This window comes from Staurois parvus, unplaced genomic scaffold, assembly GCF_062004578.1.
Source record: "Staurois parvus isolate SC_StPar_1 unplaced genomic scaffold, SC_StPar_1.0 ptg000226l, whole genome shotgun sequence".
In the NCBI taxonomy this organism is placed as follows: Eukaryota; Metazoa; Chordata; class Amphibia; order Anura; family Ranidae; genus Staurois; species Staurois parvus.
This window is the reverse complement of record NW_028318022.1, coordinates 7855680-7999858: the sequence shown is the minus strand read 5'-3', so window position 1 is coordinate 7999858 and position 144179 is coordinate 7855680. Positions and strand designations below refer to the sequence as shown.

The following is a 144179-nucleotide window of genomic DNA, read 5'->3' as shown; positions in this document are numbered from 1 at the left end:
AGCCACAGGTGGGGCCTGTCACACCACTTCTCTTAGCTGTAGACTGAATCCACTTCTAGTCACTGGCTTAGACTCAGCCTTATGAGAAAAACCTCTCCATAGTGTAATTTATTAAAAATACGAAATACTATATCTCTAAAATATACTCACAAACCAAGCTTATAACAGTTCCTCTTAAAATACAAGAACTTTTTATATAGTGTTAAAATTGAAGGCACCACAAACATCAAGACTCATAAATTTAGTCATAGAAGCATTCCCAACAAGTACGTCTAAACAGCAAGGGACCTCTTGCCAGAAGATCAACTCTGGCAATATCCAAACATCCATGCTTTCCACTACTTCTGGTCCGGTCATCAATTGCCTTTCATCCACATGACACAACTCAAAACCAGTATTAGAACACAAAAATTCCCATAGTGTAGTATGCTGATAATTAAGCTTCCAAAATTAGAAGCTCACAGAATATTTATTAAATCAACCCCTTTAACAAATAAAATCATCCAGTATCCACCTGCTTTCCAAATATGGGTCCTAAATGCTATTCCATAAATACAGTAGGTTACTGTTCCTTTAAGGCTTTGCATCTGCACACAATGCAAACAATGAATAAAAAGAGGGGGGCTCACCAGACAAATCAGGTTTGAGTTGAGCCAGTGGTTGAGGGACCACATCAAGGAAGTGATGTGAGATTAGGGGTCCTGTACTTTATTCTGACGGAAGAGAACCATGTGTGGTATTGGGACACTTTATTGACTACCTATATGTAGAGAGAGCAACTCTGATTCACTTTGGAAAACAAAGGGGGTCAAATTTGTCTGGTGAGCCCCCCTCCTTTTATTCATTGTGTGTGGATGCAGAGCCTTAAAAGGGCAGTAATCTATGAAATAGTGTAGAAGACCCACTTTATGGTGAATGGGTCACACAGTACATAATCACTTTGGAACAGCTTTTTTCAACCAGGGTACCTTCTGGGTTCTTCAGGGGTGTCTTGGCAAAATGCCTAAAAACTGCACCCAAAACTAGCTGCAGCCATTCGAAACCACCCAGATATTTCCGGTGTCCCCTATGCAGGAACTCAGTATAAGGCCAAATTTTATGCGGATGATGCACTCTTGGTTTTAACCAATCCTCTCATCACTCTCCCCAATCTTCAGGTCATACTGGACCGATTTTCAGCTATATCTGGCTTTAGCATCAATTTGTCTAAAACCACGACGTTGAATATTACGCTCCCTGCCGACCTGGTTAAACGGTTGCAGACACAATTTCCTTACCATTGGGCATCCCACTCCCTGGCTTATCTTGACAATACACTTACTACCTCCTACTCTGCCTTATTTTTGGCTAATTATTACCCCTTATTGCGATCCGTGACTTCCCTGCTTCATTCCTGGCAGTTTCCTTCTTTGTCATGGATTGGTCAGATACATGCTGTCAAGATGACTATCTTGCCGAAGATCCTGTACTTTTCTCACACTCTACCTATTCGAGATCCTGCATTCTTTCTTCATCTATTGCAAAGCCAGATTGTTTGTTTTATTTGGGCTCATAAGCATCCCAGAGTGTCTAGATCCACTCTGTATACCCATAGACTGCAGGGAGGTCTGGAAGTCCCACATGTTTCTAGATATTATTTGCGGCTCAAATTTCCCAGTTGTCCATACTTCATGCCAAGACGGATATCCCGTTATAGGTACTCTTGGAATTACCCAACTGTGCTCTGCTTTCCTTACGTACATTGCTTTAGATCCCGCATAAGTTGTTCCCCCTGGACCTGAGCCCCATCATGCTTTACAGTCTATGAACCTGGGATTCTGTTAAATATTCTGGCAATTTAATATCTTTTCTACCTCTTTTGCTGATTACGCATAATCCTCTATTTCCACCCAGCTTGGAACATCCCCCTTCTTTCTTTTGGTGGACCTCCTATGACTTTGTTACTGTACATGACTTTCTGAACACTCGTTCGTTTCCATCTTGGGAGCCTCTTCGAAGATCACGAGGAGTTCCACTGCAGGAATATTATCGTTATTTGCAATTACGCCACTGGCTTATGTCTCTGCGTCATATTTCCACATATCCTTACTGCAAAACGCCCTTTCAACACATTTGTCAACATTCCCCAGGGTGCCCTGGTCTCATTTCTGCAATTTACGTCTCTCTTAACAGTAGGTCTTCCTCGCTGCCCCTGTCCTATATCTCTCAATGGGAGCGAGATCTAGGTTCCTCGATTGCCGTGGAGGATTGGCACAAGGCCTGGAAGATGGTGGCGAAATGTTCTTTCAATACCGTCACTCTTGCGGTAGCCTACAAAGTTTTCCTGCGGTGGTACTGGGCCTCGGCTCGGACTGCTCACTTTAATCCAATTGGTGGAGATAGATGTTTCAGGAACTGTGGTCTATGTCGGGACGCCCTGCATATCTGGTGCTCGTGCCCACGATTGATAGGCTTCTGGCCTAGGGTTTTTGGTTTGCTGCAAACGTTATTTCATATTATGGTCCGTAAGGATGCAAGAGTGGCCCTCCTGCATTAGCCAATTTTGGGTCTGTCCATAGCTCAGCAGAAATTGGCATCCTACCTATTTATTTCAGTCAAACATGCTATAGCTCAAGCCTGGAGAACCCCTTTGGTTGCCTTCGAGGATGTAAAGACCTGGCTGAATGCTATGATGATCAATGAACAGATGTCTAGCATTCTTCAGGATTCTCATCCGAGATTCCTTAAGGTTTGAGAACCTTGGATAAATTATTCCCTGCCGTTCTTGCCGCCTACTAGCTATGGCCTCTTGTAGTCGTTGCCTGTGCTGGCCCTGGATCTGTCATTCTTCCTTTCTTTCTCCCTGACTCTTTTCTCCCTTCCTTATTTCTTTCTACTTTCCTATACTTCCTTCTTTTCATTAGTTTGTGCTTCTCTCCCATTTGTTCAGAGCTGATACTTCTCGGTAGGGGTCTTTCCTCCTTGTTTTGTTTCGGTAAGATGATGGGAATGCTGCTGCTATTGTTTGGGTTGGCTTTTTGCAGTTGCCCCTTGGTGATATTGGACATTCGGTTATTTGGCTAATACACCCTGCTGATTTGTATCTGCTTATGTATGCTTTTGTTCTGCTCGCCCCTGTGCGGGCGTATCGTAAACCTGTTGTATTCCAAAAATTTCTTTATTAATAATATTGAAATAGAAAATTCCACCCAAAAAGTATCCATAAGCCAGCAAGTGGATTAAGCCTGTCTTTTTGTTACAAAAGGCACATGTTTTTATTATGCAGCATTACAACCAGCTACCAGTGTCCTAAGAACTAATGATATTAGTGGTTGATAAGGAACACTTTTGCTGCTTCTTGTTTTCCCCTATCAGCACTGGGGTCATGCGAGCTGAGTGAGGGAGAGAGATTGAAGAAATGCTGGAATACCAGTCAGCACAAGTGTGCAAAGGTGCATGTAAAACTATTAATCTTTTAGAATTGGGTGCCTCGAGATTGTGCAGAATGTTAAAGGTTGCTGTGACTGAAAAAAGGTTGAAAAACACTGCTTTGGAGAACTGTTTCATACAGTATAAATTCTATGTTATTATCTTTAGAGTTGGTACATATTTATTGGATAAGATCATGGGCAAGTTGAGGGAAAGATCTTGCATTTTTCATGCTGACAACACGTTTTGTTGGAGAGTTTTTGGATGAAATTGGCTGAGAGGAACTGCCTTGAAGGAGACAACCATTATGCCTAGAACTCTCAAGGCAAATTTCACTGGTGTTTTTCTTTTAGTTGTTGACCATGAATTCTTAGAACTTCTTTTTCTGGAAGAAAGACTCATTTGCTTGGGATGTCCTGGATCAGAGCCAAATATCCCAGGTGAAGGGAAGGCTGGAGAGTAGATTTGTTGAAATTTGATCACATTGCTTGAAGGCCTGGAGCAGCTGAACTGCCTTGAGGAAATTTTCTGAGAGCCAAACTGGGTATGAATCCTTCAAGAGAAGGTAATCTAGATAGCCTGACTTGAATGCCGAGTCCTGAGAAGGGCAAGGAAGGGTGCTAAGATCTTTGTGAACACCCTTGGCAGTGTGACAAACTGAAAGTGGTTGTCTGTCACTGCAAAGCATAGAAATCACTGATAAAGTGAATAAATGGGAACATGCAGATAGGCATTATGGATGCCTTGTTTCAGGGGGGCAATAACTGAACTTTCGGATTTCCTGCAAAATTTTGGAATTTGAAGGCATTTGCTGAGGGATTTTAAGTCCAGAACAGGGTGCATAACCACGTTTTCTTTGATACCATGAACAGGTTTGAGTAGAATCCTTTGATCCTGTCTCATGGCACAGTACTGGCACAATGACTCCTTGAGTCCCTGAGATAAGAGATAGTTCAGGAAATCTTCAAATCTAATTGTCCCTGGGCAGTTTTTATTGATTTTGGGAAAGAAAAAAAAAAGCGGAGTAAAGTTTTGAACTATATTTTGTATCCCTTTGAAATCACTGATTGAACTCACAGTTCTGGGACGACTATGATTCAGAGACATGCAAACTATAACAGATGATCCCCGACTATCAGGAGTGCTGGTGCCCTTCAATGCAAAGTGGGCATTTGTGGGCTAGGCCTTGCGCCAAAAGGAAGGGCTGAATTTAGGTTTTGAGGTTGAAGCCTGGTCAGGTGCTAGTAGTTCCCTGAGGAGGATGGTTTGCTGTGGAAGAAAACACCTGTGACTTCTTTGACATGAACTGGACAAGTGCCTCAACAAATGGATGTCTTCCTTGGTAGGGCATATATGTGAGGTGTCTTTTGCAGGAAGCTTCAGCTGTCTAAGCTTTTAGACATAAAATTCAGTAAATTTCCAATTTGCGGAATCCATGAAAGAAGAAGGAACATCTTCAACACGTACAGTTAGAGGTTTGTTTAGAACAGAGATGGCAGGATCAACCATTCTTTTCAAACTTTTTCTACGGATAGAATTAAAAAAAAGAATTTAGAGGGCGTGAAAATCATTTTAGGAGTAATCCAATTGCCAGGAACTGCACATTCTATTTGTTCATAAACAGAGAATGTGTTGCACGTTTTTTCAGATCTCTTTGTGCTCAAAAGGGCATGGAGGGATAGAGGAGAGTCATGCTGCACAATTCCAGAGCTAATGAGCTTTTCAACATTAGTCAGCAAGTATGTTACGTGAAGCTCTCTCTTCAATATAGCAGCAGTCTAGGGAAGAAAAGTCTTCCTCAATATCCTCTTAATTTCCTTCTAAGCCTGTGTCCTCTAGGACTGACATATCAGAATCCTTCCACTTAATGAGGTACTGCGTATGACCCCTCCTCTTCCTGCAGTCCACAATTGCCTCAACCTCAAATTCCTCTTCCCCGTCAATGTTTGTGGCCTCCGGGAGCCTTGACCTACGATCAGGAAAAGGATCGGGTACTGCAGGCTTCAATAGTGACACGTGGAAGACTGGGTGTACCCTAAAGGACTCTGGAAGTGCTAATTCGTAAGCAACATTGTTAATCTTGCGTTTTACCGGGAATGGCCCCACAAACTTGGGTGCCAACTTCTTTGAAGGGCATGCCATCTTAAGATTAGTTGTAGCCAGTCAGACTTGATCTCCCGGATGCAGAATCAGTTCACCCCTTCTCCTTCTGTCAAAGGCCCTCTTGTTGTCTTCCTGGGCCTTTGCGATCGCCTCCTCTAACACTTTATTGTTAGAGGCAAAAAAATTCAGTGAATTCTGGGCAGCAGGAACAGAAGTTTCTGGGATCAGATCAGGTAGGAAGGTAGAATGGAACCCGTAGTTAGCAAACAATGGAGATTGCTTGGTGGCAAAATGGCTCGCATTGTTATACGCAAACTCTGCCAAAGGCAAGAGTGCCATCCAGTCATCTTGGAGAAAAGACGTGTAACATCTGATGTACTGTTCTAAAGTCTGGTTGGTCCGTTCGGTTTGTCTGTTTGTTTGTGGGTGGTAAGCAGAAGAGAACGATAACTTGATTTCCAGAGTTTTGCATAGTGCTCTCCAAAACCTCAAAGTAAATTGTACCCCCCGGTCCGAGACAATGTTCATAGGAACTCCATGGAGCCTTACGATTTGTAGATCTGCTCAGTCTCAAGAGCAGAGGGTGTATTCCTTAGTGACAGAAAGTGGGCCATCTTGGATAGGCGATCCACCACCACAAAAATAGCAGTATGTCCTTGGGAAGGCAGAAGTTCTACTATAAAGTCTATAGTTATCATTTTCCAAGGTCTATCAGGCACTGGTAGGGGTTTCAGTAAACCCCAGGCCTTGTTTCGGGTGGTCTTATTCCGATTGCAGATGGTGCAAGTCCTTACGTAGGTCTTGCAATCCTTAGCCATATTCGGCCACCAGAACGTGCGTTGTGCCAGCTCCAGTGTCTTGGAAACTCTGAAATGACCTGCCAACGGGTGATCATGGCAGTAAACCAGGACAAGAGTTCGTATCCTTTCGGGTACCAAGATTTGCTCCCCTTTCCATAAGAGCCCCTCTCTGCTCTGTACAATGACTCCAGGTGGACTGGGTGTTCCTACTGATGCCTGTTGTAATTGAGACAAGAGTTCAGATTGTAGTAACAAGAAATTCCGTGCTGGTAGAATGGTATCTGGCTTCGGAGATTCCTTCGGATCCTCGAACATGCGTGAGAGCGCATCTGGTTTAGTGTTTTTGGACCCCAGCCTATTGGTGATGTGGAAGACAAACCTAAAGAAAAACAGTGCGCTTCTAGCCTGGCGTGGTTTAAGGCGTTTGGCAGTCCTCAAATATTTGAGATTCTTATGATCCGTGTATATCAAAATTGGATGTAAGGCCCCCTCTAGCAAATACCTCCATTCCTCTAGTGCCGGTTTTTTTGCCAGGAGTTCTCGGTCTCCAATGTCGTAGTTCCTTTCTGCCAGAGTAAGTTTTCTAGAGAAGAAGGCTACGGGATGCATAAGCTCCTTGAAGCCTTTCCTTTGTGAAAGAATCGCCCCTACTGCGTTTTCGGGCGTATCCACTTCCAAGATGTAAGGAAGAGAGGAGTCTGGATGGCTTAAGATGGGAGCTGCTGTGCACAGTTCCATTAGTGTCTCGAAAGCAGCCTGCGCCTCAGGGGTCCAGTGGAAATGAACCCCTAGCTTAGTGAGCTGGATAATGGGTGCAATGAGGCCTGAAAAGTTCTTGATAAATTTCCGATAGAAATTACAAAGCCGATGAATAGCTGAATACCTTTCTTGTCAGAGGGTACTGGCCATTACAAAATTGCGGTAATCTTCTGGGGATCCATAGCAATTCCCACAGTAGAGATGATCAATCCCAGGAATGGAATGCTCTGCTGCTCAAAGCTACATTTCTCGGCCTTAGCGTAAAGTCTGTGCTGGCGAAGTCGCTCCAACACACTCCTGACATGACCCTGATGTACTTCCAGAGATGTGGAAAAAATCAGAATGTCATCCAGGTAGATGACAACAAAAATATTCAGGTAATCTCTAAAAACATTGTTAATAAAGTGTTGGAACATGGCAGGAGCGTTGCACAACCCAAATGGCATGACCAGGTATTTGAAGTGACCGAAACGGGTGCGGAAAGCTGTCTTCCATTCGTCCCCTTCCCGTATGCGGACCAGGTTATATGCCCCTCTCAAATCCAACTTAGTGAAGATAGTGGCAGTTCTGAGCCTCTGGAACAGTCCAGGAACCAGAGCAAGGGGATAACGATTCTTTACGGTGATTTTATTCAGTTCTCGATAGTCCACGCAGGGTCTCAAGGATTTATCTTTCTTTTCCACAAAGAATATTCCGGCTCCAGCTGGCGAAGTGGAGAGACGAATGAATCCCTTTTGGAGGTTCTCATTGATGTATTCCTTTAGAACTCCTAATTCCCTTTCGGATAAGGGGAAGATTCGCCCAAAGGAAATTTCAGACCCGGGAAGTAGATCGATCGGGCAGTCATAGGATCGATGAGGAGGAAGTGTGTCTGCCCCCCCGCTTACTAAAAACATCGAGATAGCCATGGTAGACTGGAGGAATTACTTGAGCAAGTTTCGCATCAGAGTCCATGCACAGTAGGGTAGGTGTGACTGAGGATATCATAGGTAAGCAGTGTTTCTGGCAATAAGAAGAGGAAAATTGGATTGACCCCGACTTCCAGTTGATTTGAGGGTCATACGCCGTAACCAGGGAAGGCCCAGAATAACAGGAAATAATGGGGAGGCAATGGCGTCAAGAAGTAGAAATTCCTGATGGTGGTTGGTTACCGTAGTACGGATTGGTGGGGTCTCTCTGTCTACCAGTTTGGATTTAATAAGGGACCCATCGGCAAGGAAAATGTTCAATCCGTGTTCCTTGGGTTGTAATGGAATATGCTGTTGGGCTGCAAAATTTAGATCTATGAAGCAGCTGCAAGCCCCTGAATCAATAATTGCCGTCACCGACACGGTTCTTCCGGGAAGCTGGAGTGAAATGGGAACAGCCAGATGAGTTGAGCTGTTGCAACATGGTGTAGGAGCAACACAAGAGACAGAGAGGCACTTATGCAACTTCACTGGACAGGAGCGCACATAATGGCCTGCTTCTCCACAGTAGAAGTAGAGGTTAGTAATCCGACGTCTTTGGCGTTCCTCTGAAGTTAATGAAGGACGTAGTAATCCGAGTTGCATCGGTTCTGAGGTATCTGTAGCTTCAGAATCCCGGTTTCTGACAGGAGGATTGAGCTGGACTGGGAACTTGGGTAGCACCCATGTAGGCCTCTGAACTTGATTGGATCTTTCTAACCTGCGTTCGCGTAGCCGGCGGTCAATCTGAATTGCCAACGTGATTAGGTCCTCCAAGGAGTCAGGTATGCCCACTCTGGCTAGCTCATCCTTGAGGGGCTCAGACAGGCCCAGGCAGAACTGATGACGTAGGGCTGCATCGTTCCAATTTGTGTCACCACTCCAGCGTCTGAAGTCAGAAACTTAATCCTCTGCCACTCAGCGACCCTGTTGGAGTGCGTGTAAATCTGTTTTAGTGGTGATGGTCCGCTGTGGGTCGTCGTACAGCTTGGCCATCCCGTTGAAGAACGTTGTCACAGTGTTCAGGTATGGATGGTGATTTTCCAGCATATGATGGGCCCAACCCTGGGGTTTACCTTGCAGCAAGGAGATGATGAACCCCACCTTAACAGTCTCTGTGGAGAAAGGTCATGGCTGTAGATCGAAATACAGCTGGCATGCATTCCGAAGCGCCCTGTATTTACTTCGATCCCCATTAAACCGTTCAGGTGTGGGTACACGGGGTTCAAGTAAAGGTAACGTGACCACTGTACTGGTGCGGGGTTCTGTGGAATCTCTGGCTGGGGAAGAAGCAGCCAGATCCGAGGGTACAGGAGCAGGTGTAGCTAAGGTTTGGATGCGTTCTTCCAGATGTGTATATCCATCCTGTAAGGTCTTAACAGCCTGGGTGAGTGCCGCCAGGTGATGACATATCTCATCCAATGGAGAGGGTCCTCTTCCAGGCTCGGCCTTGGCCGTATGGTACTGTCACGAACTCCCTAGTGGTAGCTCTATAGGTCCACAGTCTGGGACTTCCCAGGGCGCGGAGTCTAAGCCACAGTCTGCTTGTTCACCAGAGCCCCTGATGGTGGGGATGGACTTGGAGCAGGCTGAGACCAGGTCGCGGCCCCTGGGTACGTCCAACTGTGGTAGAGAAGACCGCTAGTGTAACGTAGCTTAGTAAAGAGCCTGACATGAAGAGGCAGGGCAGACCAGAGCGGAATGCGGATGGATCCGTGTGGGATGGACGGATGCGGACGCACCGTGAAACAAGTAGCGAAGTCAGACTGGCCGGGTCAGTAACCGAGGAGGCAGAGCAGATCAGAGCGGCAAGCAAAGGATAGTCGGATCACAGGCCAAGTTCAGCAACAGGAGGTCAAATGATCAGGAGCAGACAGAATAGTCCAGAGGCAAGCCAAGGGTCTGGGCAGGAGATGGTCAGCAGTAATCACGAGCAGGCTGGGTCGGCAACAAGAATCACACAGGATCAGAAACACAAGCGAGGGATAAAGACCATACGGCAACTTGGATATGCGATGGCCAGTTTAAACATTGGTGACATGCACGTGTGCGCGAGTGCACATGCGCGGCCGCGAGTGTCGCTGCGGCCCTTAGTCCTAGCGCCTGTAAGCCTGTTCGCTTCGGGATCCTGCGCATGCGCAGATTCATGCGCCGCGGTGATCCTCTCGATCCCTGACAGGCAGTTGTTTGCATGTCTACAATAGACAAAGAATCAGAATCAGGTGTTAAACCCGTTCTTGCTCAGGAGCAAGGGACGCATCGGTTACTCTGGGGTTGAGTGCTGTGCAGGCCTTTGGCAGAGCAAATTTAAATTTTTTCCCTTTCACCTGGTCTTCACCACAGCTACAAGTAAGGGTGTTCCCTTATGGGGTACTCACAGAGTAGAAAGTGGGAGATAGGTTTAGCTTGTACGGTAGGGGTATCTGGAAATCCAAGTGTAGACCACCCTGTAATGGATCCTTGAAAGGGTGGGAGGAAGCACCAGAGTACTTTATAAGGGATCTAGGCAAAATTAACATTAAAATGTGCAAACAATGATGTGATGTAATACCTGGTCAGCCACCTGTTGAGTGGTTTAAATTTTAGGGCCCAGTTTATAGTGCAAAAATTTCAAAGTGAGTACATTACAAACATTTTCTTTTCCATTTTTAACAGTTAAAGGTCAGAAATACAGGATGACGCTGGACTCTATGTAAAGTCCAGGCTTCACCCATAACAGTGGCCTTGCTTTGTTCAGGGACGGCTAAACTTTTAATGCCAATGTTTTTTTAGCAAAGCTGGTTAGGGCTAAGCAGTGGAGGGTCTTCCACAAAGTGAAGAACCTGTAGTAGATGATGACTCCTTAAGGGGACAAACAAAACTTATGCATACAGTATAGGAGGCCTGTTCAAAAGTGAAGCATGATTTGATCATCAATGGAATCTCCAAAGAGAAGCTCACCTTTGAAGGGCATTCTGTCATCCAAGCTTTAAGCCGTAAGATTCTATGCATATGCGCAAAATTTAAGAACATTCTGGAGATTTGACAGATTATGTTCTCCATAGGGTCAGCACAGAAGGGCAAGAGCTGTAAATTTGAGGCAAGATTAGGATCAGAAATTAATGAAATTCATTATTAATTTTTCCAGTCCAGTTAGCTGTAGTCTGGTCAATTGACAAGGTGGCAATAGCTGGGGAAGGGCAGGGCATGACAGGACATGCCAAACCGAAGGAAGATTTCAAGAGTCTTCAAACACCAATCAACTGACTCCTCACAGGAGGGAATGCCATCAATGGAAACAGTAGTCTGATTTATAGCAAGAATGGCTGGGTCCACAGTGGGAAACGTCCATTTCTTCTTAAACTCCCCTTCCATAGGGTACAAGGGATCAAAATTACCAGGAGTTTGACCAATCGTTAAATAAGGCCCAATCAGTTTGATCCAGAATTGCTTTCTAGGAATAGCTCTTCAGGGAAGCCTACCCCACCCCCTGCTAATTGCCGACCTCCTCCACACTTCCTACCACTCCATTCCCCACAGCTATCTCCTCCTGTACCACTATCCCCTCCCTCCTAGATTTTAAGCTCGAAAGAGCGGGGCCCTCAAACCCCTCGTGTATCATATTGTATTGTTTTCGTACTGTCGCATGTTCTGTCTCCCTTTGTAATGTACAGCGCTGAGCAAACTGTTGGCGCTTTATAAATACTGTATAATAATAATAATAGCTGCCTATTTTATGCTGAGAATGTGTGGATGAGCAGCACTAGGTGTATCTATCTAAAGATTTGGACACACTGCTTCAACCAGTAAGTCCACAGTAGCCAGCATGTGAGGGGTGTCGTAAACGTGCGCACCAGAGACTGACACAGTCTGCCATTTTGTTAAGAATCTCCATGTTCTCCCTCATTCTTCACCTCCCTTCCTGAGAGGCCCAGCGACATGTGGCCAGTATGTGTGTGAGTTAGGAATGTCACAGGAGGGTCATAGGAGCTATAAAAGCCCCCAAGGGAGTTGGAGCCTCTCTGGCCACAGAACCTGTGCCATTTCACACCTCGGAAGAGATAAGGCAAGCTTTCTCAGTAGTTGAGAGATATTCCAACCTAATATTATTATTATTATTATTATTATTACTACGAGTTTATATAGCGCCAAAGGGTTTGCTCAGCGCTGTACAATAGGGGGGACAATACATGGCACAGTACAACAACAACAAACAACGTACGAGGGGTAAGAGGGCCCTACTCTTACGAGCTTACAATCTAGGAGGGAGGGGGTAAAGGTACAGTAGGAAGTGGCTGAGGGGGATGAAGTGGTGGGAGGAATGAGGGAGGATGGCCGTTAGGTGAGGGTGGGGTAGGCTTCCCTGAAGAGATGGGTTTTGAGGGAGCGCCTGAATGTGAATAGGGAAGGCGACAGTCTGATGGATTGGGGCAGTGAGTTCCAGAGGATGGGGGAGGACCTGGAGAAGTCCTGCAGTCGTGCATGGGAGGAGGAGACCAGGGAGCAGGATAGAAGGAGGTCCTGTGAGGAGCGAAGGGTACGGGTAGGGTGGTACTTGGTGATCAGGTTGGTGAGGTAGTCAGGGGCAGTGTTGTGAACGGCTTTGTAGGTCAGGGTTAGGAGTTTAAATTTGATGCGTTGGGCAATCGGGAGCCAGTGGAGGGAGAGGCAGAGGGGGGTGGCAGAGGTGGAGCGGGTGGTGAGGTGGATGAGTCTGGCAGCTGAGTTCAGGATGGTCTGGAGCGGGGAGAGCCTGCACTTGGGTAGGCCAGTGAGGAGGGAGTTGCAGTAGTCAAGGCGTGAGATGATGAGGGAGTGTACTAGAAGTTTGGTGGTGTCTGGGGTGAGGAAGGAGCGTATCTTGGCAATGTTGCGAAGATGGAGCCTGCATGTGTTTGTGAGTGATTTGACATGCGGTTGGAGGGAGAGGTTCGCGTCAAGAATGACGCCAAGGACTTTGGCTTGCGGGGCGGGAGTGATAGTGGAGTTGTTGGTGATGATGGATAGGATGGGGGGGGGGGGTGTTGGCAGGGGGAAAGATGAGGAGCTCGGTTTTGGAGAGGTTGAGCTTGAGGAAATGTAGCGACATCCAGCCTGAGATGTCATTTAGGAGGTGAGTGATGCGGGCGGAGATAGTGGGGGTGAGGTGAGGGGTGGAGAGGTAGATTTGGGTGTCGTCAGCATAGAGGTGATAGTTGAAGCCGTGAGATTGTATGAGTTTGCCCAGGGAGGAGGTGTAGATGGAGAAGAGAAGGGTCCAAGGACAGAGCCTTGGGGGACCCCAACAGAGAGGGGGAGGGAGGGGGAGGTGGCACCATTGTAGGTGACACTGAAGGAGCGTCGGGATAGGTAGGATGAGAACCAAGAGAGAGCAGTATCTCCGATGCCAAGGGAGAGTAGTTTATTAAGGAGGAGGGGGTGGTCAACTGTGTCGAAGGCCGCAGAGAGGTCCAGGAGAAGGAGGACAGAGTAGTCGCCCTTGGCTTTGGCGTTGAGTAGGTCGTTAGTGATTTTGAGGAGGGCAGTTTCAGTGGAGTGTAGGGGACGGAAGCCGGACTGTAGAGGGTCAAGGAGGTTATTGTCTGTAAGGTGGGCGCTTAGGCGATCGTAGACTATGCGTTCAAGGAGCTTGGAGGTGAGTGGCAGCAGGGAGATGGGTCTGAGGTTGTTGGGGTCCAGGGATCCAGGGAGGGCTTTTTGAGGATGGGGGTGATATGCGCGTGCTTTAGGGGGGAGGGGAATACGCCAGTAGAGAGGGAGAGATTGAAGATGTGGGTGAGGGAGCGGATGAGGGAAGAGGGGGGTGACCGGAGGAGTTGAGAGGGGATAGGGTCCAGGGGGCCCTATCCTGTAATAAAACCCTGTAATAAAACCTAACTCAGCGTAGGTGACAGAATCAGATAACCTCTGTTAAATCCGTTTTTCCCCTATGTCTCATATCTTGGAAAATGAGAGACTTGCATAAAAACCAAGCGTATCGCCAGATGGGCTAAGAGGAGCCGAACATTTTGGTAGGTCACTCGCCTTGTCTCGGACACATAGGAAAGCAGAAAAATAGATCTCGTGAACTGTGCAGTGCACACTTTCATAATTCATATCTAATTAATCCTCAGACCTGTCTGCATAATAGTCTACCCGCGGGTGGAACGTCCCTTGTGCAGATGGACAGTTATGGACCAAAATATGAGTTACGGGAGATTTGTGCTCTAGTTGAGGCATCCACCCATATCTCCACGCCCTAAGCGGGGATTGGTCCTTGATTTCAGAAACACCCCCTGCAGGGGACTACAAAATAGGCTATCAGGCCTAAGAGTGTAAGTTGAAGAATTCTCCCATTGACCATCGTAACATAGGGAGATCAAAGCACCCTTCTGCTCTGAAATTTGGATCTGCTAAACCAGGACCTTGGCAAGTACTTTAACCCTTTCATCTCTCTCTGATATCGCTTTGCTGTGCTGTGGTTCTTTGTATATGTATATATATATCTTAGGTACATCTTTTTCTGTAAATATTTTTATTGCACCCGTTTGACCTTTTAGTAATAAATCTTTGCTTCTGAAAGTGTTGAACTGTTTCTATAGCGCTTTATTGCAATTTACGAATTCTTGCCTCTAAAGAGAATGCTACTGTGTTTGTTTAAACCTCTGTATAACCAGCCTGCGGACCGTTTTATACAGACGATTATCTCAATCATTATAGTGTTATAGGTGATAACGCTGAGTTTCCTCTTTCTCTGTACAAAAAGGAGGTGGTGGAAGTGTGAAGGGTTAATTGCGCAATTAACCTGACCCAGTAACAATCGATTCAGGCTGCTGGTACATCGATTGTGGTCCATTAGATGGAAAATCGTTGTGCAGGGTGCAGCTGGCTGTGGCATTGTTACGCACGTCACATCGCGGTTTTAGATCGGCTAGTCCTTTGGTCACGAGTTTGGGTGAAAAGGTCTGGGATCTGATGCCGCGATCATGACATATTGGCTGGCAGCGTACGTGGGATAGTTGCATTAAGAGCTTCAGTGCAGTGCTAAAAACTAGCTCTGCACTGAAGGATTGTAACCTTTGTGGAATATATATATATATATATATATATATATATAGAGAGAGAGAGAGAGAGAGAGAGAGAGAGAGAGAGAGAGAGAGAGAGAGAGAGAGAGAGAGAGAGAGACATATAGCAACAGTTCCTTCCTTTTTTCTACTTTCTATTCTATCTTTGCTTGCAATCATGCCTGCTGCAGCAGAATACAAGAAAATGAGCAAAAGTGATTTGAGTGCGGAATGTGCCTCATGGGGATTTGACGTCGGTCGCAAAAACCGTGAACATTTGATTAGTGATCTAGTGGAGTATGATAGGCGAGCAGATCAGAACTCGGGGGAACTTGAACATGACGGGGTTCCTGCTACATACATTTCCAGTGGCTCAGAGACGGCCTCGCAGGATGGGCATACAGAGACTGACACTGGAGGATCACCGAATGGTATCGTCACACCATCACCTGAGCGGGCCAGCACCGGATTGCCTGTAACCAGCAGAGACTCTCCCCAGATGCAGGAAGCCCTGAAACGCATCCAGGAGACAGATCCTCTGGCCTACTTGCAGTTCCTTGAACGCCAAGCAGCGGCAGAGAGGAACGCCAAGCAGCCCCACTTTTGTGGGGTCTGGTTCCCATAATATACGAGGGAAAAGGATAGTGAGCTGTAAGATAAGGAGTCAGATCTTGATAGAAGTGTCTGTCGAAGGAACGAATACAAGTTAAAAAAAAAAAATTCTACTCCAATAAAAGGGGACCATACCTTTGGAAACTAGAAAAAAAAAATTAAAAAAAAAACAGAACTAGCCTTACAAAGTGGGTGTGGTTATATGGGTATGTTGGAAGGGGCGGTTCCTAGTAAAGCTTTTGCCAATCACCTGAAGATAGCAGCATAAAACCCATGATCTAAACCAGGGGTGGGCAACTGAGGCCCTCCAGCTGTTGTAGAACTACAAGTCCCATGAGGCATTGCAAAACTGACAGTTGCAAGCATGACTCAACAAAGGCAGAGGTATGATGGGACTTGTAGTTCAACAGCTGGAGGGCCACAGTTGCCCACCCTGATATAAACTATTGTGCTAGGCGCACAGGTGTCAAACTGACGGACCTCCAGCTGTTGCCAAACTACAAGTTCCATGAGATATTGCAAGATTGACAGTTGCAAGCATGTCTCCCAAATGTAGAGGCATGATGGGTTGTAGTTTCCCAACAGCTGGAGGGCCACCCGTTTGACACCCCTGTGCTAGGGGAACAAAGGCTGAGTTTCTTTCCATAAAGTGGGTACTTAAAAAGTATGGTAAATTATTCATCTGTGCTGCTGCTCTCACCCACTGTAGCCCTGTCCACATTATTGTGATGTTTATTTTATTCTTTAGTGTCTTACCTAAATTATGGCATGATCTTAAAAGGTTAAGTTCACCTTTTTTGCAGGTAAAAAAAAAAAGTCCATTTATTACGCAGGTCTGCAAAAAAAATTTTTTTCAAGAGCTGTTTTGGTTATTCCACATAATCTTTATGTTTTTTGGTGCGTTGAATCCGAAAATGACCTCCATTTTTTCATAGGACATCACGTTTCCTGACAATTTAGGTAACTATGTTAAAAAAGGCAATACCTCAAAATAAATGGAAATAGACTTATAAAATTAAAGTATTATTTAAATTTTTTCATGAAAATCCTTTTTTGAACTGAAATGAGCTCACCTGCACACACTTAACTCGATTCTTCTTCCCTGTGAGGCTCCTCTTGGTGCATTTACGCTTGTGAGTAGCATCTGGAATGTCTCTGAAGCATCCAACAGTAGTCTGCCATCATTGTAATGCTCCATTTTCCCTGGTATCTCCTTTCCATCTCTTTAATGTCTTGGTGGAATGGTTCACCTTGTTCCTCACTCACAGATCCCAAATTTTCAGGAAAGTAGTCAAGGTGGGACTGGAGAAAATGCACTTTCAAACTCATCAGGCAACCCAAAGCTTGAAATGCTTTCAGCATTCATCCGACGATCTTTTTGTAGTGAGGATCTTTGTTATTGCCTAAAAATTTCTGTACGACTTCTTTAAATGCAATCCACCCTTCTTTTTGAGGATCCGTCATGGTATTGACAAACTCTTGATCAGTTATAAGCCTTCTAATGTCTGGTCCGATGAACACACCTTCCTTCAATTTTGCGTCCGACAGGCCTGGAAACTTGGTGACCAAGTATTTGAAGCATTCTCCATCTCTTGGAAGTGATTTTACGAATTGCTTCATCAATCCCAATTTTGTGTGGAGAGGTGGTAGAAGAACTTTATGGGAAGGTACCAAAGTTTCTCTGATGACATTCTTTTCACCGACTGTTAGCACCCTCGGCTGCCAACTCTTCTTGGTCCATTGATTTTGTTGGTCTCGACTGTCCTATAGACACAGAAAACAAGGGTATTTGGTATCCCACCCACTGGATTCTTCAGGAAAGATTAACCCCTTCTACCATTAGAAGCACAGACTCAGGGCTGAGGCTTACACATACAGCATGCTGCTGAGTATCCCAGTAGTCAGACATGTCACTCAGAGCAGCACTTGTATTCACCCCCTTTGCAGGGGGGGAGGGGCAGAGATTGTTTACCTGCAAATAACAACAAAGGGCCAGAAGAGAACTAGGGAAATGAGGAAATAGAATTTTTTTCACTAAAACTTGCTTAGCTTATGGATATATTGCTGACCATCAGATTTACAGTGCTATTTTTTTTTACATAACTCAGACAACCCCTTTAAGGTTTTTTTTGGCATTTTATATCTTAAATGCACTTGTGAATTAATAGTAATTTGGACTTTAAAATTGGTAAAAAAAACCCATAATATATTAAAAAACATTTAATAAATTTGAAGACAATTTTGCATTTTGTGACAAATCATGACGTCTAGGAGTTTTTTCAATATTTTATTTGTTTTCAGCACACCAAAATACATGGACTTTAGATGAAAATAATCAAACAGCTTTTTAGTCGCAGACCTGTGTTATTTTTGTCCAAAGGAGCCTGTAAAGCATTGCATCAACAATCAGATCGCTGATGGCATGCAGGTCTCCTCCAGACCTGTCAGTATATCTGCTTGCTCATACATCCCGTACGCCAATATTCTGACAGGAAGCTTCAATAAACTACCACAGCGCTCCACAGCTCCATGGTAATTCATTGAAAACTACAAGCCCACAGCCGCTAAGGCTGTAGGGACTTGTAGCCACTCATTCACAGAGCGTTGCGAATAAGTGACATGGCTGTGTGGGCAGAGCTCCGCACGGCTGCACTGTTTTCAAATCTGACAGTAAGGGGGAACATCTCCCTGTACGATCTGTCAGGAGGGGGCAGTTATGTGAACATTACATGTTCCACCCTAAAACCGGGTGGAACGTGTAAACATGTTCCAAAAGTGAACTTAGACTGCAAGAGGACAGAGTTGCAAAGATTAAAGCATGATTTTTGGTATGAAAAGTTTGCTCTGCAAGCCATGTCTTATTAACTCTTAATTGACTAAATGTGAAACACTACCCCCACATACCACAGAATAAAGCTACGCCACATTTAGGGGGGAGAACAGGCTGGGTTTCTTTTGCTAAAATGAACAATTCAACTTTACACTTCAGTGATTGCATCAAGTCCACAGCAAATTTTTGCAAAACACCAGACTGCAGGTGACCGCTTCCCCATTCAGCTTTTTCATCTCTTACCAAGCCATTTTCTTAATCCTTCCTCTCTAATATGCTTCCTCCCTACCTCTCCTCAGTTATGTCTCTTGCTTTCTTTCACCCCTCTTGTCCACTGGACAGCTTGTACCCCCCTTACTTCTGTCCACTTACTGCACTGATCAACTAATTGCTGCCAATTGTAAACCCCCAGGGTGCTGGAACATGTCCTTTCATAGAAATCACACTCCCATATTAAATCCCTCACCCTTCTGCTTCTCCTAACCTCTAGAGATACAGTTGTGTTCAAAATAATAGCAGTCAGACATCACTAACCTGATCAATCACTGTTTTTGGTAGAAATGATATTTCTACATGGCAAATAATTTACTAGCAGGTGTAGTAGAGTAATAGAAATCCAACAGACCCAACAGTCATGACATGCATGCTGCTGATTCTGTGTAATTGAATCACTAATTGAAAGAGGCATGTTCAAAATAATAGCAGTGAGGAGTTCTATTAGTGAGGTCATTCATTCTTTGAAAAATGTGGCAATTATTGCCCTTATTTAAGGAAGGCAGCAAATGTTGTATATGCTGCTTACAGTGCATTTCTCTCTGAAATTCAGAGGAAAAATGGGTCGTTCCAGACATCGTTCAGAAGAACAGCGTACCTTGATTAAAAATATGATTGGAGAGGGGAAAACATAAAGAACTGCAGAAAACGATAGGCTGCTCAGCTAAAAATGATCACAAATGCTTTAAAATGCCAACCAAAACCTGAAAGACGTGGAAGGAAGCGAAAAAACTACTATTCAAATGGATAGAATAGCCAAAATGTCAAGGACTCAGCCAACAATCAGCTCCAGGAAGATCAAAGGTGGTCTAAAGTTACCTGTGAGTATGGTTACAATTAGAAGACGCCTATGTGAAGCCAAGCTATCTGCAAGAAGCCCCCACAAAGTACCACTGCTGAAAAAAAGACGTGCTGAAGAGGTTACAATTTGCCAAAGAGCACATTGACTGGCCTAAAGAGAAATGGCGCAACATTTTGTGGACTGATGAAAGTAAGATTGTTCTTTTTTGGGTCTAGTGGCTGGAGACAGTTTGTCAGACGACCCCCAAACACTGAATTCAAGCCACAGTACACTGTGAAGACAGTGAAGCATGGTTGCGCAAGCATCATGATATGGGGTTGTTTCTCATACTACGGTGTTGGGCCTATTTATCGCATACCAGGGATCATGGATCAGTTTGAATACATCAGAATACTTGAAGAGGTCATGCTGCCTTATGCTGAAGAGGAAATGCCCTTGAAATGGGTGTTCCAACAAGACAACGACCCCAAACACACCAGTAAACATGCAACATCTTGGTTTCAGACCAACAAGATTGATGTTATAGAGTGGCCAGCCCAATCCCCGGATCTTAATCCAATAGAAAACTTGTGGGGCGATATAAAAAATGCAGTTTCTGAGGCAAAACCAAGAAATAGAGAAGAACTGTGGAATGTAGTCCAATCATCCTGGGCTGGAATACCTGTTCACAGGTGCCAGAAGTTGGTTGACTCCATGCAACACAGATGTACAGCAGTTCTCAGAAACAGTGCTTATACAACTAAATATTAATTAAGTGATTCAAAGGAAAGCAAAATCTTCAAACATTTTTCAGTTTATATAGTGAATGTTTGAGTTTGTAAAGAATACAAACACTGCTATTTATTTTTTTTTTAACAGTCTAATATTCACTTTTCTTCAATTTTATTTTTAGAGGAACAACACAAATTTGATATATTTTTCTTCATATTTTAATTTGGAATAGAATGTGTAGTGTTCCCAATTAGAGATGAGCGAATCGAAGTAGGCGAAGTGGAATTCGAGTCGAATATTGGAAAATTTTCGATTCGCGCCGAATCCGAAAAATAGCCTACTTCGGACGCGCGAATCGAAATTTTTCCTAAAATGGCGGCGGACATGTGCGGCGACGGAGCGGGGATGTCTGGGAAGGCGCGCAGACAAGGCGCGCTGACCCATAATGCATTCCTTAATGACATGTGATCGCATTAGCCAATCAGCAGCCAGCCAGCCAGCACTGTGTAATGGTCGAGCTATAAATAGCGGCCATTTTAGAATTCTTCATTTGCCTCCAGTCATTCAAGAGAGGCAGACCGCTCTGTATTAGGGACAGAGTTAGGGCCACAGAAACGTTACTTGGGGACAGAGAAACGTTACTTAGGGACAGAGAAACATTACTCAGGGACACAGAATTGTTAATGAGGGCCACAGAATCGTTACTTAGGGCCAAAGAAATGCTAGTTAGGGCCACAGAATTGTTACTCAGGGACAGACAGAATTGTTACTGAGTGCCAGAGAATTGTTACTTAGGGCCACAGAAACGTTAGTTAGGGCCACAGAATTGTTACTCAGGGACAGACACAGAATTGTTACTGAGGGCCACAGAACTGTTACTTAGGGCCACAGAAACGTTATTAGGGCCACAGAATTGTTACTCAGGGATAGATAGAATTGTTACTGAGTGCCAGAGAACTGTTACTTAGGGCCACAGAAACGTTATTAGGGCCACAGAAATGTTACTCAGGGACAGACAGAATTGTTACTGAGTGCCAGAGAATTGTTACTTAGGGCCACAGAAACGTTAGTTAGGGCCACAGAATTGTTACTCAGGGTCAGACACAGAACTGTTACTTAGGGCCACAGAACTGTTACTTAGGGCCACAGAAACGTTACTTAGGGCCACAGAATTGTTACTCAGGGACAGACACAGAATTGTTACTGAGGGCCACAGAACTGTTACTTAGGGCCACAGAAACATTATTAGGGCCACAGAATTGTTACTCAGGGACAGACAGAATTGTTACTGAGTGCCAGAGAATTGTTACTTAGGGCCACAGAAACGTTAGTTAGGGCCACAGAATTGTTACTCAGGGACAGACACAGAATTGTTACTGAGGGCCACAGAACTGTTACTTAGGGCCACAGAAACGTTATTAGGGCCACAGAATTGTTACTCAGGGACAGACAGAATTGTTACTGAGTGCCAGAGAATTGTTACTTAGGGCCACAGAAACGTTAGTTAGGGCCACAGAATTGTTACTCAGGGACAGACACAGAATTGTTACTGAGGGCCACAGAACTGTTACTTAGGGCCACAGAAACGTTATTAGGGCCACAGAATTGTTACTCAGGGATAGACAGAATTGTTACTGAGTGCCAGAGAACTGTTACTTAGGGCCACAGAAACGTTATTAGGGCCACAGAATTGTTACTCAGGGACAGACAGAATTGTTACTGAGTGCCAGAGAATTGTTACTTAGGGCCACAGAAACGTTAGGGCCACAGAATTGTTACTCAGGGACAGACACAGAATTGTTACTGAGGGCCACAGAACTGTTACTTAGGGCCACAGAAACGTTATTAGGGCCACAGAATTGTTACTCATGGACAGACAGAATTGTTACTGAGTGCCAGAGAATTGTTACTTAGGGCCACAGAAACGTTAGTTAGGGCCACAGAATTGTTACTCAGGGTCAGACACAGAACTGTTACTTAGGGCCACAGAACTGTTACTTAGGGCCACAGAAACGTTACTTAGGGCCACAGAATTGTTACTCAGGGACAGACACAGAATTGTTACTGAGGGCCACAGAACTGTTACTTAGGGCCACAGAAACGTTATTAGGGCCACAGAATTGTTACTCAGGGACAGACAGAATTGTTACTGAGTGCCAGAGAATTGTTACTTAGGGCCACAGAAACGTTAGTTAGGGCCACAGAATTGTTACTCAGGGACAGACACAGAATTGTTACTGAGGGCCACAGAACTGTTACTTAGGGCCACAGAAACGTTATTAGGGCCACAGAATTGTTACTCAGGGACAGACAGAATTGTTACTGAGTGCCAGAGAATTGTTACTTAGGGCCACAGAAACGTTAGTTAGGGCCACAGAAACGTTAGTTAGGGCCACAGAATTGTTACTCAGGGTCAGACACAGAACTATTACTTAGGGCCACAGAAACGTTACTTAGAGCCACAGAATTGTTACTCAGGGACAGACACAGAATTGTTACTGAGGGCCACAGAACTGTTACTTAGGGCCACAGAAACGTTAGGGCCACAGAATTGTTACTCAGGGTCAGACACAGAACTGTTACTTAGGGCCACAGAACTGTTACTTAGGGCCACAGAAACATTACTCAGGGACACAGAATTGTTACTGAGGGCCACAGAACCGTTACTTAGGGCCACAGAATTGTTACTCAGGGACAGACACAGAATTGTTACTCAGGGACACAGAATTGTTACTGAGGGCCACAGAACCATTACTTAGGGCCACAGAAACGTTACTCAGGGACACAGAATTGTTACTGAGGGCCACATAACCGTTACTTAGGGCCACATAATTGTTACTCAGGGACAGACACAGAATTGTTACTGAGGGACACAGAATTGTTACTGAGGGCCACAACCGTTACTTAGGGCCACAGAATTGTTACTCAGGGACACAGAATTGTTACTGAGGGCCACAGAACCGTTACTTAGGGCCACAGAATTGTTACTCAGGGACAAACACAGAATTGTTACTGAGGGACACAGAATTGTTACTGAGGGCCACAGAACCGTTACTTAGGGCCACATAAACGTTAATCAGGGACACAGAATTGTTACTGAGGGCCACAGAACCGTTACTTAGGGCCACAGAATTGTTACTCACGGACAGACACAGAATTGTTTCTTCAGGGACACAGAATTGTTACTGAGGGCCACAGAACCGTTACTTAGGGCCACAGAAACGTTAATCAGGGACACAGAATTGTTACTGAGGGCCACAGAACCGTTACTTAGGGCCACAGAATTGTTACTCAGGGACACAGAATTGTTACTGAGGGCCACAGAACCGTTACTTAGTGCCACAGAAACGTTAATCAGGGACACAGAATTGTTACTGAGGGCCACAGAACCGTTACTTAGGGCCACATAAACGTTAATCAGGGACACAGAATTGTTACTGGGGGCCACAGAACCGTTACTTAGGGCCACATAAACGTTAATCAGGGACACAGAATTGTTACTGAGGGCCACAGAACCGTTACTTAGGGCCACAGAATTGTTACTCACGGACAGACACAGAATTGTTTCTTGAGGGACACAGAATTTTTAATGAGGGCCACAGAACCGTTACTTAGGGCCACAGAAACGTTAATCAGGGACACAGAATTGTTACTGAGGGCCACAGAACCGTTACTTAGGGCCACAGAATTGTTACTCAGGGACACAGAATTGTTACTGAGGGCCACATAAACGTTAATCAGGGACACAGAATTGTTACTGAGGGCCACAGAACCGTTACTTAGGGCCACATAAACGTTAATCAGGGGGACACAGAATTGTTACTGAGGGCCACAGAACCGTTACTTAGGGCCACAGAAACGTTAATCAGGGACACAGAATTGTTACTGAGGGCCACAGAACCGTTACTTAGGGCCACAGAATTGTTACTCAGGGACACAGAATTGTTACTGAGGGCCACATAAACGTTAATCAGGGACACAGAATTGTTACTGAGGGCCACAGAACCGTTACTTAGGGCAACATAAACGTTAATCAGGGACACAGAATTGTTACTGAGGGCCACAGAACCGTTACTTAGGGCCACAGAATTGTTACTCACGGACAGACACAGAATTGTTTCTTGAGGGACACAGAATTTTTAATGAGGGCCACAGAACCGTTACTTAGGGCCACAGAAACGTTAATCAGGGACACAGAATTGTTACTGAGGGCCACAGAACCGTTACTTAGGGCCACAGAATTGTTACTGAGGGCCACAGAACCGTTACTTAGGGCCACATAAACGTTAATCAGGGGGACACAGAATTGTTACTGAGGGCCACAGAAACGTTACTTAGGGCCACATAATTGTTACTCAGGGACAGACACAGAATTGTTACTGAGGGACACAGAATTGTTACTGAGGGACACAGAACCGTTACTTAGGGCCACAGAATTGTTACTCAGGGACAGACACAGAATTGTTACTCAGGGACACAGAATTGTTACTCAGGGACACAGAATCGTTGAATTAAAGAGTATGTCAGACAACATGCAGAGGAGTGGCAGAGGAGGCAATGTTTTAGGAGCGAGCAGACGTGGCAGCAGAGGAAGGGGTCGAGGCAGCACTATTCGCAGCCAGAGGCCAGTGCTCCCGGTGTCATCCAGCGGTCGTGTCTCCACCGACAACCCTGCCGTCATCGATTGGTTGGCTCGGTCGTCTTCCTCTTCCCAGGTCACCTCTGACACCTACAGCCAACGGTCGGTGGGTACGTCAGACACAACCGTTAGTTGGCATGGCCCGGGACCAAGCCCACTGAAATCACGTGTCCTCTACCTGCCCCTGTCCTTTGGTGTTCCCTCACCAAGCGAAGTATCGCATGTTGTGGGCTCAGCCCCACTGTAGAGTGAGGAAGAGCTAACAGAGGGCGGTCAGGAACGGGGGGAGACATCCGCCTTTTCAGCAGCCAGGCGAAGAAGTAGTGGCGAGGAGAGTGGCCCGGTAGCCGGTCTAGAGACAGGTCTGTCTCCTGACCCAGACGCAGCCGAGGGGGCTAGTAGTGAGGCGGAAACCCTACTTGATGATGAGGAGGTTGATCGCACTTGGCAGCCTCGTCGTCATCAGGCAATTTCTTCCGCATCATCAGGAGAAGAGGGTGGCAGCTTGGCAGTGAGCGAAACAGTCGGTGGGTTGCCCAGGAGACAGCAGCAGGGTCGCAGCAGTGTCAGTGGAGCCAAACGGCCACGGAGTAGAGCACCAGCTCCACTGCAGCCTACCACCACGGCCAGTAGTGGTGCCGGTGTGCACGGAGGAAGCAGCAGTCAGCCAGTGAGGAGTATCGGGGGCAAAGTTTCCTACTCGGCGGTGTGGCAATTTTTCGTCAAGCCGCCCGAGGAAGTAAACGTAGCCGTATGTCGACTATGTGGCCAGAAAGTCAAGCGTGGCCAGGGGGCCCATGTTGGGACTACAGCGTTGCGGCAGCATATGCAGCGTCGCCATTTGGTGGCCTGGGAAAACTGTGATAAAGATACGGCGGTTCTGCCCGCCCCAGCCCCCACTCCATCACTCGCTCCGTTACTTGCTCCGTCACCCGACGTCAATCGCCCTCCATCAGCCAGTCAAGGCTCCAACACCTCTGCTGAGGGGAGTTGTCGCTCGTTGGCATCTTCCGCTCGTTCAGATGCTCCTTCTCCTGCTACTCCTCTTCACGGATTCCGTCAGCAGTCTTTCTTGGAATCCGTTTCCAAGAGACAACAGTTTGCGAGCACGCACCCGACGGTGCAGAAGCTGAACGTCCTCCTGTCCAAGTTGCTGGTGCTGCAGTCCCTCCCTTTCCAAGTGGTGGACTCAGCACCTTTCCGAGAAATGATGGCTTGTGCCGCGCCGCGGTGGAGAGTGCCAAGCCGTCATTTTTTCGCCAAAAAGGCAGTGCCAGCCCTGCATTCACATGTAGAAGACATGGTGGGCCAGTCTTTGAGCATGTCGGTCTCTGCCAAAGTGCACGGCAGCGCCGACGTGTGGAGCTGTAACTACGGTCAGGGACAGTACATGTCATTTACGGCCCACTGGGTGAACGTGGTGCCGTCACAGCCGCACCAGCAACTTGGACAGGTCACGCCGCTTTTGCCTCCACGTTTGCACGTCCTTGGTCCACAAAAGATGTCCGCCTCTACCACCTCTTCTTCTGCCGTGTCCTCAGCCGCCACCCCCGTGCCAAGTCCCATTACGCGACCGGCATATCACATGTGCAGGGCGCAACGGTGTCACGCTGTTCTGCACCTGGTATGCCTTGGCGAACGTAGTCACACAGGGGAGGAACTTCTCAGTGTAATGAACAGAGAAATCGACAGATGGCTGTCTCCGCGCAAACTGAAAATCGGAACCATGTTGACCGACAACGGAAAGAACATGGTGTTTGCTCTGCGTCAAGGAAGGTTGTGCCATGCGCCATGCATGGCTCATGTGTTCAATCTGGTTGTCAAGCGGTTCCTAAAATCCACCATCCCACTGCAAGACATCCTTAAAATGTCACGTAAACTTTGCATGCATTTCAGCCATTCCTACACCGCAAAGCACACCCTCATTGAGCTGCAGCGGCAGAACGGAATTCCACATCATCGCCTGATCTGCGACGTTGCAACAAGGTGGAATTCAACCCTACACATGTTAGACCGCCTTTACGAGCAGCGAAAGGCCATCACCGATTTCCTGATGTTACAAGCGGATAAAGGTACTCCCCTGTGTAACTTCGATGTCAGCCATTGGCAGCTCATGCGTGACACCTGCCGCTTGCTCAGGCCCTTTGAGGAGGCCACGCTATTCGTGAGTCGGCAGGACTATGGGATGAACGACGTAATTCCTCTGTTGCACGTCCTTGAACAAATGCTGTTAACAATGGCTGGTCAGGGTGCGGTAGACGTGGCGCACAGATCTCAACGCCACATGACCCCTGTGGGGGCAGGACAGGAAGAAGAGGAGGAGGTAGAGGAGGACATTTGTGCTCAGGAATTATTGAGTGAAATGGGTGGTTTTTCCACTCAGCGGACAGGAGTGGAGGAGCAGGAGCATCTGGTAGAGGAGGAGGAGGAGACAGAGGACCCAGACGCACCGTGGCAGTATGCTGTGGAGATGGAGGCAGGGAGTCCCTCGCATTCCTTGGCACAAATGGCCCATAGCATGCTCGGTTGCTTGCGTAGCGACAGCCGAATAATAACCATCAGACAGAGGGATGACTTTTGGCTGTCCACCTTGTTGGACCCTCGCTACCGTTCCAAAATGGTGGCCTTTTTCACACCTGCTGAGAGGGAGGCCAAAATAACGTACTATAAAAACCACCTATGTAGTCAGTTGGTCTCTGCCTTTGTGCGCCAACGTCCATCCTCAGACACTGTGGGCCCTGTGCGCTCGCGTTCCGCTGCCATGGCAGCAGGGGAGGGGTGGGGTGGTAGGAGCAGTGGCAGCTCCACCAGCAGCGGCTGCCTCAGTCTGCAGTCGATGATGAGTAGCTTTCTTCACCAGCGCAGTGAGGAAACTACTAACCAGCCGCAGCAGCAGCAGCAGCATCAGGTGGACCTGGAGCAGGACCTCAAACAACAGGCTTCGGCCTACTTGGACAGCACCCTGCCAACCGAGGTAGACAATCCCCTTGACTACTGGGCAACGAAACTTGACCTTTGGCCCCAACTAGCTGAATTTGCCCTTGAAAGGCTGTCATGTCCGGCCAGTAGCGTGGCATCGGAGCGCGTGTTTAGTGCGGCAGGAGGTATTGTAACTCCGCGGAGGACATGACTGTCCACCCAAAGTGTGGAGAGACTCACGTTTGTGAAAATGAATCAGGCGTGGATTAGTCTGGATTTCAAACCACCAGTTCCTGACACAACTGACTAAATCCGCCATGAATCATGCCTCAAACATGTGCCACTTTCAGGTCTCCTCACACACTGCTGGTGTGTTGAATTTTTTGACATAGGGTGCTGGCAGATTACGGGCCTCCCATAGCTGCTGCCAGGCCCCTAATCTGCCATAGGCCCCTATATACCGCCTCCTCATGCTGCTGCCAGGTCCAGAGTCTCTCATGGGTCCCTGTACGGCCTCCCATTGCTGCTGTCTCCATCGCCACACTCTGCCATGTGCCACTTTCAGGTCTCCTCACACTGCTGGTGTGTTGAATTTTTTGACATAGGGTGCTGACAGATTACGGGCCTCCTATAGCTGCTGCCAGGCCCCTAATCTGCCATAGGCCCCTATATACCGCCTCCTCATGCTGCTGCCAGGTCCAGAGTCTCTCATGGGTCCCTGTACGGCCTCCCATTGCTGCTGTCTCCATCGCCACACTCTGCCATGTGCCACTTTCAGGTCTCCTCACACACTGCTGGTGTGTTCAATTTTTTGACATAGGGTGCTGGCAGATTACGGGCCTCCTATAGCTGCTGCCAGGCCCCTAATCTGCCATAGGCCCCTATATACCGCCTCCTCATGCTGCTGCCAGGTCCACAGTCTCTCATGGGTCCCTGTACGGCCTCCCACTGCTGCTGTCTCCATCGCCACACTCTGCCATGTGCCACTTTCAGGTCTCCTCACACACTGCTGGTGTGTTGAATTTTTTGACATAGGGTGCTGGCAGATTACGGGCCTCCTATAGCTGCTGCCAGGCCCCTAATCTGCCATAGGCCCCTATATACCGCCTCCTCATGCTGCTGCCAGGTCCACAGTCTCTCATGGGTCCCTGTACGGCCTCCCATTGCTGCTGTCTCCATCGCCACACTCTGCCATGTGCCACTTTCAGGTCTCCTCACACACTGCTGGTGTGTTGAATTTTTTGACATAGGGTGCTGACAGATTACGGGCCTCCTATAGCTGCTGCCAGGCCCCTAATCTGCCATGGGCCCCTATATACCGCCTCCTCATGCTGCTGCCAAGTCCAGAGTCTCTCATGGGTCCCTGTACGGCCTCCCATTGCTGCTGTCTCCATCGCCACACTCTGCCATGTGCCACTTTCAGGTCTCCTCACACACTGCTGGTGTGTTCAATTTTTTGACATAGGGTGCTGGCAGATTACGGGCCTCCTATAGCTGCTGCCAGGCCCCTAATCTGCCATAGGCCCCTATATACCGCCTCCTCATGCTGCTGCCAAGTCCAGAGTCTCTCATGGGTCCCTGTACGGCCTCCCATTGCTGCTGTCTCCATCGCCACACTCTGCCATGTGCCACTTTCAGGTCTCCTCACACTGCTGGTGTGTTGAATTTTTTGACATAGGGTGCTGGCAGATTACGGGCCTCCTATAGCTGCTGCCAGGCCCCTAATCTGCCATAGGCCCCTATATACCGCCTCCTCATGCTGCTGCCAGGTCCACAGTCTCTCATGGGTCCCTGTACGGCCTCCCATTGCTGCTGTCTCCATCGCCACACTCTGCCATGTGCCACTTTCAGGTCTCCTCACACACTGCTGGTGTGTTGAATTTTTTGACATAGGGTGCTGGCATATTACGGGCCTCCTATAGCTGCTGCCAGGCCCCTAATCTGCCATAGGCCCCTATATACCGCCTCCTCATGCTGCTGCCAGGTCCAGAGTCTCTCATGGGTCCCTGTACGGCCTCCCATTGCTGCTGTCTCCATCGCCACACTCTGCCATGTGCCACTTTCAGGTCTCCTCACACACTGCTGGTGTGTTCAATTTTTTGACATAGGGTGCTGGCATATTACGGGCCTCCTATAGCTGCTGCCAGGCCCCTAATCTGCCATAGGCCCCTATATACCGCCTCCTCATGCTGCTGCCAGGTCCAGAGTCTCTCATGGGTCCCTGTACGGCCTCCCATTGCTGCTGTCTCCATCGCCACACTCTGCCATGTGCCACTTTCAGGTCTCCTCACACACTGCTGGTGTGTTGAATTTTTTGACATAGGGTGCTGGCAGATTACGGGCCTCCTATAGCTGCTGCCAGGCCCCTAATCTGCCATAGGCCCCTATATACCGCCTCCTCATGCTGCTGCCAGGTCCACAGTCTCTCATGGGTCCCTGTACGGCCTCCCATTGCTGCTGTCTCCATCGCCACACTCTGCCATGTGCCACTTTCAGGTCTCCTCACACACTGCTGGTGTGTTGAATTTTTTGACATAGGGTGCTGGCAGATTACGGGCCTCCTATAGCTGCTGCCAGGCCCCTAATCTGCCATAGGCCCCTATATACCGCCTCCTCATGCTGCTGCCAGGTCCACAGTCTCTCATGGGTCCCTGTACGGCCTCCCATTGCTGCTGTCTCCATCGCCACACTCTGCCATGTGCCACTTTCAGGTCTCCTCACACACTGCTGGTGTGTTGAATTTTTTGACATAGGGTGCTGGCAGATTACGGGCCTCCTATAGCTGCTGCCAGGCCCCTAATCTGCCATAGGCCCCTATATACCGCCTCCTCATGCTGCTGCCAGGTCCACAGTCTCTCATGGGTCCCTGTACGGCCTCCCATTGCTGCTGTCTCCATCGCCACACTCTGCCATGTGCCACTTTCAGGTCTCCTCACACACTGCTGGTGTGTTGAATTTTTTGACATAGGGTGCTGACAGATTACGGGCCTCCTATAGCTGCTGCCAGGCCCCTAATCTGCCATGGGCCCCTATATACCGCCTCCTCATGCTGCTGCCAAGTCCAGAGTCTCTCATGGGTCCCTGTACGGCCTCCCATTGCTGCTGTCTCCATCGCCACACTCTGCCATGTGCCACTTTCAGGTCTCCTCACACACTGCTGGTGTGTTCAATTTTTTGACATAGGGTGCTGGCAGATTACGGGCCTCCTATAGCTGCTGCCAGGCCCCTAATCTGCCATAGGCCCCTATATACCGCCTCCTCATGCTGCTGCCAAGTCCAGAGTCTCTCATGGGTCCCTGTACGGCCTCCCATTGCTGCTGTCTCCATCGCCACACTCTGCCATGTGCCACTTTCAGGTCTCCTCACACTGCTGGTGTGTTGAATTTTTTGACATAGGGTGCTGGCAGATTACGGGCCTCCTATAGCTGCTGCCAGGCCCCTAATCTGCCATAGGCCCCTATATACCGCCTCCTCATGCTGCTGCCAGGTCCACAGTCTCTCATGGGTCCCTGTACGGCCTCCCATTGCTGCTGTCTCCATCGCCACACTCTGCCATGTGCCACTTTCAGGTCTCCTCACACACTGCTGGTGTGTTCAATTTTTTGACATAGGGTGCTGGCATATTACGGGCCTCCTATTGCTGCTGCCAGGCCCCTAATCTGCCATAGGCCCCTATATACCGCCTCCTCATGCTGCTGCCAGGTCCACAGTCTCTCATGGGTCCCTGTACGGCCTCCCATTGCTGCTGTCTCCATCGCCACACTCTGCCATGTGCCACTTTCAGGTCTCCTCACACACTGCTGGTGTGTTGAATTTTTTGACATAGGGTGCTGGCAGATTACGGGCCTCCTATAGCTGCTGCCAGGCCCCTAATCTGCCATAGGCCCCTATATACCGCCTCCTCATGCTGCTGCCAGGTCCACAGTCTCTCATGGGTCCCTGTACGGCCTCCCATTGCTGCTGTCTCCATCGCCACACTCTGCCATGTGCCACTTTCAGGTCTCCTCACACACTGCTGGTGTGTTGAATTTTTTGACATAGGGTGCTGGCATATTACGGGCCTCCTATAGCTGCTGCCAGGCCCCTAATCTGCCATAGGCCCCTATATACCGCCTCCTCATGCTGCTGCCAGGTCCAGAGTCTCTCATGGGTCCCTGTACGGCCTCCCATTGCTGCTGTCTCCATCGCCACACTCTGCCATGTGCCACTTTCAGGTCTCCTCACACACTGCTGGTGTGTTCAATTTTTTGACATAGGGTGCTGGCATATTACGGGCCTCCTATAGCTGCTGCCAGGCCCCTAATCTGCCATAGGCCCCTATATACCGCCTCCTCATGCTGCTGCCAGGTCCAGAGTCTCTCATGGGTCCCTGTACGGCCTCCCATTGCTGCTGTCTCCATCGCCACACTCTGCCATGTGCCACTTTCAGGTCTCCTCACACACTGCTGGTGTGTTGAATTTTTTGACATAGGGTGCTGGCAGATTACGGGCCTCCTATAGCTGCTGCCAGGCCCCTAATCTGCCATAGGCCCCTATATACCGCCTCCTCATGCTGCTGCCAGGTCCACAGTCTCTCATGGGTCCCTGTACGGCCTCCCATTGCTGCTGTCTCCATCGCCACACTCTGCCATGTGCCACTTTCAGGTCTCCTCACACACTGCTGGTGTGTTGAATTTTTTGACATAGGGTGCTGGCAGATTACGGGCCTCCTATAGCTGCTGCCAGGCCCCTAATCTGCCATAGGCCCCTATATACCGCCTCCTCATGCTGCTGCCAGGTCCACAGTCTCTCATGGGTCCCTGTACGGCCTCCCATTGCTGCTGTCTCCATCGCCACACTCTGCCATGTGCCACTTTCAGGTCTCCTCACACACTGCTGGTGTGTTCAATTTTTTGACATAGGGTGCTGGCAGATTACGGGCCTCCTATAGCTGCTGCCAGGCCCCTAATCTGCCATAGGCCCCTATATACCGCCTCCTCATGCTGCTGCCAAGTCCAGAGTCTCTCATGGGTCCCTGTACGGCCTCCCATTGCTGCTGTCTCCATCGCCACACTCTGCCATGTGCCACTTTCAGGTCTCCTCACACTGCTGGTGTGTTGAATTTTTTGACATAGGGTGCTGGCAGATTACGGGCCTCCTATAGCTGCTGCCAGGCCCCTAATCTGCCATAGGCCCCTATATACCGCCTCCTCATGCTGCTGCCAGGTCCACAGTCTCTCATGGGTCCCTGTACGGCCTCCCATTGCTGCTGTCTCCATCGCCACACTCTGCCATGTGCCACTTTCAGGTCTCCTCACACACTGCTGGTGTGTTCAATTTTTTGACATAGGGTGCTGGCATATTACGGGCCTCCTATTGCTGCTGCCAGGCCCCTAATCTGCCATAGGCCCCTATATACCGCCTCCTCATGCTGCTGCCAGGTCCACAGTCTCTCATGGGTCCCTGTACGGCCTCCCATTGCTGCTGTCTCCATCGCCACACTCTGCCATGTGCCACTTTCAGGTCTCCTCACACACTGCTGGTGTGTTGAATTTTTTGACATAGGGTGCTGGCAGATTACGGGCCTCCTATAGCTGCTGCCAGGCCCCTAATCTGCCATAGGCCCCTATATACCGCCTCCTCATGCTGCTGCCAGGTCCACAGTCTCTCATGGGTCCCTGTACGGCCTCCCATTGCTGCTGTCTCCATCGCCACACTCTGCCATGTGCCACTTTCAGGTCTCCTCACACACTGCTGGTGTGTTGAATTTTTTGACATAGGGTGCTGGCATATTACGGGCCTCCTATAGCTGCTGCCAGGCCCCTAATCTGCCATAGGCCCCTATATACCGCCTCCTCATGCTGCTGCCAGGTCCAGAGTCTCTCATGGGTCCCTGTACGGCCTCCCATTGCTGCTGTCTCCATCGCCACACTCTGCCATGTGCCACTTTCAGGTCTCCTCACACACTGCTGGTGTGTTCAATTTTTTGACATAGGGTGCTGGCATATTACGGGCCTCCTATAGCTGCTGCCAGGCCCCTAATCTGCCATAGGCCCCTATATACCGCCTCCTCATGCTGCTGCCAGGTCCAGAGTCTCTCATGGGTCCCTGTACGGCCTCCCATTGCTGCTGTCTCCATCGCCACACTCTGCCATGTGCCACTTTCAGGTCTCCTCACACACTGCTGGTGTGTTGAATTTTTTGACATAGGGTGCTGGCAGATTACGGGCCTCCTATAGCTGCTGCCAGGCCCCTAATCTGCCATAGGCCCCTATATACCGCCTCCTCATGCTGCTGCCAGGTCCACAGTCTCTCATGGGTCCCTGTACGGCCTCCCATTGCTGCTGTCTCCATCGCCACACTCTGCCATGTGCCACTTTCAGGTCTCCTCACACACTGCTGGTGTGTTGAATTTTTTGACATAGGGTGCTGGCAGATTACGGGCCTCCTATAGCTGCTGCCAGGCCCCTAATCTGCCATAGGCCCCTATATACCGCCTCCTCATGCTGCTGCCAGGTCCACAGTCTCTCATGGGTCCCTGTACGGCCTCCCATTGCTGCTGTCTCCATCGCCACACTCTGCCATGTGCCACTTTCAGGTCTCCTCACACACTGCTGGTGTGTTCAATTTTTTGACATAGGGTGCTGGCAGATTACGGGCCTCCTATAGCTGCTGCCAGGCCCCTAATCTGCCATAGGCCCCTATATACCGCCTCCTCATGCTGCTGCCAGGTCCACAGTCTCTCATGGGTCCCTGTACGGCCTCCCATTGCTGCTGTCTCCATCGCCACACTCTGCCATGTGCCACTTTCAGGTCTCCTCACACACTGCTGGTGTGTTGAATTTTTTGACATAGGGTGCTGACAGATTACGGGCCTCCTATAGCTGCTGCCAGGCCCCTAATCTGCCATGGGCCCCTATATACCGCCTCCTCATGCTGCTGCCAAGTCCAGAGTCTCTCATGGGTCCCTGTACGGCCTCCCATTGCTGCTGTCTCCATCGCCACACTCTGCCATGTGCCACTTTCAGGTCTCCTCACACACTGCTGGTGTGTTCAATTTTTTGACATAGGGTGCTGGCAGATTACGGGCCTCCTATAGCTGCTGCCAGGCCCCTAATCTGCCATAGGCCCCTATATACCGCCTCCTCATGCTGCTGCCAAGTCCAGAGTCTCTCATGGGTCCCTGTACGGCCTCCCATTGCTGCTGTCTCCATCGCCACACTCTGCCATGTGCCACTTTCAGGTCTCCTCACACTGCTGGTGTGTTGAATTTTTTGACATAGGGTGCTGGCAGATTACGGGCCTCCTATAGCTGCTGCCAGGCCCCTAATCTGCCATAGGCCCCTATATACCGCCTCCTCATGCTGCTGCCAGGTCCACAGTCTCTCATGGGTCCCTGTACGGCCTCCCATTGCTGCTGTCTCCATCGCCACACTCTGCCATGTGCCACTTTCAGGTCTCCTCACACACTGCTGGTGTGTTCAATTTTTTGACATAGGGTGCTGGCAGATTACGGGCCTCCTATAGCTGCTGCCAGGCCCCTAATCTGCCATAGGCCCCTATATACCGCCTCCTCATGCTGCTGCCAAGTCCAGAGTCTCTCATGGGTCCCTGTACGGCCTCCCATTGCTGCTGTCTCCATCGCCACACTCTGCCATGTGCCACTTTCAGGTCTCCTCACACTGCTGGTGTGTTGAATTTTTTGACATAGGGTGCTGGCAGATTACGGGCCTCCTATAGCTGCTGCCAGGCCCCTAATCTGCCATAGGCCCCTATATACCGCCTCCTCATGCTGCTGCCAGGTCCACAGTCTCTCATGGGTCCCTGTACGGCCTCCCATTGCTGCTGTCTCCATCGCCACACTCTGCCATGTGCCACTTTCAGGTCTCCTCACACACTGCTGGTGTGTTGAATTTTTTGACATAGGGTGCTGGCATATTACGGGCCTCCTATAGCTGCTGCCAGGCCCCTAATCTGCCATAGGCCCCTATATACCGCCTCCTCATGCTGCTGCCAGGTCCAGAGTCTCTCATGGGTCCCTGTACGGCCTCCCATTGCTGCTGTCTCCATCGCCACACTCTGCCATGTGCCACTTTCAGGTCTCCTCACACACTGCTGGTGTGTTCAATTTTTTGACATAGGGTGCTGGCATATTACGGGCCTCCTATAGCTGCTGCCAGGCCCCTAATCTGCCATAGGCCCCTATATACCGCCTCCTCATGCTGCTGCCAGGTCCAGAGTCTCTCATGGGTCCCTGTACGGCCTCCCATTGCTGCTGTCTCCATCGCCACACTCTGCCATGTGCCACTTTCAGGTCTCCTCACACACTGCTGGTGTGTTGAATTTTTTGACATAGGGTGCTGGCAGATTACGGGCCTCCTATAGCTGCTGCCAGGCCCCTAATCTGCCATAGGCCCCTATATACCGCCTCCTCATGCTGCTGCCAGGTCCACAGTCTCTCATGGGTCCCTGTACGGCCTCCCATTGCTGCTGTCTCCATCGCCACACTCTGCCATGTGCCACTTTCAGGTCTCCTCACACACTGCTGGTGTGTTGAATTTTTTGACATAGGGTGCTGGCAGATTACGGGCCTCCTATAGCTGCTGCCAGGCCCCTAATCTGCCATAGGCCCCTATATACCGCCTCCTCATGCTGCTGCCAGGTCCACAGTCTCTCATGGGTCCCTGTACGGCCTCCCATTGCTGCTGTCTCCATCGCCACACTCTGCCATGTGCCACTTTCAGGTCTCCTCACACACTGCTGGTGTGTTGAATTTTTTGACATAGGGTGCTGGCAGATTACGGGCCTCCTATAGCTGCTGCCAGGCCCCTAATCTGCCATAGGCCCCTATATACCGCCTCCTCATGCTGCTGCCAGGTCCACAGTCTCTCATGGGTCCCTGTACGGCCTCCCATTGCTGCTGTCTCCATCGCCACACTCTGCCATGTGCCACTTTCAGGTCTCCTCACACACTGCTGGTGTGTTGAATTTTTTGACATAGGGTGCTGACAGATTACGGGCCTCCTATAGCTGCTGCCAGGCCCCTAATCTGCCATGGGCCCCTATATACCGCCTCCTCATGCTGCTGCCAAGTCCAGAGTCTCTCATGGGTCCCTGTACGGCCTCCCATTGCTGCTGTCTCCATCGCCACACTCTGCCATGTGCCACTTTCAGGTCTCCTCACACACTGCTGGTGTGTTCAATTTTTTGACATAGGGTGCTGGCAGATTACGGGCCTCCTATAGCTGCTGCCAGGCCCCTAATCTGCCATAGGCCCCTATATACCGCCTCCTCATGCTGCTGCCAAGTCCAGAGTCTCTCATGGGTCCCTGTACGGCCTCCCATTGCTGCTGTCTCCATCGCCACACTCTGCCATGTGCCACTTTCAGGTCTCCTCACACTGCTGGTGTGTTGAATTTTTTGACATAGGGTGCTGGCAGATTACGGGCCTCCTATAGCTGCTGCCAGGCCCCTAATCTGCCATAGGCCCCTATATACCGCCTCCTCATGCTGCTGCCAGGTCCACAGTCTCTCATGGGTCCCTGTACGGCCTCCCATTGCTGCTGTCTCCATCGCCACACTCTGCCATGTGCCACTTTCAGGTCTCCTCACACACTGCTGGTGTGTTCAATTTTTTGACATAGGGTGCTGGCATATTACGGGCCTCCTATTGCTGCTGCCAGGCCCCTAATCTGCCATAGGCCCCTATATACCGCCTCCTCATGCTGCTGCCAGGTCCACAGTCTCTCATGGGTCCCTGTACGGCCTCCCATTGCTGCTGTCTCCATCGCCACACTCTGCCATGTGCCACTTTCAGGTCTCCTCACACACTGCTGGTGTGTTGAATTTTTTGACATAGGGTGCTGGCAGATTACGGGCCTCCTATAGCTGCTGCCAGGCCCCTAATCTGCCATAGGCCCCTATATACCGCCTCCTCATGCTGCTGCCAGGTCCACAGTCTCTCATGGGTCCCTGTACGGCCTCCCATTGCTGCTGTCTCCATCGCCACACTCTGCCATGTGCCACTTTCAGGTCTCCTCACACACTGCTGGTGTGTTGAATTTTTTGACATAGGGTGCTGGCATATTACGGGCCTCCTATAGCTGCTGCCAGGCCCCTAATCTGCCATAGGCCCCTATATACCGCCTCCTCATGCTGCTGCCAGGTCCAGAGTCTCTCATGGGTCCCTGTACGGCCTCCCATTGCTGCTGTCTCCATCGCCACACTCTGCCATGTGCCACTTTCAGGTCTCCTCACACACTGCTGGTGTGTTCAATTTTTTGACATAGGGTGCTGGCATATTACGGGCCTCCTATAGCTGCTGCCAGGCCCCTAATCTGCCATAGGCCCCTATATACCGCCTCCTCATGCTGCTGCCAGGTCCAGAGTCTCTCATGGGTCCCTGTACGGCCTCCCATTGCTGCTGTCTCCATCGCCACACTCTGCCATGTGCCACTTTCAGGTCTCCTCACACACTGCTGGTGTGTTGAATTTTTTGACATAGGGTGCTGGCAGATTACGGGCCTCCTATAGCTGCTGCCAGGCCCCTAATCTGCCATAGGCCCCTATATACCGCCTCCTCATGCTGCTGCCAGGTCCACAGTCTCTCATGGGTCCCTGTACGGCCTCCCATTGCTGCTGTCTCCATCGCCACACTCTGCCATGTGCCACTTTCAGGTCTCCTCACACACTGCTGGTGTGTTGAATTTTTTGACATAGGGTGCTGGCAGATTACGGGCCTCCTATAGCTGCTGCCAGGCCCCTAATCTGCCATAGGCCCCTATATACCGCCTCCTCATGCTGCTGCCAGGTCCACAGTCTCTCATGGGTCCCTGTACGGCCTCCCATTGCTGCTGTCTCCATCGCCACACTCTGCCATGTGCCACTTTCAGGTCTCCTCACACACTGCTGGTGTGTTCAATTTTTTGACATAGGGTGCTGGCAGATTACGGGCCTCCTATAGCTGCTGCCAGGCCCCTAATCTGCCATAGGCCCCTATATACCGCCTCCTCATGCTGCTGCCAAGTCCAGAGTCTCTCATGGGTCCCTGTACGGCCTCCCATTGCTGCTGTCTCCATCGCCACACTCTGCCATGTGCCACTTTCAGGTCTCCTCACACTGCTGGTGTGTTGAATTTTTTGACATAGGGTGCTGGCAGATTACGGGCCTCCTATAGCTGCTGCCAGGCCCCTAATCTGCCATAGGCCCCTATATACCGCCTCCTCATGCTGCTGCCAGGTCCACAGTCTCTCATGGGTCCCTGTACGGCCTCCCATTGCTGCTGTCTCCATCGCCACACTCTGCCATGTGCCACTTTCAGGTCTCCTCACACACTGCTGGTGTGTTCAATTTTTTGACATAGGGTGCTGGCATATTACGGGCCTCCTATTGCTGCTGCCAGGCCCCTAATCTGCCATAGGCCCCTATATACCGCCTCCTCATGCTGCTGCCAGGTCCACAGTCTCTCATGGGTCCCTGTACGGCCTCCCATTGCTGCTGTCTCCATCGCCACACTCTGCCATGTGCCACTTTCAGGTCTCCTCACACACTGCTGGTGTGTTGAATTTTTTGACATAGGGTGCTGGCAGATTACGGGCCTCCTATAGCTGCTGCCAGGCCCCTAATCTGCCATAGGCCCCTATATACCGCCTCCTCATGCTGCTGCCAGGTCCACAGTCTCTCATGGGTCCCTGTACGGCCTCCCATTGCTGCTGTCTCCATCGCCACACTCTGCCATGTGCCACTTTCAGGTCTCCTCACACACTGCTGGTGTGTTGAATTTTTTGACATAGGGTGCTGGCATATTACGGGCCTCCTATAGCTGCTGCCAGGCCCCTAATCTGCCATAGGCCCCTATATACCGCCTCCTCATGCTGCTGCCAGGTCCAGAGTCTCTCATGGGTCCCTGTACGGCCTCCCATTGCTGCTGTCTCCATCGCCACACTCTGCCATGTGCCACTTTCAGGTCTCCTCACACACTGCTGGTGTGTTCAATTTTTTGACATAGGGTGCTGGCATATTACGGGCCTCCTATAGCTGCTGCCAGGCCCCTAATCTGCCATAGGCCCCTATATACCGCCTCCTCATGCTGCTGCCAGGTCCAGAGTCTCTCATGGGTCCCTGTACGGCCTCCCATTGCTGCTGTCTCCATCGCCACACTCTGCCATGTGCCACTTTCAGGTCTCCTCACACACTGCTGGTGTGTTGAATTTTTTGACATAGGGTGCTGGCAGATTACGGGCCTCCTATAGCTGCTGCCAGGCCCCTAATCTGCCATAGGCCCCTATATACCGCCTCCTCATGCTGCTGCCAGGTCCACAGTCTCTCATGGGTCCCTGTACGGCCTCCCATTGCTGCTGTCTCCATCGCCACACTCTGCCATGTGCCACTTTCAGGTCTCCTCACACACTGCTGGTGTGTTGAATTTTTTGACATAGGGTGCTGGCAGATTACGGGCCTCCTATAGCTGCTGCCAGGCCCCTAATCTGCCATAGGCCCCTATATACCGCCTCCTCATGCTGCTGCCAGGTCCACAGTCTCTCATGGGTCCCTGTACGGCCTCCCATTGCTGCTGTCTCCATCGCCACACTCTGCCATGTGCCACTTTCAGGTCTCCTCACACACTGCTGGTGTGTTGAATTTTTTGACATAGGGTGCTGGCAGATTACGGGCCTCCTATAGCTGCTGCCAGGCCCCTAATCTGCCATAGGCCCCTATATACCGCCTCCTCATGCTGCTGCCAGGTCCACAGTCTCTCATGGGTCCCTGTACGGCCTCCCATTGCTGCTGTCTCCATCGCCACACTCTGCCATGTGCCACTTTCAGGTCTCCTCACACACTGCTGGTGTGTCGAATTTTTTGACATAGGGTGCTGACAGATTACGGGCCTCCTATAGCTGCTGCCAGGCCCCTAATCTGCCATGGGCCCCTATATACCGCCTCCTCATGCTGCTGCCAAGTCCAGAGTCTCTCATGGGTCCCTGTACGGCCTCCCATTGCTGCTGTCTCCATCGCCACACTCTGCCATGTGCCACTTTCAGGTCTCCTCACACACTGCTGGTGTGTTCAATTTTTTGACATAGGGTGCTGGCAGATTACGGGCCTCCTATAGCTGCTGCCAGGCCCCTAATCTGCCATAGGCCCCTATATACCGCCTCCTCATGCTGCTGCCAAGTCCAGAGTCTCTCATGGGTCCCTGTACGGCCTCCCATTGCTGCTGTCTCCATCGCCACACTCTGCCATGTGCCACTTTCAGGTCTCCTCACACTGCTGGTGTGTTGAATTTTTTGACATAGGGTGCTGGCAGATTACGGGCCTCCTATAGCTGCTGCCAGGCCCCTAATCTGCCATAGGCCCCTATATACCGCCTCCTCATGCTGCTGCCAGGTCCACAGTCTCTCATGGGTCCCTGTACGGCCTCCCATTGCTGCTGTCTCCATCGCCACACTCTGCCATGTGCCACTTTCAGGTCTCCTCACACACTGCTGGTGTGTTCAATTTTTTGACATAGGGTGCTGGCAGATTACGGGCCTCCTATTGCTGCTGCCAGGCCCCTAATCTGCCATAGGCCCCTATATACCGCCTCCTCATGCTGCTGCCAGGTCCAGAGTCTCTCATGGGTCCCTGTACGGCCTCCCATTGCTGCTGTCTCCATCGCCACACTCTGCCATGTGCCACTTTCAGATCTCCTCACACTGCTGGTGTGTTCAATTTTTTGACATAGGTTGCTGGCAGATTACAGGCCTCCTATAGGTGCTGCCAGGCCCCAAATCTGCCATGGGCCCCCGTACCGCCTCATCACGCTGCTGCTGGGTCCACAGTGTGACATGGGTCCCTGTACCGCCTCCCATTACTCCCACTCTGCCATGTGCCACTTTCAGGTCTCCTCACACTCCTGCTAGTTTCCATTTTGCCATAGGTTGCTGTATGGCCTCCCATTGCTGCTGCCTCCACCGCCACACTGTGGCTCCAAACACTGGTTTTGGCCCCGTGACTGGCCAAATGAGTGAAGTGTGCGGTGATTCTAAGATCGACGGCACTCATCTGCATGTCATACTGACTGACAGTATTATTTCTCTTCCCCAGCAGACTCCAAGGGCATTTAAATTAAAGGTACAGTGTTCTGCACTAATATTAAGTCTCTCTGAAGCCTAGAAACACCCTTTTTTAAGTTAAATTCACAGCGAATATATTCGCCTCGAATCAAATATTTTCCAACAATTCGCCGAATCAGTCGAATCGAATTTTTGAATACTTCGCTCATCTCTATTCCCAATGCATTTGTGTGTATGGAAATAAAAGCTATTAGAAGGATTTTGAGCTTTATTCACTTTTTTCAACACATTTTGAACACAACTGTATATTCACAAACCCTGGACCTCCATCATTTAACTGTGTCCAATGCACCCATTATCCCCCCCCCTCTGGGAGCAGCCACACTCCACATATAGTAGTTTCTATTCTTCTTCTCGATCCCTCAGCTCACTCAGTCTTCTCAGGCATCCCTAATTTAACTAACAGACTTATCAGTCAGGATTTCACATTACTTATTCAAACCTATCCAAAACCAGGCTCAATTGTTCCTCCACCTTCTGCCCCTTCCCAGTCAAAATTGATGGCACAGTTATCAACTGGTCCCAGCATGCCAGGGTGCTAGGTGTAAACCTGGACTCTGAACGCTCAAATTTTGATTAGTCAGACCACAGAAGTTTTCCACTTTGCAACAGACCATTTTAAAATGAGCTTTGAACCAGAGCAGTATTTTGGGATCATGTTCGGAGACAGTGATTTTTGGAAATATTCCTGAGCCCAAGCAGTGATGACCATCACAGAAATATGTCTGTTTTAATGCAGTGCCGTCTTAGGGCCCAAAGATCACAGGCATCCATATTGCATTTCAGCCTCGTCCTTTGCACATAGATTTCTCCAGATTCTGGGAATATTTTTGATATTATGTACTGCAGCTAATTTTTAAAGTCTTTGCAATTTTACATTGAGGAACAGTTAGAAATTAGTCATTGATTGTTTTTTTTTTTAAATGCAGCTTTTAACAGATTGGTGAACTTCTGCCCATATTTACTTCTGAGACACTGACTCTAAGATGCTCTTTATACCCATTTATGTTACTGACCTGTAGCAAAAGGTTTTTCCAGGTCTTCCTTGTTAGTACCACTACACAGCATTTTGTTGCCCTTTTCCAACTTTTTTGAGAGGTCTTTTTGTCATCAATTTTAAAATGACCTTTTTCTTTTTCCTTAAAATGGTACATTTTCTCCGTTTAACCACTTGCCAACCATACTATAGCCAAAAGATGGTTATAATAGAAGCTAAAAAAATTTTTTCGGTCTTGGTTTATCAAAAATAAAAAAAAAACAGTGGTACCACAAAAAAAAAGCTGTTAAAAAAAAACCAAAAATGTAAATGGGTATTGCTCAATGTCAAAGTGAAACCGCACTGAAAGCTGAAAATTTACCGGGGCAGAAAGTGCCCATTACTGACATGGTTAAACATTTGATATATTTTCATTTTCTATTGTGACTAAAATATGGGGTTGAGATTTGCAAACCATTGCATTTTTTTTGTTTTAATCATCCTTTTTTGGAATTAGTGTTGTACTCATAGTCATTTATTATGATCTTCGTCAAGGGAAAGGTGTGAGGAGTAAAACTGGTAATACAATTGGGAAATCTCTGCATTGAAAATATCTGGACATATGCTGGCATGGTTCATATCACTATGGCTTACTCAAAACTCAAACAACCTTTTGGTACAGTGGACCTTGGACCAGTATGTTTGCCTGTATTGGCATGAAAACAAGAAAAAAAAATGCAGTAACATGGTAAGAGGTAACAATTGTGTAGATGGCTAACTGGGGTTTACATCTGTCCATCATGTAAAAATGATGGTCTCTGTAAATGATTTCACCAACTGAAATAACACCATAATGCACTGATCAACTAGAAGACACTTACTGTGTGATGAAAGTGTGTGTAGAATAGGTACCATTAATAAACAAAGAGGTGTTGTGTTGCTTTAGTTTGCATTTTACTTGGGTACAATAGCATAATTTATGACCCTAATCGAGCTTGGCAAAAAAAAAAAGAAAAGACCCTTAAATGCTAAAGGTCAAGTTTCAAGCCTGTACATCATATTCACAATTCTAAAAGTGTATATAATCTCTGGAAGCATACTTGTTTTATACTTGTCAGCATAAACAATTACAGCGTATATCAGTTAGAAGAGAATGGGCTTTTGATGTAAGCAATATGGAGACTGGTCCCCAGCCTTGTTATTGATACAGATGGGGTACATTACAATTTTGTGGACACAGTAAACAAGACACATCATATAAGGATCTTATTTATTCCAGTTTCTGTGAAAAGAGGTTTTGGTGGGATTTGTAAGTCAGAATCAATTAAATACTTAATAAAGAAAGCAAAAAGTATTTACAAATTTCATTCTTTCTTGGTTTAATAATTACAAGAACCTCCAAAACATTTTGGAAGGACAAATAACCAAAAGGCTTTGCTTTCTCTATAAATACAGAATTAGCTAGGGTTGAGAGATGCCTCTTTCCAACATATGGTGATTGCAAGTGAAATAAAATAAACTTCTAACTCCCAGGAAGAGGGGAGTTAAAAAAAGAAAAAAAAATTCAGCTGTTGGTAATAGAGCATCCATCTGCTTAGATCATTACAGATCAATTAGAAGTTCATCGGATTATTTTAAAAACCAAAAAAAATAAAATAAAAACAAAAAAAAAAAAACACAACATTCGCCGGTGTCCTGAACTCCATCATGAGATGGAGAACTGAACAAGATCTGAAAATAGCTTGTTGCCATCTTCAAATCAAAAGAATTTGTAATAATTATATATATTTATATATATATATTTATATATCTATATTTCAGCCATAAAGAGCAGTAGAGAAGCTCAGGTGCTCCGTTCCCACTGAAGCATGTAGGCTTCACACGCCCTTTTAAAAATCATACTTCCACAAGTGGAAATTGTGCATGTGTCCCAACCTGTGTGATGGAGGGCAGGGGGAGGGGCAAAGGAAGGGCACAGCTTTCCACTCATCTTTCAGCAGTCCCAAAATACCTTTCTTTTTTTTTTCTTTTTATTATAGTGAAAACCCAAAAATTGTTGCATGAAACGGGGAAAAAAAAAAAAAAACCCTCAAAAAAAAAAAGGAAAAAAAAAACCCTCAAAAAAAGCTTGTGTACACTCGTGCCAACCTTCTCTTGCAACAGCCCACACATGGCAGGCTTTTCGCCATTCAATGCCATGTGTTAGGCTACCTCCTATCCTCTGCCAGTCTTTATTATTCAACGAGTCAAGGCTCTCTCGCAAATGCAAAATCAATGGGTTTTAAGTATTTGTTAAAAAGTCAGCAGGGGAATGAGGGGAAAAATGGAAGCCCCAGTGAAAACTAAGAGCAAACATATGGGCAAATTTGTTTCAGTCCTTGTGATCAGTATCCGATTCATCTTCTGCTTCCCTCAGCCATGTAAAGAAGGCTGTGACAGATTTTAGAGCTACTCCTTTTCCCTGCTGCTCTGCTGGGTCCTTGCTAGATTCCCACTTGTAAAAGGGTTCCTCTTTAATGACATCCTCATCATACAGGGCATCAAAAAACATTCTAAGCAGATCTGCACGGGGAAAAAGAAAAACAAAAAAGTTACAAATCTCAGGTGTCAAATATCAGTTTGCTATAACACATTAAGGGAAATGAGCATTAACCCCTTTTGTGACTACAGGTAAAACAAATCTTAATACCTAAACTCAATTTTGCAACTTTAGTTCTGTGACGTGGTTTTACTAACACGTCAATTTGTGTATCCAGGTGGATTATACCTTGTTTTTTTATTTCAGGACAATTTAGGACTGTCTTTTGGTGGTAAATGTAAGATATATCCCAATTTTCTTTTTCTTATCAAGGGAAAACTGGCCCAAAATCGTAAAAAGGTTTACTTTTCTTAAATGTAGCTGTATATTTTTTGCTACCATAACCTACCACCAAAGAACAACCCAAAATAAGTTCTCCTGCTCCTGATGATTGCAGCGATGCCACATAGGTGTATGTTGTTGCACCCATAGTAGGGCGCAGAAACAATCATGCGAGTTTTGCTTTTTTTTCATCTTACCTAAGACACATAAAACTTTAAAAATGCTTTAAGGAAAAAAAAAAATCCTGCCCAAAATTCACTAATCATAACCTTTGACCCACAATCCTCCCACTTCTTCACCTCAGCTAATCATAGGAAGCCTTGTATTCATTAAGAAATTAAAACGCTTCTTGTGAAAGGCTATTCTGCTCTCAACGCAATTCCATTTTGTTCCGGGGTGGGACAGAAGTTCCAGTCCCGCTGCCAGAACACAGCTCGATACTGTATGTAGAGTGCTGACATCTGCAGCATGTTAGTGAAGAAAATAGAAAATTTGGACCAAGCTGATTTGGATCAGCTTGGTCCAAACTATTTAAAAGGCCAAGTTCACCTTTGGAACAGGTTACCTGGTTCCACCCATATTTAGGGTGGAAGAGGTAACACGTTCCAGATCCTGCCTTCTCTACCCTGCAGCCAATGACAGAGGCCAGGGAATCTACTTCCATCAGGGACTCCGCTCACAAGACCGCATCATTCATTCACAAAGTTCTGTGAATGAACTACAACTACCGTTGGAACGCCATGGCAGACAGCTTGTAGTTCATAATGAACTGCAAGGGCAATAGTGAGCACTCTGGAAGTTTGATTCTTCCTGCAATTCAGTAACTGCCTGCCAGTATGGGAAGTTTCGGCAGACCGTGTGCTAAGAGTCTGCAGAAGCTGATCGCAGGTAAAATAAAATAAATGCATATTCCTTTTACCTGCAAAAAGATGTGCATTTATTTCAATGGTCAACTTATCATATAAAGTTCACTAAAATCTGGAGGTAAGCTTCTTCACTGAATATGACAACAGAATACCAAAAACTTGAAGTTGATCATTTTAATATATACATATCATACGGTCAGTGTGAATGGCACTTGAAAATCATGGCCACTGAAAGACCATTACATACATGTATCTATGAGTGTTTAGAAATGTCTAAACACATTTGACAGTGCAGATGTAAATGAGGTCTAACACATACTGTACATATGCATGCAGACAGTCACTATTGCTAGGGACTGTATAGTTAGAATAAAAGCAGATTGACACTTACTTGGAGGCTGATCGAGTTTTACGACAAGTGCCTGTAAAGCATATAATGCCTGCAACTCCTTTGCTTCACTATTTAGGTACTTTTGAAGCAACTTTGCTCTGCTATGAATCACATTAACATCAACTCTGAAGGGATTTTCAACTGTGGGGAAAACAAAAAATTCATGCATTAGGAAAAATGTTTAAATGTAAAAAGGAATGTGTGGTTGTGTTAGCATTTTTATGTACATACAAAAAAATCAGCTTTTGAAGAAAAACAATATTTTTTACTTTCAGCTATAAAAAAAATATATAGTAAACTCAAAGTTGGTTATAAATTTAGGCCAAAATGTATTCTGCTCCATGTTTTTGGTAAAAAAAAATCCCAATAAGTGTATATTGATTGCTTTTGAGGAAGTTATAGCGTCTACAAACTATGGTATAAATACTGCAACTTATGCCATTTTTCTGCTATACAGCGCTGCGCTAGTTTAACGGACAATTGCGCGGTCATGCAATATGGTACATAAATGAAATGTACATCCTTTTTTTCCCCACAAATTGAGCTCTCTGTGGTATTTGATCGCTTGTGCGGTTTTTATTTTTTGCGCTATAAAAAAATAAGGCTGACAATTTTGAGGAAAAAAAACCCCAATATTTTGGACTTTTTGCTATAAAACATGTCCAGTAAAAAGAAATGCAAAAATCAAATTTAGTTATAAATTTAGGCCAAAATGCATTCTGCGACATGCTAAAAAAAAAACCAATACGTGTAAATTAATTGGTTTACGTGAAAGTTATAGCGTTTACAAATGGCGGGAAAGATACTGGGATTTTTAGGTTTTTTTTCATACTAATAATGGCGGCGATCAGTAAATTATGGCGGCGATCAGGGACTTATGGCGGGACTGCGGCGGACATTCTGACATTGGGGGGTACTGACATCCCCAAAAACACTAATACAGTGATCAGTGCAAAAACAAAAAAAAAACTGACACTGTACTAATGGCAATGGGGAGGAAGGGGTTAACTTTATTTTGCAGGGAAGGGTTATAGGAGTGAGGGGAGTGTTTTACTAGGGGGCGGGGGTGTACTGGGTGGGACAAGGCTGATCGAGAAAGAGAAACTCTTCTCTCGATCAGCCCATCCTAGAGCTGACAGGGAAGGGACAGACAGGACAGCTACTTCAGCTGTCCTGTCTGTCACCGTTTGCTGCCGATCGCCGGAACATAGCCGCTAACGAGCGGCTGTGACCTGGCGACTGACATCTGCGGCGGTGATCCGCGGGACAAAGGGCGGCGCGCCTCGCGCGCGCCCCCTATTTGTTTACAAAACACGCGTCTTAAAACGTGGTTTTGCCTGTGAGTGCCGCCCTGCCGCCGTATATGTACAGTGGCTGGGCGGCATGCGGTTAAGCTTTGGCAATAAAACCTGGAAGCTAATTGGTTTCTATGCAGAGCTTCACCAGATTTTGCACTGTCCAGTTTTAGCAAATAAACCCGTGTGTGACTGATATTGCAACAGTGTTTAAAGTGTGTGTCTCAGTGGCATGCTTTTTTTTTTCTGCCTGTTTTATCCCTTTAAAAGCACTACAAGTATTCCTTTGGACAAAAATAAAGCTTATATTAGTGTTATCCCTAAACCTAACAAGGACACTACTGATATTCTTAACTATAGGCCTATATAGCTTATAAACTGGGACCTGAAAATCCTGACAAAAACGTCTGGCCCAGCGTCTTTCCTATTTAGCACAATAATTCCACAAAGATCAATTGGGTTTTATATCTGTTCGTCAAATGTTAGATCAAATTCGTAGGTCCATAGCTTTGATTTCAGTTGTCCGCTCTAATTAGGATGCCCCTCTCTCTCGGGAGCTGTTGCTCCTCTCTTTAGACCTTCAGAAAGCTTTCGATAGCTTAACCTGGGACTATTTGTTTACGATTCCGAGAACTTTTGGATTTGGTCCTACATTCCTTACTCTATTACAGTCATTATACCACACTCCCTTGGCTCGTGTCCATTAGAGGTTACAGATCCCCCGTAATGTAACGCGGCACTAGATAAGGTTGTCCACTCTCCCTATTTCTTTTTGCACTAGCTATGGAACCCTTAGCTATGGCAATCCGCTCTCACTCTGGTATTCACGGGGTCCACTGCGGTCACCAGGAACATAAATGTGCTTTATTTGCGGACGACGTTCTAATGTACATTTCCTCCCCTCTGACTACCACACCTAATCTATTATCTCTTTTGTGTCATATATCTGAACTCTCTGGGCTCTCTTTAAATTCTCAAAAGACGACGGCACTTAAATGTTTTGTTACCCTTTTCCATGGAACGACAGCTTAGGAATATGTATGATATTCAATGGGCCAACAGTTCTTTACCCTACTTAGGGATTCATTTGACAGCTTCCATTGAGACCCTTTACCAAGCAAATTACTCCCCTCTTTTCAAATATCTTAAGGGAGGACCTTTCGTCGTTGGGCTGCTTATTCTATATCTTGGATTGGCAAGATCAACTACTGAAATTAAGTTTTTGCCCCAAGTACTATATTTTTTAAGGACCTTCTCAATACCGATTCCGAGACGTGAGCTACAACATCTACAGGCTGAGGTGCTTCATTTTCTTTGGAACAATAGTAGGCCCCGAATGAACCAGAAAACACTATACGCTTTAAAATCTCATGGTGCGATTGGCCCCTCTAATAATCACACATTTCTAAGCCGCCCAAATTGCACAATTGGCCTATACTACTGTTAAGGGATCTATTCCCCTTTGGGTTTCTATTGAAGCTCTTTCCTGTAATCTTTTTGGCGGTTGGTGCCCTCCTTTGGCTCCCTAGTCGATCTTGCCATCCTACATTATGTCCCACTCTACCTTTCTCGTTGTCGGTCTGGGATAGGGTACGCCATCGCAAATCCCTAGCTTCCTTGCACATGCCTTTAGCCTCTGTATTTTGTAATTCTGAATTTGTACCTGGCCTGGTTCTGGCTACGTTCCACTGATGGATCAATAAGGGTTTACTGCTTATAGGAGACTACCTCCTCCTGAGTGCCCGAGTTTACCCTCTTCAATATTTTAAAAGACAAACTACAGATGGCTCCCACTGAAATTTAGATTTTATCAAATTGCCTCTTATCCGCTCAAACTATTTTACTAGATGGACCACCCATTCTTACCACTTTCCAAATCTCCTGTCAAAATAATCTTTCTAGAGACCATATTTCTACTTCCCTATATGGATCAATGGGAACGGGACCTGAATATTAGTTACGATATAATAGATTGGAGAGATATAGCCTTAGCATTATCCAAGGTTTCTATCAATACCACATTAATTGAAGCAAACTATAAAACATTACTGAGGTGGTACCTGGTCCCAACCCGGATTGTGAGGATGCATTCGCCTGCTTCCCCAATGTGCTTTCGGCATTGCAGCCAAATGGGGTCTATGTTCAACGTCTGGTGGCAATGCCCAATAGCAACTAGATTTTAGATCCGCATATTTAATCTAATCTATACGGTGACGGGGTGAATGTCCGTAGGACCCTGGACACAGCCGATCACGTAATTTGGTAAAAGGCCAATCACAGCGGCCTTTTACCACGTGATCAGCTGTGTCCAGTGACACAGCAGATCAACGTGTAAATGCAGTTGCTGGTTATCGGCTGCACTTTCCTCACGCTATGATAGCGTGAGGAAAGTACTGCCAATAACCAGCAATTGTCAGAGGATGGATCGGCACCGCTCATCAGGGCACTGATGATCAGTGCCCAGCAGTGCCACCCACCCGTGCCCGTCAGTGCAGCCTCATCAGTGAAGGAGAAAAATTACCTGTTTGCAAAATTGTATAATAGAAACAAAGAAAAACTTTTTCCCAATGTTTTTTGCTCTTTCTTTTATAGTACAAAAATAAAACACCCAGCGGTGAGTAAATACCAACTAAAGAAAGCTGTATTTGTGTGAACAAAATGACAGAAATGTCATATGGGTACAGTGTTGCATGACCGTGCAATTGTCAAAGTGCGACAGCGCTGAAAGCTGAAAATTGGCCTGGGCAAGAAGGGAGTATAAGTGCCCAGCAGGCAAGTGGTTAAAGCAAGAAAAAAAAAAATCTAATCCAAGTAAAGCAAAGCAAAACAACATTTAGTTTTAGATAAACCATTCAAAAATAAAAAGGAGTACTAGGATATTTTGATGAGCACTTAAGACATTTAGAATGTCAAATGAAAACCTTATCAAACTTACAGATAATGGCAGACTGGCATATAGTACTCATTAGGGTCCGGACAAACGCGTTGGATGCCAACTGTTGATCAGCAAGGTTGGCCTGTTCGTAAATAGAAAGAAAAATTAAGTAGATATTAAAACTGATCCAACAAAGTCAGATGTTAGCTGCAAAACAAAGTCACAGTGTAGTCTTACTTCAATCCAATCAAATATCTTCTGGTTGCTACTGTTCTCTTTCAATAGTCTCGAAAGTATTTTCTCTAGCTCTGCTGGTGAAAGCTCTTTCTTGCTTGGAGATTCAGTCTCATCTCCCAGGGTGTACTCAAGTTTCTACACAGAAAAAGCAAAATGTAAGTTGTGGCTTTAAGAGGAAGATTTAGTTGAGACCACTGAACAAAAAAAAAAAAAAAAATCTGTAAGCGAAAAGACTTGTACATACTGTAAATGTTTCTTATAGTCCAGGGCTTGAAATTTTCACTCGCCTGCTTGCTAATGGCAAGTGGAAATTATGGTGGGGGTGAGTTTGTCCCCCAGGGCCGTGTTGCTGAGCAGGCTCGGATCTGTCATTGGCACTGGGAGCTGTCAGACTGCTCAATAGCTGAGCGCAGTGAAAGCAAAGTGATTGTGTGGGGGCGGGGTGTGTGTGGCTCTACCTAATTTCAGCTCACTCTGGTCACATGATCCTCCATGTCAGCCAGTGCTGGCTTCAGGGGAGAGGAGAGCACTTAACAGCGTGCGTGAGTACACGTGTGTTTGCATGTACATGTGTCTGCCTGTATGTACATGTGTCTGTGCATGTGTATTTCTGTGTATGTACATGGATCTGTGTGTATGCATGTCTGTACGTGTGTCTCTGTGCATGTGTGTACATGTTTGTGTGTATATGTACATGTCTGAGTGTGTGTACAGGTGTGTCTGTTTGTGTGTGTTTGTTGGTGGCGAGTAACTCTTAAGGCCTGGCTGGTAGCTCATGACTTGAAATTTTAAGCCCTGTTATAGTCCATTGAGGGACACAAGAATTCTATTACATTTGACTTGTAATGCTGACTACAAGAGGATGACCTGTGTCATTCAATAGACTACAAGACATTAAAGTGGTTCTAAAGGCAGAAGATTTTTTTACCTTCATGCATTCTTTGCAGGAAGGTAAAAAACCTTTTGCATGCAGCCCCCCCCCCCCCCCCCAGCCCTCTTATGCCTACCAGAGCCCGATCTTGATCCAGCGAAGTGCATGAGAGGAGTGCGTTTCTCCCTCTCCTCACTGGCTCAAAGACAGCAGCATGAGCCAATGGCCCCCACTGCTGTAAATCATAGCCAGTGAGGGGGTGGGGCAAGTCATGCTGTGTGTGTCAATGGACAGAGTGCCCCTCTTGCAAGCAGCTTGCTATGGGGACACTCGTGAGGGAGGATAGCCAGGAGTGCTAGCGAGGGCAAGTATAACATTGCTGTTTAAAAAAAAAAAAATCCTTTACAATCACTTTAAGGTGAATACAAATGAGGAATTTTGACTTAGTAAATTCCACATCTTGGAGTACAGTACAGGGCATTTGAGGGGTACAGGAATTCTATTACAATAGGGATGCCAAAAATTATCTGACTGAGGGGAGGGCAGCAGCCATTGATTAGAGCATGAGATTTAAAAAACTGCCACTAGGTCACTGGTCAAAATCAGAAGAAAAAAAAAAAATCTATAACCCTAGAAACAGGAAAAGAAGTTTCATGAGAAAGGAAAGTGCTGCCTAGTCAAATAACCTATCTTGTAGAAAGTGAGCAAAGGTGGGGGTGCCTTGAACAGAATATTCCAAGAGATTAACAAGAGAAAACCTCCCAAGACTGTAAAGAACCCCAGGTAATCTAGCCCCAAAAACATCCTAAAAAGGAGAAAAAGAGCAAATGGAAGGATAGTGCTCACAACCCAACCATCAAAGCTTTCCACAATTAGCGTGCACCTTACAGTTGTCAGATAGCATTAGCAGTACAAAGACAGAATGTCACTTGAATGGAAAATTTATTTAAATGCTCCCTGAACTTATATGCATCCCAAGCACACAGCTCTCCTCATCTGTACAGACATCAGTCTGTGCGAGGCACAAGTTTAGATTTAGTTGCTTTATGAAAAGAACCTGTGCGTACGATGGATAGGTCCCATTTAAGAGCGTTTATTCATGATGACAGTTTGGCAGGATAAGGTCACCACCAAACAGAATGGAGAGCCTCTCCAGTAAAACTCAAATCAAACTAAAATCAGTAAAATCCCAAAAGGTGAGAACATCTCATTCCTTGTCAGCGTGGGTAACTGGTGCATCTGTTGTGGGAAGAAACCACCAATCTAAGACCTTCCTGTTAAAAAAAAAACAAAAAAGGAAGAGCTCTGACACACACACACACACTTTTCTTGGCGTTTCCAGTTCTCAAAGGCACAATTCAAACACTAGAAGTAACGAGTAGGTCTTAGCATCTGAAGGAGTTCTGAAGACCCTAAGCCTGAACAGCAGACTGATCTATCAAATGCACGCTACATGAATCAGGTTTGCGACAACCCCTTGTAAACCAATAGTGCAAGGGCACAATATCAACCTCCCCAGGAGAGGACTAGATGTCCTCAAAAGGATCAGTAGCAGCCTCTGCCACAGATAGTGTCAATGAACTCTTAGGACCTCTATGAGCAGATTGTTTCAGTAACTGGACCGACAGACAAAAATCCACAGGTCGGGGCTTTACCTGACGGAGCTGCAGGAGACTTGAAGAGGACCCCAAAAACTATAGGCGCTTCAGGTTATAGACTGTGGGCTTTGGATCTTTCTGCTGATACTAGATAATGGAACCCAAAACCACTAGGGGATTATGGGCCAAAGTAATTTGTGGTAGTGGGACTGTCCTCTGCGTGTGTCAAAGTGTTGCTCTGACCACACCACAAACCTGAGCAGAAGCATCTGATGAGGGTCTCATGTGGCTGGAGGTGACCAAGTCACTGGCAATGGAGATTAACAGATCACTTAGCACTTTATAGCAGACAAAGTAGGATGATTTTTCTTCCATGCTGAATTGAAGAAAAGAGCACAGAGCATGCATAACAGTATTCCACTCAACGGGGGAATATCAACTTTCAAAGGTCCCAGGAGACTGCGGGAGAGGAAGGGGCTGAACTTCCAGCTCACTTTGGTGCGGCAAATTGAGCCGGAAGTGGGAGCGGGTACCTGTCAAAACCAGGTACCTGTTGCCCCCCAAAAAGGTGCCAAATATGGCAGTGTAGGGAGGGAGGAAGTAAATAAGCAGAGCTTCCACTTTTGAGTAGAACTTCGCTTTAAATTCAAGATCTTACATTTACATTGATATATATATATATATATATATATATATATATATATATACATAAAACAGGGTTATCATGTTTATTAAAGATCCTAATAGTAAATGAGGATAGGGTCTATAATGGTAGCCTAGAGATTACTGTATTTTGTCTTGGCCCCCTATCAGATTGGACTAAGCGGTCACAACAGCTCTGGCTTATAAACCAAGAAAGTAACAGGAAAACAGGATTGTCTAATGTCATAGTAGATCACTGCACCCAAATATCTGATAAAACAAGGTTGACAGTGGGGACACAGGAAAACAGTGGGTGTAATTTTCATTACGTTTATGAAATGACAGCCCATGTACTCACATGATCACTTATAAACTTGTTCACATCCTGATCTTTTGACAAGAACTCCTTCCAGCTGAGTCCAGATTCTTGCCAGACTGCGCCCGCTTTCTTATGTGACTGCAATAAAAGAGCAAACAGTTCATATATTTACAATCCAACAAAGCTAATCTCTCAAAAGTATCCTAAAAAACAAGACTGATACTCACCATTCCTTTGCACTGTAGGCCTAGGATTTCTGCTAGGAGGATGCCAGCCTTTCCAAGTGGAATTAAAGGCTTTGTTAGCTCTCTGAAAAGACAACATATATAAGAAATGCTGCAAATTGAGCAAAAGATTAACAATTGTACAACATGCCATCCAAGATCCATTTGATTTTTACCTGAACAACTCTCCCATGGGGATTCCTTCTTCTAATAAGACTGGATTGATTAGCTCTGCCAGGTACAGCCAGATGTGCGGAATGTCAATTTCCATATCTTCCGCGACCTCCAGCACTTCTGACATTCTATAAATAAGGAAAGGGTGTTAACTGTGAAGTAGCTTTACAGCTTTGTCAGTGAAAATCTTAATGAATATAAAAGCCAAGTGATTAATTCTGTTACATTCACAATTCTTTAACCTACATATGCGCTTTTTGCATACTGGTTCCACAGCTGAAGAGAGCCCTAGCTTACATTGACCGACATGAAACGAGAAGGGAGACTTCTAGCAATCTAATCATACAGTATTTTAACGTGTAAAAAATGTGAATTGTAAGAGCAAAAAAAGTATGAGCAGCTGGCACAATGTGGCAAACCCTCTATTTCCACTACATAAAACACATAAGGTGCAGAGCTAAGGAACAAAACACAAATAAATACGTGACTACTATTCACTTTCATGAAGTTCAATATTGCAGTGTTCAAATATAATCTGTGTCAATAACCAGAAATGAAAATGTCCAATATATTGTGTGAACCAATAGTGATCAATGATAAAAAAAAAAGGGGAGTTCTGTGACAATCCACTACTCCCCTTCGCCAGTCAGTTATCCATCCAGGGTGAGGTACCTCCTGGGGAAAGAGCGCACACACAGAGCCTCCTTGCTGTAGTGCTGTTCCCGATACCTTTCACATGTGTGGTTTGTTAGGTGATCACAGACAAACCACACGTGAAAAATCAGGAACAGCACTGCAGCAATGAGGCTCTGTGTGTGAGCTCTTTCCCCAGGAGGTACCTCACCCTGGATGGATCACTGACTGGATGGATGCATCCTTTAGAGTGATTTCCATTCAATGCCGTTTTGCTTCCTGCGAGTGCATATTGGTGGAGGATTGTCACAGAACTCACCTTTTATCATTGATGACTATCGGTTCACACAATATTTTGGACATTTTCACTGCTGGTCATTGACACAGATTATTTTTGGACACTGCAATATTAGACTTCATGAAAGTGAATAGTATTCACATATTTCTTATTTGGTTTTTGTTTATTCATTAGCGCTGCACCTTTATGTATATACAGTATTTTAAGGCTGCAGGTATGAGCTCTACCACTCTAATCAAAGGAGCCACTCTGTATGGGGTCCTGCCAACAAAAGGCCCACAGATTACCAATTCTGCTTACAGATCTGATAATGATTCTGAAGGGAAAGGTGAAGCACTCTTGACATGTGCAGTCAGATTCAACAGTCAAGACTGTGGTGACCCAAAAAACCATGCATGACTGTGTTGAAGTTCTCCCTAGATATAGTGCAGAGGAGGGGCTATGCCATACCAAATGAAGAAGACAATGAATGAGAAAGATACAATTTCCAGTATTAAAAGGTGACGTAAAACGAACCTTTCATATTCCTGATGTGCCTCCTGTACCATGTACTGGTATGAATAAATATCCGGTTCTCTTTGCATTGTTGCCTTTGTGTGAAATCAGTCCCTGCCATTCTTCTTTCCTATTAAAAACTGACCACACTAAGCAGAACACTGTGGTCACTTCTCTAGCTGTGCTGGAACTCAAGTGTGCTCCCCTCAAATGATCAAACGTATCCTGACACACCCTTACTGTACAGCATTCCACTGGGAAGCTCAGTGTGCTGTTGCTTCTCCTTTCCTAGCTCTTTTACAACAGAGAGAACAGAAGGAATGTGATCACTTATTTTTTATATCTATACAAATGTTTTGCCTTTCATTTCTATTTTACACTTAATGGGTTGTTTTACAAGGTGATCATTTACCATCACTTTAATCTTGAATGTTGTACGAAATATAACTTATGACACGTAACCTTAAATGGTACTTACCCTTTGTAGTACTGGCATCTGGACAAGGTACCGGCTTTAGCTAATGTATAAAGAAGGTGACCCATGTGTTCGCGGGATATGGTGCTTCTCTCCAAGGTTGACTCAATACCATTCCGTACAAAAATAAATAGCAGTGTGGGGCTATTTAGTTCTTGTACGCACTGGACAGCCTCCTGTAGACAGACAATGTGTTAGAAGATTCCAAAACAAGCGGACAAGCATATTTATCTTTGTCATGTAAATGTCCACTTCACCTTGATATCATTGATATGTAGAAACTCTTCTATGATTGATCGTGATTTTCTTTCAAGCTCTTCCTCAGACAAGACAGGTTTGGAGGAGGCAGCAGTGACAGCCACTGGTGTTGGAGTTTCTCGTTTGACTAAACAGACATAACAAAAGCGCTTATTGTAGTAAGCAGGGCTAACAAAGAGGAGCACATGCCACACACGACTATCACAAAAAGAAAATAAACTCTTCATTAATACTATACTTACGACTTTCTCGGCTGCGATCCCTTGGTTCAGTCATACTAGCTACTTTCCTCACGGCTTCCTGAGGAATCTGTGCCTCTCTCTCTCTACTGCGATCATCTGTCTCCTTGCTATAACTTCTCTTTGTGATTACAGGCTGGGAACGCTCTGAGCGATCAGATCTCTCAAAGAGATCACTCTTTTCATATCTGTCACTTCTATCAAATCGTTCTCTATCTTTCTCAGAGCGATCACGACTTGAACTACCTCTGCAAAAGACAAGTTATTAGATCAGTACATCCGTGCTAATTAAATATTTCCAAACATGCATTGAAGTATATATTTACATTTATTCATTTCAGTGAAGCTTAGAAACCTGCTTCTCTATTGTGCCAGTGAAGGGCCAACTGTACACATTAACCCCATCAGAAGTTATGGGCAACTGTACAAAATGTGTGATCTGGGCAAAAACACTATAAATTACCTAATTCATGAGTCCTAAAGTATTAAAAAGTAATCAAAAGGATTGTGGCTTGAAAAACCAAGTGCTAGAATACAGTTGGTTTCTGCCCCATCATGCATCCTCACCCGGCAGCAGACAGCCCTCTTCCTCCCATTAATGCAGCTCACCATGCTTCCCCACAGCTCATCATCCCTTCATGGTACAGCACATCTCTACAACTTCTCTCCCTTGCAGGTCAAACTGAAGCAAGCCATGCTCTAGCACAGTAGATCTTCACAAATCATCTGCAGCTCACCATCCCTTCCTGCCATATTACATACTCTATGCACTCAACAACCCAAGGAATCGCATTCCCACCAGCTAGGACAACGAGCTGCCAGGAATGTGATCAAGTAGAGCAGGTGACCCACGGTGATGCATACCTTCTGATGCCACTGGCACAAAACAAAACTCCACTCTATCCCTCCAATGTAGCTGCCTGCTAAATGCGTGACTGGCATAAATGTCACATGATAGAACTGACCTAAACTCCATACAGCCTTAGACAGCCAGCAGGTTGAATCACCCACCAGTATCTTGAATTTCAGGCCTCAGGAGGTTCAGCATACCAATACTAACCCATAAGTCAAGCAATCTAGTTTCATTGTTGAAAGGGTGACCCCCTATAAAAATACGTCCTTACAAAATGGTGACACTTATACGTACTCTGATCTATTATTCTTACTGTTCAATCTGAAGTTGAAACCAAGTAAAATTAGCCATGTACTGCTGTGGATATGACAATCTACATACCTAGGAACAGGCCGCCTGGAATCCTGACTGTCTGCAGATGAAGACTGCTGAAGAGCAGAAAACCTATTAAGTGTGCTGGGTCGTCCAGATTCTGGAGCTGAAAAATAGGATAGTTCATGAGGACCAAAAAAAAAAAAAAAAAAAAAAAAACCTTCACAAAAGCGTTAACTTTATTTAGAACTCCTTAAAAAAGGAGATCTGGCTTACTTGACTCAGCAGGCTTCGCTCCAGTGCCGCCGCTGCTTCCTTTACCCCAACTTAAACGTCCGCCAGGCGCCAACAGTTGATTAGAGTCTATAGCACCAAGCTTTTTTTTTAAAAAAAAAAAAAAAAAAAAAAAGGCAGAGCCAACATTACTAAAAGACTTACAAAACAATATATCTGACAAAGAAAAGCCTTTTATTGGCATAAAACCTGCCCACCTTTGTTATTTTAGTGATCCTACTGGTGTCAATGGGACGGCTTCCTTTGCTAATGGGAACAGTGTTCCAGCCATCATCAGATTGCTGATTACTTCGTCCACCAGTTGGACGTCCTGGTGGCTCTCGCCTCTTGTCTTGTTTGGACATTAGCTGCTGAACCTTGACCTGTTCCCTTTGCTTTTCCAATTCTGCCTCTTTATGAATCTGATCTATAGTCTTAGGTCCCTGGTCTGCACGACGAGGCACCCAATTGCACTTAAGAGGGAAGAAAGAAAGAAATTGAAACATTGCAAGGACTGTCCCAATACTTAAAACATGAATCACAAACCAAACAGGTTGTCATGCAGTCACAAAAAATGTTATAGCCAGAAAGCACACTTTAACAGTTGTGATTTACAATGAAATCTTAAAATGTCCATAGTGTTCTTACCATTCTTAGATCAATTACATCCTGCAGCATGAAACGAATACGTGAAGAGGTTTTTCTTTCTTTGATGATTTTATCCATTTGGTTAAAATACTGATCCATCCGAGGCTGTTAGTGAAAAAAAGAAACAAAAAACAATTAAAGACTGCTGACAGGAGATGCTAAAGAGTAAACCAGGCTCATGTTAACCCCTTTATATGCAACCTCACTGAAATGGGTCATCTTTCGTGTGGTCGCATATGAGCATACTTTATTTGTGCCAAGAATGTGCTGCATATCTTGCTTCCAGCACAGAGAATGAGCCGCCATTGGCAGCTTCGGGTCACATACTAAAGATAAGGAGCTGGGGGGGATCAGCTCTCAAATCACATGACCACTGTGACAGCCCGTGACTTGCTATCACACCATCCCTTTGTTATTTCTACTCATGGAGGAAAAAATATATTGCATCTTTTTCGCCTTGCTATACAAGTCTAAAAAGACAAAATGAGAAGATAAGTTCACCTTTTGGACAAAAATAATAAAATGCACATTTTTTTTGCATGTAAAAAAATGTGAATTTATTATTTTTTTCCAAAAAAGGAGCCTGTAAAGCACTGCACCAATGATCAGTATGCCATGCAGGTCTCCTGCAGACCTGTCAGAATGTCTACTAGCCGTACAGGATGTACGGCCAAGCAGATATTCAGGCAGGAAGCTTGAATGAACTACCATGTCGCTCCACAGCACCGTGGTAGTGCATTGAAAACTACAAGCAGACAGCCGCTAAGATTGCCGGACTTATAGGCACTCATTCAAAGAACTCTGAATGAGTGACACAGCTGTATGGGCGGAGCCCCACATGGCCATGCGGTTTTCAAATCGGACCGATAATATGGGGAGAAGTTTCCCCGTACTATCTGTCAGAGGGAAGGGAGGCGGCAGGGGCGACTATGGGAGCATGTTACAAGTGCCACCCTAAAAAACGGGTGGAACATATAACATGTTGCAAAGGTGAACTTATGCTTTAAAGATAAAATAGCTAGATCAGGGATTGATCGAGGTCAATGTTAAAAGGTTGCGGTCATGGACAGGGTCAAAAGGTAGGATTCAGGAAAAAAAAAAAAAAAAGCTTTAGATAGGAGTTACTGTCAATGTATTTTATCTAGCAGTAGAACTTAGAGAAGGTGTGGACAAAGGATCAGATGACAGCCTTGCTAATCTGGGAAACAGTTGCCTGATGCAGAAAAGCCCAAGAGGAACTCACAGATGTGTTCGTGTGAACCTTGACAAGAAAGGGTTAAAACCCCATACTTAAGACTATAATCTTGAATGATCTGTCTGAGCTGCTGAAAGTAAACTGGCACAGCAAACTACATCAAGAGAATGCAAGGAAATAATATTCTGATGCACTGGAGCTAGACAGAGGAATGGAAGAACAATGTTCTGGTTTAGGTGAAAGTTTGAAACTACCTTAGGGGGGGAAAGAAGAAGGACCTAGGCCTCAATACCATCTTTTCCCCTTTAAGATCAGAGGTGGTTATTTACAGGACAAAGCCGCCAGCTTGGACACAAGGATCACAAAAGTGATTGCAACAAGGAACATAAGATTGTAAGGGCGGAAAGAGGAATATCCCCGATACTTTAAAAAAGCAGTTTCTGGGGTGCCATGAGAACCAAATTCAGAGCTCATGGGGCTCACACACAGGTGCTCACATGGGGATCTTCATGAGATGCCCTGTAAAAAAGTCTTCATCTTTGGAATGGGAGGCTAGCAATCCTTAAAAAGGTCAAATCCCAGTGCTTGTGATCTTGTTTCATGGTATTCCAGGCCAAATGCTTATCCAGGCCTGATTGCAAAAACGTCAAGGTTCGCCCTATGGAGTATTTGCTGGAATGAAAGCTTCTTTCCGCATGAAGCAAAGAATGCCTGCCATGTGTGATAGTAGACCTCATGAGAAGTAGACGTCATATATTTTAACAGTTTAGGAGTCACTGATTCAAATGGGCTCCGTCTCTCAAGGAGGATGGAAAGCTATTCCTTGGGACAGGTGATCTTGATGTCTGACAGAGCTGCTGTAGCATCTGCATGAAGCCTGATCAGTTCGGAGTACCATATACCCCTGGGCCAATCCAAAGCTATTGTGCAAGCATCACAAGCTGTACTGATCCCATGGAGCAACCAGAGTATCCACTGCTCCCACCTCTGTATTTGGGGACAAACCACATCTGGCATGCCCCACTTGTGACAAAAATCACGGAACAGCTCCGGAAGTAGAGCTCAGTTCCCCCAGATCCAGGTTGAGAAGTCTGCCTGAGAGTTCCGCCCAGCTCTAGGATGTAAACTGCAAACAAGACTGGAATATGAAGAATCTTTTCTGCCTCTATTGTTTTAGCAAGACTTATCCTCACCCCAATGGCTGATGTAAGCCACTGCTGTGGAATTGTCTGACTTAATCCAGATCAGAACACCCTTCAGTCACAAGGTCCAGTGCTGCAGGGATAACAGTCGCTCAAAGCTCCAGAATGTTAAATCAGGAGATGTGATTCTTCTGGCAACCAATTAATCTGCACCAACAAGGTGTCCGATTCTCTTCCCATTCCTTTAGAAGATTCACAAGATATCTAGAGAAAGGATTCTCCTCAACTCAAGAGCTGGATACAAGAGACCCCATGTCAGACAACCTGGACTTCGGTTGTCAGACAAATCAGTTTGTCTAGAGACAGAAAAGGATTTTTCCCATAATGAGTGTTGAGTTTTAGAGTCTGGAATGGACCTGGGCAAATGGGATTGCCTTGAAGGAGGCTACCATGAGCTCCAGCGTTCATGACAAAGCAGAGGGTTGCACAACTCTTGGACTGAAGTTTGACTTGGGGGAAGAAAAATTCTAGCTTAAGCTGTGTCTAGGATAAGACTAAAGATACTCCAAGTGATGAGATGGCTCCAATGTTGACTACTGAAAGTTTGAAATCTAACAAACCTTCCTAAAGTCTGAACTATCCTCATGTTGTAGGCTTTGACCAACTGCTTCCTCTACAGGTCATCAAGATGTGGCATGCGCTGGGAACGTAGCAAGGCAAGCGTAAGAGTCGGCACTTTAGTGACCACTCATTGCACGGATGACAACCCAAATGGTAAGGTCACAATTTGAAAGTGCTGGGGTTCCAGAGCAAGGCGACATGTATGTTGATGTGCTGAAAAAACATGGGACATACAAGTCTGCATCCTTAATTCCCTGAAAAGTCAGAAAGTCTCCCTGATGGTGGGCAGCTATGAAAGACCTGGAGGTTTCCATGTGGTCTACATGGAATTTATGCATTTAAATGAAGGCATTTAGGACCTTGAGAGTCAAGATGGGTTTGACATCCCCTTTTGGTCTGGGAACAATGAAAAGGTTGGCGGAGAACCCCTGAAACCTTTTTGCTGTAGGAATTTGGGCAATAACCTCAAGATCTGCAGAGATCAGTCCCTGCAGACATAGATGGGCTAAAAGACATGAAGCAGAGAGGGAGCAGAGAGCAGGACTCTAGCTTGTAACCCCTTGGCAAAGATGTCCTGTACCAAGGGCAACCAGGATGCAGTCTGCAAAAGCTAACAAGACATCCTTCACTTTGAAAAGTGGGGGCATTCCTTCAAGCTAAAGAAGATTTGTCAGCCGGTTAGAACGATTTGCAGTTGAACTGGTCAGCTGGCTTGGGTCTGGCTTTGGGGGTTGAGGCCTGAGAGTAGCAAGAGGAACTCTATTTGGTTTCCTTGATCTCAGAAAGGAGATAAAAAAAACTTCCCTGCCTGGAGCCTAGGTTTCTTCTGCAGTGGCAGAGCAGTACTCTCACCCCAGTGACATCCTTGATAAGGGTTGTTCAGGACAGCACCAAAGAGACTTTTTCCCTCAAAGGGCAGGCTCAGTAAATGCTACATATATGGGTTTAATGATGGGTAACTGATCTCCATGAGACATCTATTAGTACAAACACATTAAAAGGAATAAATGCTTATCAGATGCTGATATTTTCAAATAATTTGACTCACAAGGCCACTCCTACCATTCTCTAAAAACTACGCGCACTCCTTAAATCTGTAGCATTACTTCTAAAAGCTGGCGTTGTCAAAATGACTGATCATACTCAAAAAAGAAAATATGAAACTTGTATGTGTATTCAGAAAAGCCTGGATGGAAATAGAGAGCTTAAATAAAAGATACAGACCTTGGCTCTTTCAAAGTCCAAGTCTTTCCCAATTGTGGACAGCAATCGGCAAAGACACTCTAAAGACTCCTCATCGTGGTTCTTTAATAGCTTAACAACACAATCATGCATTATGGCTTCAGTCAGCATTTTTAATTTGAAAAGTTCTCCAATGAATTTAATATTGCCTAGAGATCTACGCCTAGCAATATCTTTAGCTTCTGTCAGTTCATCATTTAGTCGAGTCTTCTCTTCTGGCTGCAGGTATAAAACAAAACAAATTGTAGATTTGGATGTAACAGTAAGCGTATTATAAATATGGATCCTGTAAAACTGTACAGTTGTAATGCAAATCAACACAATTACCGTGGTAGCAGCATCTAATTCCTTTTGCTTTTTTTCAAACACTTCGTCATCATCCTTGTCCTTTTCAAACTCTTTCTGGCAGCGGTTAAGTAGCAGCTTGCGGAAGTTCACAGTCACTCCCGGCTTATCTGCAGTTGGGACTTTCAGCTAGAAAAAAAACAAAAAACTAGGCAATCAGAAAACATGCAGTAAAATACTTCAAAATTCTATATTCTAAAGTATGCAAACATTGTCATAGCTCTAACTTCCTACCAAATATCAAATCACTGAAGGGATCATTCCAGCTTTAACTAGGTTTACAACCAAAATGACCACTGTGAAGCAAATGTTGCACAGTAACTGAAGTTTTAGCAAGATATCCTGAACAAACAACCCATTAAGTACCAACATCCCTTGGCACAAGCCTTTCTAAAGCTGAGGCTAGGTTCACACCTATGCAGTTTGTGTTTGACCCATTTCTGCAGTGCGTTTTTGCACACTTTTTTTTTACGTTTTGTGGGGGGTTTTTTTCTTCTTGTTGCAAGGCAGATTTAGAAACCCAAAAATGCATAAAAATTGCACTACATGCGTTTCTGCAGCATTTCCATTGAAGTCTATAGAACCAAAAACACAACTTTTATTAAAAAAGTCCCTGACCCTTTCCAAAAAAAAAAAAGAAAAAAAAGAAAAAAAAAAAAAAAAAAATCACAGAAATGTGGCCCTGTCCCATAGGAAATCATGTTAAATGGACTGAAGTGCGTTTCTGCATAACACTGCGGAAAACGCTTAGGTGTGAACCTAGGGTGAAGTTCTTCATGAACACTAAGAATAAGACAGCCCTTTTTTGAGATGTCTACGTAAGCAGAAGCCGCTTTAAGATTGCTTCTTTTTTGTTTAACAATGTAAGAGTTAATGCCATCATATAGCAATCTAGACCATAAGATGGAAAAACAAATATCAATTTTAAAAGCTGTTAATAAAATTTAACTGGTGATAATTTATCCAAGATGGGGCAAAGAATCGGATATCCTAAATATACAGTACAGGACACAGGCTGGTTATTCATAGCTCCTGAGTTTCGAGTTGCTACTGTCAGGTGACGGGACCAGCAAAGCTTTTCTGGAAATGCCTCCAAAGGGCATGTCCCAAAGGCCTGCCAAAAACAGTCAAACCGACCACAGTATGGACTTTCCTTGAACTGGCGCAGCACCCCATTTTAACCACTTCCTTCCCGGGCCCAGTACAGGCGACAGCCTCCCGTCGCTACTAAAAGTAATGTAGTGGCAACTCCGCCGCTGAGACCACTTACAGTAGAAAGAATCGTTGGCTGAAAAAAACAAAAAAAAAACCAAAACACAATACTGGGGTTATGGCACATTGCTGCAGCCATAACCCCAGTATTCCATTCCCAACCAAGGAGATTATATATATCTATATCTCTATCTATATATATATAAAAATAATTATACACGCTGGTTGGTGTATATGATGTTTTTTCATTTACAAATCATGCCTGCCTAGGTGAATGCAGCATCGGTTTGTAGCTGAATATGTCTGCTGCCGGCTCTAAGTGTGAGATCACATGATTGCTGATAGCCAGGTTCTCACTGCCGTTGTCAGCCACCACTGTCTGCTGAAAATGGGTCAATGGACTGCAGAACGAATGGCACTCCTGTGAGTACAGCCAAACAAGCTTTGGTCTATTTTGGTCACAGACCCTGCCATCTTAAACATCTTATTGTGCCTATAGAAGATGTTCCTTCATTTAAAAGAGAACTGCAGGATAAAAAAAAAACAAAAAACAAAACAAAAAAAACAAAACACACATATGTGGAGGCAGTATCGATCCAATGTTGCAGCTGTCCCCCGCCGGTTCTACACCAAGAACTGGGTGATCAAAACTACTCAGTTCTTAGTTCTGCTCAGAGTACACTTTGCTGAGAAATAATTTTGAAAAACACCTCCTGGCATTTTTGGCAGTGGCCAAGTAGTCATCTTGAGTAAGGGCAGATGATTCATGTAGCAGTTACTTCCTGGAATCCATTTGACTTTAGCTCTGGCAATGGCTGAGCTGAGAACCCTCCCTGCTGACTGAAATGTATGACATAACGGGGTTTATTTACTAAAGCTGGAGAGTCCAAAATCAGACTCCCTTCTGCATAGAAACCAATCAGCTTCCAGGTTTCATTGCCAAAGCTTCATTGAACAAGCTGAGGTTAGAAGCGGATTGGTTTCGATGCAGAAGGGAGTCTGATTTTGGACTCTCCAGCTTTAGTAAATAAACCCCAACTTGCCTAGGCCAAAAAAAAAAAACAAACAAACCAGGAAGTAAATGAAGGAATGCAAAAAAAAAAGTAAATATGATATACTTTCCTATTTACTAATGCTAGCAGCATAAGGATTAGAAATCGTACATGTTGATTGAGAGAGAGTGAAGTTCCGATTTAAACTTAAAAAGTGTATAAAGCGGTATAAAGCTCAACAGAATCTGCTTGCCTGTCATAACAGAATGCCATAACAGCTTGCCATAACTCTTTAATCTAGGTTCCAAAGTGCACACTGTATGGGATGTATAATAAAAGCTTTAAAAGAAAACATTTCCTTTTAAGGCCCAGAAAACCAGAAAATACACCTTTTGGGGATTTTAGAACCTTTACTACATAAAAGGTGAGCGTATCAAATTGTGTCTAGACAATATTCCACAAAACTCAGACTCACCCCCATAAGGCAGCGGCACATATTGGCATATGCAACAGAGAAGTTTGGCTCCGAGATAGCTTTCTCAAATATTAGGTCAATTACACCCTTCAGCCGGTCCTCTGTATCTATGGCCAAGTCGGTAACTTGTTTCATGAGTTGCTGAAACATCTGCGGTGTCAGCTTATTAAGAATACTGCGTACTCTGCGAAACAATTCCTATACAAAAAAAAAAAAAAAAAAGCCACTAGTTAGCACTGCTGTAATACTGGACAAGAGTTAAAAGAAAAAACAAAAAAACAAACACACAATATCAAATATAGACAACTGTGCTTAAGGTTGAACTTTAGTCAGAAAAGTATGTCCTGCTAGAGCACATCAGGCTGACACATTAGAAATAAGTGCCTATATTGTTTAAATCATGTAACACAAGGTCACACTCTGCTCTGCACATGCTCAGACAATATTTTTCAGCACTGTGCTGAAAACGTAGAGGCCAATCTATTATAAGCCTAGAGGCTCTGGGGTTCAGCAAAATGGTAGCCCCCAGCAAGAGGAAACAAGAACAATGCTGGGTGCAGTTTACAGCACACACCAATTTCGGTAGCTTAATTATTAATGCTGAATGGATGCTCCTTGCTAAAGAACATTATTGTTATCACAGCAAAGAAACATAAAAACCATATATTTCAGAGGAAATACCGATATAATCCATCAAACAAGTTTTATTTTACCTGAAAGTTACAATAAGCTTCCAAGAGCAATTTAGCATTTTACCTTTACAAAAGTGCTAAAAGCGAAGCCAATTAAATGTAACAATCTTAAATGGTTCTAAAGGAAGACAATAACACCAACTCACCTGTGTCTTCAGAACTTCTGGTTCATCTTCTTCACCTGGTCTTTTATTTAGTGGTTTCCAGGCTTTTTCTGCTTTATTCAGCTGAACATTTTCATTTAATGAAACAGCTGCAATAATTTTACGAGGCTCCTTTCGTGGTCCCTGTTGAGATCGTCGAGGACCCATTCCAGCAGGCTGCAGAAGAAACAGTGTAAGGGTTAAAGTACGTCTCTACTAAAAAGGTTCAGAACAACTGTGCAGCATAAAAAGGATCACTCCATTCTATCTTGATATGAAAATGTACTGAACAGAATTGCCATCTGACACGGTTATATAGCTGAATTTGTTTTGTGAAATCTAGCATCAGATAAAGCAAAAAGGCACCCCAAGTTTCTTTATTCCTCCTAAACAAAAAAAAAAACAAAAAAAAAAAAAAAGGCACTTACTGGTCCCCGACTGCCCATAGTAGGTTTTCCAAGATTGGCGAAATGTGGTGTGAAGTCTGGCCCACAGTTCATGCCAGTCAATCTTGTTGGATCTAGAGGCCTAAGAGGAGTCTTGTTGGCCTTTTGAAAACATGAAATATACGATTACAAAAAGGTGACACAAAATTTCTATCTCAAATTAGGCGAGTTAAAAGATACCTACCTTGTCTAATACTACATCTGTAATTTGTGGGAGACCTTCTGGTTTTTGCATACTAGCCACGATAAACTGAAAGCCAAGCAAAAACTCCCGATCATAGCTTTTCTTTTCTTCAGGGTTCAGAGGTTTCCATTGTTCTATTGGAAGATGCATCAAGTCAGAATCTAACCTTTCAAATCTGTGGACTAATAAAATTATAAGCGTGCATTGCTTGAATCTGGCTGGTTTTTTTGCAATAAACATTTTCTACTTGTAAACATTCTAATTAGCTCCACTGATGACAAAACTATATTTTTTTAACGTTACATTAAAACTCCATTGCTTGGAGTCTATTGGACACCAGAATTCAGAAACAGTCAAGGTATACCAACGCTGACATCAGCAAACATGAAAAATTGTAAGCCAGCCCCTGTATAAACCCTCCTTTACCCAGAATTTCTCAGTTTTGAGGAAAATCAGTACCAAGTACCAAGCAAAGCACAGCACAGCGGTGAATAACAGAGTAGATTACTCTCAATTATAAATGATCCCCTTAGACTAGTCACAAATGGCCATAAAGACAAAACCGGTAAGAGGCAGAATCTACTATATCCCCATAGAATATTTTATTACACTGCTTAGCTTCTGCTTCAAACTCTATCCACAAAGTGGCATCCCAAAATTATTTACACATAACACTACTATGATGAACTCTCACTTAGTTACTGTGCAATGTAATTCAAGCATCAATTTATACAAAATATTTACAAAGGACTAAACATTTGTTTCAGATAGCAAATTACCAGTGGCGGACTGACATGTTGGCAAAGGTGCTGATGACTTACCCTCTTTATATTTATACTTATGATCTGCTGGCTTAATATTTTCAGCATCCAACTTATCTTCTTTTTCTTCCCAGGTCTCATCCTGTTCTTCTGCAGGAACATTGGGAGTCTGTTCAGGTTCAGGTGCTGCAGGAGGTGGGATAGCAGCAGACTCTGACGTTTCACTGGAGCCATCGCCAGCCTATGGGAGGTGAAAAAAATATATGGAAACATAAGAAATGTCACGCTCCCCAAACAATTAAAGGAAAAAATTTTGTTCCTCAATTTAAAAACAATGCGATAGATTTTTGTAATATTTTTAGCGCAATACATTCAGCTACACACCCACATACAAAGAATCTAAAACAGACAAAAATATGAAAAATGCTATAGTAATTTATCAGTTTTGAGCAGCTACAATATCCACACTAATCGCTGTAAAACTGTAGTATTTATAAAAGATACAGCATCCTGCAGAATTATTTTAAGAAGCAGGGCACTGCAAAGATCTATTGAGGCTAATCAATTCAAAGCTGTCCAATTTTAACATCCTGCAAGCGATCCTAAAGTAAACCAGGTGGAACTGCAGCATCTTGTAGCTAAACAGAGGGGCACTGTAGAATCTTGCCGAAAATACTAGGGCTGCATTATGCAACATTTAGACAACACGTGGACTAATACAAGCCAATGGTGACACTATCACATAATCCAAAGGTGCTGTAATATCTCAGAGCACAGAATCTGTTGTCATTTCAGTAGTATGTGGAACTGCAGGATACTTCAAACAATCCAGAGAAAAGACAGTAAAAAGTTAAGGAAAAAAAAAAAATAGAAGGCACACAATGTTATATACATTTATGGTAGAGACTGTAATGGAGTGTGTGTGGTTTGGTTTAAAGAGATATTAAACTCAAAACGAAAAATGTAATTTATTACAGCTAACCAGTCATTAAATGTGGTGGCTTACTCCTGTATTACAATGAACAAACAGATCATTCACCTCTTTAAACGCATCCAACAAATCTCCAACTGCATCTTTCTTGTTTAAATCTTTTATTTTTCTTTTCTTTTTTGGTACTGACACAGCAACTGTGGGAGACAGATGACAAATTAACATACAGTGTGATATAAAACTGTAAACAAAGGACTTAAAATAGCCACCACTCAAAGGAATGCACTTCCGAAGAAACATAACAAAAATAAACGAACACGTCACTAAATTCAATGTATTGATGTGAGAACTTCAGTAGGTCATTAATAAATTAGGTTAACTATCCAGGGTACCAACAGAGCAGTCATTTAAGGTTTCTGACATACAGCTTATATCAGTGGCCTAATACAGAACCCAAAACCTGAACCTAGCACCACAAAATGAACTTTTTGTTTGTCTACCCAAGGATACAAAGTCAGATAGGCCTTACAGAGCCAACCTTAAAAAAAGGACACTACTAGCAGATACAGCATAAAATGTTATAAGCAAACACAGCATGCATCAAATCAGATGCATACCTAAGGAGTTAATTGGCATTTTAGTTTCTTGAGTCTTCATTGAAAGAGTGGTACTTATACACTTAGTGATAGGCTCTTTTTGATTATTATTATACAGAATTTATATAGCTCAGTGCTTTACAATATAACGGGAGACAATACAGCAACAATACAGTTCAATACAAGAGGGTTAGGAGGGCCCTGCTCCTTGGAGCTTACAATCTAGAACAGCTATACTTCATGAATCGTACTCTAGTGTAAAAAGTATAAATCTTGCATGAGTAGACACCACAAGATGCCAGCTAATTCGTCATAAAAACCTATTCTTCCATGCCCCTTTGTGATTTAGTCTACTTTTTTTTTTTTTTTTTTTTTATGAGGTCACATAACTGTGCAACAGATCAGGTACCATGCATGTTCGCTGAGCCACACATGTGCAGCTCAGTGAACATGACAGCTGACAGGCAAGTTGAAGCCTTAATGGCAGAAGAGACCAAAAGGTAAGGTAAAATTGCGCCACAGTCAAGCAGGATAGCGTGCTCAAATGCAACTGCTAATCCTTATTCTTTATCTTCTGTGTACCCATATTACCATTAAGGCAGAACAAAAACAGACTCTCCACCCATTACCTCTCAAACATGTTCCTTTATTATATGCATAATATAAAACAGCATTCCTATTCTATTATCTGCTGTTTAATGGTAGCGGGCCTCCTAAAACAGAAATTATACCCCATTTTCCTATCCCTCTTGTATTGAACTGTATTGTCTCCCGTTGTATTGTAAAGCGCTGAGCAAACTGTTGGCACTATATAAATCCTGTATAACAATTTTACTAAAAGCACAGTCCAGGGCATAAAAGTGACCAACAAAATTGTTGTGTAAGGTCAGAGTGCCATGGGCTTGTGATTTTAGTTATATTTCTGCTATAGCTATGGCCAGTAGTGTCACCAGCTTGTGCGCACCCGCCATTTTTGTGGTGGGGGAGCTGCACGTGGCGACGTCATGCGTCACCGTGAGGCTGCGCAGGCTTCCCGCACCGGGAATTCTTAAATTGAGACGGTCTGTGGCGGTCCTTAAGGCTATAATGGTGTGGCAACGCGGGCGGTTTTTGGACAGACCCTGGTGGGCGAGGTGGCTTTGGAGGCTTCAGTAACTGGTGGTTCTGGGACCATTTATGGTCGGTGTATCCTGCCTAATGGTACCAGGTACAGTGATTATACCAGCCTTTGATTATAGGACATTTATGGGAATTCTTTGCCCCTAATTGGGCTGTGTCTATGGGATAATGCCGAATTATGGCTGTCTCTTTACAGATGGAATTTTGATTGAGTCTACCTGACCATTCTAACGCAAATACTGTCTCACTATATTTTTAAGAACTTTTTTTTCTCTTGTGGCTCACCCTCCATATAAGTAGGTAGGATTGTATACTTTTTTCCTTACCGCATATTAGATTGCACCAAATGCTATTCTGTGACAATTTAACGATTAAGCATCCCTCCTTTATGCCCCCTATTTGTGTCCTCTTTTAGAGATCTTCATATAAATCATACTAGTTGATTATTCATGGTTTTTGTGCGTATTCCATTTGGATCAGAACTGGTGATGTGACTGTACTATACCCCATACTATACCAGTTCCCTTCTGGTGTCTTTTTATATGTGCCCTACTCGGACCAGAATTGGTGACGCTAGTGCAACCCTATTAGTAAGGAGGTTAGTCTAAACTCTATATCTACATACTCCTAATTGTCGTCTAGGGGGTCTCCATCATGTTTCTTAACATGACGTCCATTTTCTATATACGTCAGGAAGCCTTTGGAGGGGTTGTCGCCTGCCTTCTTGGGTTATTGGGATTCCCCCCATTGACTGGCCCTGGTTGGGAGGTTCTGAGGTCCTCTTCCTTAGCCCCCACTCTAATGCCTGTGGATTAAGGTATGACCATTTACCCAATTGACCTGTATGATGAATATTGGTTAATACAAAATGTTTACAAATCTATACCATTTTTTATGTAGAAATGTAACTCCTGAAGAAGCGATACAATCACGAAACATGTTGAGTTACTACAGCCATTGATCTCAGAATATCTGTTTTCAAACCCTAACCAGGTCACGGTATACTTTTATTGTGGGATTTATTAATGCCATATGTACCTACAGAATTTGTAGCTGCAGAGTGTACAATTCCAATTATTGTGGGAGCACATTCTCTGCAGAGGATTTTAATAATTGTTGTACGTCTATGTATGTTCAATAAAGCAATAATTGTATTCATTACTGTTATAGTGCCTATAAAGTCCACCCAATGGCCTTTCTTCTTTTCCAATAGTTTGAACAGGACCTGGCACTTGGGAGCGTTGTATATATCCTCACAGTTCTCACCCTGTGTTGGATATCATATCCTTATAATCTGCTACAGGGGGGTTTAAAATAGAAAAATATTTAAGCAATATACTTAAATATGTATAACGAGTTTAAATCAAACAGATCTTGCATTACCTGGCACATGGATATCGGAGCTTTGTTTTGGAGCTTGGGGAGGTGTTTGCTCCGGTTCTGCAGCAAGCTCTTTCCCAGCATCTTCTTCTTCTGGTGTAGGATCAGCAGCAGGTACTGGCTGCTCCTCAGGCTCAGTAATAGGGCTCACATGAGCTTCTCGCTCTATGTCCTGTGCATCAAGTTCTTGAAGTCCAGGCCCCCCTTCACCATTTGTTAGAAGTTCTTCAGGCTGCGCAATGGGGGAATCCATCGTGGGTTCAGAATGGCAAACAGATGGTGGCTCCAACTGTGCAGGTGGCACAGACACTTCTTCAGTTAGGCCATTGGTCTGAACTTCAGTTGTAGGCAGAGTATCCTCGAGGGAATTTGATCCCTCTACAGACTCTGGAGCAGGTTCCTTTGTTTCTGCAAGGCAAGGCTCAGGTGAATTTTGGGTTGGGGGAGCCTGTACCTGAAACTCTGCTTCTGGAGCCACTAAAATGGAATCCTGTTCTAAAGTGGAATCCTGTTCTAAAGCAGCATCCTGTGAAACAGACACTTCAGATGGAGAAGTAATAACAGACTCCTCAGGGGGCTGTACAACAGGAGCTTCTGGCAGAGGGTCTGCTTCTTTGACAGCTGTCTCTGTAATGGTCATTTCCATTAGGACTGGGTTCTCTAAAACAGATGGAAGAACCTCTGGCTGTATCGATACCTGAGATGAAGGATTTTCCAGCAAGGGCACTTCCTGTGTAATGAGAGCCGCTAGCAAAGGTACCTCAGGTGTAGTGTTATTAAGTGTCAAGTCTTGCTCACAAGCCATGTTCAATTCTGTTTCTGTAGGAGGAGGAGAAGGAGGGGGGCTTTCGGAACTTTTTGTGAGCACTTGGGTGTTCTTTGAGCTGTCATCTGTAAAGTAACAGAGCGGAAATTAAAGCAAAGACTTTCTTAGTAGGAACTAGATGACAATTTTATTACAAACGTGACTAGTCTCATTACAGAAATACAGTACATAGGTTCTTTACCGAAGCTAAAAGCAGTAAATACACCCCACCTAAGGGAAGGTATATCCCCCATCTATACAAGGTCTGTCCGTAAAGTATCCAACGGTGTAATATATAAAATTAGAGACATTTATTTATAAAGACAATGCTTTATAAAGAAACTTTAAAAGGGGATTGAGGCATCATTGTCCTATATACAAATAGTCACCTTGGGGCCTCACAAAAAAAAAAAAAAAAATCTTGGGACACAATTTTTGGAATCCCCACATAAGCATCTAGTTCTTGCAGTCAGTCACCAAACCTGGTTGATTTTATGGCAGCCCATACACATTCAACATTCTCAGGTGTTCTGTATTTTGCTGGCCTTCCAGGAAGGACCATTCAAGCTGAACACAGAAATTGAAGCAGATTTGTTGCTCTGCAGTTATTCTGAATGTGATGATCACACAGTACACATGCTCAAAGTGTCTAGTGCCCCCACTAACTTGTACAATGAAGTAGTCATTGTTCACACATGCCCACTATCCTTGGCTGCCAGGTCACATCGATGTCGTGCAAACCTCTCCTTATATTAACAACAGGTGGACTTACTCCATAATAGCATGTAACAGTTTACTACAGATGCATAATCAGGAGCTCTTCTAGTTCACCAACCTTATGGTGGACGAGTAGAGTATTTAGCAAAGAGAATATCAATAAAGCTGGAATTTGGCCTTTATCTGTGTCCTTTCTGCAGACTATAAAAGGTGTCAACACAAGTAAAAAAGCTGCAATGGACAGTCACAAAATGTCAGGCCACCGGTTTGACAGTCAAAAGCCTTACTTTTACCATAATTATGCCAGGATGTAAATGTATGGACCCAATTCAAATCTGAAACAATCTCTTGAAAACTAGTTGAATAGCATGGTTTAATGCGGGAGGAGAAAAGTTTACAAATTGTTTTTGAAGAAAAAAATGTTCCCTCACGTTAGAGAAGGATTGCAAAATGCATGCACAATACTGGACAGAACTTTATTTCAAAACAGAAATAATGCAATTATTCAAACGTGCCATCAAGACCAATTAGTACGTACACAGTAACCCACACACTTTTCTCCGGGGCCACCATACCTACGAATCGAAATCTCAAATCACAACTTGCATGTGTCTTACCTGGACGCACTACAATAGGCACATGGACACTCTCTCCATTCGCCTGCACTTCAGAGCCTCCAGTTACGGACTAAAAGGGAAAAGACATTGTCTAGATCAGTGTTTTTAAACTACAATTCAATTACAGACAGACAATCTCAAGGCACCCCATTCTAAAATGTAAAAAAAAAAATTCTAATAGTTTTACCTAATGCAGCAACACCCACACATGAAGGACACCCACTGTTAGAGGGGATTTATTCTTCCAATGCAAACACACTTTTGCACATGGATACTGAATAGGTTTCTCTTCTCCCTCATTTTCTCTCTATCACTCAACTAATTTGACCCCATTGCTGACAGAGGGACAGGGGAGGGTTAAACAAGGATGCCATGCAGGCGACAGAGGACATCCTCCTTATCAACTGATGGCATCATTGGTTGCTAGGACACCAGCAGGTAGAAGGCTGTAATGTTGCACAATGAAAACCTATGGCTTTGTGTAACTAAAAGGCAGGCTTGACCCACCTGCAGGTTTGTATACAAATTTTCAGGCATTTTGCTAAGGCACCCCTGAAGAAACTTCAAGGCACCCTGGTTGAAAAAGGCTGGCTTAGATTTTGTTTTTGCATGTATTGCAAATCTTCCTATTAAAAAGGACAACTGTACATCTGATTACAAGCAATATTTTAAATTGCAACTACGGAATAACCTATAAAACTTAACCAAGTCCTCAGTCTATGGTCTTTTCATAGCACCTTTTAACTCTACAAGTTATTTTGCTACGCAAACTAGACTACAAAAGTCTGTTGAGGAATCCACAGGGTATTTCTGTAAAACAAAGATACCAAGCAACTATCTGAAGAAACATTTTGCACGACTCAGAGTATAGTATAACATTCAGTGCCATCCAGTTACCTTGCCCAAACTTATTTTGCAGATTTACTAGAATACTACTAGATTTTTAGTCCAAACATATGCGGATGTCATTTATCTTTGCCCAGTGGCAAAGCTCATCTTTACAGCCCCGACCCAAAGGCATAACAGGGAGATACTTTATGAGAGCTGGATTCCATAACACCCATATTTGGTTGTCAGGTGAGGATATCTATTCAAAATAATTCATGAGATACACAAGATGCCAAAACATGATTTACCTTTGCCAGAAATAAAAAAAGAACGAACTACTAAGAAGCTGTTCTATAAGAACTGAGAACATACAATATACTAATCCAATAGCCTGCAACATAGTGGGAAATTGCTTTACCTGAGGCGGTGTTGGCGTGGATGAAGTTCTTCCTCCAGACAAGATTTCCTCTGTAACGTCTTTTCCGCCTTGATTTGGATCCCTGATCCTTATCTAATGAATGAATATTACAAAGGCTACATAAGTAGACTGTCGAGTTTTCTATTTAATGGTGGCCAAAATAAGGCAGATGATTCACAAAAAAAAATGAGATGGTGAGACTTCTGCACATATTTGAGCCCATGGTACACTAATTAAGATCATTTACAGATGTCACATCTGTACATGATCTTAGTCATGTACAGGAAAACTTTTTGCATATGCCTGTTTGCAGTTCTACACTTGTTCAGCATTATTAATCTTAAGGATGCTTGTTCCAATCCTCACAAGTTACTTGAATTAAGAGATTTGCAGCTATTGTTCTTTTATGCACCCCCCCCTCAAATATTTTTAGACTGTAATAAGTGATAAATTATTAGATTTAAAAAAACAAACAAACAAAAAAACAAATTTTGAGGCATCTTTTACACATGAAATTTTCCAAGATTGAAAAAGGTTTACGATAGGAATAAGAAAACACTTCCGGGACCCAGGGGCAACCACGTTGAGACTTAAAGCACATGGCGGTTCACAGATAAAGGCAGCCACAGACATTTCCAAATACCAGGCACAGCAGACCAGAGCCATACAGGACAGCAGGAAACCCACTGAGGAAGCTTTAGCAGAGTTTCTAGAGCAGCTGTTTTACCAGGTTAATCTAAGCACTGACACAGCAAAGTACTTCTGAGAAAGAAATACATCACATGACTAAGCTAGGTATTACTTCACACAGCACCCTCCCTATATACGTCACCTCTAACTTTGTATAATGATCTAGAAATATTCTCAGAAAAATAGTCCAATCAACAGTTATGTGAAAGCAGACATTAGATAAAAGGAGAACGATATGAAGTCATGAAAATAATATTGTTAGAGAAGAAGATGGGTCTAAACAAAATAAAAAAAGTGTGTAAGCCAAGGATAACCTTACGCAATATATGAAGGCTGCAAGCATTCTGCCAGATACATGAACACAAACTCATAAGTCCTGTCTGAAATGTCATGGGTGGTGTTCATCTGTAATTAGCATGAGTTTTCCTCATAAATTCCCCAGGCCTGAGTTGTATTCTAAGGCCACTTTTACAAGACTTGCTATGTGTTGCTCTGCTACACCCAAGAAAGTAATGTCAAAGCTGAGCACTAACAATATTAGTGTCACAATTAGATTTCCACAGAACTATTAAATCTACTCGGTCTTGCATTGTTTTCTGTGTAGGGTTATAACTCTAATCTACTCAGTACACACTTCCAGATCTAAACCCACAATAACCAGGACCTTTACTCCAGTGTATTCTTCCTCTAGCACACAGGGAGAAGTGGAGGTCCTAGGCTGCAAGAATTGCATGGCGAGCCCAGAACCAGTGCTCAACCCCTGATCCGGCACTGCTCAGAGTCTGTCCTTCATTACACTTCATGCTGCCAGTAATGATATACATCCCTGCACTGTGCAAAAAAGCATGGGATAAATGTTCTAAGACTTGGGCAATTGCTTGGGCAGTGACACGATGCTACCTTAACCTCTTCACCGAACGCAAATGTGCAGCCTCCCAATGTCTGGGCCTAGACGCTGAGCGGCCGCACATTTGCGTTCTATTAAAAAAGAACATATGTGCCGAGAGCGTGCGCCCTGCACGCTCCCAGCACACATGTCCGGTATTTATGGAAAGGTCTCGATCTCTTTCGGTCGGGAACTTTCCCGATCATGTGACCCTATAAACCCCGCCTCCCGGCTTCTGAACCCTTAAAGGGCCGGGAGGTGCCAGCGCCTAGGGGTTAAGCAAGTTCCCTGAAGTAAGGTGCCTTGACAACTCAGCTCTATTGAGGTAAGTTTCAGAGTGTAACAAAACTAACTGCTTTAGCAACATAACAGCACTGGGAACATCAAATTCATCATACACATCAGCTGCATGGTGCATAATGCCACACTAGTACACTTAAACCTGCTACCCATTTCACTGTTCTTGTTCAAATTGCCGGCCATAGTACCTTTCACCTACAAACCCCCCCCTCCCTTATTCGCAATTCATAGTGCCTTCCACTCACCTTACCCCCCCTCCTGCTCCAGCAACTCCCACCACTAGACAATCTTCCTTTCTTAAATCCCACCCCTATCAAAACACCTCCCACCCACCATGCAGTTTATTCACTGGTGTGGTTGCTTAGAGACACTGCAAGTTTTTGGTTCTTTATACACTGCTCAAAAAAATTAAAGGAACACTTTGAAAACACATTAGATCTCAGTGGGGAAAAATATCATGCTGGATATCTATACTGATATGGACTGGGTAATGTGCTGGGAACACAAGGATACCCCATCATTTGATGGAAATGAAAATCATCCTACAGAGGACTGAATTCAAAGACCCCCCGAAAATCAAAGTGAAAAAATGATGCAGCAGGCTAGTCCATTTTGCTGAAATTTCATTGCAACAGCTCAAAATGGTACTCAGTAGTTTGTATGCCCATGTGCTTGTATTCATGCCTGATAAAATCAAGGCATGCTCCTAATGACAACTGATGGTATCCTGGGGTATTTTCTCCCAGATCTGGACCAGGGCATCACTGAGTTCCTAGACAGTCTGATGTGCAATCTGGCAGCGTCGGATAGATTGAAACATATTGGATTTAGGTCAGGCGAGCGTGGGGTGGCATTCAATGGTATCAATTCCTTCATCCTCCAGGAACTGCCTGCATACTCTCACCACATGAGGCTGGGCATTGTCGTGCACCAGGAGAAACCCAGGACCCACTGCACCAGCGTAGGGTCTGACAATGGGTCCAAAACTTTCATCCCAATACCCAATGGCAGTCAGGGTGCCATTGTTTAGCCTGTAGAGGTCTGTGCGTCCCTCCATGGATATGCCTCCCCAAACCATCACTGACCCGCCACCAAAATGGTCATGCAGAGCAATGTTACAAACAGCATAACATTCTCCAGCTTCTCCAGACCCCATCACGCCTGTCAAATGTGCTCTGAGTGAACCTGCTCTCAATCTGTGAAAAGCACAGGGCACCAGTGGCGGACCTGCCAAGTCTGGTGTTCAATGGCAAATGCCAATCAAGCTCTATGGTACCAGGCACTGGGCACACTAGAGGACATCGGGCCCTCAGGCCACCTTCATGAAGTCTGTTTCTGATTGTTTGGTCAGACATTCACACCAGTGACCTGCTGGAGGTCATTTTGCAAGGCTGTGGCAGTGCACATCCTGTTCCTAATTGCACAAAGGAGCAGATACTGGTCCTGCTGATGAGTTAAAGACCTTCTATGGCCCTGTCCAGCTCTCCTAGAGTAACTGCCTGCCTCCTAGAATCTCCTCCATGCTCTTGAGACTGTGCTCGGAGACACAGCAAACCTTCTGGCAATGGCACGTATTGATGTGCCAACCTGGAGGAGTTGGAATGCCTGTGCAACCTCTATAGGGTCCAGATATCGCCTCATGCTACCAATACTGACACTGACCCTAGCCAAACTAGAGAAAATTAGTCAGAAAAGAGGAGTAAGGAAAAAAATGTCAGAGGCCTCCACCTGTAAAACCATTCCTGTTTGGGGGCTGTCTCATTGGTTCCCATCTAGTGAACCTGTTAATTTTATTAACACCAAAGCAGCTGAAACTGATTAACAACACCCTCTGCTACTTAACTGACCAGATCAATATCCCCAGGAGATTGACTTGATGCTATACTTTGATTAAAAAGTTTTCCTTTAATTTTTTTTGAGCAGTGTATTTTGACTTTATTATATGCTGTGATTCTGAACACATTGCTGTTTTATGTAACCACACTTTTATTATAAAAAGATGCCTTACGGGCGATATGTGAGCCTTGCTGTGTATTCAGAATATATTATTGAAAAAATCTGCCACTCAACCTACCCCTCACAACAGCACCTGTCAACTACCTCACCCAAATCCCACTACTGGGAGGTAAAGAATGAAGAGCACCTGGATTTTACTCTTTCTTGTGTACCTCCGATAAGCAAATTATAGCATCACTAAATGCCAAAGAAATAAACAAGGCCAGAAGAAAGTGGTGAATGCAGCAATGAAAAATAGTAAGCTGTAAAAGGAAACAACATTTACGCTATAGATCTCAAACTTACAGTTTTTCGTTCTCGCTTTGGAGGAATTGACTGATTAATCATCACCTGGGCACCGGGCACCCCTGGAGGAAACTGCTGTTGTGCAGGATAATATGCTCCAGCTGAATAAAGCAAAAAATTCAGTTAAAAAAAAAAAAATATATATATATATCTTCTAAAACAATTTTATTTGGGAGCAGAATGAATGCACTGCCTACAAATGTTCCTGCTTATGTTTGTTAGACACATACATCTCTAAACCTCCACTTATCACTACTCTCTAGACTAACGCTATCTAAATCTGGTTCCTAAGCGCTGGGATATTAGCATACTTTTTGCCGTTCTAAACTTAACAGACAGCAGTGAAGGACGTAAAGTGTAGTTTACAAGTAAAATGACCATCTATTCAAAAACCCAGGCCTGAATGCAAACCTTGAAGGCTGCAGTTAACACATAACTGATCTGGTATACAATTGCAAAAAACTACAGCTTTAATAAGATTACCTCCCCTCTTTTTTCACTTGCTGAACCCGAAAAACCCCTTAATCTAAAGTTGTCAAACTTACAAGATGACTCTGTTGTGCAGGTCACCGCTGCCCCCACTCATACCGAGCCTCTTTGCTACATCGCAGCTACACTGAACTAAATATAGTCAACTCCTGATCATATAAACATCGTGAAGGGGGAGGTGTGGAGAGCAACTAGACAGATTGCACAGCTACAGTACCTATGACAGGAAAAAAAAAAAAAAAAAAAAAAAAAAAAAAAAAAAGCGGCTAGCCCTAAAAACCAGATCCCAAAGATGAAATACACAACTTCAAATATCTAAGCAAAAAATGTTTTGCTATTAATTTCATGTCTGTACTGACGGGGAAAAAAAACAAAAAAAACACAACAAACTGTCTTACTCACCATATGTGCCGTACTCTGTAGGACTAGCGCTAGGAAAAAAGCCAGCAGCTCCAGGTTGCACAGGGTACTGCTGTGTGGGCATTACATAAGAGCGACCCTGCAAAAGAAAAAACAAGATGTAATATAAAGAAAAAAATAAAAACACAACACTTTGAGCAGTGAGGAGGAACTAAATCTAGCTAATAACTTAATTTGGTGTTGCTGACGCTTACCTGTCCACCTTGTATATAGTAGCCCTGGGAAGGATAGGGTAACTGTGAGGGAATCATCATAACTTGAGAACCAGCGGGATACACATGGGCAGGAGGCACTGCTCGAGCAGAAGCTGTGCTCTGGACTCTGGCGGCGTTGCTAGGAGGTTGCGTTCTGCTCTGGTAGTAGTGCTGAAGTGGGAGGGTGACAATTGGTAAAACTTAAAACCAAATGTCACAACTTAAAATCTGTTGTACAAGTTAAATGTGCATACCAAACCCCGAGACAGTTACTAAAATTGTATTGTATAAGGATGGAAGTCTTCTCTTGTTTCTAGACAGCCCAACTAGCATAAAAGGGGAAGTACCAACCAGGGTGGGGCAGTACTACTGTTCTGTATCTTAGCAAAATTATACATATAACCCATGGTCTATGATTACAAGATATATATATATATATATATATATATATATCTTTTCTTTTTTTTTATTGGCACCAACAGGAGAAGAGACAAAAAAGTACTAAAGTTCAAAAAGACAGAAGAATAAAAGTTGCAGGTGTTGATAGTAGCTAAAAGGCAAGGCATCACCAAAAAGGATGAAAGCTCATGTGTCCACCAAAACAGTCTGGCATATGTGATAAGGTATAAAGCAGCATACAATGTGCCATATTGAATAACAAATAAGGATTCACATTCCACTGATCTGAATGTGGAAAACAAATTTCATTGGTTTATGTATTGCCACAGTTTGGTAAACTTTCTTTGACATAAGGGCTTTAATCAACAAAGATTTCTGGCTCCTTGAGGAACCCACCGCAATGGAAAAGGGAGAGAGAGAGCATAGCTCTAAATAGCAAGCTTAAAGTGGAATTCTGGGCTAAAGCTCCCAACCCCCTTCTAACATCTATACTAGCTACCCTTTGGAAGAAAGATCTGTGTATCTACTTCCTATTTACAAGCGGATCCTGTCCGATAGTCTCCCCTGTGTCAGCTAGCAGCAGCTTCAGGTGAGAGCAGGAAACACCAACAGATGGCCCATAGTAAGCCCAAGGGTGACATCAACACTCAGTCTTTCCAGCCATTTGAGTGCTCTCTCCTCTCCCCTGCATTTGGCACTGGATGACAGAGGAGATTCTCGTAACTGGACCAGCCTGAAGTTAAAGTGTTACTAAACCCGCAACAGTAAAAACCAGTCTGCTTATTCAGTAACGCATGCTTATTATACTCACTGTGGAACCTTAGAGGGTTAATCCTCCGCACTGTGTAAAAATGCTGTTTGATCCTGACTTCTCTGATCCTCCCCTGATTCCAGTGCCCCCCTCTTATCTCCTAAGACATAACTGTGGAGACACACTGCACAGTTTGGTGTGTATTGGAAGAGTGCATGTGATTAGCACAGGGCCAATCGGCACTGGTCAGAGGTCAGGGGTTCTGCATCCTCAGAGCAGAAAGAAAGCTCCTCCTACAAGCTTTAACCAGTGCTCTGCTTAACACTGATAGAAGTCACAAGACTGCTCTAACTGCTGATGAGAAAAAGGTATTTAGCAGTTTATATTTACTAAAATAATTGCACTTCCATTTAGTGTGTACTGTGGGACACCAGAGTAAATACAGGCTTCTGTATTTATTAACACTAAGTTTCTTTCTTACACAGGTTAGTTAGTTTAGGTATTAGAAGGGACAGGAGCAGTTTTAAGATTAGTTCACTTTAGCCCAGAATTCCACTTTACGGCAGTCACACATTTCCATTGCAAATAGGAATTTCTGTATAAGATGCCAAAAAGAAATTTTCCATGTTGCCACTGATAACCTCTTCCAGGAAATACTAGAAGTCACTAAATAGAAAAAAAAAAAAAAAGGTCATGCGGATTAGACAGTTTTCACTTCCTGCATGACTCAGCACTGAGGCCACAAACATCCAATCAATTATCAAAATGTCTACACTACACATCTTTCATGACAACTTTCCTTTATCCAGTGTGGCCTGTATTGCCAAACTACATAGCAATAGAGATTCCACAGTACTGTCCAGCAATTAATGTATAGTAAAACAATGTGAAGGGTTACCTGAATTGATCTGAATCCTGCCTGTTAGAAGCAGCAGAAACAAGAAGTAGAGAGTGGAAGGAGACAAATGTGAAAAATTACACAAGAGGGGGTGGGGGGGGTCATCAACAGAGGCGAATAAATGAGCAAGAAAGTAGCCTTGTTAATAGAACATATGCCACCAAAACAGAAAATTCAAAGTTACCAGAGCTCAGAAAAAGGGCCAGAATCATATACACATTGCAAAGCCAACAGGTGTTAAGTATGTTAAGTATACATCAAGAAAAGCATTGTGCATAGTTGACTGCAAAATCTCGACTTCCCAATAGTTGCTCCTCTTTTAGGGAAATATTGTCATGTGCTCAAATTCATATGGCTATTCACTAACACTACTACCCATTTAATAAATGCTGTAAAGGTGGAAAACATCTCTAATATAGCAGGGAAATATTTGCCATTTAAGATATCCCAATTAGATGTTTGTTTTGGATGCGATTCTCCTCACTCTTTCCAAGCAGGGAAGTACAAAATTGCCAACTGAAGGTCAGGAAACAGACGTTTCCATCAATAACAACCGAGAACAAGCTAAACTGAAAATACTTATATATATATATATATATATATATATATATATATATATATATATATAGTGAGGTTATGTATCCAAATAAGAGGAAGGGTTAAGAATCAACAGCCCTTAAGAGTAGCCATCCCCCCTTTTTCAAGGGACCAAAAGTAATTGGACAATTGAATCAAAAGCTGTTTCATGGCCAGGTGTGGGCTACTCCTTTATATTGCTGTGAACCTACATCATATGTTCAAAGGAGCTGTCCATGCAAGTGAAACAGGCCACTGTAAGGCTTCAACAACTAAACAAATCCATCAGAAAGCAGCAACATCAGGAGTGGCCAAATCAAGTTTGGTAAATTCTGAGGAAAGAAGAACTAAAAATTGTACTGTGTATGTATACACACACACATACACTTTGTTAATTTGTATTTAAAGGAGGTCATTTATAGGGCTAGTTCAGCCCTGTGTCTGCAGCTCTAGCTCATAGTGTAGATATAAAGATTCTGCAACCTCAAATCACCAGCAGAGGTCTAATTCATAGGAATATAAACTACCGTAAAAGCCACATGAACACAGACTAGGGTAAAAATCTTACACAGTAAATTTAACATGATTGCTCAAGTAATTTCAAGTACCCACTTTGTGCAGAGTCCATATTATAAAAGAGCATGATAACCACCAAACAGTTGTGCTAAATGCTCTGTTAACCATAACCCAGTTAGTGTCCATGAGGACCAAATGCAGTACAAATTCAGGTGGTCATTGTGTGTATTTCTAACCACACTAATTATTGCCTTTGTGAAGCACAATCCTGTGTAAGAATTCAGTGCTTTTTACATGTGTGGGCATCATTTAAATACGGATACTTGCACAAAATGTTCTGAATACATACAAGAACAGGTATTTTAAGTATTATTTTGTGGCTAATGTTTTAGATCTCTTACCTGTCGAGGCTGTGATTGTGTATTCATTTGTGGGGTCTGTGGAGGCCCAAACACCACAGGGGCAGTAGGTGTGGGGAAAGGCTGAGAAGAAAAAAAAAAACAAAAACAACATTTAGTGATCATTAATACACCGAGGAAATAAGTGTCACAACTATAAGGGAGCCATTAATCAATGAATGACAGACACAGAGGAGAGTTTCCGAGCGCCTAGGTAGTCAGAGCAGAAGTCGGTACCCGTCAAAATCGGGAACTCCCACCTGCTCCCCAAAGGCTCACTTTTGTTTACCAGGAGCGGAGGAGCAGGCCTTAAAGCAGAACTTCCCCATTTAGAGCTCTGCTTTAAGACTGGTTGTCTTTTTCATCGAAGCAATGGTGTATCTTAAACCAGGATGTCCCTTTTGAGGTCCTGAGGGTCCTTATAAAAGCAGTAGCTGCGGAGTAGACATTTATGGCTACGACCCCCTTCACACAGTGAAGAGCAACCTCCTTTGAGTGCTTTGGAGCAGGGCACAAAGAGGGAAGGAGTAGGTCTACAACAAGGTGAAAAACAATCACCGATAATGAGCACTATTGGTGTTGAGCCAAAAATTGGGTGTAATCATGATCGGTAAAGCAAAACAGAATGGCACTAATAATGTCAATGCTATCCAAGATAAAAATAAAAGCATTTTATTAATCACTTTAAAAGTTAATAAAAACATGAACCAAAGTTCTGTACTCAATGCGGATCAAAGAAAAAGAGGTGTAGCCCGTATGTCATATTGTAAGCAATAAAACTGGCTTATTTCTGAAGATATAGGATGTGCTGGACCAAGGCACAGGAGGCAGTGATGGAGCGCTCAATATGGTGTGTGGGTCACCAGCTGTTAGATGGTGGTAATCACTGTAGCAGGATGTAACTAAACTACCGCTCTTATCTGCTTGATTATGATGGATCTATTGGATCCAGATCCCCAGTGCTTCCTGGTTGCTTAATGACTGACAAAGCACGAGTCTCTGAGAAACACGTCATCATAGCAACTAGGACTTGTTGTGTTCAGCCCCATGCATTTTGGCTCTTTAGTCTGACGATCAGCGATCTTCTGCCGGTTTCTGCGCTCCATTGAGTCACTTCTGGTGTGTGAGTTTCGGGGACACTCAAGAGGCTGCAACCTGTTGCAGTGTTACCTCCATCTTAGAGCTAGTGAACCACACACCATGTTGAGCAGTCCACAGGATTTCTCCATCACTGCCTCCTGTACCCTGGTCGGGCACATCCTATGTGCCCTGAACCTGTAAAGAACCCTGTGGCAAACGACACACATTGTGCCAAGTGTCAAGGTGCCTGCCCAAACAGGATCCAGTGCCCAAAGTACAAACCAGGTATGGCTCCCAGGGTTTTACAAACATTACACCAATCTGAATACAATATTTCTATTGCTGTAACAGAAGAGAGTGAAGTGTCGATTGAAGAATTGGAAGTAAAATAATAAGCCAGGTAAGCCAAGAGCGATTTCTCTAAAGGAGCAGAGGTGCATGACCTCAGGACACTAGCACACAAAAAAAAAAAGAAAAAAAAAGAAAAGAAAAAAAAAAAAAAAAAAAAGAGGACTCAGAGCGGGAATGGGTATCAGTGTCCTCAAAGCTTTGCCAGTGGTCCAATGACCTGAAGGTACCAGCCTATAACCCAGGGTCTATGAATATCAAGATTGCGTCCTGTACTGTACAATTAAGATAATGCGATTCTGTCAATAGCATTGACACTAGGATATTTTTTTTCTTAATGCTGTCAGGATTTTGCCAGCAAAGACTTTCCCTCTTGTCTCAACTTGCTACCAGAATGTGAAGGGAAAAGAAACCTTTCCTGTGAAAGAAAAAAAAAAAATAGTTTGGAAATGTAAAAACTGGTATATATACCTGTGGGAGTCCAGGGGAAGGGGCAGTAGGGGGTCCTCCTATAGGCTGAGTAGCTTTGCTCATCTCATGTGCTGCTGCATAGGGTCCCCCGTAAGGTCTATAAAGACAAAATATATACATATTTAAAGCCAATCATTGAAGCCCCTAGTTGTGTTAAACACCCTTCATGTGCGAGCCCCCTGGTTGCCGCCAAAAGCACAACCTAGCTACCTGCTTGTATCACAAACTGTTCTAAAATGAAAACATCGACCATAGTTCCAGGATGCCACACTTATTAGCTGCCCATCATAGTGTTGGGCAAAAAGAGCATTGCATAATGGTTGAAGGAGATGGGGCCCAGTTCTCAACTTGAAAGCACATTTTATTTTAATTCTGAAACATACCTAACAGTATATCAACCTTTTCTTGGCTCCCTCTGCTATAAAGTTGGAAATAAATCGAAACAGCAGTGGCCTGAAGTTTACTGCATGTTATCCGATACCAATTCACCAGGAATATAAGATGTAAAAACATGCACATTACACAGTTGAGAATAAAGTACAAGATATTTCTAAAGCAGGCCGTAGATTGGAAAAACAAAATTATAATTTTTGGTTGTTCGTTTTTCGCATCAGTGTGCCAGTTGTGGCACGATTTTTGTGTCGCAATCAAAAGTGCCTTATCCAACATGCTGGATTTTGTTTTTAAAAAATAAATTATGGCACAACTGTATGTGCCATTTTTGTTTTTTTAGATCAACAGAGCGTTTGGTTTTCTATTCTTCTATGACCTGCCTAAGAACTGCAGCTAAATTTTACCCTGATGAGCCCTGAGAATATCTTGTATAATGCCTACACATCGCAAAAAACAAACAAGTGTATAATAGTCTGCATCAAACAAAACTATTTAGGGATGCACCGATATATTGGCCGGAAAGTGTTATCGGCATTTCGCCAATAGGACTTTAATGCAAAAATGCCCCCCCCCCCCAGTGACTTCAATGCAAAATCGCATCTCAGGATTTCATGTAAAGTCAGGCCCCCATTGACTTCAATGCAAAATCATGCCTCATAAGACTTTCATGCACAATCGTGTCCCCATTGACTTCAATCTAAAATGCCCCTTGGTGACTTCAATGCAAAATTGCCAGCCACATTAATTAACCACTTCACAACTGCGATATAGCCGAATGACGGTTACAGCGCGGTTCTCCAGTTCTGGGAGGGCGTCATATGACGCCCTCCCGCACGCCACCAGCGCTCTCCATGATCACTGTGTCCTACAAACACAGCTGATCACATGATGAGGTAAAAGGCCAATTGGAAAAACTTTCCTCACACTGTGAAGTACTGCCGATAACCGGTAAACATCAGAGCAGATCAGCACTGATGAGCAGTGTCATCCACCAGTGGCCAGCAGTTGCTCCAGTCAGTGCCCATCATAACTGCACATCAGTACAGCAGCATCAGTGCCTCCTCAATGCCCACTAGAGCCACCTCGTCAGTGCCTCCTCATTAAACGCACATCAGTGAAGGAGAAAAGTTATCTGTTTGCAAAATTTTATAACAGAAACAAAGAAAAACTTTTGCCATCACAAGCCATTTGATGGTTAAAAAGAACCCTATCTAAATGCTGTATTACATGCTGTTCATACTCATGCAGTCAATAATGGATTCATTTTCTGTATTCTGCAAAAAAAAAAAAAAAAAAAACCTGGTTGATCCTGCTGTTCTCTATCTCCACCTTCTGTTCAAGTTCCTGATTAAGGGATTGCAACTGTAGTGGCAACTCTGCACATGCTCAGTTTTCAGTGAGTTTCTATTCTGATCATTTCCTCCCTATCATAATTGAGCAGCCCATGTGACTATAGAGTCATGCATGTAGGTGTATACGGTGGTAAATGAAAGCCCACTCCCTCCCTCCTCATCCATCCCCACTAACCAGCTAAACACAATGGGGGAGGGATAATACATGCAGTTTAATGGAGGAATCACCTCCCTTTTATTCTAAGACACAGGCTGGCAGAAATCCACCCACAGCATGTTATTTCCACAAAATAATAAAAATGTGATTTCAAAAATATTTGTATACAAATTTAAAACAGTTTATTGATTTTACTTATTTATTTTTACTCTGTATCACAAAAGCGGTTTAATTTTTTACTTTGAACATGTGACCAGCAGCAGAGGACTAGAAGCTCCTCTTGCTTATGTTTCCCCGTAGACAGGCTGGGAAAGATCTGGGTCATGTGACAGCTGTATATAGGATTAAGAAAAAGGTACTTAAGATTTTTTTTTATTAAAATAATTACAGTACCATCATCCTCATACAGAAATATAAGGGACAATGTAAGTTAGACAGTGTGTGTTTAGTATCACTTGGCTGGTGATGTCACTTCCATGCATGCACAGGACTACAGCCATCCAAGCACACAAGCAGTGTGTTGAAATGTAAATTGAGCTGTGCATGTGCAGCTCAGTGTACATTCTACAGGGGACAGGCAGGCAAGTATTTTATTCCAGACATTGCTTCTATAACCTTTTGTCTTCAGCTTGTTCAGTTAAGCTGTGCATATGAAAAATAGAAACTGACTGGTTGCTAAGTTCAGCAACTCCAGATTCTGGGTATTACAATTTTGATACATTCCCCTCAATGTTTATAAAACATCTCACATTATTTAAATAAAGCTTGTATTTTACATGGCTGTCCATAACAATGAAAGTGCTATAAATTCTAATTAAGATGTAAATGCAGACTATTTTTCAGTAGGTTTGACACATCTAAGCGTAGTTTCCTCAAGTTTCCTTAACCTTTAGTTATACTTTATTGTTTTACATTTCTTCAGTTACTTGGTTGTTTCAATGTTTAGGCAAACAAAGTCATACATCATGAGTCTTAAGTCCTGCCTGCATGCCTGGGCAGATGGATTCCAGGAAATAATTTCTACATGAATCATCTGCCCTTAGTCAAGATGGCCACGGCCAGAAATGCTAGGGTCAGCTTTTCAACATGATTCCTCAGCAAAATAAAGCACGGAGACATGGATGGATGAGCGAGTTTGCTTTGAATCGCAAAAATGAATTAAATAGCGTTTTTGGTTTGTGGTGCTCAGATTCAGTAAAGTTTATATTTTGAGGCTTAAATGTACTTAAAAAGTATATAGTAAAGCATGCCGCTAAACATACTGAAATAACTAGTTTTTGCATACTAATGGACGTACGTATTCTTGACACTATGGAAAATGTATTATAAAGATAGGAATAGCTTGCACAGGGACACTTGATGCATAATAAACAACCTGGAATAAGCACATGTGATATACAATGTACATTCCCAGAAGAACCAGGCCACACTCTTGACTCCCTCTATTCAGAAAGTGGAAAAGCAAAGTCACACTGACTGCATATCTTCTGTTACCTGCTGCTAACTCACACAAAGGAATTCAAGGACTGGGCTATTGACCTCCTGTCCGAACAAGGAAGGGGGGGTGGGGGGTGGACAACAACTTTGTCAGTAGACAAATGCTGCCGATTAGCATAAAGTATTCCCAGAGTATAACAAAGTATTCAAAGCTGTATATAACTGGATGCATAGTTAAACTGTAACTCAAACCAGACACCATGTCATTTATATACCAATGCAGAACATTCGATAAATGTACATGTTCGATCACAATTTCAAGAAAGGCTCCTCTGAAATCGATTATACAATACACACAAAATCACAATGTGAGAAATAAACAAATGCAGTTCAAGAAATGGGAGCACTAACTTTTAGGTTGGCCATGGAGGAGCCAGTTTTATTTGTTCAACCAGTGGGTTGAAGGAAAAAGAACGACCCGATTACCCCATCCACACATTAGAGGTGGATAGGGGAATCTTCCCTGCTGTGTCTTTGTATTCCAACAGCAGGAAGAAGACCCAGCTGTCAGAATACACTGATCAGTGCTGCAATCTATAGCCTGCAGCAATGACCCTTTGGAAATTTTCCAACAGGGTGGTTGAGAAGACAATGGGTAGATCAACTTCTCTTCAACTCAGTGCCCATACATGGATAAAAATTCAGCCAGTCTGTTGATAACCTGACGGTTTATAAAAGACCCCTTCTAGAAATAGCTTTAGGGCTCATTCACACTTGGCTGTTTTACCAACGCTTGCCAAACACCCCTATAGTGTTCGGCAAGCGTTGGGCCAACGTTTGCGGAGCGTTTAACGCTCCGCAAACGCCGCATTTGCGATTTAACGGCGGTTGCTAGGCATTTGCCGGGCGTTAAAAACACCCCACAAATGCCTATAATGCAGTTTGAATGGTGTTACCGCTCCGCAAACGTCGCACCCAAAAACGCACCATGTTATTTAAAGGCAACCCTGTATGTCTGCTAAAGAGCAGCACGTTTTACCTGAGGGTTGGGAAATGTGTATGAGAAGCATGCGTTTCCTGATCCACATATGTAGTGAACCAAGCCAGCTATTTCTTTTCACTTTCTGCCAGCAAGGTCCTGCATACATTTCAGTATGGTGTACATAAGACCCAGGATATAAAACATCTTTATCTGGAAAACAAAGAATACAAAAATTATGTATTCAGAGACAGCTCCATGAACACAACTCAAAACAATGTATCCAGTTAAAGCAAAAAACCACACACACAGGAAAAACAATTGGCATACATCTATCCCTTAATTCACACCTGACATTTGAAATGCTAATCTTCTGAGTATTCCCAAGATATTTTACAATGGTTAAAAAGAGGCAAAGGAACACATTCTAATGCAAAGATGGGAGTATAACCAGCAGGGCTGCTTGGAAACACCTTGGACAGGAGGGGGTATATAACCAATGATGAATCACAAAGGAGAAACCCACTGTTCAGTTGGATAAGAACACTCACCTACACATACATATGTTAATGCAGCGTTTAGCATGAACAGCTGGCATTGTGAAACAAAACAAAAGTTAACATCTACACACAAAGTTAATTAAAAAAAAAAGTAATCCTGACAAACCTATACATCTCACCTTCTTACACTGCACAGACTGTTAATTGATTTTTCCTATTAGCACATTCTTCTGGTGTACACTATAAAGCATCTGCTTACCAATCTTTTTGTTTACCTTTTTTAATGACATTATACTATTAGTGCTGCATTGCACAATTTCTGCATTACCAAGAAGGAACAAGCAACCAAATCCAATCAGGGACTAGTTTGGCCCCTCATATACTAAGAGAACTCAGCCAAGTACATTCTATGTTTAATTCACTATGCTTCACCAATGATTTTTTGCTATAACCAGCATTATTTTTAGCTATTACTCATTAGGAGCTGAAAATAAAAGAATCACCAGTGGAGCACTAAGGTAACCCATGTCCCCAAAAAAAATATTTTGCGGCCATAAAATTGTTGAGATTATATCACCAAGTGTTGCAATCAAATAAAACGGACAACCAAGTGTGTACAGATCTTTGGAAGATCCAACAAATGTTTGAAGAACTGCTCACTCTTAAGAGCTGATCAAATGAAAAACATGATATAATATCAATGCTCTATACACCCCCCCCCCCCCCCCGGGGGCCCCGTCCCGCCCAACTGGCAATTTATTACAGGTTCTGCAACCATGGTATAAAGTCAGCACAAGTTGGTCCCTCTCCCGCCTTTTTCTGCACTTTTGAAATTGATAAAATGAGAAGCATGTGAACCTTAAAAGTGGAAATCTGACCACCACAAATCAAAATGTAAATATAATATACCTTCCTATTTACGAATTCTAGGAGCATAAATGAAAATAGTCAATGGCAGAAAAAAAAAAAAAAAAGCACCAAAAAACGCACCTCTCCATTGAGGCCTGGTTTACTTTAAATGCATTTTTAGGGCCTTCTGCAAAAATGCATTAGTCGATTTAACATGGTTTCCTATGGGACACATTTACATCTATTTTTGAGCTGCTGAGTTTTTGGAAAGGGTCAGGGACTTTTTTTTTTAAATGGAAAACGCTGCGTTTTTGGTTCAACAGACTTCAATGGAGACGGTGCAGAAAATTAATGAAGTGCGTTTTTGCCGAGGTTGCTGCATTTTTAATCTGCCCAGCAACAAGTTGGCCAAAAAAAAAAATTCAAAAGTGCAAAATGCAACAAAAACCGCGTCAAAAAAGCAAACCACACTGCAAAACAGATAAAACGCTAACTGCACTGGTGTGAACTAGGCTCGCAATGCATTGAAAATGCATTTCTGCCCAGAAACAGGTTGCCCCCCCCAAAAAAAAACCATATATATATCAAAAAAACAAAAGGTCTAAACGCAAAACGCACCCTGCATTGGTGTGAACCAGGCCAGAAATGCATTAAAAACACAGGAAAAAAAACGCACATGTTGCATTTTTGGTGCATTTTGTTTTTAATCTGCCCAGCAACAAGTTGGCAAAAAAAAAAAATCCAAAAATGTAAAAACGCATTACAAAATTTGCAAGCAAAGATGTGAAACACACACCAAAAAACAGACAAAAATGCAAACTTCATTGGTATGAACCAGACTTGAAATGCATTGAAACACCATCAAAAAAGCACACGTGTTGCGGTTCGATGAGGTTTTATTTAATTACATGACCGCACCCTAAACGTGGTAAAATTGTGGGTTTTTGATACCTTTTTTTGGGTAATGCATGTAATTGGCTCTATACTGTGTCTAGAGTCTATCATTTGCAGTTTTTTTATTTTCTTTTTAATTTAACAGAACTGGAATATCACTTTACAGAACAAAAATTGCCATAAGATAAATATAGAGGCTGCCAATGCTGACTTCTCATTCCACAGATCCTAGTTACCTGACTGTCACCTGAGTCACCAACTCATAGGAATGCAAATAAGGATGTCTGACTTTTTCAGATTTGCATACCGTTTCTTGATCAAGGACTTAAAGAATTAATGTTTACAGTCCCTTCAGTTTACAGGCTCCATTCACACTTGTGTGACTCCAAAAGGTGTGCGATTTCCATTGCAACTTTGAATGGGTGAAACTTGGATGAGACGTTACACAACTGTTGCATTAATAACATTAAGATGCAACTTTCGAGAGTTTACATTGCTGTCTACAGCACTCAAACAGCATGAAAGTCACATCAAAGTAGTGTAGGAACCTTTTTAATGTTACTATGAAAAAAAATCGCATAGATCTGAACGGCTTCCACTGAAATACATGGACTGATTCCCATGTAACTTTTGTGTCCAAAGTTACATGATAAAGCACACAAGTGTGAATGGAGCCTTCAAGTACACCTATCAGAGAACTAAGGGGCCTGCCACTGCTGGCCTCATTTTGAAAATGCTACCAGTTTGTTTTTCTGCTTCTAAAATGGATTCACTGACCAGCATGCAGCTAGTGTAGTCAGAACTCAATCTACATGCCAGTTCAAAGTCAGAGGTACTGAAGCCAAAGTGTTCAGCAAGATGGCCACGTATGCTAGCATTTTAGATGTTTTTCTCCAGACAGGCTTCCATAAAGTGGTATTAAACCTAAAAACACAAACATTTACTATATATCAGGTTGCAAATTCTTAGATGTAATGGCTGCATTAGTTTCTATTTTAGGCGCTTTCCTTTTTCATCTGGAGATCCTCCCAGTAAGTGTTTTTTTTTTTCTTTTTTTCAAAAGAACAAGCAGATGTAGCAGTTAGAGAGTTGAGACCAACCATTTACCGCTCACAGGGGTGCTTACAATGAGCAGCTTTTATTTATTCATTTAAATCCTTTATCCCAAAAGAATCATACGGTTACTGTAACTGCTTGTGCAACTGGAGTTTAGCTTCTATTGGTTAGATGTACTAGCAGATTAGGTACACCAACACTGGCAAGATCATTAGGTGAAAACAGCCCAGAAAAGTAAACCATTGCATCCATCACATCTGACTATTGGTAATCTGCCATCTTTTACATTTTTTGTTTAATACTGCTTTAAGAATTTACATGATCTTTGCCCTATTCCTGAATGCACTATACATACACTTGATGAGGACAACAGTGCTTCCACTCCATAAAACCATCAGAAGTATGAAGTAAAAGCAAACTGTACATTGGTGACTAATATGTACTACCACTGGGATAAAATACATGCAACAGCATTAAAGCAGCTCTACCAGCAGATATATACAAAAACATCCTATGTATGAAAACGCAAAGAAATGGTTTCTAGCATAGGATCCTGGAATTTTTGTGCTTGATCTTTGCTGTGCAGGAGATTTTGAGAAGATTACAAAGTGTGACCCAATCAAGATGTTGCAATGCAGTGTTGCCAACCAAAAAGGTTTTATCAAGAGCTAGCAGTTCAGGAAAGTATTTCAACAGGAAAGGGAAGACCCTGAGCAATTCAAAATCTGCACTGCAACCAATGAAACAAAGAGCAGTGGTATACCCAAACCTGTAAAATACATCTACATCTTGGCAAACTTCCCAATTCAAGCCAGATATCCAGGGTATCAAATCACAGATATGAAGGCTTGTCCAAAGAAAAGAAACCTTGTGTCCCTACAATCATGTTTATGTCTAAATTCAGTTCAGCAGGGACTGGTTGAATTTCTATGCATGTATGGGCTAGCTGGTTGTACAAGTTAATTCCATTGATCGACTTGTGAACAAGCATGTTGGGTTTTTCATAAATGGACAGTACTGCCAGCTATAACCAGCAACACTGATCATTGGCTCACAAATGAGAGCATTGAACACAAAAGTGTGTAGATGGGACAATTGGCACTTTTTTTGGTACAACCCACTGGCTGGAAAAAAAAACCCACATTTATTATGTATGGCCTGCCTTATGATGGTCAGAGGCATGCATTAACCTTCATGGGATTCTGAAAAGCCTGGTTCTCATCAGTGCATTGAAATCAGTCTGTTCATGGCAACCACTAAGGTTCACGCTTTAGGAAATTTATAGAATGGAATTGTAACCTAAAATATGCAGTAATTTCCACCACATTCATGACTTGTTCACACCACAATACTTCTGTTCAGTGTGCGTTCTCATGCATGTCTACATACATTTTTAATGCATTTGTGGTGCATTTCACTTAAAAAAAAAAAAAAAAAAAAGAACCTTAATTTTAAAAGGAGTATTATAGCATTTCCTTTGAGGTCACTTCCTGCTTCTTCCTCAACAGTCACCCAGGTTTTTTCAGCCATCCCCAGATACCCAGGAAAGTGCACAGCTACTGCACACTCCCACGCACATTTTCTACTAAACCAGGATGTACGTGGACTGAGGATATGGATCACCAGGAAAGCCAAATTAAATGTTACCTTTTTTTCCCACCCCAAACACATTTATGTGCTTTGTGATGCAAAAAAAAAAAACCCATGCTGTTTTTTTTTTTTTTTAAACACTGGAACTGAATTTAATAGTATGAACTAGAGTAGTTGGAAAACATTGATTTTGCTGTGAATGTGTACAAGATGTGACTTAAAAAAAAAACAAAAACACGCATCTAAAAGCATCTGGTGTGAAAAAACTTTTATACATATGGTATGAAAATAAACAATAAAACAGTCATAAACATGTACTTGTACTATATGGTTTCAAAATCCAATCCATAGTTGTTTCGCTGAACCCTTTGACCCCGTACTTCCTCATCTGCACAGAAAACTAGTCTACTACTTGGGAGTTTATGGTATTAACACTGCAGCTTTAATCCTTTACACTTGCTTATCATTTAAACTTTAAAAAAAAAAAAAAAAAAACCCTTTTCCAAAAACGCAGCAGCTGAAAAATAAAAAAATCCCTGACCTTTTCCAAAAATGCGGTGGCTGGGAAAAAAAAAAAATAAAAAAATAGGAAACCATTTTGAACTGTAGAGCATTTCTGCAAAATACACTAAAAAAAAAACAAACCAAAAAAAAAACGCACAGGTGTGAACCAGGCCCAATAGTGCACCACAAAAAGTACACTGAGACAACACAATATCTAAAAAAAAAAAAAAAAAAAAATACCCAACACTGGGCTGTATTTAAACAAAACAAACATCTCAAAAGGTTTTTCAAAACACAAAGCTAAAATGTAAAATATTAATGAGGAATCACACAGATTCACAAATTTACAACAAAAGCCAAATAAAAAGGCTTAGGCGTAGCTCAACCACCATTTCTCTTGCCAGCATGTACCTACCCTATAGCTTAGGCAAAACAGACAATGCAAAAAAGTCAAATTAACTTTCTACAGCATGCCATAAAGAAGCAGAAATACTTAACACTTACATTAAAGGCTGAAGATTTGATGCATCTCTCCAAACTCAACTGTACTGTATAATGGAGTCTGGTGTGCCCTCACTTATGAAAGCTGAGCCAGGTCAATCCCCTCCCCCAAAACAGCCAACAAGAGCCATTCCCAGCCCTGAAGATAACATTTGGGAGGAGACTTAGTTGGGGTAGTTCATTGCATTTGAAAGGGGCAGCAGGATATGCACAGATGGCTCCAACCCCCTCCCAAAAAACAAACATTTAAAGGAGAATCTTCAATCCTCACTTAACCTGCTGATTAGGATTCTTTCCCCCAACACTTCTAATTGCCTTCTCACATATACTGCTATCACTGGGCACACCTTTATTAACATTTGGAATGCTTACAAGTTGTATGTAAAATTACAATCTTTTTATTAAAGTTGCAGATAACTCCCCACAATAGGGAACAATTGATACACCAATTTGCACTGTATGACAATCTAAAAAAGTTAAAAGGTAAAATAAGCTACTTCTTTATATGTGTAGATGATCACTTAATATCACTATGAAAACGGTTTTAGAATTCTAACAGAAAGCTTGCAGCAAACTGCTTTATGGACAGGTTGCCATGAAGGGGGATGCTACGGTATAGGTGTGGGTTACACTTTTGGTATAATGTGAGTATATAATATGCTAGCTCCCCTATTTACCAGCTGTAATGTTCATAGAAAACCAATATTTGGAAGGATAAATTAATAAAAAAAAAAAAACCCCACACAAAAAAACAAAAAACTTGCAGACAATAAAAAAAAATAAAATCAAGATGGTAGTTGCCTGCTTGTACCATGATGAGCATACCTTATGCCATTTTTTGAGCAAGACTCCCTGGATTTGTTTTGAGTGTTTCCTTGCCGACAGATGAAATACAGGAATTCTTTTTATTATACAGGATTTATATAGCTATATTATTTACAGTCAGGTCCATAAATAATGGGACATCGACACAATTCAAACATTTTTGGCTCTATACACAATGGATTTGAAATGAAAGGCACAAGATGTGCTTTAACTGCAGACTGTCAGCTTTAATTTGAGGGTATTTACATCCAAATCAGGTGAACGGTGTAGGAATTACAACAGTTTGCATATTTTCCTCCCACTTGTTAAGGGACCAAAAGTAATGGGACAATTGGCTTCTCAGCTGTTCCATGGCCAGGTGTGTGTTATTCCCTCATTATCCCAAATACAATGAGCAGATAAAAGGTCCAGAGTTCATTTCAAGTGTGATATTTGCATTTGGAATCTGTTGCTGTCAACTCTCAAGATGAGATCCAAAGAGCTGTCACTATCAGTGAAGCAAGCCATCATTAGGCTGAAAAAACAAAACAAACCCATCAGAGAGATAGCAAAAACATTAGGCGTGGCCAAAACAACGGTTTGGAACATTCTTAAAAAGAAGGAACGCAGCGGTGAGCTCAGCAACACCAAAAGACCCGGAAGACCACGGAAAACTGTGGTGGGTGACTGAAGAATTCTTTACCTGGTGAAGAAAACACCCTTCACAACAGTTGGCCAGATCAAGAACACTCTCCAGGAGGTAGGTGTATGTGTGTCAAAGTCAACAATCAAGAGAAGACTTCACCAGAGTGAATACAGAGGGTTCACCACAAGATGTAAACCATTGGTGAGCCTCAAAAAAGAGGAAGGCCAGATTAGTTTGCAAAATGACATCTAAAAACCCCACCTGCCTCCATGTCCTGCCGCAACCCCCGTAACTTAGTATCTCCCCCCCCCCGTTTTCATGTGCACTCTTGAACGCCCGATCGGTGTGCAACAAGCTTCCACGACCTCTGTTTCCCGCTCCCTCAACCTCCTAGCGATCACAGAAACCTGGATCCAGCCCACTGACTCTACCTCCCCTGCTGCACTCTCCTACGGAGGTCTAACCTGGACCCATTCACCCAGGCCTAACGGTCGTAAAGGTGGTGGGGTTGGTCTGCTCCTGTCACCGCAGAGCACCTTCCGAGTCCTCCCAAACCCCCCCCTCCCTATCCTTCTCCTCCTTCGAGGCCCACTTCGTCCGACTATTCTCCCCAACCCCCCTGAAGATTGCTGTGATATACCGGCCTACTGGATCCATATCCCACTTCCTGGATGACTTTTCCTCCTGGCTACCCTGCTTCCTCTCCTCTGAGCTACCCACCATCATCCTTGGGGATTTCAACATCCCTGACAACCCGGACACATCCCATCTCCTCCACTTAACCTCCTCCTTTGCACTTGCACAGTGCATACAATCCACCACCCACTCCGACGGTAATATCCTTGATCTCGTCTTCTCCAACCGCTGCGCTCCCCACAACCTCACTAACACCCCCTTCCCTCTCTCTGACCACAACCTGATTACCTTCCCCATCTCCTCGTCCTCCAACGCCTACCCCTCCAAATGTCACACTACTACCAGCCGTAACCTCCGCAACCTTAACCCTGACCCCCTCCACTCTGCAGCTGATCATCTCCACGACAGCATCCTACCCCTGTCCTGCCCCGACTTGGCTATGACTGCCTACAACGCCGCGCTGTCAACAGCCCTTGACTCACTAGCGCCTTTAACCACACGCAACATCAGACCCCGACCGCTCCAGCCCTGGCAGACTGATCACACCAAAACCCTCAAACGACAAAGTCGTGCCCTGGAGCGAAAACAAAATCCCAACAAGCCTTCAACCGCTACAAATCTGCCTTCCACACCTACACCACCTCCCTCCACGCAGCCAAACAAGCCTACTTCCTGACCCTCATCAAGGCCCTCTCCTCCAATCCTCGCCGACTCTTCTCCACCTTCAACTCTCTACTCTCTCCACCCCCACCTCCCTCACTGCCCTTGAGATTTCCAATCACTTCAAAAACAAGATTGACACAATTTGCAAGGACATCCCCACAACTGACACGCCCTCTCAACCTTTCCCCTCTCACACAGCTACCCCCTCATCCCCCCTCTCCCTCGACATAACCCGCAGGGACTTCGTCAGGGACTGCTCAAACTCCCTCCAACCCCGTTCCCCCTCATCACCCCTCTCCCACGGCCCCACCACTGCTCTGACCTCCACTTCCACCCCACATTCCTCATACTGAAGCCCCCAACACTCCGCACCTTTGACCTTACTACATTCGAGGAAGTCTCCAAGATCCCCTCTGATGCCCGCCTCACCACCTACCCCCTCGACCCTATCCCCTCACAACTCCTACGACCTCCCTCCCCCTCTATCCTACGCTCCCTCAGCCACATCTTTAATCTCTCCCTCTCCTCCGGCACTTTCCCCTCCCCTCTGAAACATGCACACATCACCCCCCATACTTAAAAAGCCCTTCCTGGACCCCAATGACCCGAACAACCTCAGACCCATCTTCCTGCTCCCATTTACATCTAAACGCCTCGAGCGCCTAGTCTACACCCGCCTAAGCTCTCACCTCAAAGACAACAACCTCCTCGATCCCCTACAGTCCGGCTTCCGTCCCCTACACTCCACCGAAACTGCCTTACTCAAACTCTCCAACGACCTGCTAACCGCCAAAGCTAATGGCCACTATTCAGTGCTCTTACTCCTTGACCTCTCTGCAGCCTTCGACACAGTCGACCACCCCCTCCTCCTCAAAAAAACTACACTCCCTTGGCCTCAGAGATTCTGCTCTCTCCTGGCTCTCATCCTACCGGTCACATCGCTCTTTCAGCGTTACCTATAATGCTACCACCTCCCCCTCACTCCCCCTCTGTTGGGGTCCCTCAAGGCTCTGTCCTCGGGCCCCTTATCTTCTCCATCTACACCTCCTCCCTTGGCCAACTCATACACTCTCACGGCTTCAACTACCACCTCTATGCCGACGACACACAAATCTCTCTCTCAACCCCCCACCTCACCCCCTCGGTCTCTGCCCGAATCACACACCTACTGAGCGACATATCAGACTGGATGTCGCTCCACTTCCTTAAACTGAACCTCTCCAAAACCGAGTTTCTTGTCTTCCCCCCCAGCCCGGGCACCCCCCCCCCCATTGACTTCTCCGTTACATCCAACAACGCCACCATCAAACAAGCCCCGCAGGCCAGAGTACTGGGTGTCATTCTGGATTCCAACCTATCCTTCCAGCCCCAAGTCCAATCTTTAACAAACTCGTGCAGACTCCACCTCCGCAACATCGCCAAAATCCGCACGTTCCTAACCCCAGAAACCACTAAACAGCTCATCCACTCCCTCATCATATCACGACTCGACTACTGCAACTCCCTCCTCACTGGCCTGCCTCGCCGCTGGCTATCCCCGCTTCAGTCGATCCTGAACACGGCTGCCAGACTCATTCACCTTTCCAACCACTCCATCTCCGCCACCCCCCTCTGCCAATCCCTCCACTGGCTTCCGATTGCGCAACGGATCAAATTCAAAATCCTAACACTGACGTACAAAGCGGTCCACCATACTGCCCCGAACTACATCACTGACCTAATATCCAAGTACCGCCCAGCACGCACACTCCGCTCCTCAAGACCTCCTCCTCTCTAGTTCCCTGGTCTCCTCCTCCTATGCCCACCTCCAGGACTTCTCCAGGGCGTCACCCATCCTCTGGAACTCCCTGCCCCAACCCATCAGATTATCACCTACTCTCCTCTCCTTTAGGCGCACCCTGAAAACCCATCTCTTCAGGGAAGCCTACCCCTGCTAACCTGCCGACCTCCTCCACTCTATTCCCCACAGCTATCTCCTCCTGTACCACTATCTCCTCCCTCCTAGATTGTAAGCTCCAAGGAGCAGGGCCCTCAATCCCCTCATGTTTTGCATTGTATTGGTATTGTTCTGTCACATGTTCTGTCCCCCTTTGTAATGTACAGCGCTCAGCGAACTATTGGCGCTTTATAAATACTGTATAATAATAATAAAAAAGCCTTCACAGTTCTGGAACAACATCCTATGGACAGATGAGACCAAGATCAACTTGTACCAGAGTGATGGGAAGAGAAGAGTATGGGAAGGAAAGGAACTGCTCATGATCCTAAGCATACCACCTCATCAGTGAAGCATGGTGGTGGTAGTGTCATGGCGTGGGCATGTATGGCTGCCAATGGAACTGGTTCTCTTGTATTTATTGATGATGTGACTGCTGACAAAAGCAGCAGAATGAATTCTGAAGTGTTTCGGGCAATATTCAGCCAAATGCTTCAGAACTCATTGGACGCCGCTTCACAGTGCAGATGGACAATGACCCAAAGCATACTGCAAAAGCAACCAAAGAGTTTAAGGGAAAGAAGTGGAATGTTATGCAATGGCCAAGTCAATCACCTGACCTGAATCCGATTGAGCATGCCTTTCACTTGTTGAAGACAAAACTGAAGGGAAAATGCCCCAAGAACAAGTAAGAACTGAAGACACTTGCAGTAGAGGCCTGGCAGAGCATCACCAGGGATGAAACCCAGCATCTGGTGATGTCTATGCGTTCCAGACTTCAGGCTGTAATTGACTGCAAAGCATTTGCAACCAAGTATTAAAAAGTGAAAGTTTGATTTAGGATTATTATTCTGTCCCATTACTTTTGGTCACTTAACAAGTGGGAGGCACATATGCAAACTGTTGTAATTCCTACACCGTTCACCTGATGTGTATGTAAATACCCTCAAATTAAGCTGACAGTCTGCAGTTAAAGCACATCTTTTTTGTTTCATTTCAAATCCATTGTGGTGGTGTATAGAGCCAAAAATGTTAGAATTGTGTCGATGTCCCAATATTTATGCACCTGATTGTATATAACAGTTTGCACAGCACTTTACAAAATGAAGGCAGACATTACAGTTACAATACAATTTGGTACAACAGGAATTAAGAGGGCCCTGCTCGCTAGAGCTTACAATCTGAAAGTTAAAAAAAAAGAGAAAAATCTACATTTATCTATGACAGTAATGTACACAAGTAAATTTAGTCTGTGGAACACCTGGACACAGAGTCCAACAAATAGTGGTGTACAACAAAAAATATCATGTAGCACTGAGGTTTAAAAAAGGAAATGCATAGGTGAAAAAGGATAGGCATATGCCATCGAAAAAGCCATTGCCAACACCCGACAGGCCCCGGAATGTGGCCCACTAAACAGAAAACACTACTCTAACAAATCTTTCTAGGGAGTGAAGCTGGCCACACACCAGAGTAGATTTTGAAATGAACAATCGCACAAACATTCTTAGGACATTTGATGACTTGCCCAATTTCATTCCAGAGCAGTTCAATATATCCTAGATTTTAACATTCCATTTTGGAATTAATGGACTTTTCTGAACAAAAACCATATTCAGAAAGGAAAGAAAATATTCCTGCGCCAATGCAAAACAAATAAAATAAAAATAAAACTATCTTCTAAATTGCTGCTGTGCAAAAATGTGAGAACACAAATAGTGATATTTATAAATTAAACAGCGCAAAATAGACCTACATACAAATATTAATAAATCACAAAACATAAATGTCCCATGTTCATTAGTGCATATCTTTATCCTCAAGAAAAAAACACCACCGGACTCACTCCACTCACCGGAAATGACGTCAGACGTATGGCGTATGGACCGGAAATGCGTCAACACGTTTCGCCCCTCCCATCGGGCGTTCTGGTCTTGAGAACGCCTGATTGGAGGGGCGAAACGCGTTGACGCATTTCCGGTCCATACGCCTGACGTCACTTCCGGTGAGTGGAGCGCACGCCGAGCGGTACGTTCCAGCGGCCATTTTGTGGGATTTATGCTGGTTCTCTGCTGTTCCTCTGCTCCATCTGGCTACATTGGTGTGAGAATCCTGGAATATGTGGCTGTGAGCTGGTTCTTATCATGAGACTGGTATAGGCTTAATAAATGTGCCCTTTACAAGCTCATAAAATGTGAGTGGCCTGGATTTTATCTTTTGTTTTAACATTGATCTGGCAATATTAGAGCTTTCTTCTGGTGGCATTTGATCGTCTGTGTTTTTTATTTTTTGCTCGATTAAAAAAAAAAAAAAGTGACAATTTTGAGGAAAAAAACACCAATATTTTTGACTTTTTGCTATTAAACATGTCCAGTAAAAAATTTCTATAAAAAAAAAAAAAAAACCCAAAAAAACCAAAAACACATTTCATCAAAAATTTAGGCCAAAATGTATTCTGCTACGTCTTTGCTAAAAAAAAAAAATTAATTGGCTTACGTGAAAGTTATAGCGTTTACAAATGGCAGTATATATACTGGGCTTTTTTTTTTTTTTTTTTTACACTAGTAATGGCACAGGGGAACAGACTTGGTGTCACTGATACGCCCAGTGACACCAATACAGTGATCGGTGCTAACAAAAAGCACTGACACTGTACTAATGGTACTGGGCATGAAGGAGTAAACATGTGGAGTGATCAAAGGGTTAACTGTGTGCCTTTTTACATCATGTTCTGTTTTTGTGCTTCACTGTAAGTAAGCACACAGCTTTGCATGGCTGTGCACAGCAGTGTGCAGGAGAACGGTTTTGTTTAATAACAGTTCTCTCCCTGCCCCACCCCACCCGTCAGAGATCCTTGGCAATCACCAGGCGCCGGTGAGCAATCACCGGCCAGGAACCGGTGATTGACAGCCGCAAAAGGCAGAGTGGGTAAGGTGCGCGCCTCCTACCCGGAAATGCAAAATCATGTATATATACGTAATTTTGTGCACAGCTGCAGCCCTGTAGCAGTATTTCTGCTATGGGGCGTAGCTAAAGCGGTTAAAATAAAAGTAGCAAACCTGAAAAAAACAAAACCATAACAAACAAAACACTTTTTCCCTGAAAAGCAATGTTATAATGTGCTACTTACCGTTGACAGGGCTTCCATCATCACCCGTTTTTCCTTCTGGGTTGGTGGACTCGGTCAGTGGAATGGTCGAGCCCCGATGACATCACTCCCATGCAGGAGTCCATTTATGGCACAGGGCTCTGAAGAAACAGCACGGGTATGCCGTTCCTTCACAGTGCATGCACCGGTGACGTCAATGGCGGCTGCACAAGTAAATATCTCCTAAACGGTGCACGTTTAGGCGATATTTACAGTACCTACAGGTAAGCCTTATTATAGGCTTACCTGTAGTCAAAACCTAAATATAAAGCTTTACGACCACTTTAAGTACTATTCATGGAGGGCTAAAAATGTACAGCAAACAGTTAAAATGCAGACAGATGGCTGAAAACGTCCAACTTGTTTTTTCCTCCAAGTCACTATAGGTTTAACAAAGATAAAGCTGCCACCATTATATAATTCTATGGGGTTGTCTGCCATGCACTTTAAATGGATTCTGTCAGCAAACAGCCTTTCCAAAAGCCTCTGATGCAAGTTGACATTCCCGGGCTTGTGCACTATACAGTATAGTCTAGTTCTAAGATCTGGACCGTACCTGCAGCAAGGCTAAACAGACCTAGCCTCACTGCCCCAAAACTATGGTGACCGACACCAGCAAATACGTGGAAGGAAGAAACCCCAAACCACATACACAGACAAATTCCCCATCTGCTTGTGACAGGTCCTGCAGGCATAACAGGATGAGTGTGACCAATCTATAGCTAGCAGAATGTAGAACAACTGCAGAGACCCTGGGCAGCCCTATAGAAGGATAATGTGTCACAAGACACGTGCTGATAGCATATGGGTCAGCCGCCAGCTAACGATTGCACTTTGAAGGGATAAAACCAGTCAGTATATAATTTAGTGTCTGCTTCCAGAGACAACAGAACTGAACAAATATCTCTACAAAAAGAGGGACTATGCCTCTCAGTTTTTTACCTGAACATGTGTCCCCACTGGAAGATTTCCTCTCACCTCCTGTTCTGGTGACAACAGAAAAAAAAAACCCTTGGATTCACCTTCATCTTGCTGTCTCATTGAATTTGGTCACAGGACAAAAAGGGTAAATCTAAATAGTGAGGAAAAAACGAGGTTCTAGTACATACCCACTTGAAAGGCATGCCTCTATGTCTTGGTTTAAGCCCAAAGCATGGTCTGCTTATGGGAATTCATCTATTAAAGTTTTTTTTTTACAGGATCACTGGTTGGTCACAGAGGTGCTGCTATTCTGTGTGCATGTTTCATGTTATCTAGAAATGCATGAGGGTCAGCCCCAATGGCTGCTTTCATCTTTTCAGCTGCTGCCCATACCAGTCAGTTCTGACGGCAATTAGTAACAGAGGTCTATGCAATTTATTCCCCAATGAAAACTGTAGGGCCTGGTCCTCCTGTGTTAGAGTCGCTGGCTGTGCCAACTTAATTTCGTGCTGCCACCTGACATTTTTACTCAATTTTGTCTGGGGAGTATAAAGCAGTAAACACAAATGCTCCTGCGCTTGGGGATGGACTCGATGCAGGCTACAACCACATTAAGAATGTCCTGGAACATGCACACCTTGCTGCCCTCAAATAGACCGAGGGAATCCAAATATACTGAATGAGGAAAGAACAAACAGAGGGCGCACAGGCCTAGTGCATTACCATCCAATAGTCTGACGCGTTTCGAGGACTTGCCCAGGGCTCTGAGGAAGAGGCAAGTCCTCGAAACGCATCAACCTATTGAATGTCTGCACTCCCCATTGCGGACTGTTACTCAGCGCGGTGTTGACCCAGCTGTCCTTTTATGATGTGCCTTGACTATATTCTCGTTTGTGAGTACAACACATACTTTATTTCTTAAACATTTTTTATGGTAATGCACTAGGCCTGTGCGCCCTCTGAGTATAAAGCAGTGATGCTTCCCATCTCAAATGATAAAGTTAAACGTGTGTGGGGGAGATGGGTCCAGTAGCTGGGGTAGAGAATAAGGAGCAGATGACCCATTTCAAAATAAAACCAATCCTACAGGGATCAATATGAAAGGCCCATCTCAATTCACCTATATTTCAACAGGTTCTCTGCAAACTAGGCCAAACAATGAGGTTTGCATGGAACGTCAATCTCCGTTCACCGAAATGATAGTAACTTGCCAGCAATTGAGGTGGAAATATTAAACAGGGAACAAAAATTCAATTTCCATATCTAAACTGTCATGTTCTCAGTTAATGAGGGTCCAGTAAAGTTAAATGGAGCTTCCCTAACCCTCAGGAACCATTTAAAGCACATTGTACCCTTAGGCTTTATGCACACTAACCTTTTTTTTAATAAGAGCAAAACTCGCTGGATGCAAAACACCAATAATAGCGTCTTTGTGCCTTAGTAGCATTTTACAGAACATGAAGAAAAAAAAAAAAGACAAACTGTTAGAAGCATTTCAGTAACATTTAGAAGTTTTTTTTTCTGCTGGGAAAATGCTCCCAAAAACATTTTTTTTCTGCTCCTAAATGCTGAAGCCTGAAAAACGCTTCTAGCATAAACATTGGTGCATGGACACATAGGATGACACTATTAGCTTCTAGGAGCTTTCACTGTACTCATCTGAAAGGTTTCCCTTAACTTTCAGTCAATGCAACAGGAAGGACAGGGGAAACGCCCCAATTCCACGCCCCATGCTTTTCAAAACAAAAAAGACATGGCTGTAGTTGGGCTATTACTGTGCGTGATAATCTAGTCAACCCTAGGACTCCATGCACACTGGGCATTTATAATAATGCTGGTAATGTCAGCTGTGTAAAATTACGTTAAAAAAGTGAGCATTTGCATTTATGCACGTTTTCGCTTTTTTTTTCCAAAAGAAAAAAAAAATTAAATTAAATGGTTTGGTTTTTTTTTTGCTCAAAAAAACATCCAAAAACGCCGGTTTGCTGCGATTTACCAAGTTAGAGCATTTGCGCAGCTAAATAACTCCTCTAGAAACCCACTAGTTCTGGGTTTTTTTCATCCAAAAACCGTTGATTACAGTCTGTGTGTGCATGAACACATAGGATAACATGCTGGGGGGTTTACTGGCTGTAGAAAAAAATGTCAAATGCGAAAAACAGCCGCTGTAAATATGTCCAGTGTGCATGAGGACAAATAGTTATTTAACGCATGTATTAAACCCAAAAATGTAAAATATTGCAGTTTACCAATTATTAAATGTGGTGGCTGCATTAGTATTCTTTTTAAGCATTTATCCCTCAGTTTTCATCTGCTAATCTAGCAAGTAACACGCCTCCTATATTTGAGTGCCCAAACTCTGTATGAACGAGCACGAGGCACAGAAAACAGCAGCATCTTCAATCTGGTGGGGGAGTGTTAAATATACTAGCAGATTTAGACACACTAAACAAATTGAAGCCAAACGCCAGCTAATATTTTATAAGCGGTTACAGCAGTTTTTTTTTTTCTTTTGGGTTTTACATAAATAAAAGGCTGACCATTGTAATCACCCCAGACAGTGATAAATTGTTTGTCTCATCCCTGAAAACTGATACATTTACAGGAGAGCGTGTTGAAAAAACACTGTCTGATCACCAAATTAAAATAGAAAGCCTACAAAAGAACTAATGCAGGCATCACGTGTAAGAATTGGTAAGCTTCAATATAATACATTTTTGCTCTCGAGTTTCATACTGCTTTAATTCAAAGTAAAAGCCCAACTGCAGCCCAAACTTTTTTTTCTGATAGGGAACGTCTATACAGTTTTAAACCTTGTGTTTAGTCGAGAATTTTCCTATTGGCAAGGCAAATTGAGGGGAAACTTTCCCATGCTTTACTTGTGGTCTAGATCATATTTTAACCTCTTCTCACCCACAGAACACATATATGCAGTGGGCTTCAATGTATATGTCGACAGCAGTCTGAGGTTGTGTGCATTCAACACACTGACCAAGCTGTCTGCAATGGGCAAGCGTGGCAGGAGAGCACAATACTGGGGTATGTAGAATGAAGAGCAGCAGAGGTTTCCTCAAGCATGCTGATCCTTACCCACCCTTTTCTCTCATCCACCCCATATGATGTCACAAGCATCTGGGATGGACAGGAGGGGAAGACTGGCTGGGATCGGCACAGGATAATGAAGTATGGTGTTTCTTCCTTTGCAATTTAAACTGAACAGATGATGAAAACATGCATAAGTAGAGCTTAAAGTTGAACTATACTCACTTTCAGTCCAGCAATGTGGCATCTGGGAGCTCCCTGCTGGCATCTTCGGGCAGCCAGCTTTTGGACTTCAATAGCCATCCTCTTTCATTGGCTGGGCCATGATGATGTCACTCCCAGGCATGCGTGGGAGTTCTGTAGGTTTCAGATCACGGTGCAGGAGCACATAGGTAGAAATGTAACTTTAATGCAGAAGAGACAAAAGCATTTCTCTTCTGCACTAAAAATCCTGTCTTTTTGTCCATTTTTAAGCATAAAGTTCAACTTTAATTTTGGTGAAAATTGAGCGCCATAAGGATCAGTAGAGCCAGAAAATAAATGGCAACCGAAATCATGTTTCAATCTGAAATTTGCCCATAAAAAGATAGGCCTGGTCCTGCTCCCTCCCACATTCCCACTGCTTCTAAACAGACCAACTGAATTTTCAGTTTATATCTGCTAAATACATTCAGTACACATCAAAACAAAACATGATCAAAGCCTTCACTTCTTTCCCTTTCTTTAAGCGGAACTACACTCATCAATTCAAAGGTTTCCCAAAACAGTTATATTCAAAACATGCTGTGAATGAGAACGGTCTTCACTGATTCTAGTCTCATCCAAACTGTCAAACCATCAAATGGCTGGTGTCATAACTGAGCACTTGTAACAAAATGGCAGCTGCAGGTCAATCAGTGGCCAAAATGGCAGCTTCCTTGACTGTAAAGGTTTAGTTCTGTTTTAAAGTAGCAACAGTAGAAAAGCCTTTCTCCATCCAGCAATGCGCACCCTGTTGAAGCAGTGGTATCTCTGCTGGACTCGCATACTCCTTGCTGAGTCAGAGATAAAGCTTTCCCAAGATGTACTTTACCTAAATTACCCAAATGTATAATTCTATTCACACAAGCCACATAAGGAACATCTACAGGTAGGGTGTGTTGGTGTATGTGTGTGTGAGATTTCTATTTTATTAGTAGAGCAATTTAGAAAAAAAAAAAGGCAACAAACTTGTCAGCAATTGGCTACAAGATTTGGTCTTTCTTCAAATACATCTGATTATCTGGCATCCAAGACAAGTAAGTCCAAAATATATGAAACTTTTTTTTTACCCTAAAGGGTTTGTTACTCAAACATGTCATATTCCCGATGTGTCTGCTGTACCATGTACGTGTAATAAAAAGTATCCTATTCTCTTTGTATGACTTCTTTTGTGTGAAATACCTGATCATCCTGCCAGTCCCTCTGCCTTCACATTTCAAACTAACCACGCTAGGCATGAGACCACATTCATCCCAGCATGGTCAGTTGTCTGGCTACGCTGAGAGAAAAGCCTGCCTGTCCTCCAATGGCCAAGACTTGTGCTGGCACTCCCCTGCACAGTTCTTCACTGGGAAGATTTGTGTACTTCTCTCCTTGGCTCTTGCAGATACCCCCCCTCCTGCAGTCTCTACGGCTACCTCTCCAAGTCCCTTATGCAGCTGAGCACAGAGGTCCTGTGATCACTTAAAATATATATATATATATATATATATATATATATATATATATATATATATATATATATATATATATATATATATACATACATACACACACACACACACACAAATGTTTTACCTTTTCTTTCTAAAAGGGTTGGTGTAACAAGGGTTCACACATACTTTAATTCCACAACCGCATTACTTTTGAAGTAACCAAATCCTTCATGACACACACCAGTGGTAACAAACCATTATATACTTTATCAGCTGGGTGCACAAAGAAAAGTGGACCACATGTTACGTGCATATCTGAACTTTTGAGAAAGTCAAGAAATTATCCTTGCCTCCATAACTGCAGCCTCTACCCTTCCCACCATGGCTGATAAGGAGGCAATCCCTTTGCTGCCTCAACAGGGCAGAAAAGTGAACACTGAACATGTGTGTAATGACTGATCGGTACATGCTCCCCTACCTCTATACGGCCTACCACCAGATTTTTTTTATTTATTTAATCTTAAAGGATACGTTCACCTTTCATAACATGTTATGATCAGACCGGAGCGCCACAGTAGTTTATTGGATCTTCCTGTCAGTATACCTGCTTGCTAGTACATCCCATACAGGCAAGCAGATATACTGACAGACCTACAGGGGACCTGCTTGGCATCAGCGATCCACTGATCCCTGGTGCAATGCTTTACAGACCCCTGAAACAACCAAAAAAAAAATGTGCATTTATTATTTTTTTTATAAAAAGGAGAACATCCATCTAAAAAACAAGAAAGCATATAGCCTTTTCAATTTTTTTTTTCTTTAACATATACATGTTCAAAAAACTTTGTTTGCATATTATTGTTAGGTGAATTCAAAACCTTGTCTCCAGTAACACTTTACACATCAATACACAGTTGCTTTCTGCTTTGAGATGCTAAATAATGGCTATGCTTTAAAACTCCTCACAACAAAAGCCTGGGAGTCATCCGAATTACTTAGTATTCATGCACATTTGGCTCAGTCATATTGCGCATTTTTTGTACAGGCATTCAGGAGCATTTGGCATTTATTCTGCCTGAAAACCACTCTCAAAAATACAAATCAAAAGGGTTTTTTCTTCTGCCTCTAAATGTTGAGCTTAATATTTGCCTTTAAATGTCCTAATGTGCATGGACACATATGATAACATTGAGTTGCTTCTATACTAAACTCCTGTAAAAGCAGCCATTTCTAATCCCAGTGAGCACAGATCCTTATAATGCAATCTTTGTGTGGTCAATATCTTATCTCAGTCATTAAAGTGGTTGTAAAGGCTCAAGGTTTTTTACCATCATGCATTATATGCGTGAAGGTAAAAGTCCTTCTGTGTGCTGTCCCCCCCCCCCCCCCAATACTCACCTGAGACCCCTCTCTCAATCCTGTCCCAGGGTCTCTCCTCTCTGGCTGAGGCAGCAGCAGTAGCCAATGGCACCCACTGCTGTCAATCACTACCACTGAGCCCAGGAGGAGAGAATGCTGTGCAGGGCTGAACTGCAGCTCTATGGGTTTGGAAGCAAGCACGCAACAGTGACACCATAGCAAGCAGCTTGCTAATGGGGGCACTGGTTAAAGTGAAAGGAGCCAGTAGCACCGGCAGGATACAAAGTTTACCTTTTGTAATTTTAGGGTGGAACATGCATTATGCTACTATAAAGCACCTGCCTGCACCAGTGCCAATCCCCAAACAGTCACATCATTCATTCACAGTGATCTCTGAATGAATGAACTACAAGTGCCATTTGTCACCATGACAGACAGCTTGTAGTTCTCAATGGACTGTGAGGGGGGCTGATGAGCGCTCTTGTAGTTCATTGATACTTCCCGCACGTCAGTAACTCTGCCCATATGGGAGGTAGGGCCAGACAACTCTACAGGGTGTTTGCAGGAGCATGACATTGCACCCGCAATTCAATGATCGTGGATGCAATGTTTTGAAGGCTGTAGTGTACAAAATAATAAATGCACTTTATTTACCTGCAAAAACTGTAGCTGCTTTTACATACCAGCCACTCACCTGTCCCTTGATCCAGCGGTGTATTCACACCAGCCAGGTTCACGGGCTGTCCTTTCCCCAGCATTGGAAGTGTGCACACCCGGCTGCAACACCTTGCGGACAACTTCCGCTTCCGATTGCCTAGGCAGTCAAAGTGGGAGTGGGTACTTGTCAAAATCAGGTACCCGCTCCCCAAAGGTGCCAATTGTTCACAGAGTGGTGGACCAGTCCTTAGAGTGAAACTTCCCCTTTTGGTTGGAGCTTTGCTTTAAGTCCAAGCAGGGCTATGGCCCCTGCATCGGTCTTGATGACTTGAAAGGACCTCAGACTGAAAGTTCAGGGAAGAAAAGGCTATCTTGGGATTATTCTGTTGGTGAAAAGGAGCCTCTGGGGGGTGGAGAATCAGTTAAAGCCAGTCATACATTGGCTGAAATTTGGCCAGTTCAGCAGGGACCGGACGAATATTGAACCATGTATAGGCAACTGTGCTGAACACAGCAAGGAGGACTTGTCTATGGGCTGCCTACATAATACCACTTTTCCCAGTCCACTACACAGAAATGAGCAGGTAATCCTTGCAAGCTGTTGCCTGCACAGGGCTTCGGTCTTCAGAGCAGTGTGGCAGGGGGGGCAGTGTTATGCACATTCTATCACATCACACAGCTATCCCTTTTTATATCTTAAAAAAAAAAATAAAAAAAAACACTAAAAAAACAAAAATAAAGCTTTATTTGAAGTATAGTGTAACAATTTTTTCATTTCACTGCTCAACTGCTCTTCTGTGCAGTGACATGAGACTGAGCAGAGTGGTGCAATATTATGCAAACATGTTGCATATCGCAGAGTTCTGAGACACAGTGTGAAGCTGGCAACTGAAATTCAGCTGGTACAGCAGAGACCAGACAAATTTTTGCTACATGTATGGGCTAGTTGGTTGTACACATGTCAATCTATTGATCAACTTGTGTACAAATAGTCTTGTCAGGTTTTTCCCCAAATGATCGGTGCCGCTGGTTATACCTGGCAACCCTGATCATTGTATTCCGCTGGCAAGGAAGGCTCCCTGCCGGCAAAATGCAATAGCTCAGTGAAAGGATTCCCCTATCCGCAAGGGCTGAACAAAAATATAAATCATGTATGGTTTGCATTCTGGTCTGAACATGAATCGTGGAAAACTACTGCAGTGTCATTGCAATTACCTGCGTTTTACCATTCAGAAAAGCTCAGGTAACTGTACATAGTGTGAGTGGGCCCTTAATTCCCTTATTCAATGTTAAGTACATTGGGGGTTTTTTTTTTTTTTTTTTAAACGGTTTAAAAAATGCTTAACGTAAAAACTGCAAAGAAATAACTAATTTGCGCTCACTAACTCTACTCAATATTCCCTTAAAGAAAACCAGGTTGCCAGCTACAGAACATGGCCCTTCTGGTCCAAGGAAAGCTAAGTACTCCTTTGCATTAACCCTTTTGCTGCCAAGGACGTAGAGGACATCCAAACAGGACCGCTTCCAACCGACCAGCTCAATAAGACTTACGTATTCTGGATTTCCTTCTGCGACAAGCTCATGAGTGCTTCAGTGAACACAGACTTACCTTATAACAAAAGGGTCCTCTAGACTCTTCTGATTAAAAGAATAGCTGGGATCAGCAGCTCCTGTGCTTGCAGCTCTCTCTCCACTTCACTGTGTTGTCAAATCACTCTAGATTTTCTGTGCCCTCTGATCCATACTGCTCTCCCCACCTGTTAGCAAGTGCCAGTACACAGCCTGGTGAATCGATCTATTCAGGATGGAGAGCAGGGAGGTCAGTAAGTATGCCAATCGCCTGAATGAACATTAGAGAGTGCTCTGGCGTTCATTCATAACTTAAAGCCGATCTCCAGGTTTCCTGCAAATGCAAAAAGGATTGCTTTTCCTGGACTCTTTGGTATTTGTTCTAGTTGCACAAACTCATGTGGATGTACAACTGTGCTCAAAAGTTTGCATACCCTGGCAAGAAATCATGACATTTTGGTACTGATATCGACCATATGACTGATCATGCCAAAAAACTGTCTTTAATTTAACCTCTTGGCACGGAGAGTATGCATATATGCAGCCTCTTGGCAGGTGGGCCTTGACACCCAGAGGCCACATAAACGCGTACCCAAAGAAAAACAGAACTGCGTGGAGAGCGTGCACTGTGCGCGCCCGCGGCACATTTACCAACGCCAAATGGAAAAATTTCTGATATGACCACTGCGACAGCCAATCACGGTAGTCACAATCATACCCTGCCTCCCAACATCAGAAAGCCCTTAAAGGGCCGGGAGGCACCAACGTTAACCGCTTCCCAACCGTAGTATAGCAGGAATACTGCTACAGGGCGGTACGGGTGGGCAAAATCACGTATATATACGTGATTTTTTTTTATCTCCGGGTAGAGGGCATGCATGCCCTACCCGCGCGGCCAATTACGGGTCCCGGCCAGTGATTACTCACCAGTGCCCGGTGATTGCCGAGCATCTCCGTCGGGGAGGAAAACTGTAAAAAAAAAACAGTTCTCCCTGTCACCTCATGCACACTGCTTTGGATGGCTGTGCAGTGTGCTTACAGTGAAGCACACAGACAGCACATAGTGAAACAAAACAGCACACAGCCAACCCCTTCCTGCCCAGTGTCAGCGCTTTTTTTTTTTTAGCACTGATCACTGTATTGGTGTCACTGGGGATGTCAGTGACACCATGTCAGTTCCCGCCAGTGTCAGAATGCCCGCTGCAGTCTCGCTATAAGCGTGTGTGTGTCCATCCATTCATAAACGCAATAGCTTTCACGTAAACCAATTACCGTATTTTTCACAGTAGGCACCCGGTTGTGAAACCACAAGCTGTCACAGCCGGGTGCCCACACTGAAGATGGCGGTGCGAGGGAGAGAAGACGTCCGATGGAAGCAGGACACCGCTGGACCGAGGAACAGGTAAGACAGAGGAGTGGGTTCTTCTTCACAGTAGAGCCGAGCGGCCGGCCCGGTATTCTAACAGAGTGGTGGGAATACCGGGCCAGCCGCTCCATATGACGCAGACATTTCCCCCCATTTTTTTGGGGGGGAAAAAAGTGCGTCTTATGGAGCAACAAATACGTTAATTTACACGTATTGGGATTTTTGTATAAGACATGTAGCAGAATACATTTAGGCCTAAATTTATGACGAAATTCGATTTTTTACTGGACATGTTTAATAGCAAAAAGTAAAAAAACATTTATCTCAAAATTGTCTTTTTTTCTTATAGCGCAAAAAATAAAAATGCACAGGCGATCAAATGCCACTGAAAGAACGCTCAAATCGTGTGTGGGGGGGGGAGGGGGAGACGTAAATTTCATTACGGTGCAGTGTTGCATGACCATGCAACTGTCACTTAAAGTAACGCAGCAGCGCAACGCAAAAAAATGGACTGGTCAGAAAGGGGGGTAAATCCTTTGGAGGGCAAGTGGTTAACGATAGTTATCATATGAAGATGTTTATTATCACAGTTGTTTGGCTCCTTTTTAAATCATAAATAACAAATCGCCTAAACGGCCATGATCAAAAGTTTCCATACACGGGAATCTTTGGTCTTGGAATAGACACACAAGTTGACACACACGGGTTAAAATGGCAATTAAAGGTTCATTTCCCACACGTGGCTTTTAAAATTGCAATTAGTGTCTGTGTTTAAATAGTCAATGAGTTTGTTAGCTCTTGCGTGGATGAACTGACTAGGCTAGATACTGAGCCACGTGGAGCAGAAAAGAACTGTCAAAAAACCTGCGTAACAAGGTAATGGAACCTTATAAAGATGGAAATGATTAGAAAATACCCAAAGCCTTGAATATGCCAGTCAGTGCTGTTCAATCATTTAAGTAAAAAATTTGGAATTTTTTTTGCTTTTGCTTATTGTTCCAATTTTAGGCCTCATGCACACTTAAGCTCAAAAACACCGCTTTTATGGGCATTTGAGCTTTTTTATTGCCTCTAACTCCATTCCATGTCAACCTGTGTAGCTGTGCACACTATAGGAATTTACCAGCAGCAAAAAAAAAAAAAAAAAATAAAAAAAAAAAGGACTACATATAAAGGTTATCTACAAATTACTCAGCAACAACTTTTTGATCCCTGCAGTTGCAATAATGAATGGCAGTGCACATCTTCTAATCCTTTATGCCAGTGGTTCCCAACCTCAATTCTCATGAATCCCCCAACAAGTCATGTTTTGAGGATTTCCTTTACCTTACACAGGTGCTTTAAATATTTAGAACAGCTATTTTTTAGCTAAAGAAAATTCCCAAAACGTGACCTATTGGGGGTAACTGAGGTTGGAAACCCATTGCCCTATGGCAAACTTTTCAGTATGAAGGCCACACGGTACATTTTACAAATATACATGGGCCGAAATTTTTTTTTTCTATAATTAGGAGTTTCATCAGAGTTTCCCCTTGTATCAGGGTCCAAATTAAAGTTCCCCCTTACATCAGGGTCCCCATCAGAGTGCCCTCTTACATCCGTTTCCAACAGAGTCCCCCTTAAATCAGGTTTCCCATCAGAATGCCCCCCCATCAGGGTCTGCATAGGATTCCCTCTTTCATCAGATTCCCCCTTATATCAGTGTCCCAATCAGACTCCCCCTTAAATCAGGTTTCCCCATCAGAGTGCCCCTCCACATTAGGGTCTGCATAGGAGTCCCTCTTTCATCAGATTCCCCCTTATATCAGGGTCCCAATCAGAGACCCCCTTACATCAGTCCCCCATAAATTAAGATCCCAATTAGAGTACCCCACCCTCCTTTCACATCAGGGTCCCCATAGAATATCCTCATATTGGAGAATCCCCCTAAAATCATAATCCTTATCAGACTCCCCCTTAAATCAGGTTTCCCATCAGAATGCCCCTCCACATCAGGGTCTGCATAGGAGTCCCTCTTTCATCACATTCCCCCTTATATCAGGGTCCCAGAGTCCCCTTAAATTAAGATCCCAATCAGAGTACCCCACCCTTCTTTCACATCAGGGTCTCCATAGCATATCCTTATATTGGAGTCTCCCCCTAAAATCATAATCCTTATCAGAGTCCCCCTTACATCAGATCTAAGCAGAGACCATGGGCTGCCTTTACTGACCTGAAACCTTACTATGCACTTGTTGAGGATATGCCACTGGCTGCGGGCTGGATATAATACTGCTGTGTGTCAGATCTGGCCCATGGGCCGTATTTTATAGGTCCCTACCCTATACGAATAGCACAAAAATTTTGCAGAGTGAAAGAACAAAACACCTTCCATGTACCAAAGCAAAATTAAGAAAAAGCTTCATTTTCCATGTGTGTATTGGCAGACTTGTTACTGAAAATATAACAGCTGGTGGCATGACCAGTGCAAAGTGCTATGTTGATGCATTGGGGGGAAAAAAAAAAAGAAAAATGATTCACACAAATGACTGGCTTGACAAATACTAATGTTAACATATGTACTACCATTACCAGTATTAGCAGCCAAACCCCAGCACAACCTCCTTAGTCACCGAGTGACTGCAGCTTGTCTGTAACATGTGAAGCCAGCAAGTGATGAAATCTAAGCTAACAGAAGGAACTTTGCCAAGAAAAGGGCCTGAAAACGAGAAACGTAACAGAAGAATATAAATATCCCGGCCATAAGCCACAGCCTAACCTTGCTTACTGACACTGATGACAGACACAAAAGGCTCCATTCTCCGAGCGCTGAATGATGAGGACAACCTTTATTTTAGCCATTTACGAGATTTTTACAAAAAAAAAAGAGAAATGACTTTTGGGAAATGAGGATCCTTTGAGTTAGTGTGAACACAGGGTGTCAGTAGCAGGCCTATAGTGGGTACATGCAGCAGATTGCCGGTCACAGCTCTCCACATGTCACATACAGGCCATCACACACGTGTGCTGAGTTTAAAGGAACACATTCTACGGACAGGATGAGCTAGAAGCCATGCTAGCCTTCCCCTGCTGGTGTGCAGGCCACATGTGACTGGACCTGGTGTAGGCTCTGCTGGCTCATGATCCCTGTTCTAGAAAGGGAACAAAGTGCACGGTGCAGGCAGGTCATTGTGCCCCCGGTGGATGGGATGAATGAGAGGCACAGACCCCCCACCCCCAACTAGTCTCACCCTTCCACCAGTGACGTCACGTGGCAGGAGCTCCCCCTTCCCCCACAATGCAGGTGAATGTCACCCTGTGGGGGGTGGGGTGGACAGTGGCCCTCTCTCCTGTCTGACATACTATAGCCGGTAGGTACAGTTTACACGTGCGGGGACACACTGGGCACATATGATGTCAGGGCAGACGTGTGATGTCATTCATTCACCGGCAGCCATCAGACTGGGTTCTGCCATACGTGGCACAGCCACCCTCTGCTCTTCACACAACGCCCCCCTCCCCGAGCACCACTCTCACCCCACTGCTTATCAGGGCAGCGACTTATGCCGACAAGCACGGGGCTAGGCTGCCGGGGTGGGGGAGGGAGGGCCTGGGTGACAGAGCACAGCTAGCCGGCCAAAGGAGCACACGTATCATGCCGGACCGGGTACACAGGCCTCCGTGGAGCACGCGGATGAAAGCCAGGCACCGGGGAAACCGGGTACAGTAGAGGATGGTGTCGGATTGACAGCCGGGCCGCGCCGAATCTCACCTGCTCTCCTTAGTCCGCGCAGCCGGGCGCAGCCGCACCAGCCAGATAGCCCATTTCCGGATCCCGGCGCCGCACTGCGCAAGCGCACATCCCAAACACGTGACGAAGGAGAGCGGAAAAGGTTGAGCCTCGCTAAGAGCTGCGTCGGCTTCCACGCTGATGTCACGTGGTGAGCTGTGCAACCGGCGAGTGCAGAAGATGGGCGGGGCTAGGGTCATGTGAACTTCTATAGGGCTGTGCGGGAGGATGGAATGCGAACGGTTGTGGGTGTTGTTATACTGCTCTATGTAATAACGTCTATGAGGGCGGCCAGACCATGCTGTTAGTAGGAAGACCGTTAGTTTGTTAGGAGACACATATTAAAGCTACACATGCCGGTTTTAAGGCCTGCCTAGTGAGCTGGACTACGTGTGCACATTTCCTGTGCTGTGTAATGCTAGTAGATTAGTGAGTCACTACTGAAGGCACGAGGTCCCTGGGCTGGTTCTATATGCAGGGGACAGGGAGTGGGCTATACAACGCAGCCCCAGACCAAGGAACCCTTTATTCAGAGCTTGGTCGTGGAAAGCCAGGGCTCGATTGCAAGATTGACATTTGCAACCCTGGTAGTTCCGTCACTAGTGTCAGTAGATTTTTATTTTATTCTCTACAATTTTATTATTTTTTAACATTTGGGGGCATTGGGAAGAGGAAAAGGAAGGAGGAGGAGACAGAGAGAAAAGGAAAGAGATAAAAAGAAAGCAAAGGAAGGGGAGAAAGAGAGAGGGGAAGGAAGGAAAAAGAATTAAAGGAGGAAGGAAGGGGAGACAGAGAAAGAAGGAAGGAAATAGAAGACAGAGAGAAAGAAGATGGAGAAAGAAAGAGAATTAGAGGGAGAAGGAAGGGGAGAGAGAAAGAAAAGACAGAGAATTAGAGAATGAAGGAAAGAAAGAGAAATAGAGAGAGAGAAAGAAGGAAAACAAGAAAAAAGACAGAGAGAAAGATAGCAAAATAGAGAAAGAAATACAGAGAAAAGGAAACAGAAAGAGAAGGAAGAGAGAGAGAACAGGAAAAAGAGAGAAAGAAGGAAGGAAAGAGAAAAAGAAAGAGAAGACAAAGAGAGAAAGAAGGAAGGAAAGAAAGAGAATTAGAGAAGGAAGGAGAGAAACGGAGAAAGAGAGAGAAGAAACAAAACACACAGAGAAAGAAAGAGAATTAAAGAAAGAAGGAAGGGGAGGGAGAGAAAAAAGAATGAGAAGGGAGGAAGGGGAGACAGATAGAAAAGGAAGGAAGGGGAGACAGAGAAGGAAAGAAAGAGAAGACAGAGAGAAAGAGAAGGAAGGAAAGCGAGAAAGGAAGAGAAGGAAGGGGAGAGAGAGAAAAAAAAAGAGAATTAGAGAAGTGGAAAGAGAGAAAGAAAGGAATAGAGAACAAAGGAGAGAGAAGACAGAGAGAAATAGAGAAAGAAAGATGGAGAGAAAAGGAAAAAGAAAGAGAAAGAAGGAAGGAAAGTGAGAGAGAGAAAGAAAGAAAGAAGACAGAGAAAGAGATAAGACACAAGACTGCTGGGGAATGTGGGTGGGGCAGACACAGGAGGAGAGGGGGAGGAGGAGGGGCAGAACCAGCCTTCTCCTCTCTCATCTGAGGTGGTGGGGGAGCTGTTAGCACTGGGGACAGTCTATCCTGACAGATCCCCCACAGCAGCTGCCCTGGCCACTGGGGGGAGAATACAGGAGCCCATGGCAGCTGGAGATGACGGGGAACATACAGGAGCCCACTGCAGCATAAGATGATAGGAGGGGCAGCCGAGCTGCACATAGAGAAAACGGACCATGCAACTCTCTCCTGCCTCCAGCAAGCCGAGAAGCAGGCATTTAGTGGTGGCAGCAGAGATAGACATGGACCGGTCCCTTTATGTGCTGCCTGGCCGACCCTCCTGTCCAGGTGGCTCTGACCCACTGGGCAAATGCCCGGTGTGCCCTATGGCCAGTCCAGGCCTGATACCCTGGTTACAAGGTGTGGGGTAATACTGAGCTGCTCCACATTATACTGAATGTAATGAGAGTGGGCTGTTTTACATTACATGGTGTGGGAAAAGAGTGGGATACTTCATATTACACTATGTGGGATAAGAGTGGGCTATGTCACATTACACTGTGTGAGATAAGAGCGGGCTACTTCATGTTACACAGTGTGAGATAGGAGCAGGTTACTTCATATTACAGTGTATGGAAAAAGAGCAGGCTACTTAACATTACACTGTGTGGGATAAGAGTGGGCTACTTCACATTACACTGTGTGGGATAAGACTGGGCTACTTCACATTACACTGTGTGGGATCAGAGCGGGCTACTTCACATTACACTGTGTGGGATCAGAGCGGGCTACTTCACATTACACTATGTGGGATAAGAGTGGGCTACTTCACATTACACTGTGTGGGATAAGAGTGGGCTACTTCACATTACACTATGTGGGATAAGACTGGGCTACTTCACATTACACTGTGTGGGATAAGAGCGGGCTACTTCACATTACACTGTGTAGGATCAGAGAGGGCTACTCCATGTTACACGGTGTGTGATAAGAGCAGGCTATCCAATGTTATAATGTGTGGGTAACAGTGGGCTACTTCACATTACACTGTGTGGGATCAGAGCGGGCTACTTCACATTACATTGTGTGGGTTCAGAGCAGGCTTCTTCACATTACACTGTGTGGAATAAGAGCGGGCTACTTCACATTACACTGTGTGGGATAAGAGCGGGCTACTTCACATTACACAGTGTGGGATAAGACTGGGCTACTTCACATTACACAGTGTGGGATAAGAGCGGGCTACTTCACATTACACTGTGTGAGATCAGAGAGGGCTACTCCATGTTACACTGTGTGGGATAAGAGCGGGCTACTTCACATTACACTGTGTGGGATAAGAGCGGGCTACTTCACATTACACTGTGTGGGATCAGAGAGGGCTACTCCATGTTACACTGTGTGGGATAAGAGCGGGCTACTTCACATTACAGTATGTGGGATAAGAGCAGGCTACTTCACATTACACTATGTGGGATAAGAGTGGGCTACTTCACATTACACTGTGTGGGATAAGAGTGGGCTACTTCACATTACACTATGTGGGATAAGACTGGGCTACTTCACATTACACTGTGTGGGATAAGAGCAGGCTACTTTACATTACACTGTGTGGGATCAGAGAGGGCTACTCCATGTTACACTGTGTGGGATAAGAGCGGGCTACTTCACATTACACTGTGTGGGATAAGAGCGGGCTACTTCACATTACACTGTGTGGGATCAGAGAGGGCTACTCCATGTTACACTGTGTGGGATAAGAGCGGGCTACTTCACATTACACTGTGTGGGATAAGAGCGGGCTACTTCACATTACACTGTGTGGGATCAGAGAGGGCTACTCCATGTTACACTGTGTGGGATAAGAGCGGGCTACTTCACATTACAGTATGTGGGATAAGAGCGGGCTACTTCACATTACACTATGTGGGATAAGAGTGGGCTACTTCACATTACACTGTGTGGGATAAGAGTGGGCTACTTCACATTACACTATGGGGGATAAGACTGGGCTACTTCACATTACACTGTGTGGGATAAGAGCAGGCTACTTCACATTACACTGTGTGGGATCAGAGAGGGCTACTCCATGTTACACTGTGTGGGATAAGAGCGGGCTACTTCACATTACACTGTGTGGGATAAGAGCGGGCTACTTCACATTACACTGTGTGGGATAAGAGCGGGCTACTTCACATTACACTGTGTGGGATCAGAGAGGGCTACTCCATGTTACACTGTGTGGGATAAGAGCGGGCTACTTCACATTACACTGTGTGGGATCAGAGAGGGCTACTCCATGTTACACTGTGTGGGATAAGAGCGGGCTACTTCACATTACAGTATGTGGGATAAGAGCGGGCTACTTCACATTACACTATGTGGGATAAGACTGGGCTACTTCACATTACACTGTGTGGGATAAGAGCAGGCTACTTCACATTACACTGTGTGGGATCAGAGAGGGCTACTCCATGTTACACAGTGTGTGATAAGAGCAGGCTATCCAATGTTATAATGTGTGGGTAACAGTGGGCTACTTCACATTACACTGTGTGGGATCAGAGCGGGCTACTTCACATTACATTGTGTGGGTTCAGAGCAGGCTACTTCACATTACACTGTGTGGAATAAGAGCGTGCTTCTTCACATTACACTGTGTGGGATTAGAGAGGGCTACATTACATTACACAGTGTGGGATAAGAGCGGGCTACTTCACATTACACTGTGTGGGATAAGAGTGGGCTACTTCACATTTGTCAGGAATGGGCTCACCTGCCGTGTGGGCTGCAGTACCGGTGCTTGCCAGCGGGTATGTCAGGAATGGGCTCACCTGCCGTGTGGGCTGTAGTACCGGTGCTTGCCAGTGGGTGCTTTCAGCAGCCAGGATCTCACTCCTGCAATCAAGCCATCACCTGAGGCTGATTGCAGGAGGTATATTTAAGCAGCACCAGGTGTGCAATCAGTCCCTTGGTGTTTTCCTATGTGCCCTCTTGTCCTGACTCTGAGTCTGCTAGAACTCCGCCTGCGCCGGCTATTCCTGACCATTCTCCTGCCTGCTCCTTTTGTACCTTGTCTGCCCGATTGTTCCTGACCCGGCCTGCCTGACCACTCCACCTCTCCAGCCCTGACTACAATTGTACATATCTATTATTAGTTGGAGGTTTGGTTTTTGGTTGCATGTGCGTTTGTATATTTGTGCTCCTAATAAATTTTATTATTATTTCATAATTTCTGAAGCCTGCTGTTCCCTGTGTCAGTCCACACATCTCTGGTCATACCTGGATTCCTGACAACATTACACTGTGTGGGATCAGAGCGGGCTTCTTCACATTACACTGTGTGGGATAAGAACGGGCTACTTCACATTACACTGTGTGGGATTGGAGCCAGCAGTGTATTTAGATTTTGTGCTGCCCTAGGGAACACAAACATTTTGCTCCCCCCCAATGAGAAAGCGAGAGAGTTCAATATATGAATTATCTCTCCCTTTCTCACTCTCTCTCCCTCCTTTCTCTTTCTCCCCCTCTCTCTGTCTCTTCCCTCTCTCTCTTCCCCCCCTCTCTCTCTCCCTCTTCCCCCCTCTCTCTTCACTCTCTCCATTCCTCCCTCTCTTTCCCCTCACGCTTCCCTCTCTCTCTTCCCTCCCCCTCTCTCTTCCCCCTCTCTTCTCTCTCTCTCTCTCTCTCTCTCTCCTCTCCTCTCTCTCTTCCCCCCTCCCCCCTCTTCCTCAGATCTTACCACTCACACACTCACCCACCCCCCTCTGCATGGGCAGCTGATTTCCAGGCAGCAGGAAGGGGGGGGGGAGGTGTGTGCAGTCCCATACAATCTGTCAGTGTGCAATGTACTGGATGGATGACAGGAGGGAGAGCCCACAGAAGACAACACAGCTCACCTCCTCCGGGCTCTTTCGTCTCCGACACTTCTCTCTCTGCTCCAGGCTGTCCCCTTGTCCCTGGCTCGTCTGCTGCTGGAGAGAGAGGTACACGACCGTCGTTCTGCAACTGCCCTCCCCCATGCCCCACCACATTGATCTTCCTGCTGTCCGCTGCTGCTCAAAAGGTCCCTTCTTCCGGGGGGCAGTGGTGCCCCCCTATACATTGCCTCCCTAGGTAAACGCCTTGTTTGCTTCGTGGTAGATATGCACCTGATTGGAGCGGGATACTTTTCATTACACTGTGTGGAATAACAGTGGGCTACTTAACATTACACTGTGTGGGAGAGGAGCGGGCGACTTCACATTACATTGTGTGCAATAAAAGCAGGCTACTTCACATTACACTGTTTGGGATCAGAGTGGGCTACAGCACATTACACTATGGTATAAGAGCGGGCTACTTCACATTACACTGTGTGGGATAAAAGCGGGCTACTCCATGTTACATGGTGTGGGATAAGAGTGAGCTAGTTCACATTACACAGTGTAGGATAAGAGTGGGCTACTCCATGTTACACTGTGTGGGATAAGAGTGGACTACTTCATATTACACTGTGTGGGATCAGAGCGGGCTACTTCACATTACACTGTGTGGGATCAGAGCAGGCTACATTACATTACACTGTGAGGGATAAGAGCGAACTACTTCACATTACACTGCGAGGGATAAGAGCGGACTACTTCACATTACTCTGTGTGGGATAAGAGCGAGCTACTTCACATTGCACTATGGGGATAAGAGCGGGCTACTTCACATTACTCTGTGTGGGATAAGAGCGAGCTACTTCACATTGCACTATGGGGATAAGAGCGGGCTACTTCACGTTACTCTGTGTGGGATAAGAGCAAGCTACTTCATGTTACACTGTGTGGGATAAGAGCGGGCTACTTCACATTACACTGTGTGGGATCAGAGCGGGCTACTTCACATTACACAGTGTGGGATTGGAGCCAGTAGTGTATTTAGATTTTGTGCTGCCCTAGGCAACACAAAAATTTTGCACCCCCCTCCACAATGAGAGAGCAAGAGAGTTCAATATACGATTCTCTCTCTCTCTCTTACCTCTCTCTCTTTCCTGTCTCTTACCTCTCTCTCTTTATTCCCCCCTCTCTCTCTTCTCTCTCTTTCCTCTCTCTCCCTCACTCTTACCTCTCTCTCTTTCCTCTGTCTCTTACCTCTCTCTCTTTATTCCCCCCCTCTCTCTCCCCTCTCTTTCCTCTCTCTCTTTCTCTTCCCTCTCTCTCTCTTTCTTTCCCCTCTCTCTTCCCTCTCTGTCTTACCTTTCTTCTCTCTCTTTCCTCTCTTTCTTCCCTCTCTCTCTCTTCCCCCTCTCTCTCTTTCTCCCCCCTCTCTCTTTCCTCTCTGTCTTCCCCCCCTCTCCCCCCCTCTCTCTTTCCTCTCTGTCTTCCCTCTCTCTCTCTTCCTTCTCTACCTTTCCTCTCTGTCTTCCCTCTCTCTCTCCCCACCTCTCTTTCTTCCCCCTCTCTTTCTTTCCTCTCTGTCTTCTCTCTCTCTTCCCTCTCTCTCTATTTCCTCTCCCCCCTCTTCCTCAGATTATATGGGACCACACACACACTCACCCCCCCTCCTCTACAAGGGCTGCTGATCTCCAGGCAGCAGGAAGGGGGGGGGGGAGGTGTGTGCAGTCCTATAAAATCTGTCAGTGTGCAATGTACTGGATGGATGACAGGAGGGAGAGCCCAGAGAAGACAACATAGCTCACCTCCTCCGGGCTCTTTCCTCTCCAACACTTCTCTCTCTCTGCTCCAGGCTGTCCCCTGGTCCTGGCTCGTCAGCTGCTGGAGGGAGAGGTACACGACCGTCGTTCTGCAACTGCCCTCCCCCACGCCCCACCACATCGATCTTCCTGCTGTCCGCTGCTGCTCAAAAGGTCCCTTCTTCCGGGGGGCAGTGGGGCCCCCCTAAAAATTGCCGCCCTAGGTAAATGCCTTGTTTGCCTTGCGGTAGATATGCACCTGATTGGAGCGGGCTACTTTTCATTACACTGTGTGGGATCAGAGCTAGCTACTTCACATTACATTTTGTGTTTTAAGAGCAGGCTACTTCACATTGCACTGTGTGGGATAAGAGTGGGCTACTTCACATTACACTGTGTGGGATTAGAGAGGGCTACTTCACATTACACTGTGTGAGATAAGAGCGGATTACTTCACATTACACAGTGTGGGATCAGAGCGGACTACTTCACATTACACAGTGTGGGATTGGAGCCAGTAGTGTATTTAGATTTTGTGCTGCCCTAGGCAACACAACATTTTGCACCCCCCCTCTCCCCTCCCCAATAAGAGAGCGAGAGAGTTCAATATATGATTCTCTCCCTCCCTTTCTTTCTCTCTCTCTCTCTCTCTCTATTCCCTCTCTCTCTTCCCTCTCTTTCTATTCCCCCCTCTCTCTTTCCTCTCCCCCCTTTCTCTCTCTCTCTTTCCTCTCTCTCTTCCCTCTCTTTATCTCTTTCGCCCCCTCTCTCTTTCTTCCCCCCTCCCCCTCTCTCTCTCTCTCTCTTTCCTCTCTGTCTTTCCTCTCTCTCACTTCCCTCTCTCTCTCTTCTTTCCTCTCTGTCTTCCCTCTCTCTCTCTTCCCTCACTCTCTCTTTCTCTCTCTCTATTTGCCCCCCCCCTCTTCCTCAGATTATATGGGACCACACACACACTCACCCCATACAATCTGACAGTGTGCAATGTACTGGATGGATGACAGGAGGGAGAGCCTACAGAAGACAGCACAGCTCACCTCCTCCGGGCTCTTTCCTCTCCGACACTTCTCTCCATGCTCCAGGCTATCCCCTGGTTCTGGCTCGTCAGCTGCTGGAGAGAGAGGTACACGACCATCTCTCTGCAACTGCCCTCCCCCACGCCAAACCACAACAATCGTCCTGCTGTCAGCTGCTGCTCAAAAGGTCCCTTCTTTCGGCAGTGCCGCCCCCTAAAAATTGCGCCCTAGGCACCTGATTGGAGCGGGCTACTTTTCATTACACTGTGTGGGATCAGAGCTGGCTACTTCACATTACACTGTGTGTTATAAGAGCAGGCTACTTCACATTACACTGTGTGTTATAAGAGCAGGCTACTTCAGATTACACTGTATGGGATAAGATCGGGCTACTTCACATTACACTGTATGGGATAAGATCGGGCTACTTCACATTACACTGTGTGGGATAAGAGCGGTCTACTTCACATTACACTGTGTGGGATAAGAGCGGGCTACTTCACATTACACTGTGTGGGATCAGAGCGGTCTCCTTCATATTACACTGTGTGGGATAAGAGTGGGCTACTTTACATTACACTGTGTGGGATAAGAGCGGCTACTTCACATTACACTGTGTGGTATCAGAGCGGGTTACTTCACATTACACTGTGTGGGATAAGAGCGGGCTACTTCACATTACACTATGTGGGATAAGAGCGGTCTTCTCTATATTACATGTTGTGGGATCAGAGCGGGCTGCTACACATTACACTGTGTGGGAGAAGAGCGGGCTACTTCACATTTTACTGTGTGGGATCAGAGCGGGCTACTTCACATTACACTGTGTGGGATAAGAGCTGGCTACCTCACATTACACAGTTTGGGATAAGAGCGGTCTCCTTCACATTACACTGTGTGGGATAAGAGCGGGCTACTTTACATTACACTGTGTGGGATAAGAGCGGGCTACTTCACATTACACTGTGTGGTATCAGAGCGGGTTACTTCACATTACACTGTGTGGGATAAGAGCGGGCTACTTCACATTACACTATGTGGGATAAGAGCGGTCTTCTCTATATTACATGTTGTGGGATCAGAGCGGGCTACTACACATTACACTGTGTGGGAGAAGAGCGGGCTACTTCACATTTCACTGTGTGGGATCAGAGCGGGCTACTTCACATTACACTGTGTGGGATCAGAGCGGGCTACTTCACATTACACTATGTGGGATAAGAGCTGGCTGCCTCACATTACACAGTTTGGGATAAGAGCGGGCTACTTCACATTTCACTGTGTGGGATCAGAGCGGGCTACTTCACATTACACTGTGTGGGATCAGAGCGGGCTACTTCACATTACACTGTGTGGGATTAGAGAGGGCTACTTCACATTACACTGTGTGGGATCAGAGCGGTCTCCTTCACATTACACTGTGTGGGATAAGAGTGGGCTTCTCCACATTACACTGTGTCGGATCAGAGCGGGCTACGTTACTTTACACTGTGTGGGATCAGAGCGGACTACTTCACATTACACTGTGTGGGATAAGAGCGGGCTTCTCCACATTACACTGTGTCGGATCAGAGCGGGCTACGTTACATTACACTGTGTGGTATAAGAGCGGGCTACTTCACAACGAGAGAAGAACTAATAAATAAGCCAAAATCAAAAACAGAGGTGGACCCCCTAAGCCAACCCGTAAGATTCATAACTAAATTTGGACAACAATGGAGTGAAGTTAGGAAGGCCCTGGACTCTCATTGGCATCTATTAACACAAAATCCACAGATAGCAAGACTTGTAGGGGAGAGCCCCCAAATGGTAGCAAAAAGAGCTCAGAATCTAAATGACATATTAGTACAGTCAGAATTTCAGAAGATTCCACAAACAAATTGGCTAACTAGGAAGACACGCCTGTGTGGTATGTTCCCTTGTAGCCACTGTCAAATCTGCCCCTTTGTGCATAAGACCAACCAGTTTTCTAACAAAGATAATTCTCGGGTATTTCAGATACGTAGCTTTATTAACTGCTCTAGTAATAGAGTAATATATATGATAGAATGCCCATGCAGGAAGATATATATAGGAAAAATGAAAAGGAATCTTAGAACCAGGCTTGGTGAACACCTGAGAGATATTAGGAATGAAAATAGAAATGGGGGGAAAGGGGAGAAAGAGAATCCCCTAGCACAACATTTTAAAGAAGTACATGGGGGAAGGACAGAAGGCCTGAAAGTCAAAGGGATCTTCCTACTGAATATTTCAGCTAGACGGGGTGACTTCGATAAAGTTCTTCTCCAAAAAGAGAAATTCTGGATCTATACTCTGGGTGCACTTGTCCCACATGGACTTAATACAGAACTTAACTTTAAAGTCTTTCTGAAGTAAGTCTTATACCAGATTAAACCTCTATAATAATAACAAAAACAGTATTAAAATAGAGATTCTCTACTTGGCTCTGATGTTCCCTGTACCCTCTTCCCCTGTACTATCAGAATTATAATTATCCTCCTTGTTCCTCTATTCTGATTAATGATGATTTGTTTATTTAAATAAGGCCTTCCTCTGTATTGCCAGCAGTCAATATATGTTTTTTAAACTCACTTTGGACTTTTTAATGTAGTGATATCTTTTCAACACAAGAGGGCGACATGGAGATCTCTCGGTATGCAATTAGTGTACTATATAAGGCAATGGAATGAAGTCCCCTCCCAGTTCTGACGAAGTCCGCGGTGATTGGCGGACGAAACGCGTCAACGTAATGACGTCACTACGCTCGGCGTCTTCATAGGGTGCGGTGCCCACGAGGAGGAAAGGAGCGGCATTGTTACAGCTCCATGCTAGGAAGGCACGAGGCTTTGGAAAACTACCATAAAGCTACTATTACAGCAGTCTGCATATGGCCATCTTAAATAGGAGCATACCTTCCACCGGTGGCAAGTTATCTTTGCTTATTTGGCTCAGTTAGCGGTAGTTGCTGTTTAGATTCATAGAGCTTATATGGAGTTGAGAGGGAACGCTATATGTGCTTAGTACTCCTGTTTTTTCAGGGAATTTTTTGGAAATCCTCTAAGGGGGAAAATATATATACTCTATGTCACACATATGCCGTATGCTGTGATATAGCTATATCCTCAAGGAACCGCTTTACTATCTCAGTTTGAGCAACTTTTGGAAACCCTATATTGGGTATATAGATTCAGGTATATAGTGCCTGCTACATATATAATACTTTTTTTGAAATTTATGTATTGAGACTACCTGGCTTCCCACCTATATATGCACTATTGAACAAGCATTAAGGACCTGATCCTATTTCAAGTCGACGTGAGTCCTCTTGATCTTCACTGATGGTAATATATACCTCTATTTTATTTTGTTGTTTTTCACTATTCAGGGATTCTGCTTGATGTGTATGATCTATATAATTTTATATATATATCTCTAGAATCACTTGTTACTGTGGACTTTGTTTCACTTGGGGTGGTTACCCAGGAAGTCTCTACATTCACCATATTGGTGTGACAGCCAAGTCACTGAGAAGGTAATGATAGTACTAATCTATCTCTGGATGGGGCAGTTATGGTGTGATCTATGTGCTATTTAAGACCATATTTTTTTGTTCCAGTTTCCACTTACCAGGAAGCTATTCTACATATCCTGGCTTATACCAAGAATACGTCTGAAGAATACATGGCTAACCTAAATACAAGCTTGAATTACATGGAAACCTAGGATCATATAGCTAGATAATACCCCATTGCCTTATATGGTTCCCTATGTGCCAAAATCACCCAGAAATGAGGACGCCAAGTGCTTCTAAATGATTTTATTTGTCTGATATGTTCACCGTGCTTTTGCTTAACCTCCCCACGATCTATGTGATCAAATAAAGTACTCTTTGTAACTATTGAACCTACATTACTCCGCGTGGATCTTTAAGTAACCTCTTTTTTCTAGGTGGTGTTGCTCTTGTCACACTACCACATTGTTTACTTCACATTACACTGTGTGGGATAAGAGCGGGCTCTATCACATTACACTGTGTGGGATCAGAGCGGGCTACTTCACATTACAGTATGTGGGATCAGAGCGGGCTACTTCACATTACACTGTGTGGGATCAGAGCGGGCTACTTCACATTACACAGTGTGGGATAAGAGTGGGCTACTTCACATTACACTGTGTGGGTTCAGAGCGGGCTACTTCACATTACAGTATGTGGGATCAGAGCGGGCTACTTCACATTACGCTGTGTGGGATCAGAGCGGGCTACTTCACATTACACTGTGTGGGATAAGAGTGGGCTACTTCACATTACACTGTGTGGGATCAGAGCGGGCTACTTCACATTGCACTGTGTGGGATAAGAGCGGACTACTTCACATTACACTGTGTGGGATAAGAGCGGACTACTTCACATTACACAGTGTGGGATTGGAGCCAGTAGTGTATTTAGATTTTGTGCTGCCCTAGGCAAAACAAACAGTTTGCACCCCCCTCCCCAATAAGAGAGCGAGAGAGTTCAATATATGATTCTCTCTCTCCCTTTCTTTCTCTCTCTCCCCTCTCTCTCTTACCTCTCTCTCTCTCTCTCTCTTCCCCCCTCTCTCTTCCCTCTCTTTCTTCCCCCCTCTCTCTTTCCCCTCTCTCTTCCCTCTCTCTCTTTCTCCCCCCTCTCTCTCTCCTCTCTGTCTTCCCTCTCACTTCCCTCTCTCTCTTTCCTCTCTGTCTTCCCTCTCTCTCTCTGTCTTCCCTCTCTCTCTCTTCCCTCGCTCTCTCTTTCTCTCTCTCTATTTCCTCTCCCCCCTCTTCCTCAGATTATATGGGACCACACTCACCCCCCCCTCCTCTGCAAGGGCTACTGATCTTCAGGCAGCAGGAAGGGGGGGGGTGGTGCAGTCCCATACAATCTGACAGTGTGCAATGTACTGGATGGATGATAGGAGGGAGAGCCTACAGAAGACAACACAGCTCACCTCCTCCGGGCTCTTTCCTCTCCGACACTTCTCTCCATGCTCCAGGCTATCCCCTGGTCCTGGCTCGTCAGCTGCTGGAGAAAGAGGTACACGACCATCGCTCTGCAACTTTCCTCCCCCACGCCCAACCACAACAATCTTCCTGCTGTCCGCTGCTGCTCAAAAGGTCCCTTCTTTCGGGGGGCAGTGCCGCCCCGTAAAAATTGCGCCCTAGGCACCTGATTGGAGCGGGCTACTTTTCATTACACTGTGTGGGATCAGAGCAGGCTTCTTCACATTACACTGTGTCGGATCAGAGTGGGCTACGTTACATTACACTGTGTGGTATAAGAGCGGGCTACTTCACATTACACTGTGTGGGATCAGAGCGGGCTACTTCACATTACAGTATGTGGGATCAGAGCGGGCTACTTCACATTACACTGTGTGGGATCAGAGCGGTCTCCTTCACATTACACAGTGTGGGATCAGAGCGGGCTACGTTACATTACACTGTGTGGGATAAGAGCGGGCTACTTCACATTACACTGTGTGGGATAAGAGCGGTCTTCTCTATATTACATGTTGTGGGATAAGAGCGGGCTACTTCCCATTAAACTGTGTGGGATCAGAGCAGGCTTCTTCACATTACACTGTGTCGGATCAGAGTGGGCTACGTTACATTACACTGTGTGGTATAAGAGCGGGCTACTTCACATTACACTGTGTGGGATCAGAGCGGGCTACTTCACATTACACTGTGTGGGATCAGAGCGGGCTACTTCACATTACAGTATGTGGGATCAGAGCGGGCTACTTCACATTACACTATGTGGGATCAGAGCGGTCTCCTTCACATTACACAGTGTGGGATCAGAGCGGGCTACGTTACATTACACTGTGTGGGATAAGAGCGGTCTTCTCTATATTACATGTTGTGGGATAAGAGCGGGCTACTTCCCATTAAACTGCGTGGGATAAGAGTGGGCTACTTCACATTACACTGTGTGGGATCAGATCGGGCTACGTCACATTACAGTATGTGGGATCAGAGCGGGCTACTTCACATTACACTATGTGGGATCAGAGCGGTCTCCTTCACATTACACAGTGTGGGATCAGAGCGGGCTACTTCACATTACACTGTGTGGGATAAGAGCGGTCTTCTCTATATTACATGTTGTGGGATAAGAGCGGGCTACTTCCCATTAAACTGCGTGGGATAAGAGTGGGCTACTTCACATTACACTGTGTGGGATCAGATCGGGCTACGTCACACTACACTGCGTGGGATAAGAGCGGGCTACTTCATATTACACAGTTTGGGATAAGAGCGGGCTACTTCACATTACATTGTGTGGGATCAGAGCGATCTCCTTCACATTACACTATGTGGGATCAGAGCAGGCTTCTTAACATTACACTGTGTGGGATCAGAGCGGGCTACTTCACATTACACTGTGTCGGATCATAGCGGGCTACGTTACATTACACTGTGTGATATAAGAGCGGGCTACTTCACATTACACAGTGGGATAAGAGCGGGCTACTTCACATTACACTGTGTGGGATCAGAGCGGGCTACTTCACATTACACTGTGTCGGATCAGAGCGGTCTACTTCACATTACACTGTGTCGGATCAGAGCGGGCTACGTTACATTACACTGTGTGATATAAGAGCGGGCTACTTCACATTACACTCAGTGGGATAAGAGCGGGCTACTTCACATTACACTGTGTGGGATCAGAGCGGGCTACTTCACATTACAGTATGTGGGATCAGAGCGGGCTACTTCACATTACACTGTGTGGGATCAGAGCGGTCTCCTTCACATTACACAGTGTGGGATCAGAGCGGGCTACGTTACATTACACTGTGTGGGATAAGAGCGGGCTACTTCACATTACACTGTGTGGGATAAGAGCGGTCTTCTCTATATTACATGTTGTGGGATAAGAGCGGGCTACTTCCCATTAAACTGTGTGGGATCAGAGCAGGCTTCTTCACATTACACTGTGTCGGATCAGAGTGGGCTACGTTACATTACACTGTGTGGTATAAGAGCGGGCTACTTCACATTACACTGTGTGGGATCAGAGCGGGCTACTTCACATTACACTGTGTGGGATCAGAGCGGGCTACTTCACATTACAGTATGTGGGATCAGAGCGGGCTACTTCACATTACACTGTGTGGGATCAGAGCGGTCTCCTTCACATTACACAGTGTGGGATCAGAGCGGGCTACGTTACATTACACTGTGTGGGATAAGAGCGGGCTACTTCACATTACACTGTGTGGGATAAGAGCGGTCTTCTCTATATTACATGTTGTGGGATAAGAGCGGGCTACTTCCCATTAAACTGCGTGGGATAAGAGTGGGCTACTTCACATTACACTGTGTGGGATCAGATCGGGCTACGTCACACTACACTGCGTGGGATAAGAGCGGGCTACTTCATATTACACAGTTTGGGATAAGAGCGGGCTACTTCACATTACATTGTGTGGGATCAGAGCGATCTCCTTCACATTACACTATGTGGGATCAGAGCAGGCTTCTTAACATTACACTGTGTGGGATCAGAGCGGGCTACTTCACATTACACTGTGTCGGATCATAGCGGGCTACGTTACATTACACTGTGTGATATAAGAGCGGGCTACTTCACATTACACAGTGGGATAAGAGCGGGCTACTTCACATTACACAGTGTGGGATCAGAGCGGGCTACTTCACATTACACTGTGTCGGATCAGAGCGGTCTACTTCACATTACACTGTGTCGGATCAGAGCGGGCTACGTTACATTACACTGTGTGATATAAGAGCGGGCTACTTCACATTACACTCAGTGGGATAAGAGCGGGCTACTTCACATTACACTGTGTGGGATCAGAGCGGGCTACTTCACATTACAGTATGTGGGATCATAGCGGGCTACTTCACATTACACTGTGTGGGATCAGAGCGGGCTACTTCACATTACACAGTTTGAGAGAAGAGCGGGATACTTCACATTACACTGTGTGGGATCAGAGTGGGCTACTTCACATTACACTGTGTGGGATCAGAGTGGGCTACACATTACACTGTGTGGGATCACAGCAGGCTATCCCACGGTATACTGTATTGGATAAGAGAGGGCTATCCCATGTTAGACTGTGGGTAAGAGCGGGCTACTTCATATTACATTGTGTGGGATCAGAGCAGGCTGCATCACATGACACTGTGTAGGATAAGAGCGGGCTACCTCACAGTACACTGTGTGGGATCAGAGCGGGATACTTCACATTTCACTGTTTGGGATAAGAGCGGGCTACTTCACATTACACTGTGTGGGATCAGAGCGGGCTACGTTATATTACACTGTGTTGGATAAGATCAGGCTACTTCACTTTACACTGTGTGGGATCAGAGTGGGCTACCTCACATTACACTGTGTGGGATCACAGCGGGCTATCCCACGATATACTGTTTGGGATAAGAGAGGGCTATCTAATGTTAGACTGTGTGGGTAAGAGCGGGCTACTTCATATTACATTGTGTGGGATCAGAGCAGGCTACGTCACATTACACATTGTGGGATCAGAGCAGGCTACTTCACATTTCACTGTTTGGGATCAGAGCGGGCTACTTCACATTTCACTGTTTGGGATAAGAGCAGGCCTTCTTCACATTACACTGTGTGGGATAAGAGTGGGCTACCTCACATTAGACTGTGTGGGATCAGAGCGGGCTACTTCACATTACACTATGTGGGATAAGAGTGGGCTACCTCACATTACACTGTGTGGGATCAGAGCGGGCTACTTCACATTACACTGTGTGGGATAAGAGCAGGCCTTCTTCACATTACACTGTGTGGGATAAGAGCGGGCTACTTCACATTACACTGTGTGAGATAAGAGCGGGCTACTTCACATTACACTGGAATAAGAGAGAGTTACTCCACATTACATGGTGTGGGATAAGAGCGGGCTACTTCACATAACACTGTGTGGGATCAGAGCGGTCTACTTCACATTACACTGTTTGGGATAAGAGCGGGCTACTTCACATTACACTGTGTGGGATCAGAGCAGGCTACTTCACATTACACTGTTTGGGATAAGAGCGGGCTACTTCACATTACACTATGTGGGATCAGAGCGGGCTACTTCACATTACACTGTTTGGGATAAGAGCGGGCTACTTCACATTACACTGTTTGGGATAAGAGCGGGCTACTTCACATTACACTATGTGGGATAAGAGCGGGCTACTTCACATTACACTGTGTGGGATCAGAGCGGGCTACTTCACATTACACTGTGTGGGATAACAGTGGGCTACTTCACATTACACTGTTTGGAATAAGAGAGAGTTACTCCACATTACATGGTGTGGGATAAGAGTGAGCTACTTCACATAACACAGTGTGTGATTAGAGTGGGCTACTTCAGATTACATTGTGTGGGTTTTGAATTAGTTACTTCACATTACTAATGTGCGTTTATTATTTTTTGTCTCTGGAACCTTTAAAGCATTGTGCCAGCAATCAGAAGATTGCTGGTTCCATGCAGGTCTCCTGCAGGCCTGTCAGTATATCTGCCTGCCCTTATGGGAGCAAGCAGATATACTGACAGGAAGAATCAATGAACTACTTTGTCGATCCACAGTGCTGTGGTAGTTCATTGAGAACCTCAAGCCGACAGCCGCTAAGGCTGTTGGGACTTGTAGTTCATTCATTAACAGAATATCATGAATGAATGACGCAGCCAGACAGGCGGAGACCCACACGGCCTCATTTTCCTTTAGATTGTAAGCCCCACGAGCAGGGCCCTCACATTCCTTCTGTACTGAAATGTATTGTAATTGTACTGTCTCCCTTATATTGTAAGTGCTGCGCAAACTGTTGGCGCTATATAAATCCTGTATAATAACAATAATAATTGTTTAAAAATTGTGACAGCTAGCGGGGAGGAAAAGGTCCCCTGCTAGCTGTCACAACAGGGATCTGGAAGGAGTGGGGGCTGATACATTCAAAACATGTTATATACTCTGAATATGGATGTAACATATTACGGAAGGTGAAGTTATCCTTTCAGTAAAAAAATAAAGTTACAACCAAGCACATAAAATCCCCCCCACAAAAAAATTTATTTGAGGCCCTTGATGGGGAATCCCAAAACTCATGGGTTTTCAGATTGAAAAGTAGATGTGTTTATTACACAAGAATGTAGTTAGACCTTCATGCAGGGAAAGCAGAACAATGCATAGTGTTGGATGCAAAGTAGTGCTCTAATTGCCTTGAAAATTGAATACAATTTATATGTACTAAAATGGGTGGGAATCTCCCTATCTGACTGCTTTGAAGTTTCATTCTAGTTTCTGGTGGAGTTCATTGAAATGTAAATGGACATTCACAGGTACTTCCAATAGTTCCTTTAGATAGCAATCTTCCCAGCTGAAGGTGTAAATAGCATTCTAACAGAAGAAATACAGCTGTTACACAAAAAGACTTCTAATAACAAAATATATATTCAATATATATCCAGGTAATCAAAACTAAATGTTTAATATATAAAATGCACAAAAATGTTACACGCAATGCACATTACATACCGCTGCGCATGCCGGAGTGAATGCAATATTTATAGTATCATACCTCCTCTATAATACTAAACTGATGACCTGTAGGAGGCTTTTAAAGCGTTGCCTATGGAAAATATAGGGTACTGAAGCTTGTCACCATTTCATGTGCGCACACAGTTTAAGTTTGACATGTTGGGTATCTATTTACTCTGTGTATCCTCATCTTTTATATTTTAAAAAAGAATTTGGTAATTTTTTGTGTTTTTATGCCCTAAAATTAACTTTAGTGTATTTTTTACTGAAATTTTGTGTTTTCTCTAGTTTTGCGGTAAAACCCCCCAAAAAACTATAAAAACACACTTTTATTCCCTAGGGTGTCTGTTTTCAGGTCTAAGATATTTTTTTTAAACATGTCCAAAAAAAACACAAAAAACTACTCTGCATTCCTTTCTTTCTCTATCACAGCTATGACTCACTGCTCCTAATCACAGCTTTTCACAGAGCTCAAGTTACACTTCATTGTTTAAGCCCTCATGCATACTGGACGTTTTCATAACGCTGGTAATGTTAGCTGTGTAAAGTCATGTTAAAAATTTGAGTTTTTTGGCTTCTTTTAGCGTTTAGCTGCGTTTTTTCCGCATTTAGCATTTTTTCTCCCCAATATTTTTTTTGGTCAAAAAAAGTCCAAAAACACCAGTTTGCGGCAGTTTGCAGCGGTTTACTGTGTTTTGATGCATTTTTCAGAGTTAGAGCATTTTACAGTTAAAAAAAACTCTAGAGACTCACTAGTTGTTTTTTTTTTCCAGCCAAAAAACATCCCTGCCAAAAAATGTTGATTACAGTCTGTGTGCATGGACACATAGGATAACATGCTGGGGGCTTACTAGCTGTAGAAAAAAAACATCAAAAGCCAAAAACAGCAGCTGTAAAAATGTCAAGTGTGCATGAGGACTTATAAACAGCCTCAGAGCAGCAGTGAAACTTTGCTGTGATAGAGAGTGAAAAATTAACTGATAATGCAAGAGCTACCATGGTTTATTAAACAGACACCTATATTGTGTGGGGTACTTCCAGTTACATTCCATGTGATAATTCAAGACTACTCCACATTACATGATGTGGGATAAGTGTGGGCTACTACACATTATATGGTGTGGGATAATAGTAAATTACTTCATCTTACGCTACATGTGACAATACTGGGCTACTCCACATTACATGGTGTGAGATAAGTGTTGGCTACTACACATTATATGGTGTGGGATAATAGTAAGCTACTTCATCTTACGCTACATGTGACAATACTGGGCTACTCCACATTACATGGTGTGAGATAAGTGTTGGCTACTACACATTATATGGTGTGGGATAATAGTAAGCTACTTCATCTTACGCTACATGTGACAATACTGGGCTACTCCACATTACATGGTGTGAGATAAGTGTTGGCTACTACACATTATATGGTGTGGGATAATAGTAAGCTACTTCATCTTACGCTACATGTGACAATACTGGGCTACTCCACATTACATGGTGTGGGATAAGTGTGGGCTACTACACATTATATGGTGTGGGATAATAATAAGCTACTTCATCTTACGCTACATGTGACAATACTGGGCTACTCCACATTACATGGTGTGGGATAAGTGTGGGCTACTACACATTATATGGTGTGGGATAATAGTAAATTACTTCATCTTACGCTACATGTGACAATACTGGGCTACTCCACATTACATGATGTGGGATAAGTGTGGGCTACTACACATTATATGGTGTGGGATAATAGTAAATTACTTCATCTTACGCTACATGTGACAATACTGGGCTACTCCACATTACATGGTGTGGGATAAGTGTGGGCTACTACACATTATATGGTGTGGGATAATAGTAAATTACTTCATCTTACGCTACATGTGACAATACTGGGCTACTCCACATTACATGATGTGGGATAAGTGTGGGCTACTACACATTATATGGTGTGGGATAATAGTAAATTACTTCATCTTACACTACATGTGACAATACTGGGCTACTCCACATTACATGATGTGGGATAATAGTAAGCTACTTCATCTTACGCTACATGTGACAATACTGGGCTACTCCACATTACATGGTGTGGGATAAGTGTGGGCTACTACACATTACATGGTGTGGGATAATAGTAAGATACTTCATCTTACACTACATGTGACAATACTGGGCTACTTCACATTACATGGTGTGGGATAAGTGTTGGCTACTACACATTATATGGTGTGGGACGGGGCGGACTGACAACTCATGGGGCCCCCGGGCAATAGGGAATCATGGGGCCCCGGTGTCCTTGCCCACACTCAAAATGCCTATAAAAAAGGTACCAGGGGCATTTCATGGGGCCCCCTACTGACCCCGGGCCCTTGGGCAGTGCCCGAGTGCTCGAATGGTCAGTCCGCCCCTGATGTGGGATAATAGTAAGCTACTTCATCTTACACTACATGTGACAATACTGGGCTACTCCACATTACATGGTGTGGTATAAGTGTGGGCTACTACACATTATATGGTGTGGGATAATAGTAACTACTTCATCTTACACTACATGTGACAATACTGGGCTACTCCACATTACATGGTGTGGTATAAGTGTGGGCTACTACACATTATATGGTGTGGGATAATAGTAACTACTTCATCTTACACTACATGTGACAATACTTGGCTACTCCACATTACATGGTGTGGGATAATAGTGGGCCACTCCATGTTACACTGCTTGGATTAATAGCATGCTGCTCCACATTACATGGTTTGATGTAATAGTGAGCTACTCCACATTACATTTTCTGAGATAAGAGTGAGCTACTTCAAGATACATGGTATGGGATTATAGATGGCTACTCCACATTGCACTGCATGGGATAATTGCAGGATACTCCACATTACACAATGTGGAATAATAGTGGGCTACTCCACGTTACATGGCATGGGACAATAGCAGGTCACTCCACATTACATCATGTAGCATAATATCAGGCTACTTCACATTACACTATGTGAGATAATAGCAGGCTACTCCACATGACACAGCAAAGGATAAGTGCAGGCTACTCTATGTTACATGGTGCACGATGATTGCATGTGACTTCATGTTACACAGCATGGGATAATAGCTGGCTTCTCCACATTACACTGTGTGTGATAATAGTGAGCTATTCCACATTACACGATAGTGCGCTACTCCATGTTACATAGTGTGGGATAAATGTGGGCTACGTCACATTACATACAGTACCTTTAAAAAGTATTCATACCCCTTGTCGTTGTTTTTGTCATGTTACAACCAAAAACATAAATGTATTTTATTGGGATTTTATGTCATAGACCAACACAAAATGGCACATAATTGTGAAGTGAAGGAAATTGATAAATGATTTTCAAATTTTTTTTACAAATAAATATCTGAAAAGTGTGGCATGCATTTGTATTCAGCCCCTTTTACTCTGAAACCCCTAACTAAAATCTAGTCCACCCATGTGTAATTTAATCTCAGTATAAATACAGCTGTCCTGTGAAGCCCTCAGAAGTTTGTTAGAGAACATTAGTGAACAAACAGCATCAGAAGGCCAAGGAACATACCAGACAGGTCAGGGATAAACTTGTGGAGAAGTTTAAAGTAGGGTTAGGTTATAAAAACATATCGCAATCTTTGAACATCTTGTGGAGCACTGTTCAATCCATCATCTGAAAATGGATAGAGTATGACACAACTGCAAACCTACCAAGACATGGCTGTCCACCTAAACTGACAGGCCGGGCAAGGAGAGCATGATTAGAGAAGCAGGCAAGAGGCCAGAGGCCCATGGTAACTCTGGAGGAGCTGCAGAGATCCACAGCTCAAGTGAGAGAATCTGTCCAGAGGACACTATTAGTCGTGCACTCCACAAATCTGGCCTTTATGGAAGAGTGGCAAGAAGAAAGCCATTGTTGAAAGAAAGCCATAAGAAGTTCCGTTTGCAGTTTGCAAGAAGCCATGTGGGGGACACAGCAAACATGTCAAAGAAGGTGCTCTGGTCAGATGAGACCAAAATTGAACTTTTTGACCTAAAAGCAAACCGCTATGTGTTGTGGAAAACTAACACTGCACATCACCCTGAACACACCATCCCCACCGTGAAACATGGTGGTGACAGTATCATGTTGTGGGGATGCTTTTCTTCAGCAAGGACATGGAAGCTGGTCAGAGTTGATGGGAAGATGGATGGAGCCAAATACAGGGAAATGTTAGAAGAAAACCTGTTAAGAGTCTGCAAAAGACTTGAGACTGGGGCAGAGGTTCACCTTCCAGCAGGACAACTACCCTAACATACAGCCAGAGCTACAATGGAATGGTTTAGATCAAAGGATATCCATGTGTTAGAATGATGCAGTCCAGAACTAAATCCAATTGAGAATCTGGCAAGACTTGAAAATTGCTGTTCACAGACGCTCTCCATCCAATATACCAGAGCTTGAGCTATTTTGCAAGAAGAATGGGCAAAAATTTCACTCTCTAGATGTGCAAAGCTGGTAGAGACATACCCAAAAAAGACTTGCAGCTGTACTTCAGCAAAAGATGGTTCTACAAAGTATTGACTCTGAGGGGGGCTGAATACAAATGCACACCACACTTTTCACATTGTTATATGTAAAAAAATGTTAAAAATCATTTATCATTGTCCTTCCACTTCACAATTATGTGTCACTTTGGGGTAATTTCACTAAGAGATAAATACCGCATGAATTTTAGAGTTAAAATAACTCATGTGATATTTATTTAAAAAGTAGTCAATTCACTAAAAAATATACATTATTTACATGCATAAAATATTTATGTTTTGTAATATTTAGCACTTAAATTTTGAGTTATTTTTGGTGTCCTTTTTTCACAATTTTTTTTGCAGGCTAACATTGCATCTGAATGCACACAGCAATACTGTGAAACTATGAAAACAATGTAGTATGCTTTTATGAACAAAATGATCTCCTCCCTCTGATGAAATGCTACAATTTATTTTCATTCCTGAGCTCAGAGAACATTTTTACACTGATACATTGTATACTTTTCACTTTCTGGCCAGTGCAGAGTTCCTCTAATTATTATTTTGTACATTTCTAAAATACTGCCCGCAAGCACCTGGTGATAAATAAGGAATGTGTGTGTTATTGGCTTTAACCGGTTCCCAACCGCGCTATAGCTGAAAGACGGCTACACCGCAGTTGTGTAATCCTGGGATAACGTCCATGGACGTCATTCCAGAACACACACCCCTGTGCACCTGCAGCAGCGTGCACCCGGTGCCGCCAGTGATCACTGTGTCCTACGGACACAGCTGATCACGTGGTGCGGTAATCACGGCCAATCACGGCGGCCTTTTACCACATGAGCAATGACACAGCAGATCACCGGGTAAATACAGTTGCTGGTTATTGGCTGTCACAGTGTGAGGAAAGTACTTCCGAGAACCAGCAATTGTCAGTGAAGGGATCGGCACTGATCATCAGGGCACTGATGATCAGTGACACCCACCTGTGCCCTGCAGAGCCACCCACCTGTGCCCATCAGTTCTGCCGAGCAGAGCCGCCCAGCAGTGCTGCCCATCAGTGCCACCCATCAGTGGCCATTAGTGCCACCCATCAGTGCAGCATCATCAGTGCTGCCCATCAGTACTACCTGT

The 144179-nt window shown here is 44.5% G+C and overlaps 1 protein-coding gene across 7 annotated transcripts; it reads right to left on the bottom strand.

The window, feature by feature from the left end:
* Positions 1-44150: 44150 nt before the first annotated feature.
* EIF4G1 (eukaryotic translation initiation factor 4 gamma 1) lies at positions 44151-119814 on the bottom strand. Of its 7 annotated transcripts, none has more exons than XM_089679546.1 (32): positions 119695-119814; positions 87309-87405; positions 85413-85493; positions 83920-83940; positions 81872-82042; positions 81660-81756; positions 80769-80869; positions 76592-76684; positions 75346-75415; positions 73210-74097; positions 70220-70308; positions 69241-69421; positions 68420-68601; positions 68218-68337; positions 67793-67966; positions 66955-67152; positions 64258-64404; positions 63913-64149; positions 59731-59835; positions 59301-59555; positions 59086-59185; positions 58879-58975; positions 57648-57892; positions 57405-57532; positions 57151-57323; positions 55249-55374; positions 55076-55157; positions 54888-54986; positions 51419-51553; positions 51242-51323; positions 47012-47152; positions 44151-45456 (listed from the first exon to the last, which is right to left on the bottom strand). In XM_089679546.1, the coding sequence occupies exons 2-32, from the start codon at positions 87369-87371 to the stop codon at positions 45266-45268; spliced, it is 4872 nt and encodes a 1623-aa protein (XP_089535672.1). In that variant the 5' UTR covers positions 87372-87405; positions 119695-119814; the 3' UTR covers positions 44151-45265. The 7 variants fall into 7 exon arrangements, with proteins under 7 accessions (XP_089535672.1, XP_089535673.1, XP_089535668.1 ...); XM_089679547.1 differs by having other exon boundaries at positions 68420-68553; XM_089679542.1 differs by lacking the exon at positions 119695-119814 and adding an exon at positions 91687-91839.
* Positions 119815-144179: the final 24365 nt, after the last annotated feature.

Coding starts and splice junctions, on each gene's coding strand:
- EIF4G1 (XM_089679546.1), bottom strand. CDS start 87,371: ATGAGCAAAGCTACTCAGCCTATAGGAGGACCCCCTACTGCCCCTTCC. Junction 57,533..57,647: donor GGATCGCAGCCGAGAAAGTC/GTAAGTATAGTA, acceptor ATGTCTGTTTAG/TCAAACGAGAAACTCCAACA. Junction 47,153..51,241: donor ATGCCAGTCTGCCATTATCT/GTAAGTTTGATA, acceptor TTTTCCCCACAG/TTGAAAATCCCTTCAGAGTT.